This window comes from Pinus tabuliformis, chromosome 5_1, assembly GCF_031772625.1.
Source record: "Pinus tabuliformis cultivar Carrire ecotype Pingquan chromosome 5_1, CPIR1, whole genome shotgun sequence".
Lineage (NCBI taxonomy): Eukaryota > Viridiplantae > Streptophyta > Pinopsida > Pinales > Pinaceae > Pinus > Pinus tabuliformis.
The window spans coordinates 77,591,117-77,735,295 of NC_142305.1; positions in this window are offsets into that span (position 1 = coordinate 77,591,117).

Genomic DNA, 144,179 nt, shown 5'->3' on the forward strand with positions numbered 1-144,179 from the left:
TGCAAGAAGTTGACTGGACAAACACTGTTCAGACTGGTTTATGGCATGGAAGTTGTGATGTCGATGGAGTACATTGTACCTAGTCTGCACATAGTAGCATTCACAGGAATGGCGGATCACAGAGCCCTGGAGAAGAGGCTCGCATAGCTAACAGAGCTTGAAGAAGATAGATTTCTAGCTAGATTCCATCAATAGGTTCAAAAGGAACGTAAAATTGCATGGCACGGTCGGCACACCAAACTGTGCACCTTTAAGGTAAATGATCTAGTTTTGTTATATGACAGCAAGTTTGATAAATTTCCAGGGAAATTTAGGATGCATTGGCTGGGGCCCTATGTCATCAAGGAGATTACCGATGGTGGAGCAGTTCAGTTGGTAAAATTGAATGGAGAACCATTCCCAGGATGGGTGAATGGTAGCCAATTGAAGCCATACACTGGCGATCCAGCTAGATGACTACATGATGGAAGCATAGTCTTAGCGCTCCAGGTAGCTGAAAGGAGGCATGAGACTATAAACTACACTGCCCGGGTTGGGGAGCTGTGCAATTGGGGAACTGCGCAGAATGGAGGAATGTCACAGTGTTAGCAGACACGCACAAGGAGCTACACTACCCAAGAAGGGACTGCGTAGAGTAACTGGAAAGTGATTGTTATGGTCATTGTTCATGACTTGGCAGTCGGAAAATGACCAAATGGAGTAGGGGGACGGCATTTAATTTGGACTTTAAGGACAATATCTGTGAAAATATGCCGCCAATACAGCATTTATGAATGAGTTATGGGGGGAATAGTCAGATTTGAATTTGAAAATGCCTATAATTTACAAGAGGTTACCTAGCAAAAAAAACCTACCATTTTGAGAATTGAGGTATTAAGCTCTCAGGTGCGTATGAACCTTGATCTCTTTGAAGCCCTGATAGCAAATTTAGTATTTGAGAAGTTGCCAATTGAGACGCAGGTGTTGTTGTTTATCATAATGTCGGCACCCGCAGAAACCATGAGTGCAGGAGAAGCAATGGCAGCCGAAGGAACTTCCCCAGAGGTTGTAATGGCAGCTAAGGGAGCTGCCCCAGAGTTTTGAAGTTTTGAAGTACCGGAAAAAGTTCCTAAATCCCCCAGGACACCCAGGCTAAGGCCTACACCGACCTAGGAGGGTCCAAAATCAAAGAAGGATAAGCAAAAGGTGCAACAGCTGGTGCGCGCATCACCCAAAAAGTACCCACAAATAGGAAAACCCACTGTGTAGGAAAAGGGTAAGGTGGTTGTCCTAGAGCCTAAAGCCGAGGTTGAAGAACTCCATGTGGGCGTGAAAGACATTGATATGGAGGGGGCAGAGGACATTGATGTGGAGTGGTCTGACCCCATTTCTAAACTGCCCAAGTACATTCCTCCGTGCAAAGGCAAGATGAAGGTTCTGAAGGATATTGATGAAAGTAAGGTCACACTGCACACACCCTTACTACCGTACCAAAATTTCTTTGAGGGTCCGTGCCTGGGGTGCATCCCCCTGTCAAAATTGGAGGACTAGGATTTGTCTAATGCAGAATGTTTTCCTCATTTAGCGATGGACCAACTCATGCACTGCGTCTTCTACAAAGACTCTGGTGGGACCACGTTGGAGCTAAGAAAATGGGTGAAAGGGGTGGATAAGGCGGGTCTGTTAAATATGTTGTGGGTGCCACACTAAAACCACACACCCATAATAATGGTAGTGATCAAGCAGTTGTTGTGCTTGGTTCACGATGGGTGTCTATGGCTAGAAGAGTCGATACCCATCACTTACATGTTGATCCATAGGATCACTCGGCTACTGCACTTGGGAGAAAATCCAGCCATGGCATTTGGTGGAAATATAGGCGAGCGCAACCTCGCTGAAGTAATGAAAGACAAATTTAAACTTGCTAAGAAGCCGCGCGGCTATGCTATAACAAGTATATCTGACCCCACGGTCAAAGTAGCAACGCAAATCTTGGCAAGAAAGATTATTCGAAAGTGTCATGCAGATGAAGTGTCGGCACCAGTAGTAGCCTTAGCGGCCAGTGTGTGGAGTGAGTACAATTATCCTAGGTGCACTACCTCTGAGAGGAGTTCCTCACGAACTGCAGAGAGATGCAGGATCACAGCAAGACATTCCACTATGCTTGGTTGCTGCTGTCCATAGTGTTGGTTGCGTGGGAGTTACCAAAGTATAGCTAGTTTCCTCCAGTTGTGCCCGACCTACCAGAAGTAGCGAAGTTCATTTCGCTATGGGTAATGAAGGACCCTAGAAGGGTCAAGGATAGCAAGATCTTCTGGATCTTGATGGAGATGATCATCCATATGTCCATCAATCGTAAATGGCGGTTGTCGCCAACTATGTTTGAGAAGCTGCAGGAGTATGTGGAAGTCAAGGCCGACTTCCACCGGGTCTTGATTTGTGCGCGTAAGGACCCTGAGCAGAATTGGTATGACCTACCATACTTGGCCACAGATGATGCAATTAGTGGTCCTCGACCGCTGGCCAGCAGATTGCCGCACTGCCTCGGACTTGACAGCTGGGACTAGCAAGACCGCAACACAGCGAAAAAAAGAGGAGGCCAAGCTGAAGATGGAGAAGTTGACAACAAAAAGAAAAAAGGACGTTGAGGACAAGGCCAAGGCAGAGTGCACCACCGTGAAGCATATGAGAGGACAGGCAAAAGAAGAGGAGCACGGCTCTGACAAGAGTCAGAAGTCGCCTTATCTGGAGAAAGAGGAGGAACAATAGTCGGACTAGGGAGGAGCAGACCTAGAGACCACTCCGTTCTGTGTTAAGCGCAACAGAGATCCACAAAAGGTAGGGTCGTGAAAGAAGTCTAAGGCTAGCAAGACTTCTCTTGATCCAATCACCTTAACAGAAGGTGATTTAAATGATATCGGTGATACGGTTAGAGATAACACTGAGGAACTGCTGCAGCAGTTCGAGCTACAGTAGAAGCAGGACTTGGGGGCCATTCAGAGGGTTCTGTGTGAGCTTGAGATCCAGGTGTTGCAGGTCTAAACCAGCGTGGGAAAAAGCAACACGATGTCAACTAGTTTGTCGCGTGGCACATCAGAAGCAGTAGGGATGGTGCGCACACTAGATCCTCAGGAAATAGTGCTGCCAGAGGGAGCACTAACCACAGAGACTGAAGTTGATAGACCCACTGTCATCACCCTCAAAGGAGTTGGGCTCAACTTGACTGCACTTCCCAGTGAGGTACTTCACAATTTGCAGGATGGCGTGATCATGGATCTTCGGCCCCACGAACAGCGCACGTTACAGGTAATCAGTGAGAAGAAAGTTAACAATGATCAAATGATGGTACAGAGAGATTCCGTGGTTTACCTCGTCAAATCCATCACAGACAAAAATGAGTGCACGACCAAGATGGTGGTTGAGGCATGCAGGTATGTCCTAGAGCTAGCCATTCCTGATGATGAGCTAGTATATATGCAGATTCAGAAGCTCGCTGCTAGAGTGCACGACGCCAGAACAGAGTTGGCGAAGGTTCAGTTTTACCTGAACCTCAAGATTGCAGAACTGTAGTTGAAGGCCCAGCCTTCAACTCCACCAAAAGTTAGAGAGCAGTGACAGTTATGAAGGATGTCGTGGTAGAAGTAAACAACGTTGTAACCGAGTGTACCATGCTCTTTGAGCAGGCGCTCAAAGTGGTTACCAATTTGTAGGAGGATCCCACCTTACAAAGGTTGGAAGTAGATGCTCATGAGCTGCAACAATGGTATGATGAAGTCAAAGCGACGGTGCACACCATCGCCCTTACACAGACACTAGCAACACTATAGGAGGCAAAGGTGCTAAAGGAGCAAGTGGATGAAGCGCAGTGCAAAGAGAGCATTGTCAAGGCCAAAATAGGACCTTGGCTTGATGAATCCTATGTGCTCACTACCACCATTGAAGGAAAGTTGGCTGGTCTGCAGGTGAGTCAGCAGAAGATAAAGTCAAATAGTATAGGGCCAGCGATGGAGTAACTAGTTGAGGAGATGACTTAAGTGGCAACATAATGCACTGTCGAAGTTGCAGTGGTCCAAGTAGAGCTGGGAGGTCTTAACAACAAGATCTCCACACCGGTTGAGTGACTCGAGGGCGAGTCACCATGTTTGTGTTGGGGGCCTATTGGGAATGGGTCCCTTGGGCTCAATTTTGGGGTTAAAAACCCAAGTTTTGGGGCAGAAGGTCTGAATTTTGTATAAAGAAATGTAAAGTCTCCGCATTTTGTGGTTGCAGAGTGCGGAGATATCAAGAGTCAAAAAGGCTTTCCACCCTTACCTTAGATAGGTTGTGTTAGCTTGATGAGATCTACCCTTGGTCCACGGACCATGGGATTGTATAAAAAGGAGGTCTTAGAGGAGTCTAAGTCGGTAGTTTTTGAAGTTAAAGGAAGAAGAGTTATTAATGAGTCTGTAAAAGGCTAAGAGTGAGAGTCTTAGCATAGGAAAGAGGCTCTGCAGTTGAGTGCACGGAGGCCTAGGGTAGAAGTCTGCAGCTGAGTGTACGGACTCCTGCAGCTATGTGCGCAGGGTAGTTAGAATCTGTACTGAAAATATGGATAATCAATAAAGAAGAGTATTCTGAAATTACTGTGTATTTTACTTTTGTCAATTGCATGCGATTATGTTATGTTAAGCACTTGGTTTATGTTTTATTGCTAAATTGATGTGTGAATCTATATGTTTTCCTCTGTTATATGAACAAAAGTATAGATATATGTTTACGCAAAGATAATCTAAATTGCATGATAGAATTGGTGAACACTTAAGATAATTCAGAGAACTATACAAAAAGTACTTACGAGGCACCCAAGATCGCTTGTTAGGGTTGTGTGAGGGACAATCACAGACCTTCGTGGAGGTTCTAAAGGAATAATAGAGAAGTACATCGATAAGCCCTAAGGGCTTATCGATCTACATGAAGGCAAAGTTAAGGTATAAGACTGACATCACAACCATCTCAGGGTGCAGAAACTTGGTTCCTGCATCCCCCCATACTGCTTTGGGTGAGACTTCATTCTGCGCTCCGCGGATTGATGCCGAAAGGGCCAGTGGTGTGGGGATTTTCTTGGCTAGCTAACGCTGAACCTGGTTCGGGGCCCATCAAGCCAACAATAAGGCATGTTCCCCTGTTGAACCAAAGAAAACTAATTCTCGGATTGTAAACCACTAAAAGTAGGGTTAGTCCATCCTTGAAAAGGATTATAACCTTAACCTGGAGCAGAGAAACAGAGTGATCCTAAAGAAGTGTTAGAATGAGGTATATGGCCACTTCCAAAAAGAAAACCCTGGAAAGAGGCTGAACCACTAGCCATAGAATTCGTAGTTGTGGAAACAATGGATTAGACGATTAGAGGAAACAAGATAATTGCACTAGAAATCATCCCAAAGGGGAAGGAACTAATGTGGGAAGCAAAAGCTTCGGTGCCCCCACTCAAAGATGGAATGAAGGTAGAGCCAAATATTGCAGTACCAGGAGTGATAGTAGATATAATAATAGTACATCCTCCTTGAACTGAAAGAGGAGTATGCTCACTAGTAGCACCCATAGCTAGATTCGTGCTTCCAAGAGTGGCCATCGAAGGAAAAGGATGATAAAAACTAAGGCTTTTCGACCTGTGAGTCGGGGTACCAACGTATAATAGAACGTCTGGATAGTTGGGAGGAAGAGGTGAAGAAGGAGTCACAGGGGAATTAGGAATCTCTTCAACCTCAACTTCGTCTTCCAACTAGAAGAGAACCCTAGAAAGGACTGGAGTTTTCCTCTCCAAATCACGACTTATACTAGGTCCACCCTGTGAAACTATATCCTGAATCGGAGGATCGATCTCCGATGCGTTCGCTGCTACTAATTGAAAATCACAAGTATAATTGATCTTGTGCCTTCTATAAGAAGGCTTGACACTCATAGATGAGAGCCCACGAAGCCTCCTGGACCAACGAACTGGTCGATTAGCCACTTTTAATTATTAAGAGAACTCGTAAAGACTCAAAAAATTATAAAGCTATGGAAATATAGGAGCAAAGAGCATTCACTAAAATGTCCCTAAAGATATAGCCAATCAAGTTACTTTCAGGTATTTCCACTACGGGTGATGAGGACAGGACACCAAAATACAAGAAAGCGAAGTAAAGGACCTTCCTAAGATAGTTTGTGATAATTACAGCCCAAGCCTACCAGCAAAGGTAACATAAACAGTTACAATGAACCCTAGTCAAAATCCTTTGCCAGTGCAAGTACTCGAGCTTTGCAAGGGCACCCTCCACAAGTACTAATGAGAGTGATGCAATGTTTGCCTTAGGTACCACGGGTAATCCTCCCCTACAGTCACCTATGTGGTCCCTAGGAATGGAAACTAAGGTCACCAATTCGTATCAAAAGCCAAGTGCAACAACCTTTGGGCAGGATCCAACAAGTAGGATAGGGGGTATCTCGCTTCCCTCCCTTCACTTGCCCTCATGCTTAACTCCCAAAAGAGAAGAGCTTTCTCGAACAAGTTAACGACAATGGATTTCACTCTTTTAATCAACTTCTGTGTTTAAATTCAGAGTTTCCTTGGAGAGTTAACTCTCCACACACCTATTCCAAGACCCTAAATGACCAAGACTAGTTGATGTTATTATGACAAATCAAAAAATTCTAGTTCATTTTAATTTTAGCGTTTGATTTTAATGGATTTTCTTAAGTCAAGGGTAAAATGGAAGTAAAAATTATGATGTTATTGACGCAAAAAGAAATCAATAGAAAACCTACCTACATGCATATGCAACTCTTTTTTCTTCAATACAAGAGATTTCTACAAGGTGCTATGACCAAATTAAGAAAGACAAAAAATATTTTTTCCTTTTCAAAACACACGCTCACACACTCAACATCTACAAGAAGACTAAAATTGCTTACAATGAAACTATCCTAATGCAAACTAAAAATGATTTATGAAAGATTCTAAGGATTACTCTTAAAGAAAGCAAATGTGTTTCTCAAAGAGATCAAGAGGCCAAAACTTGACAAAAAGGAGGAACAAATTCAATCTAAGACTTTTCCCCAAAATCAAGCAAATTCAACCTAATGAAAACTTTTCACAGATGCTAAAAAAATGATAAGAAAACCAAAAAGAAAAAGTAAGGCAACAAAAATATGTCTTTATCTTTTTTCTTTTTAAAGGCACAAACAGTTCCTGAGAAAACAAAAGCTACTAAAGACTTCAAGATAAAATTTAATCATAAAGAACCTCAAGTTTCACAAGCCATAGGAATCATCAACATGATAAGGCTTAAAGTGAAAAGAGGCTACAAACTCAAGTAAACTAATCTGAACAACAGAATACAAACTCCAGCAAACAAGAAAGATTTCAAGAAGACCAAGAAAACTTTTCAAGATTGCAAGGACTTTCTCAAAAACCAAGAAAGAACCAAATATGTCAACTTTCAAGAAAGTAAGGCAAAGCAATGTAAAGTTTGTGTTAGAAGTGAATTGAAACAAATTCCTTGTTCCAAAAGCTTAGAAAAACCAAGAACTTCATTGAGAAGCCTTGAACCCAAACACAGAAACTAACACTTCACCAAAACACAAACCCTAGGTTGACTAGGCTTTTCCACAAAGAGAGATATGAAACTGAAAATTTACAAGAAGAAAGACTCTCCCAGACAATCAATGACTAAGCAGAAGTAATAAAAATCAGGCAAAAACCTTTACTGGACTCAGAATTTGAAAAATTCATTCAAAACTAAGCATACGCGACTGTACAGTGAAAAACCTGAGTGTATACGTAACTGTATTCAAGGAAACCTGCGTATACACGTGTTTCTTTGGACAAAAGCACGTGTATACGTGACTGTGTGAATTAAAACTCGCATATAAAAAAATCAACAAATAAAAATAAAAATAAAAATTCAGACCTGATCCAGAAGATTAGACTTTTTTCCTAGATTGCAAACATGTCAAAGATAATGGAAAAACCAAGAAACAAAACAAGAAGGCCCATATCAAGAAAGAAACAACCAAAACTAGGAAATACAAGATGTATTCCCCAGTGGAGACGCCAATTCTGTTACGAGATAAAACACCCTAGGGTTTGGGTTGAGGACCCCAACGGATCGAAGGGCATACACCAACACGAAGCAAACCAACAAGCAATCCTAATGCTTAAACTACTAAATTGAGATGATGAAATAGTACCCATAGGTCCTACGTTTGAGGATGTTCCCATAGGGTCCAAACCCTCTGCTTCCTCCAATGCTTCAAACCTGCAACTCATTCAAGAAAATCATATATACTAGTAATAGTTCAAAGCATGTTCAAGATATGAATGTTAGATCATATAAGAATATAGATATAAAACATGAAATCATACATAATTAGATCATAACATGAATTGAAGAATAAATATCATAACATCAGGAACAAGACAGAGCTTCTTTATTGATGACTACAAAGAATGTGGAAGAATACAACTTGATTTGACCATGGCTCCAAGTGAAACCTTCCTCCAGATCCATCTAGCCCAAGCCTCAACAATCCTCTTTCAAATGCATACACATAGATGTCATATAAAGGAGATGGACATCTCTATGAGGAAACAAGGGTTTCCTAAAACTAGGAGTGCAGGAGGCATACGGATAAATCAAACTTGATTAGGTACCAATTGAATATAATATCAATATCCTATCTTTCTCTCCCCTTAGGCCTTCCCCATGAGGTGTATTTATATCACCCCAAAACAATTTTTCAGTTGGGATACAGTTAGGCAACAGGATCCTATAGGTGGGCTTCTGGTGTAGCCCGTAAACCCCACCCATAAAATAGGGATTTTATATTTTTTTAATATTTTAAATCATATACACGGGTTGGGTATAGCTAGACCCGCGTGTGCATGTGCTTTTCGAAGGGCAGAGTTGCGTATGGAATTTAAAATAATGCTTTTTAGTAAATGGACCAAGTTTGAAGGGAAAGGGATGCCCAAGTCCATGACTCAGAGCATTAAGTATATAAGGGTGATAAATGATGCTATAATAGGGTTAAAACCTAAATTTGGTATCAGAGTTGTTTCAAATTCAAGGGGACACCTTTTCTACTGAGGGGTTATTCTTGGGCTTGTGGAGGACCCTGTTCAGTGGGAGATCTGTGAGATCGATTCTTGCCTTGAAAGAAGACGATGAGTAGTGGAAAGATAGAGATCAAGAAATTAATGGTCAGATTTTTGTGTTGTGGAAACTCAAGATGGAGGATCTGCTGGTGGATCACGATAGATCTAGGAACTAAACCAATGGAAATTTTAGATGAAATCTCGGCAAAGTTGGATCATAAAATTAAGAGCACAATATGATTGTGTATCTCAGATTCATTATTGTTGAATGTATCAGGGGAAGCTACAATGAAGGCTATGTGGGACAAGTTAGGGACTTTATACCAATCTAAGTCACTGGTGAACAAACTATTCCTACGGAAAATGTTGTATAACATAAGGATGAAGGATGGAGACACGATGACAGAGCATCTAAATGCCTTTAATACTGTGGTAAGCCAGTTGTCATTTATTGATATTAAAATTTCAAATGAAGATAAGTGCATCAGTTTACTATGTTCTCTACCATATTTGTGGGATAGTCTGGTTGTTGCAATAGGTAGCAATACAACTACCTTGAAGTTTGATAAAATAGTCTCATCCTTGCTATTAGAGGAGATGAGATGGAAAAATATGGAGGGCTGGAATGGATATGCCTTGTCTATACAAGGATGGTCCCATAATGGAAACAAAAATAAGTCCTTGAGTGGGAGATCTAAATCTCCAACAAAACCTGTAAAGATGTGCTAGAAATGCAAAAAGGAAGGGAACTTCAAAAATGACTGTAGATGTAAATCTCCTAAGAAAGGAAATAGATCTGATGATGCTCCTTTTGCAGAGGTGAAAACCACCTTATATGATGGTGATGATGTGTAGTTGGATTCTTCTTCAAGTACACATGTAGATCATGAGGCATGGTTGATTGACTTTGGTGCATCCTTTCACTTCACTCCCATAGGAGTGGTTCTACGAGTATGAGAAATATGATGGTGGTGATATCTTCTTATAGGATGAAAGGAAGGGTGGAATCATTAGACGTAGAAAATTCAAGCTAATGTTGCAAGGTGGAAAGATTAGAACAGTTCCAAGTGTTCTGCATATTCCTGCATTAGCCAGAAATCTGATTTCTGGAAGCAAGATGGATGATGCAGGTGTAAAAACAATGTTCGGGAAAGATACCTACAAGATGGTTCGAGGAGCACTAATATTGATGCGGGGAGTTTAGATTGGAACTCTGTACAAGTTTCTGGGTAGTATCTCTTGTTATCACTCAGGTTGTCCTTAAAGCTCCTTAAAGGATACGGCCGAGGTAACCACAAACCAATCTTTGGACTGCAGGTCCTAGCCTACTTGCAATCAGAGAGGGCTCTCTCTTTATAGTTTAGCTTTGTTTTGGGTTGATTTTAGGCTAGTTATGATTTTCTTGGGTTTTGTTTTGATTTTGGTGGGATGGAGGATTCTTTCAAACAGAGTTGGGATGCATAGTGTGAGAAGTTCAAACCATTGGGCATGGAGTCGTGGATTAGGCTTGCTGTTGCGTTTTCTTGGTCACAAGAGGAATACAGAGCAGGATAGCTACACATAAAACAATATCGAGCTGGAATAAAGATGGAACGAAGGTCAGTTAATGAAAGGCAACTAAGTAGCTCTCATTATGCTAACAGAGGGAAGGTGAATGAACATTTATATAGGAGCAGTCAAGGATTCCTAAACAACATTCATATATGAAGGAACTAGCGTAAATATGAACAAATCAGTATTCATATTCAGGACTAATTCAGAGGAAAACATAGATAAATCACAGAAATTGAGAACAGAATACAACTAAGTGAGCTCTGAACTATTCTTTCTTTCTGCTATTTAGATAGTGAAACAATGATGGCATAAAACATATAAACCGTAAACAGAGATAAGAAACACTTATTGGGCTATGTAGAAGCATTAGGATTCCATAGTCACTCTTCAGACATTAAAACACAACAATCAGTTCATCTCCCAAACATTCCAGCGATCTTTGATTATAGAGACTCTCAGAAAATACAATGCAAGTCTAGAGGAAGTTATCGACCAACCAACCCTTTTTAACATAGGGTGGTTTAAATAGAAAAAATATCTACAAACAACAAATCTGAGACAGACCTCATCAAATAAATGCCTTTAACCTAATTTGTACATAAGTAAATGGCAAAAATATCTATCTAACAGCTGTGCTGGGGCAACTGGCATCTCAAAATATCTATTACAGCAGATCTTAGGCAAATCTGAGAAAAATGAGTGCTTTAATCTATTTTATCTTAGAAGTAAATGCTTAAAACATTTATCTAAGTGCTGCGCTGGGGCAACTGCCTCAAAAATGGATCAACATCTGTCCTTATGGCTCTGTGCTGGCTCTTTTGGCCATAAGTGTGCTTTAAATTCATTCATCTACGCCTGCAAGTGGTTCTACTGCCTTAAGTGGCCAAAATTGTGAGTTGGTGAGCCTTTATGGCTTAGAGTTGCTTTATTGACTTTGCTGGGAGGCTCTTTAATGATTTCCTGTTTCGGGTTCAAAGTTTCCATTGAACACCTTCACTGATACACTTTCCCGCATCCTCATACACTTTGGCACTGAATCTGGGCCTTTTCTCACCGCTGATACTCTTTAAACTGTCCCATCGCCCCCTTTCTGCCTATTCAAGGCGAAATAACTGCCGCAAAAGCTTCCGTGGCCTTTGGAATGCTATCGGCGCTCTGGCCGATCAAAACTAGCTTTAAACTTTGAAAAATGGTGCAAACAGGAGGAAAAAGTGTTGCCGACTGTGCCGAGGCTGATACTGGCCCCCTGGAGCAAAAACAGGGCTTGGAGCGATCTCAAAATGGTTAAGGAAACCATCATTTCCTTTATACCTGGGCGGGCACGGGCGCCGCACAGAAAACATTTAAATGGCCCTTTTATTACAAACAGGCGGAATGCCATAAAAACATGAATTTTCATTGAAAAAACGGCCCAATAGCGACACTGTTCATTGAATTAAATCGTGGCCGTCGGATCTGACGCGGGCCGATCCAATGGCCCAGATCTTATCGCAATATCAACGTCGGGCAGACCGGGGGGTGGCACATAAACAATCACCGAAACTGCGTGGACCCGATATGCTATAGGCCCTTCCTTTTATTTGGAATCGCGTCCGGCCCATCGGCGATGTCATATCGGCGGATTTACAAAAATTTGGTTTGCGGACCCGAAATGCTTATATACCATGCTTTAATGTTATTTCGGCTCCGCCATATCGGAGCAGTCCCGCTCAGCTGCACAAAGGGCCTTTCGGACCCGAAATCCCTATATGCCGAGCTATATAATATTTCGGCTCCGCCAGTAGGACATGGGGAAAGCCGCGAACAAATCATGACCGTTGATCTGGGAGGGCGATCCGACGGCCGGCGCTAAATCGCATCGGGGCGGACCATTGGTCCCAACACATAAAACTTCCGATGGAGCGATATAGCTTGCGGACCCGAAATGCCTTTGTGCCCATTTTTAATGGAGATCGGGTCCGAACCATCGGAACCCATCATATCGGCGGATTTACATTTGAAACGGGTCCAACGGACCCGAAATCCCTTTCAAAACTGCCCTTTATAAATTATCGGCTCCGGAATATCGGAGACCTCCCTTTTTGCTCTGCCTGGGGACCTTACGGACCCGATAGCTTTTATAAGACCCGCCCTTATAATATTTCGGCTCCGCCATATCAAAGCCAAATATAAGGGGTGATCGCCGATCAAACATGGGCCATTGATTTGGTGAAGGCGATGGACGGCAGAGATTACGTCGGCATTTCACTATCGGTGGGGTCATGGCGCTGCCACATAGAAACGCCGAAACCCATTGGACCCGAAATATATTTATGTTGCGCTTTATTACTTTTCAGCTTTGCTGGTTGGAGCCATATGGGAGCGATGTGATTACATATGGGCCGTTGATCTGGGGCCCAAAAATGGATGGCTGTGATTATTTCGGGACTTCGACAATCGGCGGGGTGGAGGGCACAGCCTTTACACATTGCGATCGCCGAAACACCGAGGGCCGTTTGATTTGGGCGGAAAGATGGACGGCTTAGATTTGGTTGGCACTTTCACTGTCGGAGCCATTATTTGCACAAAAATGCAAGGCAAATGAATTCGGAGGGGTATTCTTTATGCTTTTGAATGGTTTATAAGCCATCGGAAGGGGTCCGATAGCCAAAAAGGGAGAATTTTATCATTTTGTGAAGGTTTTTCATGGTTTTTGTATTCTTATGCCTTGGAAGGAGTCCAAAGGCACTTAGGAGGAAAGTGATGTGGTTTTGAGAGGGGTTTAGTGACCAAAGAGGGTTTCATGCCTTCTAAAGGCAAACCAAGGTCAAAGGGGTGATTTTTCAAACATGTGAAGGGAAACTATGCAAAGGAATGAGTCCTTATACATTTGGAAGATGGTTAGAGGGGTTAATGAGGGTTCTTGCTGAGTTTCAGATAAACTTAGCAATTCCCGAGGATATATATGGTTATTTTTCAACCAAGGGGAAGGGATAAGTATACAGGGGAGTTATATACATAGTTTTAGTAGGGGAAGGGGAAATAGAGAGGGAGTTACATAATAAAGTTAGTAGTTAATATGATAGTGATGAGAAAAAGCGCTAAGAATGATGTCTTAGGCTATCAATGGGGGAAAATGACTAATAGAAGAAGTGTGAACAGTCCTTGAGTGAAGCAGATCTCCACCAAGGCAAATGATATGGAGAATGATGAATTTAAGAGGTATCAAGCAAATCTTGACCTCTTTTAGGGGAAGTTAATGAGTGATTTGGGGAAAGAGGAAGAAGGGGAAGTTATACATGCCTCGCTTGAAGTCCTCCAACTGAACAACTGCCTTCAACTTGTGATATGATAGATATAACACTTGACAATATGAAATGGATCACAAGCCATGATTCTGCAACCACAAAGCTACCTACCCGACCTACTCACCTAGCATTTTCTCTTCCTTTTGGTTTGGGTGCACTTGAACTAGCATACCCAGCTTTTCATTCTTTTCTTCTTGCTTGTGCTCCTATCTACTTCTACACTTATTTCAGCCAGGGGCTCAGATTAAGCTGTTGAGCACCCTTGTTTCTCTACCTATCTACAAATCTGCCAAGATTAAGCTGTTTGGACAAATGTTCATTCTCTATATTCTACAACATGAAATTGAAACCTAGGGAGGCCAAGATTAAGCTGTTTGGCCTACCCTTAACTGAAAACTTATCAAAATGGATTACTTATCAAAACTGGAACAAAGCAGTAGCATTAAAACTGGCACACCTTCATGGATACTTCTCTAGTCATCTGTAGCAAATATGGAGCATCGCAGCATGCATAGTACGACATATTTGGCATGTAAAAATGTCGATCATGAAAGATGATTAACCTGCTGCAGCAGGAGGCTAACAGTGGCTCCACTTGGGGATGGCATTTCCTTGTGACAAGCCAAGAACAGCAGGTCAGAATGCCTTGATCCTCTGTAGTTGCTGTTAATTGAAAATTTCTTCTGTGCTAACTGTTGAATGACTAGAACTTTAACTTCTGAATGCAGCACTCCTCCTTAACTGAAACACTGTGAAAAATAAAGCATCGCCTGCTTTCTTCTGCGTGCTTGATATTGCATACACTTTTGCTTGAGAACTGCCTTGTGAAATAAACACAAAAAGGGAATAAAGCTGGAGCTCTTCTTTTCTTGTCTTTGAAAGGGTGCTGAAGTAAACTGAAAATCCTCCTTTCTTTTTGATACTGTTGACTTGAAGACTACAAGCTGCAAACAGCTTCTCTTTAACATAAATCACTGTTATATGACAACGTTGCTCTTGCTGTTTTGCTGAGATTACTGCAGAGATAGAGATTAAAAATAGAGGACTTGCATTGGTTGTGTCTTCACAAACTTTGTTGCTGCTCCTCTAACAATCGGATTGTTTATACAAAATAAAAACAAAAGTGCTGATATATACAAATATCAATGTACAAAGAGATATTTACAAAGTTGCGTTATGTTCAACAAAATGGATCATGATAATGCTTCAGCATACGGCCATTTACAGGGCCTTCTTCAGCAGTGCTGCCCTCTACAGATTTGAGGAAATATGTGTTATTTCCCTGAACAACAGAAATAACAAATGGCCCTCTCCAAAGGAAATCGAATTTTTCATGTTTTCCCTTGTCTTCTCTTTGTGAGTCCCACCTTAGAACTTTGTTGCCAACACAGAAATTCTCAGCCTTAGTCCTCTTATCAAACATCCTTTTGAGCTTTTCTTGTAACATTTGAGCTCTGTCATACACCTGTTCTCTGGTTTGCTGAAGGTGAATGGTCTGATTGATCCTGCATTGAATATCATTTGGTTCAGCTTGAACCTCCTGCAACAGCCTCATAATGGAAATGCCCAAAGAAGATGGGAATCTGGCTTCCATACCGTAAACAAGCTCATAAGGGCTCATCCCAATTGATTTTTTTGTCGAACACCTGTCTGCCCAAAGGGCATTGGTGAGCTTTTTATGCCAGTTCTTCTTGCTTTCTTCCAAGGTCTTCTTAATGATACTGATCAGGCTCTTATTAGATGACTCGGCTAAGCCATTACCTTGAGGGTAATAGGTTATGGAATGGCCTAAAGTGATATGGAATTCATGGCAAAAATTGATCATCTTTTTGGATTTGAAAGCAGCGGCATTGTCAGTGATGATCTTCTCAGGGCAGCCAAATCTAGACAGGATATTGCACTCAAGGAATTGGATAATGGTGGTGTCATTGGCCTACCTGCATGGAATGGCTTCAATCCACTTGGTGAAATAGTCGGTGGCAGTTAGAATCCACTTATGCTAGCCTGAGGAAGAGGGATGGATTTCTCCAATGAATTCAAGACCCCATTGTTGAAAAGGCTTCTCGGTTGAGATGGGTTTCAGAGGCAAGGGGAGCAGCTTTCTCTTGCCTTCAAAGATTTGGCAATTGTGGCATGAGGTGGCAAACTTCTTTATATCTGCAAACAAAGTGGGCCAATAGAAACCAGCCCTTAAAATTTTATCAGCAGTGGACTTCCAGTATAGATGTCCTCCACAGTCCCTTGCATGGAATTCTTTCATGACATTGTTAGTTTCATTCTTGGTCAAGCAATTGAGCAATATGCCTTCATGATTTTTCCAAAATAATGCACCATCTAAGACACAAAATTTCAAAGCCTTCATTCTTAAAAATCTCTTCTTGGTCCTGGACAATCCTCGGGGAGCACACAGGTTTAACAATACAAATCAAATATCAGCATACCATGGGGATTGCAGAAAGGTGTCACTGATCTGTGGAGTCGCCAGCTCCTGTTCATTGTCCAGTTGGTTGATGTCTAAGGCTTGAAAGTTTGTTTCGGACATCAGTTTGGCTAAACCTTGTCCCTTTATTAGCTTGGTTGGTTTTATTTCTATGTCATATTCAAGAATGTTAGCAATCCACTTGCCTCTTTTGCCTTCTAATCCTTCTTGGGTTAATATGTCTTTTACAATAGCATTTGGGACATAGGCAATCACGTGTGAATATAAAATGTAAATTCTAAAGTCTTTGATTGCTTTAACAAGGGCATAGGCATGCTTCTCCATGATTTGGTACTTCAGGGGTGCATCTCTTAAGGCTCGGCTGAAAAAAGCAATTGGCTTTTCATTTCCTTGGTCATCCTTTTGCAATAGGACAGCAGCTATGGTATTATCAGATGCAAATGAAAATATGATAAAGTCCCTATCAAATTGAGGACTTGTGAGGACTGGGGCTTGAGTTAAGGCAACTTTGATACTTTCAAATGCTTGCTTGGTTTCAAGAGACCATTTTACCTTGGCATCCTTCTTTAACATGTTTCTCAACAGTCTTATCAGCTCGGCTAGATTTGGGATAAATCTCCTTAGGAAATTGATCTTTCCTAGGAATGCTTGCAGCTCTTTTATGTTTCTTGGATATGGGATTTGGAGAATGGCTTGGATCCTTTGTGGATCAATTCTAATCCCGTCTTTTGAAATGATATGTCCAAGTAATTTGCCTTCTTCAAGGCCAAATAAAGACTTCTTGGGGTTCAAGGAAATGCCATATTTCCTACATGTTAGGAACACTTGTCTCAAATGTCTTAGGTGCTCTTGATCAGATTTGGAGAAAGGGGTAAGATCATCAAGATAGACAACCAAGAAATCATGGATTTCCTTGGCAAATGCAATGTCCATGGCCCTTTGAAAGGTGGCACCTGCGTTCTTTAGGCCGAAAGGCATTTTCACATATTTAAATGTTCCCCACGGTGTTGTAAAGGTTGTCTTGTCTTGATCATATGGGTGAACCAGTATTTGATTAAAACCTGAAAAGCCATCTAGCAAAGAGATTCTAGATGACCCCACTACTCTTTGTAGGATGTGGTCCATTATGGGCAATGGGTAGTGGTCTTTAAGGGAGACTTGGTTTAGGTTTCTCAAATCTACACAAAGCCTATTCTCACCCGATTTCTTTCTTGTGGGAACAAGATTGGATACCCATTCAGAAAATCTAATGGGTGCTATGATACCTGCTTCAAACATTCTTTTCACTTCTTTCTCAATTAAAGGGAGAAGCACAGGATTGATTCTCCTAAGTTTTTGTTTGAAAGGCTTTTGATTTGGTTTTAAGGGAATGGTGTGTTGGATTACTGAGGTATCATAGGACTTCAAGTCCTCATAACACCAAGAAAAGACATCTTGGAATTCTTTGAACAAATCCACATACTTTGGTTTTTGATCAGGAGGCAAAGATTTAGACAGTTTGATCATTTTGGGCTTCTCTACTGTTCCAATGTTGTATTCTTCTATGGCAGTGTTTATAGGCTGCATTTTTGGCTTTTTGGGCACATCATTTGCATCAAACATGTCTTCTAGCGGAGTGAGGCCAACCGGGAGAAAATTGTCTTTTAGATCAATAATCTCAGCCTCTGTTTTATCTGTTTCCTCCAAATGCATTTGTTTCAGCTCTTCAATGTTTGCATTGTCAAAGACTGTTGGACTTAGGATCTTTCTGGCTATTACAGCTGTTACAGCTTGCTGAGTTTCGTTTAATGCTTGTTGTTGTGGGTCCTCCATGGTATCCTCATCAATGTTTATGCCTGCAAATTCATGCTGTAAGGTAAGAAAATTATTTATTTGAGCATCATCCTCAAACACTTGCCAATCCTTAACATTGTTAGGGACAACAGGCCTGTGCTTTATCTCAGCAGTAAAGTGGTGATTGGGCTCAAAAGGAAGCTTGCAAGTGCTAGCAAAAGTAGCTAGGCTGTGAGCATGCATGTTATTGCTTCTAGAAATCTTAGCAAGTTTGGATTCAGTGAAGGTATCAAGTATTGCAGTGGCAGCAGTCCTATAAGCTCTTAGCCTTCTATCATTGGAAATGAAGTTGCCCTTCATTTGTTGTATGATTAAATCGGAGTCACCTAGAATGGACACCTTTGCAGCTCCTAGAGCTTTGAGCAGTTTAAGGCCTAAAAGGAGAGCTTCATACTCTGCCATGTTGTTGGTCCATCTGAAGTTAAGTTTGTAAGCATGACCCTCTGCATGGCTATTATGTGTATTGTGAATCCATATTCCTGCCCCTGCTCCTAGCTTATTAACAAAACCATCAAACTCTAAATACCATGTGATTTCTTGCTTGTGGTTGATATTAAGAGTTTCAGTCATTTTAGGATCGGGCAGACCTAGGTTTTGTGCTTCATGTGGTTCTTCTTGTATGCTAGTTGCGCTAACTGTTTTGACAGTTTCCTGGGTATGAGCAACTGATTCTTGATTGATGCATGTTTCTTGTTCTAAAGGCAAAGGCCTCTGATTAGTTGGAGGACTTGTTTCATCATTAAACAAAATAGAAGAATCCATATCAGAATGGATTGAATAGATAGGGAAATTCTGGGGCTTTTCCTCACTACTTACCACATACTTCATCAGTGTTTCTCTATACAGTCTCTTTGGTTGCCCAAAGACTGAAATAGTGGCATAGGAGAGGTCTAATTGGAGAGATTCTTGGAGTTTTACCCCCCAAGATCTTGACAACAGCATGCCATACTTTGGTGGAATGTCAGCAACCACCACATCCATGAGGATTGTCTTGTTTGGGTATTGGACTAAGGAGACACACAAGTCTTTGATGAGGCCTAAACATTTGACCTGACTTGAGTCAAAGGAGAATAGATCTTTGTAGGGTCTTGTTACATCAAGGTTTAGTTTCTCCATTACAGCTTTGGGCATAAGGTTGTGTGAGGCACCTGATTCAAACATTGCATTATGTAAAACTTTATCATGTATGTGCAGACTGACATAAAAGGGTAGAACAGCTCCATGTGCTGATTTGCCATCAACTTCTGGACCAAAAAGCAACTCAGGTGTGTCATCTAAAACATTCACATCATCCCTTTTCTCTGGCATTTGCAGTGATCTTTGGATTTGTTGCCTATACACATCATGCTTTGCAAGTTCAGATAAGGGGATGGAAATCTTAAGTTTGCTTATTTCTGCTTCTAAGTTGAATGGTTTCTCCAATGGAGTCTTTGTGTTGGCAATAGCAGATTTCCCCTTTTCAAGTGTATTTTCTACGTTTTCCTCTTGATTATCAGTGTTATGGTGAGTGATACCTTGCGGTATTTCTGTTTTGGGAAGGCTTTTAGGAGTGCTATTTACATTTTCCTTTGAGGACGAAGGTAGCAGAGGCTGATCATTAGAGGGCTGCATGTCTGGTGTGTCTGTTATATCCTCTATTGTGACTTCTTTCGAATCTGGGATTGTTTGTTTGGTCGGTTCTGTGGAAGCAGCTCTGTCCTTAATCTTCTTGGGCTGCTTTGATTCCTTCTGTTTGATGGGCTCGGTTACATCAATTGTTCTAGTTCTCAGTTTATATTGTTTGTGCACTTCATAAACCGCTGAATCATAACCTTGTTTGAAGTCAAAAGACTCACCTGACTGGGTCTGAAATTGATTAAAGTCATGCTCATCTTGGTCTTGTTGAGTTAGGAAAATTTGTTGCTCACCCTTCAAATCCACCAAGTTCATGTGTGTCCTCTATGGCATCACTATATGTGGATGCTTCTATATAATTTTCTTGGAAAGGAGGCCTTATATCGCGGTCTGGGCTAGATCTACCAGCGTTTGAGTCCTGAGTTTTCTTGAAATTTGGGTTCCTTATGGTATTGGGTTGTTGCCCTTCCCATGATGATTTCCTCTCAACACTCTATACTCTGTCTCCCAGCCTATGCATGCCATTGATAATAGCATCTATCTTTTGATCTAAGGCTGAGGGCTCTTCCTTGAAGGTGGTTCTTCTCTCAGTTCTAGCTCTGTTTCTTTTGGCAATTAAATTTGCCTCCATAGTGACAGCCACATTTTGCTTGTCTACAAGGCTGTTAGGGGCTCTTTCTTTTAATTGGTAGGCCATATCTGGGTCGAATCCATCAGGGAATTTATATAAGGCAAGATCAGGGGGAGGCCTCAAGTTCTGTGGTATGGCATTATAAACGTTATTGAACCTTGCATAATAGTCCAAGACTGTTTCTTGTGGACCTCTTTTGATTGTATCGTATTCAGCTAGTATGTGCAAGGGATCTTTCTTTTTCTCCCATCTGTTGATAAATGACTGGTATAAGGCTTCTGGGTTTGCTATGGAATTGGCTGGGAGTGCTCTAAACCAAGTCCTGACATCGCCTGTCAAACTTTGGACAAAAATCTTCATTCTCACACCATCATCGTCAATCTCATAGCTTTCAAAGTAATCCTGCATTTTCTTTGTATGCTGAAGGGTTGTGCAGGCACTTGTGCCATCAAAATATGTGATTTTAGTTTGGTAATCCTGAGGCATAGCCCTGGGATTTGCAGGCAGCTGTAAAGGTGCATATCTATTCGCCATGTTGGCAGGGATAAATGGAACAACAGGGATAAACGGAACAGCTAGAACAACTGGGATAATAGGAGTAGTAGTGGTAGTATATGTAGTGAATGGAGGTGTGGAAGGAGTGCTTTGAGAGGTGGATGAAGAACAAGGGGAACTAGGGGTTGAACGAAATAAAACTTTGACAGGGGTTGGGCCACAGCGTGGGTATACTGCTCCAAGACTATTATCAGCAAAATCCTCTCTTCGCTCTAGCTTCCTGAGGTTCCTTGGGATTATATTGGGATTTTCAAAAGCTGCTGGGGGATTTGGGTCTGGATTTGACCTTGTATAACGTGAATTCTTTTTGGGAGCCAGCTTCTAGCTTGTTTTTTTGGGATTTTTCTAAGAATATAAGGGTTAGAAAGAAACTTTTGAAGGTCTGGTTCCTTCCCAGTGGAGCTTTCCACCTTGATTTGTGAAATTATTTGAGGATGGTCCCCAGTGGAGTCGCCATTATGTTATCACTCAGGTTGTCCTTAAAGCTCCCTAAAGGATACGGCCGAGGTAACCACAAACCAATCTTTGGACTGCAGGTCCTAGCCTACCTGCAATCAGAGAGGGGTCTCTCTTTATAATTTAGCTTTGTTTTGGGTTGATTTTAGGCTAGTTATGATTTTCTTGGGTTTTGTTTTGATTTTGGTGGGATGGAAGATTCTTTCAAACAGAGTTGGGATGCATAGTGTGAGAAGTTCAAACCATTGGGCATGGAGTCGTGGATTAGGCTTGCTGTTGCGTTTTCTTGGTCACAAGAGGAATACAGAGCAGGATAGCTACACATAAAACAATATCGAGCTGGAATAAAGATGGAACAAAGGTCAGTGAATGAAAGGCAACTAAGTAGCTCTCATTATGCTAACAGAGGGAAGGTGAATGAACATTTATATAGGAGCAGTCAAGGATTCCTAAACAACATTCATATATGAAGGAACTAGCATAAATATGAGCAAATCAGTATTCATATTCAGGACTAATTCAGAGGAAAACATAGATAAATCACAGAAATTGAGAATAGAATACAACTAAGTGAGCTCTGAACTATTCTTTCTTTCTGCTATTTAGATAGTGAAACAATGATGGCATAAAACATATAAACTGTAAACTGTAAACAGAGATAAGAAACACTTATTGGGCTATGTAGAAGCGTTAGGATTCCATAGTCACTCTTCAGACATTAAAACACAACAGTCAGTTCATCTCCCAAACATTCCAGCGATCTTTGATTATAGAGACTCTCAGAAAATATAATGCAAGTCTAGAGGAAGTTATCGACCAACCAACCCTTTTTTCATAACAGAGGGTGGTGTTAGCACTTGAAATTTCACCTCAGGCTGAGAAAGGTAAACCTCAAGGCAACATCAAACCATTTAGCCTCGTAGTTAGCCCTACGGGGCAGGAGAAGGCTCTCTCCGGTCTATCTCGGTAAAATCTTCAATAGATGAGATGACCAATAGGGTAACACTAATATTAGGCTAGTAAACTGATCAAAAGGGTTGATTTGGGGTTTTTTGGGTTTTTGGTGGCAAATTGAGGAAATGGCAATTTTGGGTGCGGGGATTGGACACAGTTTCTGCAGGGGGTTCTTTGGGGCGAGGTAGGAGACAGTGTTGATGCCTTTGATTGAGGTGAATGGTCAGGAATGAAAGGTGAAAAGCTAAAGAGAGCAAACAATAACTTTGAATTCTCTTTAGACAGTAGAAAACATTGAAATTAAACAAACTTAAAAGCAGAGCATGGCAAGCATGAATTCTTACTTTAACACTTCATTTGTTTAATGTGCAGAAGTAAAAGAAAGGAAATGAGTCACATAACAAGCTTACAAGTACATTGAGAAACACACCATCAACACATGAGTCCACAAGAATCCCAAAGAGGACTGCAAAACCCTGGTCTTCCTTAGCCAAAAATTGCAGAGATACAGTGAATAATACAATGATAGCTTCTCCCTCAAGAGTCCAACCTTCCAACCCCTGAAAATGATTAAGAAAATACATAATATAGGCAAGCCAACCTCTTCCCTTGCCTCTAGGGGTCGAGCTCATCCTTCTAGGAGCTGTTTCAACTAATTCTAAACTGAGCACTAAAATCTAGGCAGTCAAAACAACTTGCCTCTATAAGCTAGGAAACCAATTCATTCATTTAATTTTCACCTTTTTCATGAATGAATCTTCTAGAAGAGGTACATAAGAGTAAAAGTGTCATAAAAGTACATTAATTACATCAAAGAACATAATAATCCACCCCAAAAAGTCAAACAAGGTCAAACTGCGTTTTTCTGAGCTGTACAGTGAAAATTGGAGAAGTTTGCCTGACGGGTCGCGCGCCTCTGCCTGACGGGTCGCGCGCCTTTGGGACCACATTTGGGGCACTTCCCGGTGTCCAAATTGAGCAAGAGTAGGCTTGTTGGAAAGGTCTGTGAGTCTACTTTCCAACCCAACTGGAATTTTTGAATTTGGAGTTCATTTGCCCTGTCAAAAATCAAATCTCCCAAGACTGCTTTCTGCAATTCAAAAAAGTGGCAGAAAGTCATTTTTTGCTAGTTTTTTGACTTTCTGGAGGCCCAAAACTTCACCAAATCTCAAGTCCATCCATGAGCATGTGTAACTTTGCATGAAAAATCTGGAAATGCTGAGTTTTTGCCAAATGGAGTTGCCATGATGAAGGGTCGCGCGGGGGGTGAGACCCGTTAATGGGAAAAACCTGCAAATTGCACAAAAAATTCACAAATGACAAAATTTTCTCCAAATTTCTTGAAATTTGGGCTGGGAGTCCCCAATAAAGTACCATGCTCAGTCAAAGAGGCTTTGGCCAAAATTTGGAGTGGATCGGGCCTTTTCCGTCGTTTTAGTGCCTTGGCCAACCTTCTTGGATCCGGCGATTGTAATTTTGACATTTCTCTAAAACCATGACACCTGTGCAAAAAGTAAAGGAGGTTTTTCTTCTTTGGCATATTGTGGACAAAAACCTCTCTTAGTTTTCCAAAATTCATCTTTGATTGCTCTGGAACATCATTTGAGTGCGACTTGTCCCGATGTGTGAAACAAGGAATTTTGTCGAAATGGAGCGAAATGAAGGGGATAGGGGGCTTCTAAATTCTTGAGGAAATTTAGGGGAGTAGGGAGGGATGTTAGGAAGCAGGGGAAATTGGAATCTCAGAGATTGAGTGAGGGGAAGGGGTCCAAAAGGGCAAAACACAGGCCCAACCTAGAAAATTGCCAAGTTGTAGCTAGAAACTAGGGTTTGTGCAAAAATGAGGATTTTGGGGGATCTCAGTGATGGGAAGCATTTGATAAGGTATATGAAGGATAGGGGAAGGTGTATGAACATCTGGATACAAGTTTTGCCGATTATTTGACCGTCCAAGAGAAATTGCCTTCAAAACCCTAGGAGAGGGAAATGACCTTGCCTAGGCGCAACTGAAGCATGAATAAGCTGTAGAATGACCCTATGGAACTTGACATGATGATGAAAACCCTCTGAATGATGATAGACTCAGCTAAATGGTGACATGAATTGGCATTTTGACAACTTTAAGCCCAAAAGCACAATGGAGACTTTTACTTGCAAATGAAGACCTTTAAAAATACAATCATGATCTTCTTGAACTGTAGCAAGCAATAATTTTTCATGATGGAGGGCCTACCTTGCAAAATTTGGCAATTTGTGGCTCCTTGGTGAATTTTCAGGCAGTTTTACAAAGAGGGCGCTGACGGGTCGCACGCTTCACCCAACAGGTCGCGCGCCTCTGATGGGTCGCGCCCGTTATAATTTTGCACTGGCGGAGGGTGCCTGACGGGTCGCGCGCCTCTGACGGGTCGCGCGCCTGTCAAGCTCACAAACTTCACTCAAATTGTCTTGCAATCAGTTGCTCTATCACTTGGATGCATAATGAGGCTTGATAGAGGGAGATTAGGGCTTTTATAGCCTTGTTTGAATTAATTTCATGTCACAACCCACATGGTTTCCTTTTATCCTGAAATTGGTTGATTTGATGCTTTTCTTTGATAATTTTTGCAGGGACAGCATCTGAGGGATCTTGGCAGGGGAGCCAAGGTTTCATACTGTCCTAGGAAGCTTTTCGAAATTTCATCACTTTTTACAAAAATTTGAAAAATGACCTTGGCTTTAAAAACAGAGTTTTTAAATCCAAGGTGAAAATTTACTGTACAAGATTGGAATTGGCGAAGAAACATCTTTAAAATCATCCCTTTGGCTTTCTGAGCACTTATTGACCTTCAGAGACATGACCTTGTAAACCATCTTGACCAAAACCCTAGACCTAGGAATTTGACCTCAAGACAAGACAAGACAAGCTTGAAAGTGACTAAGGACTGAAATGACCTGATCCAGCAATGCCAAGAGGGGAACAAAGACACCAGCTCCTCCATCAGGGTTATGGCATGCCTAATGGGATGCAAAAATTGACACTGACGAGACACCTACTTATGCAAATGAAAAGAGCTTTGATCGCTGATGGAGGGCAACAAGACCGACTCTAACAGGTGGTTTAAATAGAAAAAATATCTACAAACAACATATCTGAGACAGACCTCATCAAATAAATGCCTTTAACCTAATTTGTACAGAAGTAAATGGCAGAAATATCTATCTAACAGCTACGCTGGGGAAACTGGCATCTCAAAATATCTATTACAGCAGATCTTAGGAAGATCTGAGAAAAATGAGTGCTTTAATCTATTTTATCTTAGAAGTAAATGCTTAAAACATTTATCTAAGTGTTGCATTGGGGCAGCTGCCTCAAAAATGGATCAACATCTGTCCTTATGGCTCTGTGCTGGCTCTTTTGGCCATAAGTGTGCTTTAAATTCATTCATCTGCGCCTGCAAGTGGTTCTGCTGCCTTAAGTGGCCAAAACTGTGAGTTGGTGAGCCTTTATGGCTCAGAGCTGCTTTATTGACTTTGCTGGGAGGCTCTTTAATGATTTCCTGTTTCGGGTTCAAAGTTTCCATTGAACACCTTCACTGATACACTTTCCTGCATCCTCATACACTTTGGCACTGAATCTGGGCCTTTTCTCACCGCTGATACTCTTTAAACTGTCCCATCGCCCCCTTTCTGCCTATTCAAGGCAAAATAACTGCCGCAAAAGCTTCCGTGGCCTTTGGAATGCTATCGGCGCTCTGGCCGATCAAAACTAGCTTTAAACTTTGAAAAATGGTGGTTACCTCGGCTGTATCCTTTAAGGAGCTTTAAGGACAACCTGAGTGATAACATCTCTATTGAATGGTGCAATAGTTCTATGGTTCTTGAAAGTGGAGTAGAAAATATAGTGGCATATAGAGAAAAGACCTTGCTATGGAATCAAAGGCTTGACATTGTAGAGAAGGTCCTTCGGGTAATGGTATGGTAGAAGGTATGTCTAATTTCTCCCTATTTTTCAATTTCTATGAATAATATGTATATGGGAAGAATAATCAGGTGAGTTTCACCTCTGGTGCTAAGAGGGCGAAAGGGTTATTAGAGATTTTGTACAGTGATATGTTTGGACCTGTGTCGGTTCCATCACTGGGTAAGTCTATTTACTATGTATCATTTATAGATGACTTCTAAAGGAATACGTGGATATATTTCCTCAAGAAGAAATCTGAAGTCTTTGATAGGTTTAAAAAATTTAAAGCTCTGATGGAAGACCAAACAGAGAAGAAGATAAATGTGTTGAGGACAGATATTGGTGGAGAGTTCTACAAGAAGGAATTTGAAGAGTTTTGTAAGAAGTGTGGTATAACATGGCAGAAGACTACTCCATACACACCTCAGCAAAATAGAGTTGCAAAAAGAATGAATAGGACATTGATGGAAAAGAAAGAAGCATGCTCAGTGGTGTCAGGTTAGGACAATAATTTTGGGCAGAGGCGGTGGAGACTGCATGTTACCTGGTTAATAGATCACCTTCATCAACATTGGAGGATAAGACTCCACGTGAGGTATGGACTGGTAAGAAACCCTCTCTTTCACATCTGAGGGTATTTGGTTGTGATGCATATGTACATGTTCCAAAGGAGAAAATAACCAAGTTGGATAGTAAATATGAAAGGTGCATCTTTATTGGGTATAAGGATGGTTTAAAAAGTTGTAAGCTTTGCAACCCAGAAACAAGGAATGTTGTGTACAACCGAGATGTGGTGTTGAGAGAGGTGAAGGATGTTATTAAACATGAAGTCCTACCAAAGGAACTGTTGGGCAGCGGATCCCCTGCGTAACAGTTTTGGGGCTTAAAGCCCATATTTTTGGGTACCAAGATTGTAAAAGTTCCGCGAAGTGCGTGGAGCGCGAATCGTAATAGGTTAATTCAAAGGGTTGTCCACTCGAAAATAATGTAAAATAATAAGAAGCGAGTCATCCTGCCCATGATCCGCGGACCATGGGAATGTATAAATAGAGCGAGGCTCTAAGGGTAGAAGGTAGCTTTTGGTGAAGATCTAAAGTGTATGGGTTTGTAAGGAAAGATTGATCTGAGTCTGTAAGTCTGTGTCATGGTCGGTAGTAGATAGAATAGGCTCCGAAGCTATGTGCACAGAGGCCTAGTAGAGTCCACAGTTGTGTGCACGGACCCCTGCAGCTAAGTGCACAAGGTGGAATTGGATTGTACTGAACAGAAGATCAATAAAGATAAGCGTTTATGAATTATTGTGAATCTGGTTGTAGTTCTATCTGTTTATTCTTATGTTATGGTTGTATGCATGTGGTGAGCTCCAGTATTGTAGCAATAATGCTACAACTCCTGGGGCTTCCTGTCTCTTAATTTTATCAACCCGGTAGTTCGTACAAACTTGGAAGCGACGGTGCTGTATGCACAAGTACTAGCCCTTGTCGCAGCTGTCACTTGGTCAGCTGGCACAAGTCCGCTAGGGCTTAAGCCAACTTCTACAGGCTCACAGAAGAAGCTTTATCAATGATGGACGAAAGCTAACTCAAAGGAAGGCTACTCTACTTGACAAATTGAATCAAAAGCAATTTAAAGCATGTGAATCTATGAAACCCTAATTTAACTAGTCTATCCTCTATAATGCAAAGAATGTGGATGCAACTCTTATGAATGTTGTCATTACCTCTAACAAGTGTAAATGCATGGGTCTAAGCTACTTGCATCATGAGAAATGTGTTTTTGTGTTTTTCCTTTAGGTGTGTGGAATGAGTGTGAACTTGGCCTAATTAGGGTTTGATTGTGCAGGTGGGATGTAGAAGGAAGGAAAGTGTGGGACAGGTTGGGGAGGCTAGGAAAGGTCCCTAGGGATCCTTAGCACCCATCCACAAAGGTTCCTCACATTCAGAAGCTCGGCAACGAAGTGAGTGGCCTCCTACAGGGAGGCTGCAGGGGATCCTACAGGATACTCTGTTTTCTACAGGATGGCTGTGCACATCTACAGGATGATTGGCCGTGGAGGTTTTTAGGAGTTGATGGAGTGTTGGAGTGGTGTGGGAGGCTAAGGGAGATGGAGATGGACCTGATGATGTCTCAGGGAATGGAAAGTCAGACGAAGGAAGGGTGCATGCAATGGGTTGATGTTTTGGAAAGGTGGAATCAACGAGAGTGAAGGAGATGGAGCTGTACGTGAAATGAGAGAGTTGGAGGGCAAGTGAGTGAGATAGAAGGTGAATAGAACTTGCAGGTGGATGGAGAAAACGACGAAGGAAGTGGCTTGAGAAAGAGCAGTGTAAATGAAACAAATGACCTGTGCATCAAAACAAGAAATTCATTAACCTATTATGCCATGAAACCTATGAATCCGAAATGGAAAACAAGAAATGAAACTAATGCGTGAGAGTGCAGTATGGATCAATGTCGAGAATGTATGAATGGATCTTCAATACAAACGTTCATGTGGCAGCTTGCGTGGAGATGAAACGACTGCTGTTCTTTTTGGTGGCTGATCATGGTCTACACCCCAATCCCAAACAGTGAGATGGCAGTGAACCTTTACAACCTGTTTTTGTTGGAGCTCCAAGAGATTTATTCTACCAACCTATCAAACTTGAATACTGAAAGCAAAGCATCATACCAGTCCTATCTATGCTAATGAAAACAATTAAACTAACAAGCTGGAAATCCGAATTGCATAGGAAACTAAACAAACTCAAGTGCTGGAACTAATGGTAAATGCATTACAACACTGAGGAGGTCTATGGATCTCAGGTTGGGCCCTAACCTGAGAGCTATAGCTCCTTGAGAAAACTCAGAACTAACTCAAAAGTGGCCTTCTTTATTCATAATCTGATAACATGCCAAATTGGCTTACAAAAGAGAACGAAACTTGAGTTGTGCTCCAAAATTACAATAGTAATACGAGAGTTTCAACAACCTAACCAAGGCTAAGGCCTCTATACTTATACAAAACGATTCTCCAACAAGTATCCATGATTCTAGGAGCTCGGCTGTTCAATCTATAGTTTAACTGCTGATCCTATAGGATGATCATAAATGTTGTTTCCTGTAGAGCAGTTTTGAACTGCTGTTCCTGTAGAACAGCTGGCCGTGTATTAAGCTCGGAGGGAGGATGGAGTGGGGCTCGGAGTTCTTGGTGAGGATCACGAGGAATGTCCCCCAAGACCGTGGACAACCTCTCCTTACGTCAGCAATGCCAACTCGTTGTCTCCTTACCACCTTTTCGTTGTCTTTTTCTCCCTTTTAATGCCAAAACCTGGAATCACAATGCATTAGCTACGTAGATAAAGTGCCTATCCTTTCTCCTACAAACAACATGAATAAACTAAGAAGTGTATGCATAAACAATAAAAATGAATGGTTTGAGCAAGCAAAATAGGCCAAAAATGAGCCCAAATTGTACCAAAATTGGGGCTCATCATCACCCCCCAGCTGAACCATTTGCTCATCCTTGAGCAACCTTGCCCCTGCTCCTCGTCCTTGGCCGAGGACTCGGGACCGGAACAGGCTGTTTCTTTTCTGCTTTTGATGGCCCTGCCTTTTCTGCCCCTGATGGTGATGAGGGTGATGCTTCCTTCCCTTTTTCTATTTCTTTGAGTCGGGCTTCAGAAGGCGACTGGCCTATCTTTCGTGTCCAGGAAGTTATTTTTGGGCTCCCCTTTTCGGGGGTAGCTGATGGTTTAGAGGGGGTTCTTGCACCGGGTGAAGTAGGTACATCCCCTGAAGTGGTATGGCCACTGGGTGAAGGCTGTGGCTTGCTCGGGGACATCCTCTTGCTTCTCCTGGCTTCAGGTGGCAGAGGGGTCTCCCTCTCCCTTTTCTCTTTCGGTTTTGGAGGTGTGCTGAGGGCAACCAGTGCCGCTGCTGCCTCCTTATCGAGGATGTCAGCCTTCTCTTTCTTGTGTTTTGCTCCCTCGGAGCTCCTTGTAGAGGGTCCCTCCTTTTTTGATTTCAGGCTTCCTGTGGAAGACCCTGCTTTGCCCGCTTCCGGGCCTCCTGTAGAAGATTCTTTCTTTGTCTTCGGGCTCTCTACAGGAGGCTGTTTCGCAATGACCTTCGGGCCTCTTGTAGAAACCCCTCTTTCCAGCCTTGTGATTCTTGTAGGAGCCCCTGTCTCTGTCTTTGGGCTTGCTGTAGAAGCCTGTGGTTGTACTGTCGGGCTTCCTGTAGAAGCCTTTGTCTCCGTCTTTGGGCCTCCTGTAGAAGCCTGTTTTCCAACAATTTTTGGGCTTCTTGTAGAAGCCTTGGTCGTTGCTCTTGGGCTTCCTGTAGAAACCTGCTCCTTACTGATCTTCGGGCTTCCTGTAGAAACCTTTGTCTTTGTTTTCGGGTTTCCTGTAGAAGCCTGAGTTTGCGTTTTCGGGCTTCCTGTAGAAGCCTGTGATTGCGTTCCTGCAGATGCAACTCTCACCACCTTCCCTTGCCTTGTTTCGTGGCTTTTGCGTTTGGCTTTGACTGCAGAAGCTGACAAGGTGCTTGGGCTGGCAGGGGCCACCTCAGCTTTGACTGCCCTGCTTTTCAACCTCTGTTCCCTTGCTGATAGGATGGGGGTGTCCTCTTTGACTTTGTCATCTTTTCCCTCTTCCTTCTTCTTTCGTTCCTTTTTCTGTGCTGGAGCCGGAACTTTTTGGCTTTTTCCTTTCTTACTCCCGGCTGCTGGCTCTTCTTCTTCTCCGTTAGAGGATTCCGCTTCTTCAAGTAACATTTTTATGTTCCCCGTTCTGGATAAGTTCCTAAATGGTTCCCAAGCGAGGGGGACTTTATATGAGCGGAGAGCATCCTCCACGAGGAGCTTGACTAGCCCATGGTGGGCTATCTGGTCCGAAATTCCGTCCTTGAGCTTGGTGGAACACTCCATTAAGGACTGTAGTAGAAAGTAAGGAATGCTCAACCTCTGTGCTGCAGGGAGGTCAATCTGGTGTCTTAGTTCGTTAAGCAGCCTGAAGTGATACGCATATACAATGCTATATCGACCCTCACAGGTGATATATTTCATAATTTGTAGACTGACTTCGTTCCATGGCGGCAATAGGCTTGCCCTTTTTACTCCATTTTTGTCTTCGGTGAATGACTCTTCCGGTGGGAAGAACTCCTTCTTTGCTTGCTGGCTCATCTTCCGCTCTTCTTTGTCCCACGGCAGACCCATGGGCAGCTCTGTAATCCGACTGATATGCTCTGGGGTGAGTTCGAGGCTGATACCTCTGAAGGTTACCGTGGCCAATGTCTGTGATTTAGGCTGCAGAGCCTGCAAAAATTCCTCGGCTACTTCATCATCGTAGCCCTGTAGTTTATCACAGAAAGGCATCCATTGCGCTCTAGTGAAGAGCTCAACCACTACCGGGTTTCTCCTTAATGCATTTGAATTAGTGGGCTCTCGCTTGATAAACCCGCCAGGCATGATGAACACAGTGGTTTATACCAGAGGTGATGGATACACAGGAAATTCGGTCTTAAAGATAGAACATGCAATGAATTTTCAGACCACAGTTGATTATACAGCTATCCTGTAGGAGCGATAGTATAGGCACGGCAATCCAATTTTTTTATGACCACACTGTGACTAATGGCCTTGCCACCTTTAAAAAACAATTGCGGAAGGAGTTGCAGGGTTACCTCTTTTCTGCCACCTTTTTTTACGTGAAGACTTCACCTTCCTGTAGAGCCGCGTTCCTGTAGAAACTGCTTCCTGTAGGACGGCGTTCCTGTAGAAACTGTTCCTGTAGGAGCAGTGCGCAGGCTTCGGGAAGAGCTTTAGTTGGCTGGCGGTTGAGAGGTGCTTTACCAGCGTTCAGGTAGCCGAGAGCTCAGCGTATCAACATGCAGAGGTAAGCAGAGGATCTACTTGAGTTTTGAAGTGAGGTTGATGGAGATACACGCTTAATCGAGCGGATTAGATTTTGAATCGGCGCAGCTCGTGGCGCGGGGGTGAGCTGTCCCCGCCGGACCGTTGGGTGACATCACCCATCATCCGCCTGCACATTCGTTTGTTGCCGCATTCATTCCCACAGATCTGCCGCCGCCCTTTTCAGTTAAACTTCACTTCTCGGTTGACGGGACTGATCTTCACGTGCTTGCTGCGTGTTTCTTTCGTCGTGGCTGCCACCTCGTCCTCTGACTATCCCTTTACTAACCGACGTGGCCAATCACTGGCCTTTAGGCCGCTCAACCATTCACCTTTATGCCATGCAAAACAAATCGAAGTAATAATCATGCAGTTTGATGGAGAGAAGGATTAGAACACTTACCTGCGCGCGGCTGCACATGATTTCCAGTTTTTTTGAGCGATGGATCTACCTGCCGCATGTGGCTGCACATTCCTGTAGGCTCGTGGTTACAGGATGCTGGCGATGGAGTGAATGGTTCTGCGTTCATGCGCCCGTGTTTGATCTCAGATGGCGGTGCTGTGAACGGTCTTCACTTGAGCAGGTTGAACTGTTACAGGATCCCCACGAGGGGTCTTGTCACCGTTCTTTCTCCTCGGGTGTATGCTGCATGCTGGCGGTTCTGGCTTCTCGATCACGATCCCAGCGCTTCTGAAGTATCAACGTGGATGTGGTATGGTTCTCGGTGCCTAGTTTTTCTTTGACAGATGCTTTCTCACGAGAACTGATTACTTTGTTGTGCTGCTGCAGGGATCTTGGTTGCATGGCGACGAGGATGGTGGAGGACGATAATGGCAATGTTCAGGGGTGCCATCATTGGCATGCATGCATTCAATCCACTCCTCAGTCGCTAGATCTTCATTTGAAACACATTTCGGCCATCATAACCTTCTACAGGAAGTTTCCTGTAGAACACAGAGCTTCCTGTAGAAAATTGGTACTTTCCTGTAGAAGATCCGCGTCTTCCTGTAGGAAGACTATCTGTTCCTGTAGAAAAACTGTATCCTCCTGTAGAAGATCCAAAGCATGATAATAATTGCACATACCTTAAAAAAACATTGCTGTTCTTGGAGGAGGTGCTGATGACATCCTTTGCTAGCATGATGAAGGCCCCTGGCTTGGAGTGGAGAGGCTTCTTCTCCTCCATAGAACATCTGCATGCAAACCTTTTATGGTGCTGATTGCTTTTTCCTTTTTTCTTTCTTTTTATTTTTTTTTTTCTAGAAAGACAATAGGAGCGCCTCAATGAGGTTTTCACCCCTACTGCCTGCCTTGGGCGCCTCAGAGAGGTTTTCACCCAAGGATCTTTATTTTTCTCTCTTTTGTTTTTCGAAAGACAATAGGAGCGCCTCAATGAGGTTTTCACCCCTACTGCCTGCCTTGGGCGCCTCAGAGAGGTTTTCACCCAAGGATCTTTATTTTTCTCTTTTTTCTTTTTTCTTTTTTTTTTTTTTTTTTTTTTTTTTGTGTTTTAGATCCTTCAGGGTATGCCCAAAGTGGAGGCAGAACCCTTCTCTATGACCAAAACAGATTTCTCCATAGTGCTGATAAACTCTTGTCTTGAGAGAGGTCTTCTATAGATCTTCAATCGGTGCTCATTGACAAGCATGGGAATGGATTCCTCATCAATGGTTCGAATGAGGACAGATCCATTGTCATGGCACTATTCCACCACATATGGTCCTAGCCATCTGGTTCTCAACTTCCCCTTGAAATCTTTGAATCTGGAATCATACAACAAAGCCCAATCTCCCGGCTGAAATTGCTTGTCATGGAGATGTTGGTCATGCCACACCTTCCTCTGAAGTTGAACCACTTCTGAGTGAAGGAGGGCCTGCATGCAGTGTTCATCCAGTCCATTCAGCTGCAATAACCTTTCTTACTGTGCATGGCTGAGATCTAGGTCCAGCTGAGCTGCCAACCTCAAAGTGTTATACTCAAACTCAATGGACAGCAAAGCTTTCTTCCCATAGACCAGCTCATAAGGTGTGAAAGCGGTGGTGGTCTTCCAAGTGGTGTTGTAAGCCCATGTGGCTTCAACTAGGCGATCTGCCCAGTCTTTTCTGCTGCTGTTTACCACTTTGGTCAAGATCCCTTCTAGAGCTCTATTGGTGACTTCCACCTGCCCATTTGCTTGAGGATGATAGGGGGTGGAAGTCCTATGCTTGATCTTGTGATGAGCTAATAGATATTCAACCAAGTTGGAGGTGAACTGGCTCCCTTGATCGGTCACCAGCTCTCTTGGGTAGCCAAACTTGTAGAAGATGTTCTCTCTTAAGAACTCGACCACCTTTTCTTCAGTTGCTGCTTTGATTGCTTTAGTCTCTGCCCACTTTGTCAAGTAGTCAGTACACACTATGATGTAGGATCTCTGCCTCGAAGAGGGATTGATTGGGCCCACAAAGTCCATGCCCCACTTCTCAAATGGCTCGAAAGTCACTTGAGGTTGGAGAGGCATCTCATCCCTTTGGGTCCGTTTCCCCATTCTTTGGCATTGGTCACACTGGCTAACATATCTCCTGACATCTTGATGAAGTGTGGGCCAATAGTAGCCTGCCTGCAGGATCTTGAAGGCAGTTCTCTTTGCTGCAAAATGTCCTCCACAAGGCCCATCATGACAGGTGAGGAGAATGTCAAAGACTTCCTCCTCCCTTACACAACGCCTTAAGATCTGATCGGGGCCAAGCTTGAACAGGTTGCCCCCAATCCATGTAAATGAGGCACTCTTTCTGATGATTTTGCTCTTCTCTTTTGAAGAGAGGTGCGGAGGAAACTGAGCTGAAACAAGGTAGTTTGCTATATCAGCAAACCATGGAGAGAGTACTGAGATAGCAAACAGATGCTCATCAGGCATCTGGTCATCCACCGTCCCATCTTCATCTGCAGACAAATCCAATCTAGACAAGAAGTCAGCAACAACATTTTCTTTTCCTGGTTTATCAACAATGGTTAGATCAAACTGCTGCAATAAAAGTAACCATCTAATAATACGAGCATTCACATCTGGTTTATTCATCAAGTATCTAATAGCAGCATGGTCAGTATGTACAAAAGTCTGGTAACCAGTAATGTAATGTCGGAACTTGTTCAGTGCATGAACCACAGCTAAGAATTCCTTCTCGGTTACAGTGTAATTCAGCTCTGCTTTGGTAAAGTTTTTGCTAACGAAGTAAATGGCATATGGAAGTTTTTGCTCAACTTGTCCTAAGGCTGCACCTATGGCTTTGTTCGAGGCATCAGTGTGGATGTGGAAAGGTAGGGCCCAGTTTGGACCTCTTAGGATTGGAGCTGACACTAACTTGTCTTTTAATTCATTCAAACTCTTCTGACAATCGTCAGTCCAATTAAACTCCACATCTTTTGCCAACAAACCAAACAATGGGGAGGCTAACTTGCTGAAGTCTTTAATGAACCTCCGGTAGTATCCTGCTAATCCCAAGAAACTCCGGACATCCCTTACTTTTTGAGGAGGTGGAACCCTCTTGATGAGAGCAATTTTGTTAGGATCCACCTGCAATCCTTGGGAAGAAATGGTATGGCCTAACACTGTCCCTTCAGTCATTAGGAATTCACATTTCTCAGGGCTAAGGGACAAGTTCATCTCGATGCACTTGGTTAGGACCTTTCCCAAGTTGGACAATGCTTCCTGGAAGTTGGCCCCATAAGGGGTAAAGTCATCCATGTAGATTTCCACTGCATCATGGACCAACTCCGAGAAGATGCTCAAGACAGCTCTCTGAAAAGTAGCAGGAGCATTGCATAGCCCAAAGGGAAGGACTCGGTAGGCAAAGGTACCCCAAGGACAAGTGAAGGTGGTCTTATCTTGGTCTTCCGGGCTGATTTGGATTTGATTGTACCCGCTGAACCCATCCAGGAAAGAGAAGAACTTCTTTCCTGCCAGTCCATCCAATACTTGATCTATGAAAGGTAGAGGGAAATGGTCCTTCTTGGTAGCATTGTTCAGCTCCCAGTAATCTACACAGATCCTCCACTTCCCATTCTTCTTGGGAACCAACACTAGAGGGGACACCCATTCACTATCTGAGATGGGGTAAATGAATCCGGCATCCAACAGTTTTTGCAATTCTTCCTTGACAATGTCCTTAAGGGCTGGATTCATTCTCCTCTGGGTTTGCCTAACTGGTTTACAATCCTCTTTGATGTATATATGATGGGTACAGACCGAGGGGTGGACTCCTTTCATCTCCTTATAGCTCCAAGCAAAAGCATCTAAGTGGCTGGCCAATAGGCTACACAACTCCTTCTCCTGGGAAGGAGATAGAGAGGAGCTGATCTTTAACGCTCTCTCAGGCCCGAACTCCACACTTTTGACTCTGGGAGTGACAGGGCTGATTGTACAAAGGTCCACTAAGGTGCTAGCTTGGGCATCCTCCACCAACTTCTCTAAAGATAGTGCACTGGAAGGTGGATTTTGGATCAGGGTCTCAATTAGATCATCCTCGGTAGGAGAATTTCTTCTAGCGGTATCTAGGGTGCACAGAGGTGCAGAGTACACCTCGTCTTCCTCTCCGTCCTCCAACCAGAGTGGTAAATCATGCTCTAAAGAGGGTTGGGCAGGAGGGTATAGGACTAGCTGCTTGGACATGGGACCATTTTTGATGGTCATGTTTCCTGCCCGACAACTTATGTAATCATCTGCAGTAGCTAACCAAGGCCTTCCCAAGATGAGAGGATATCCAGTAAGCTTGGCCTTTGGTTGCAGGACCAGGAAATCTGCAGGGTATTCCCAAGAATCAATTGAGACCAAGACATCCTCCACAATCCCTTCGGGAGTCACGGTGGAGCGATCTGCTAACTGCAGTACGAGGTCTTTCTCAAGGAACCCTGGAGATTGAGTTTAAGCATGGTATCCCTGGTCATCACATTGATGGCTGCCCCCAGGTCAATCAAGGTGTGGGGGATAATGGTGCCATTGATGTGTACATCTACTACAGGACTTCCAGGATCTAGGTACTTTAGGCAGATGACTTGTCCTAGCATAAGGTCAGACAGTTGTCCTATGACATTGATAGTTGAGGCATCTTTCTTCCGTCTGCCTGGGTGTTTGAAACACTTCTCCTTAATCAGCTTGTTATATATTGGCACATCCTTGATGGCTTGGAGAAGTGGGATTTTTACACACAACTGTTTGAGCTCACCCAAAAGCTCATCTTCTTCTGGGTTCGGTTGTGTGGTGGCTGTTAGTCTCTCAGGAAAGGGTGGAGTAGGCTTTGGTTCACTCTCCTGATGGTTTTACTCATCCTCTGGGGGAGGAGGTTGGCGATCTGGAAGAGTCTTTCCAGATCTAAGATTGATCTCCTGGATCTCCACAGCATAGGTAGGGCATGAGGTCTCCCCAGTATATACCTGCTGAGCCTGTCTATTGTTGGGGTTCGGGTTCGGTTGAGCAGGCATCTGAGGTTGCCTTGGAGGAGCAGGAGGTAAAGGCTGAGGTTGAACTGGTGGTGGAGGCAGAATGGCAGGAGGAGTGTTGTATTGGGGCCTCCACCCCGACTGAGGAGCACTCCATTGAGGCTGCGACTGGGTATGTGAGTGATATGGATGAGAAGTAGGTTGAGTAGGATACTGAGGTGGATAAGACCATGGAGGAGGCATGGACCAGGAAGGATGAGTAGGGGGACCCCAGGAAGGCATGGGAGTCAAGTGGTTGGGGTTGTAATAAGCTTGAGATGCCCCTTGCATCCCCTGCTGATAAGGTCTAGATCCTTGAGGCCTCCTTTGGTTGATGAAGTAGAGAGGTTCAGTGGGGGCTTCAGTTCCTTGGTACATGGCTTTAAACCCAGGCAAGGTTGGACACTGATTTGTTGGGTGGTCCTCCTCACAAACGAAACACACTTCAACCGAATGCAATGGACATTCGTTCTTAGGGTGTCTTCTGGTGCACCTAGGACAGAAGACAGCCAAGGCTCTCTCAGCTTCCTCTTTCTTTTGCTGGATCCTGAATGTGTCCAGCTACATGGCAATGGTATGTCTCACCTCACTCTTAAGATCTTCTAATTGGTTTGTAAGCTCATGTTTGGAGAAAGGGACACCGGTGGAGAGGAGGTTTCCTCTACCTCGTTTTCTAGCTGCCCTGGAATGATTTCGAAACACAGTCTTGATGTCCTCATAAGGCAGTTGGTAAATGTCCCCCCCAGCTAACATGTGAAGGGTATCTAAGAGATCTTCAGGTACTCCTCGGAGCAAAACCAACTTAAGGGATTCAGGGTCAAGTGTGCACCTGGCCCGCTTGTAACTGAGTTGGAACCTTTCCTCATAGTCCTCTAAAGATTCATCGTTTCCCATGGTCATCCGAAAGATTTCCCCCTTTGTTTCCTTGGACCTACAATAATCCCGGTACTTGGTGTTGAAGGCTTGCTGCATCTGAGCCCATGTGGTGATACTATTCCCAGGCAAACCCATGAACCAGCGTAGTGCTGCATCCTTGAGAGTAGAAGGGAAAAGTTTTAGCTTTTGTTCATCCTCAGTATAGTCATAGGTCCTACAGAGGACAGCAAACTCAAATAGGAAGGTATCAGGATCGTCAGTGGTCATTCCATGGAAGTGAGGCAAAGCAGAGGGGCTAATGTTTTTCATTTTCATCTCACCATTGGTCTCTCGGATGGGGAAAGCTCCTTCTATCCTCTCATCCTCTCTATTGTCAGCCATAGCTTTAGGTGGAGTGGTCTCTAACTCTTCTTCTTCTATAGGATTTCGGTATGTCTTGGGATGTTCACCTATAGTTTCCTCTGAATCACTGTCACCACCGAAGAGTGAAGGGTGACTAAGTGATGTGGTGGGGGTGTTTGGTAGGAATTTGCCTGATCTATCTCGGTTCCTACAAGGCATGAAATGGAAAAGAATTCTCTTTTTTGATTGCTTTTGTTTTTCTCTATGCACCTGCAAAAATGAAACAGATTGATTGCAAAATTGAAATTCTAATCTACACTTGCAGAATCGAAAGTCTAATCTATGAAAGCAGGAGATGCTAAGCTATGAAAGCAGGAAATGCTAAGCTATGAAAGCAGGAAATGCTAAGCTATGAAAGCAGGAAATGCTAAGCTATGAAAGCAGGAAATACTAAGCTACTTTTGCAGAATGGAAATGAAATAAACTACTAAGCAGAAGTAAGAGTACGAAAGTAGAAGAAAAGCAACAATTACTAATACTCTGACGCTCCCCCGGCAACGGCACCAAAAAGATGGTGAGCTCCAGTATTGTAGCAATAATGCTACAACTCCTGGGGCTTCCTGTGTCTTAATTTTATCAACCCGGTAGTTCGTACAAACTTGGAAGCGACGGTGCTGTATGCACAAGTACTAGCCCTTGTCGCAGCTGTCACTTGGTCAGCTGGCACAAGTCCGCTAGGGCTTAAGCCAACTTCTATAGGCTCACAGAAGAAGCTTTATCAATGATGGACGAAAGCTAACTCAAAGGAAGGCTACTCTACTTGACAAACTGAATCAAAAGCAATTTAAAGCATGTGAATCTATGAAACCCTAATTTAACTAGTCTATCCTCTATAATGCAAAGAATGTGGATGCAACTCTTATGAATGCTGTCATTACCTCTAACAAGTGTAAATGCATGGGTCTAAGCTACTTGCATCATGAGAAATGTGTTTTTGTGTTTTTCCTTTAGGTGTGTGGAATGAGTGTGAACTTGGCCTAATTAGGGTTTGATTGTGCAGGTGGGATGTAGAAGGAAGGAAAGTGTGGGACAGGTTGGGGAGGCTAGGAAAGGTCCCTAGGGATCCTTAGCACCCATCCACAGAGGTCCCTCACATTCAGAAGCTCGGCAACGAAGTGAGTGGCCTCCTACAGGGAGGCTGCAGGGGATCCTACAGGATACTCTGTTTTCTACAGGATGGCTGTGCACATCTACAGGATGATTGGCCGTGGAGGTTTTTAGGAGTTGATGGAGTGTTGGAGTGGTGTGGGAGGCTAAGGGAGATGGAGATGGACCTGATGATGTCTCAGGGAATGGAAAGTCAGACGAAGGAAGGGTGCATGCAATGGGTTGATGTTTTGGAAAGGTGGAATCAACGAGAGTGAAGGAGATGGAGCTGTACGTGAAATGAGAGAGTTGGAGGGCAAGTGAGTGAGATAGAAGGTGAATAGAACTTGGAGGTGGATGGAGAAAACGACGAAGGAAGTGGCTTGTGAAAGAGCAGTGTAAATGAAACAAATGACCTGTGCATCAAAACAAGAAATTCATTAACCTATTATGCCATGAAACCTATGAATCCGAAATGGAAAACAAGAAATGAAACTAATGCGTGAGAGTGCAGTATGGATCAATGTCGAGAATGTATGAATGGATCTTCAATACAAACGTTCATGTGGCAGCTTGCGTGGAGATGAAACGACTGATGTTCTTTTTGGTGGCTGATCATGGTCTACACCCCAATCCCAAATAGTGAGATGGCAGTGAACCTTTACAACCTGTTTTTGTTGGAGCTCCAAGAGATTTATTCTACCAACCTATCAAACTTGAATACTGAAAGCAAAGCATCATACCAGTCCTATCTATGCTAATGAAAACAATTAAACTAACAAGCTGGAAATCTGAATTGCATAGGAAACTAAACAAACTCAAGTGCTGGAACTAATGGTAAATGCATTACAACACTGAGGAGGTCTATGGCTCTCAGGTTGGGCCCTAACCTGAGAGCTATAGCTCCTTGAGAAAACTCAGAACTAACTCAAAAGTGGCCTTCTTTATTCATAATCTGATAACATGCCAAATTGGCTTACAAAAGAGAACGAAACTTGAGTTGTGCTCCAAAATTACAATAGTAATACGTGAGTTTCAACAACCTAACCAAGGCTAAGGCCTCTATACTTATACAAAACGATGCTCCAACAAGTATCCATGATTCTAGGAGCTCGGCTGTTCAATCTATAGTTTAACTGCTGATCCTGTAGGATGATCATAAATGTTGTTTCCTGTAGAGCAGTTTTGAACTGCTGTTCCTGTAGAACAGCTGGCCGTGTATTAAGCTCGGAGGGAGGATGGAGTGGGGCTCGGAGTTCTTGGTGAGGATCACGAGGAATGTCCCCCAAGACCGTGGACAACCTCTCCTTACGTCAGCAATGCCAACTCGTTGTCTCCTTGCCACCTTTTCGTTGTCTTTTGCTCCCTTTTAATGCCAAAACCTGGAATCACAATGCATTAGCTACGTAGATAAAGTGCCTATCCTTTCTCCTACAAAAAACATGAATAAACTAAGAAGTGTATGCATAAACAATAAAAATGAATGGTTTGAGCAAGCAAAATAGGCCAAAAATGAGCCCAAATTGTACCAAAATTGGGGCTCATCAGCATGTCTTTAAAATTTATGGTTACGTGTGCTAGTTATAACTGTTGAATACTTGATTCAAGTCCTTAAGAATTAGATCTGAACTATAATAAACATAATAATAATAAGGAATCTAGGAATAGCTTCACCGCAGAGCTACGCGAGGGCCAGACAACTGTGCAGGGTAGCGCGAGTGCGTAGATCGGTTCGCGACCCCTCCAGACCTCATCAAGACATCCCTAGGGTGTAGAAACCTAGTTCCAGCACCCTCCCATACTACCTCGGGTGAGACTTCTGTCCGCGCTCTGCGGATTGTTCCTGAAAGGGCCGGTAGTGCAGGATTTGCTTGGCTAAACACTTCCAAACCTGGGTCAAGCCCCAATAAGCCAAAAAATGGTTCCATTGCCAAGACCGGGATCTACATAAGGGATGTCTGATGTTGGAACACTGGAACCCTACAAAGAAAGAGATTGAAGATTGGTTGGATCAGAAGCTTCATGAGTTTGTGGTACAAGAAAACAAAACTCCACAGTTATCTGAGAAGAGGTGGTTGGATCGCTACATATACATGGAAATCCACGAGATCTTCTTCTCATCCTTCTCATTAGAAATGTATGAGGGGGTCGCGAGGCTAGCTAATAGTCAGGGAAGGTGCAAGCTCGATCAACTATTATTATGGACTCCAAAATTGGTGCGCATGCTAGAGGCATATGAAGAAAATCACATGAACAGTAGATCATTGGCTGGATCAGATAATAGGAGGATTTATCACTGAGTTCATGATAGACAGAACCATGAGCTACAGTGAAGCTGAGCAACATTTTCTCAAGGGACTGCGGGGTAAGTACATCAAATCCCTGAATACCTAGATTAAGATGGTGTTATGTGAAAAACAGGTGATGCAAATCCATTAATGAGTGGAACGATGCGGAGTGGGAGGGCCTACAAAGGTATCGAAGGGTTAGGAAACAGTGCGTTAATTTCACCTTCGCTAGCGGGTGAGGAAGAGCGCGATTGGGCTTCTCCAAGGAGTGTTTTCAGTTTGATAAAGCAACGCATACCGCAGTTACCATCCCTGCATACGCTACCACCCACATCACCTCGGTCACAGCCATCCTTGCCCACACCACCTCCGCCTAACCAGCAGTTTAACATGGCGAGCGCGATCAAGTTGCCTGTATTCAGAGGATTAGGAAGTGAAGATCCAGATCAGTTTTGGTTTGTAGTAAAAGCAGTGTGGGAAGCGCACGAAGTTACGGATGATAACATTAAGAAGGCCACCTTAGTAAGTGCATTGCAGGATCGTGTGCTGACTTGGTATATCAAGCACTCAAATGATCATTTGAACGGTGGAATTGTGGAAATCCATATTTCATTAAAAAAAGAATTTAGCCAGTCAAAATCATAGATGCAATCGATCATCGAATTCAAGGAGATCGCGATGCTTCCAGGCGAAACCCCCTGGGATCTGGATCAAAGACTGAAGAGCACGATTCGTGAGGCTAACATGACGCTGACATATGCACAGCACCGTGCATGGTTTGTGGCGCCGTTGACACCACATTTGAGGATGGCGCTATCACAGCAAAAGATTTCAACACAGGTAGAAGCATTGGAAATATCAATGAGGTTGCATGAAACTCTGATACAGGATCCTAGGTTAGGAGTCCAGCAGATCCACGCACAACTACAAAACCTATGTTTGGAGATGCAGAGTTTGAAACAGGATAGGGCACCCTGGCTAGAAGCGCAAGAAGAAGTGTGGTGCATAAAATGTAGAAGCCAGGGCCAGGATAAGGATCATTGTCTGGTATTTGCGAACTATTTAGCAAGGGGGGGGGGGGCGAGGCAATGCCGTTGAGACTAGAGGCACAAGAAAGACCAAGTGCGGTGCCCGCGCTCTGGTGTGCGATCCGTCAGGTGGGAGGAAAGCACACAACGGACAATTGTCATCTATTGTAGAAGTTTACACAGAACCGCCAACAACTATTTTGTAATTTTTGTAGATCGGTGGGCCACGATGAACAAAACTGTCGAGGTTATGAATTGTTGATGGATCGAACACCTGCCTACCTGATGTAGACTGAGGCACGAGGTCAGGATCCAGCCGCCGCAATAACACGCGGTGGGTTCCAGGGACAAGGACAGGGATGAGGAGGAATGGGACCCAGATGAAGCCATGGACAGTTAATCTGCTACAATTATGGAGGACCTGGGCACTACGTGCGTGACTGTACGAACCCAACGAGAATATCTTGTCCATACTGTGAGTAGTTTGATCACGAAATGGTAGATTGTCCGACACTAATCACACATATGTGCAAGAAAGGGGTACTACAGCCTACGCCGACATAGAACATCCAAATGATGAGGTCCAAGCTGCACAAAGAAGACCCCAACGTGATAATGATTCTTAGAAGTGGTGCAACCAAAGGGGAAGATAAGGGGAAACAACCTGAGGAGAATAAATTGGTTCGCAAGGCCCCTGCAAAGAAACCTGAGTTCGACTTGGAACGTGCAAAAGAGACATTTATGGAAGCTAAGAAGAGCTTCGCGGAGGTCTCTACTTCAGCTAGTAAGGATCAACCCGAGCAGGAAATGGATCCCTCTATGCTAACTACCTTTTTAGAGATTGCAAGGAGTAACAGTGGATATCGAAGGTGCGAGCACACAAATGGATTTTGAGGTAATAGAAATTGTGGATGACAGCAACCCTTACCTTGTGTTGCTAGGAATAGACTGGGCCACAGATATGAATGGAGTCTTCAACCTAAAGAAGCGGAAAATGATATTTGAGAAAAATGCCCTATGCACAGTCATTCTACTAGATCCATCTGAAGGAGTGAGTTACACTGAACCCGTGCACGATTATGGAGGAGATGAGGAGCTGGATTGTATCTACAAAATAACCGCACGAAACCAGGAATGGATAAATCCAACTACAGAAGGAAGGGTCTCGTGGGAACGCACAGAATCCTGCCTTTTGAATTCAAATGAAGACGATGAGCAGTGGCACAATTGATTAAGTGAAGTGACAACGCTAAATTGCAATATGATGACCAAATCACTATGTTGCGTAACCACCCAGGTTCGAGATCTACCAATATATGATGAATTGACAACGGTGGATGAACTCTTGAACAAGTTTGAGAGTGCAATACTAGAACATCAAAGGTTTGATGCATTAAAGTGGGTGCTGCATGCAACACATGTGCATTGGTGGGGAACACATGAAGAAAATTTTGAAAACTAGCGTGACTGCAGAAGGATGATGCAACTAAGGTTTGGGAAGCCTAAACTATGAATATTCGAGAAGTATGATGGAAGTGATGATCCGCACATGCACCTCACAAAATGGACCAAAGCCTATGGCGAAGAACCCTAGCCTGAATGGGTACACTTATTTTATCATACCCTGGATGTCATCCCAGGAAACTGGTATACCGAGACAGAACTTCACCATGGTATGGGCGAATGGGATATCTTGCGTGAGGGATTTTTGTTAACGTTCTTATTTGAAGACCAGTGGGCGAATACTGTTGACGATGCATTGCAAGTTTTGAAAGCCGCCATTTTCAAAATACCGCAGGAACCACGAGAAATAGTTCAACCAGTATGGTCTCATCAGTTAAGTCAGGCCCTAGAATGTTACAACATACAAGCAGAGGATGAGGATGATGACCCCAAAAATATTTCTATTCCAGAAATGGAAGGGAGCCATGAAATTTGAGGACCGGCAATCGAGGACCCTGATATCACTGAGCCATTGAAAACTAAGCAGGTAAACATTGGTACAGATGAGGAGACGAAGTACGCGACACTTGGATACTATTAGGATGATGCCACGGTGGATAAGGTTGTCGAGGTACTTCGCGAATATCAAGACTTATTCCTGACCAAAATCACGGAGTTAAAAGGGATCCTCGGCGACCTAGGAATGATGAAGATAACTTTGAAACTAGACGCGAAGCCAGTTAAGCAGCGTCCTTGCCATTTGAATCTGCAGTATAAGGAAAAGGTCCATGAAGAATTGGACAAAATGCTAGCAGTAGGAATTATTGAACCAATGGAGGAGTCTGACTGGGTGAGTCCTATGATGGTGCAAGAGAAAAACAATAGGGCGATATTCAAATCTATGTAGACCTCCGAAAGTTGAATGATGCATGTGTTCATGATCCATTCCTGACACCATTTATTGATGAAGTCCTGGAGAATGTTGGCGGACAGGAAGCGTACTCATTCACAGATGGGTTTTCAGGGTACCATCAAATCAAGATCATGCCAGAATATAGAAGCAAGACAAACTTCACAACCAAATGGGGATGTTTTCAGTACACTGTTATGCCCTTTGGGTTGAAGAACGCTCCAGCGATATTTTCGTGCGTAGTAGTAGTCGCATTCAAGGAATTCATCCATAAGTTTTTGGAATTTTATTTTGACGATTGGACTATATTTGGGCTAGTCAAGAAACATATAGCGAGCTTACGATTGATGCTGGATACTTGCCGATGACACCAAATCGTGCTAAATCTTAAGAAGTGCACATTCCTCATCCTCTTTGGAAATTTTCTTGGCCATGTGATCTCGCGAAGATTGCTGTCATACTCATTCTGGAGGCGCCGCAAAGTGTCAAACAACTGCGCACCACGCTGGGACACACTGGTTACTAATGGAAGTTCATTAAGAGCTACACAAAAATCACGGCACCAATGGAACATTTGTTGAAAAAGGATGCTACATATTGTTGGAACGAGGAATGTAAGAAGAGTCTGGAGGTTCTCAAGGAAAAAATGGCATCCGCTCCCATCTTGGTTTTTCCAAAATGGGACATCGAATTTCATTTACATGTTGATGCCTCATGTATCGCGTTGGGCACTATACTCACGCAAGAAGGCATGGAAGGCCATGGTCAACCAATTGCGTTCACAAGTCGACAGTTGTCCAAAGCGGAAAAGAACTATTCTACTACCGAGCGCAAAGGATTGGCGATGGTATACACACTCCAGAAATACCGCCACTATCTGCTGGGTGGGCACTTTAAGATGTATACTGATCACTCCGCGTTGAAATACTTAGTGAATACGCCTATGTTGGGGGGTGCATTTGTAGATGGTTTTTACTATTTCAAGAATATGACTTCGAGGTCATCACGAAGCCAAGACGCCTAAACGCAGGTCTAGATCACCTATCGCGAATTGAGAATGGAGAGGAGCCAACAAATTCGGAGGAAGGACTACCCAATGCACAGATGTATGCAGTGCATGTCTCAGATGGCCACTTCTAGGATATAATCCACTTCTTAACCACAGGGACCACGCCGCAGGGATATTCAATTCAGTAGAGGAAGGAATTTGTGGTATGCGCGGCGATTTTACTGTTATCGCGGGGCACCTCTACAAAATGGGAAACGATGAAATACTACGAAGATATGTATCTATATTTGAACGAGGACAGATCCTTTCCAGAGCACATGGGGGGGATGCAGGAGGACATTATGCGGGATGCGCGATAGCACAGAAGATTCTTCGCGCTGGACTTTGGTGGCCAACCTTACATCAAGGCTCGAAAGCGTACTGTTGGGCCTTTAACATATGTCAACGGACTGGGAAACCATCACGGAGGGATGAAATGCCGCTCATTCCATAGATGACGCTGCAACCATTTGAAAAATGGGCAATCGACTTTGTGGCCTATCACACCTTAAGGAAAGACGGGTGTGCGCTATATCATCACCGCGACAGAATACTTGACTCGATGGGCGGAAGCACAACTGGTTAAGGACTGCACGACTGCTACAGCTGCGATATTTTTGTTCGATCATGTGTTGACATGGTTTGGATGCCCGAAAATTCTAATGAGCAACCGATGAACGCACTTCCTAAATGAAACTATCAATGCACTCACTGAGGAATTCCAAATATATCATCAGCAAAGTACACCATACCATCCGCAAGTGAATGGGATAGTTGAAGCATTCAACAAGATTTTGGAGTCTACGTTGACCAAAGTATGTAATGCACAACGAAACGATTATGATTTGCGCATACCTACTATGCTATGGGCATACCGAACCACCTGCAAGAAATTGATGGGTCAGACACCTTTCCAGTTAGTCTACAGCATGGAGGTTGTCATGCCAATGGAATACATTGTACCCAGTTTGTGAATAGCATCGATGAAAGCCATGGTAGACTGTGGGGCCTTGGAAGAGAGGCTCGCACAAATGGAAGAACTTGAGGAGGAATGGTTTCTGGCGGGATTCCATTAGCAGGTACAGAAGCAGCGAGAAAAATCTTGGCATGACCACCATATCAAGTTGTGCACATTCAAGGAAAACGATCTAGTATAGTTGTACGATAGAAAGTTCAAGAAATTCCCTGGAAAACTCTGAATGCATTGGTTGGGACCATATGTAGTCAAAGAAGTCATAGATGGAGGCGCGTTCTAGCTCGACAAGCTTAATGGAGAGCCCTTCCCAGGAAGAGACAACAGCAATCGCCTGAAGCTCTACACGGGTGGTCTAGCTACCTGACTAACCGACCGAAGCACAGTCTCACTACTCCTAACAGTTGAAAGAGAGCTTGGGACGATAAAACAGTCTGTTAGGGAGCTACGCGAGAACAGGGGCGCATGCAGAATCAAGATGTCACAAAGGTCACAGTTGCGCAAAAGGGGATGCACTGCTACATGGATAAACACGGAAGTGACCATTGTTGTCATTGTTCATGACAAGATGTCTGAGTTTTGGAAAAAAGGAGCAGGCGACAGGTAATTAAGATACGACGTACGAGCTAGATTCGACACAATCTACTATAGTCCTAACATTAATGAGCCAGAAAAGGAGGGAACATATGAATTTGAAATTCCATAGGCCTATAAATCACAGCGGGGCATCCACAAAACAAGCTATCGTATCTGGAGAATTAAGTTGTTGTGTCATCCAATCGGTATGGAATCGTTGAACTTCGACGATCAGGGAGTAAGCTTGGGGGTTTTAATATTGCCAAAGAGATGCAGGACCTTCTGGATAGTGTGATGTCGACGGCCACGGACGCCGCGCCGAGCTCAGCACCGAAGGTAGGGGATGTACCATAAATTCTCAGACAAGTAGCACGACTGGTCTAAATGTCGCTGCATAAACCACCAGTTGGTAGGCGATCCATGACAGATAAAGGAAAGATGGTGAATCTTGAGACAAATGATGGAATTTCAATTAACAGTTCATCTCTGACACACCTTGAAGACTGGGATCTCGTAGACAACAACATCTCTCTTGCAAAAATGCAACACAAGCTTCACCAGACAATGCGTATACAAGACCAGAGATCGGAAACTTGTTTTTGTGGCACAAAGAATTCCTGCCTTTAGTGCCTCAGCTAAAGCTAAAATCCTATGAGGGGTCGCTTTGTGTTAACGAAGCAAAGCAGAATGAGCATCATCGGTTGAGAAAATTAGTAGAGGCAATGGAGAAGGAGCTTTAAGGAGTCTTGCAAGAGGCACGGCTGGAGAAAAAAAAATGCAATGCATCACTCGCAGGGATGGTGGACCACGACACCTTGGCAGAGCATCTCGTTGCACCGATGAGTGACTCGGGATGAGTCACGATGATTGTGTTGGGGGCCTGTTGGGTAGCGGATCCCCCGCGTAATGGTTTTGGGGCTTAAATCCCACATTCTTGGGTACCAAGATTGTAAAAGTTCCGTGAAGTGTGCAGAGCGTGAATTGTAATAGGTCAAGTCAAAGGGTTGTCCGCCCGAAGATAATGTAAAATAATAAGAAGTGAGCCGACCTGCCCATGATCTGTGGACCATGGGAATGTATAAATAGAGTGAGGCTCTAAGGGTAGAAGGTAGCTTTTGATGAAGATCTAAAGTGTATGGGTTTATAAGGCAAGATTGATCTAGGTCTGTAAGTCCGTGTCGTGGTCGGTAGTAGTTAGAATAGGCTCTGCAACTATGTGCGCAAAGGCCTGGTAGAGTGTGTAGTTGTGTGCGCAGACCCCTGCAGCTGAGTGCGCAGGGTGGAATTGGATTGCACTGAACAGAAGATCAATAAAGATAAGTGTTTATGAATTATTGTGCATATGGTCGTAGTTCTATCTGTTTATTCTTATGTTATGGTTGTATGCATGTCTTTAAAATTTATGGTTGCGCGCACCGGTTATAATTGTTGAATGCTTGATTCGAGACCTTAAGAATTAGATCCGAACTATAATAAACATAATAATAATAAGGGATATAGGAAGAGCTTCACCGCAGAGCTACACGAGGGCTAGACAGTTGTGCAGGGTAGTGTGAGTGTGTAGATCGGTTCACGACCCCTCCAGACCTCATCAAGACATCCCTAGGGTGCAGAAACTTGGTTCCAGCACCCTCCCATACTACCTCGGGTGAGAATTTAGTCCGTGCTCCGCGGATCGTTGCCGAAAGGGCCGGTAGTGCGGGATTTTCTTAGATAAACATTTCCGAACTTGGGTCAGGCCCCAATAAGCCAACAGGAACTTGAGAAGATAGTGTTTGACCTAAAGGAGGAAGAATCAGACTCTACAACAAAACAATAATCAGAAGATGAAGAGCCACAAAATCCAGTTGTGGGAGGATTAGTTAGATAAAGAAGGCATCTAGAAAGGTACAGTCCATCTTCTTTCTATTTAAATTTTTCTTTATCTATTGCTAATGATGATCCCATAACTTTCAGGGAGGTAGTGGATTCAAAGGATGGAAAACTCTAGAAAGAGGCCATGGTTGATGAAATGTCATCTTTGGACAAAAATGAGGCTTGGGCTCTGGTGGAGATTTCGGATGGAAGGAAACTAATTGGAAGAAAATGGGTGTTTAAGAAGAATATGATTGTAGAAGGAAAGGTGGAGAAATACAAAGCTCGGTTGGTAGCAAAAGGTTATTCCCATGTGTCAGGAATTGATTTTGATAATATTTTTTCTCCTGTTGCCAACGTAACTTATATTAGATTACTTTTATCTGTTGCTATTTCTTTTGATTTTGAGGTAGAACAGATGGATGTGAAGACAAAATTTATTCACGAGGATCTGGAAGAAGAGATCTACATGAAGCAACCTGAAGGCTTTGCAGTGAAGGGAAAGAAAGAACTGGTATGTAGGTTAAAAAAGTATATGTATGGGTTAAAACATTGACAAAGGACGTGGCATCAGAAATTTGATACATATATACAGGGACTTGGCTTCACTAGAGGAAAAGAGAATCACTATGTGTGATCCGTAAACAGCCGTGGATATTCCACTGGATAGTTCGTCAAAAAAATTATGATAATATTATATTAAAAATATGAGATTCTACATTATTGTAGTTTTGTTTAATTTCTAGATCTGTAAGACTAACTGTAATTAGTGCATGCATGTAAAATTAAATCAAGCATAAAAGTAGATAATGACAAAATAAGCTCACACACACATAATACACAAGATATTCTCTCTGGGAAAGCCTTTCAGGAGAAAACCCAACCAGAAGGTGAGGTTGCTTCGCTCTCTTTCTCTGTTTGGAAATATGGTTGCAAATACAAAGAAGTAATGTTTGTGGCCCATGGGCTACTACAATGCACATATCCTCTCTATGTGCTCTACCTCCTATCTCTCCTGGCTATATTTTCTCAACTATGGAACAAAATTCTCTCGCAAGAATGGAATGCCTCTTCCTTCTAGTGGCTCGGTTATAACACAACCCAATAGCCTACTAGTGGTTAAGTTTGACAAATCAACTCTTAACTAGAGTTACAAATTAGACCCTTATAGAGTCTTTTACATCACAAACACGTGGCTAGCCCCTTTTCCATGAATAATCGGGGCTTACGTGACATGCATACAGACTTCGATTGACGTGATTCATGCATCATTGGAAATCTCTCTCTCTCTCTATGTAGAATAACATGAGAAGGTGTTGCACATAAGCGACCAAGTTTTACCCCCAAAAAATGTTGTTTGATGCTTCAAAAATCTCTTAGAAGGTTTCGGACCCCGTTTCGCCAAATTGAGTCCTGACGGTAAAATCGGTCTCGTGAGTTGATTCATCCAATCCAAATGCATCGTGATGGATGACAAACAATATAATGATCCAATTCAGATCAGTGTGTATTTTAAATTAATTGGTGACCATGTTATTTATCTAGTCTTATATGTGGATGATATGTTGTTGATTGGAAATGACAAAGAAATTATCCAGGATTTGAAGACCCAATTATCCTCCAAATTCGACATGAAGGATCTTGGTGCTACAAACTATATTTTTGGCATGGAAATTAAACGATATCAGGAAAAGAGGAAGATCTGGTTAAACTAGAGGAAGTATGTCGAGACAATACTATATAGGTTTAATATGCAGGATAGTAAACTGGTGAAGGTTCCTATTCCTGTAGGTGTAAAGTTATCTGATAAAAAATGTCCCAATATAAAAGAAGAGGAAGAAGACATGTCCTGTGTTCCATAAGCAAGTGTACTTAGTAGCTTGATGTATGCAATGGTCTATACTAGACCAGACATTGCACATGTAGTGGAAGTATTGAGCAGGTTTATGTCAAAACTAGGGAAGAAGCATTAGAAAACATTGACGCGGGTTTCAGGGGTTTGCATGGCACTAGTGATTATGGTCTGTGCTACCTATTGTACATGTTTCCCGTAGGTAGTCCATGGTTGCAAAAACTATGCTAGTAAACCAACTCAACCAGCCTTTAGGTTCAAGATGGCCCTTGAACCAGAGGGGGTTCCCTTAGTGGTTATGAGACTTTGTTTAACATTGTTCGCCTATCATTGAACAACAATATTTGAAGCGCAATGGCCAAATTTATGGTTTTAATTAGGGGTGGTTGGTGATCAATGACAATCCTTATCCATGATTAAAGGCCTCTCTCGCAAGGTCCCTTCAGAACATGTCAGCTTCCAGCCTGACATAATGACTTAGCTTTTCAAGAATTATGATAGAAGAATGTAAGGATATTCCTAATAATTAAGTAGTCAGCTATACTTCTTAACGACTAGGAGAATTTGGATGCGTGTAGAATATTTCTACATCCCAACAAAAACATATATTCAAAGGATTGCAGAAGGCCATACTGAAACCAATTCTAAGAGGAGTTATTTTGGACAGATAATCCAATAAACTAATCTCTTTTAATGGCTATCAGAAGGCATAAAGAAAAAACCAGTCAAAGAGGAGTTATCTTGGACAAACAGTCCAATAAGCTAATCTCTTTCTAAAGGTTATGATTTTGTAGGGGATTTAAGAATAGATTGATACTCAATCTACACTTACCCAGACCTTCCTATAAATTCTTTGAACATGTGTAGAAATAAGATATGAAACACTAGAAAGACATACTAGAAAACACAAAATTCTGTCAAACTGGAGCCAGAAGGCTTTCATTAGAAATCCTATAATAGAAGCTATTACAAAGTGAAGAGCCTTGGCATCAAAAACCCACGTATATTACTTCAATTGATGAAGTATTTATACAATTTCCTCACAAAATATCTTGATAAAAATATCAAGAGCTATTACAAATATCTAAAAACTATATTACAAAAATAGAACACAAATAAAGGTAACTAAAACTATTTGAAGAGTTTTGGTACTATCCTTGAGGATATTTGTTGATAAACAAGAGCAATTAAAATTTGATGGCAACTCATATTTGATGAGGTGGCCTCCAAGTCACTAACTATCTTTGAACTTTTTCCTCTCGAATTTCTGAAAGATAGGGTCCATCAATCCCTTTTAATAACTCAATCCGAGCTATCTATGTAAAATATTAGAGATGTTCTTGTAGTCTCGTATCTTAGGAACAAAAACCTCCTCTAGTTTCCCAAGTGTCTTTTGTGATTATCCACAATATTTTCTGCAAAAAGGTGGCTTAAACAGGACATTGCACAGTCAGAAAAATAGGCTAAACATGATGAGATTGTACCTCCCAATCCCTGACACCTATATGAAAAGTGAGATATTATTTTGTATTTTTGAATCTTATGAATCAAAACCTCTTCCAGTTTCCAAAGATTCATCTTTGTTTGGCCACAATATTCTCTGCAAAAAGGTTACTAAAACAAGAAATTTCTGGAAAACATGTCTTCAAATATGCATTTTCATCTACCAAACCATAACAATTGTTAGGAAAATGAGAGAGGTTTTTGTACATGAGGATGTTAGAAACAAAAACCTCTTTCAGTTTCTAAAAATCCATTCTCATTTGTTTGTAAGCAATGTTTGACATTATTGTGTTGTATAGGGAGAAAACATAGTTTTAGTTGACCATGAGACAAGCATATGACGTGGAGGTAGGAGATGATGTGGAGGCACATGGTTGGCAGAAATAGTTGATGTGTGGATGCAGAAGGAAGGCGTGGGAATGGAACAGTAAGCATAAGTAGGATCAGGCGGGAGTTGATAAGTCGCAGTGGTGGATTGGCAGGGAAATGCTATGAAAGTCGATGTAATCAAGAGGGGTGGTTTATGTAGGGATGGGATACTATTTTCAGAGGGAGAGAGGTTTCTTGTATTGGTAGAGGGGCGTGTGAAATATCGGCAGAAGGACACATAGCAACGGGAAACTGATTTTTCGGACCCCTCCCCTGACGTTAAACAGAATCACATCAGGGGGGAGGGTCCGAAATAGTTAGGTGGCCATCAGATTTGGGTAGAGTTGAAATATACGATGAGGATGTGCCTGGCGATTAGTACTCATGGTCCCCATTGGATCTTTGAAGAAGAAATTTATTAATGAATTCCAAAACTTTAGGATAAGTTGTATTTCCAAGGTTTATTAAACAGGTTACCTCTTTTCCCTAATTTATACAAATAAACTAGGTAGGGTGCATTTTAAATGTGCTGACCCTCATTTATTTATTTATCAATTAATCCTAATTTAATACATAAATTTAAAATTGTTTGATCATACATTTTGATCAAAACTAATCATTTTACAACACTACCAAGGAAGACCAGGATTGGACAAAGTTTTGGAAATCCAGGGCTTTGTTGATGTAGACTAGGCTAGAGATCTGGATTAGAGAATATCTACAAGTTGGTATGTGTTTAACCTATTTTGAGGTGTAGTCAGTTAGATGAGCAAGAGATTGTCCATAGTGGCACTTTCAACTACAAAGGAAGAATACATGGCAGTCACTCATGCAAACGAGGAAGCAGTTTGGTTGCAGAGATTGTGTTCAAGTATGGGGTTAGCACAACAATCTATAAGGATAGTCTGTGACAGCCAAAGTGAAATTTTCTTGGCAAATAACCCTGCTTGTCATTCAAAGACAGAGCACATTGATGTTCAATATCACTTTGTGAGAGATATGGTTGAGAACAAAAAAGTGTTGCTATTAAAGTTGGACACTTTGAAGAATGTTGCAGATGCATTGACGAAGTCTGTGAGCACTGAGAATTTTTCTCTTGGTGTAGAGAAACAATGGGCATTGCAGGGCTGGACCAATGACTAAGCTCTCTTGTGACCCCCTGTGTGGAAAAGAAAACAATAAGTGGGAGAATGTTGGGTGTGTGTTATATTCTTTCCACGACTAGCCGTCCTTGTTCGTTGCATCAAGCATAGCAGGGGGGGCTTAGCCCCCTTTGTCGGGGGGTCTTGCGGGGGTGGTAGGCCCCTTGCACAGGGTCTAGGGCAGTGCCCCAAGAATTTTTTTTAGACCCTATATTTGGTAGGCAAACCTACCTATGGTTTTGTGCATGGGTTTTTCACATGGTTTTGGGCGTGATGTTTTTCTTCCCATGGTATTTTGTAGATCCGATCAAAGTAAATATGGTTATTTTCTAATCCAGGGTTAATGGATTGTGGTTTTTGAATGATTTGACTTGTATATATATGTATTGTAACATTGAAAGGAACATAATGAAAAATGAACATGGTAGTCCTGGTTTTGGGATCCAGGGGTAAATCTCTGTGTATTTGTTTTATATGCTCATCATTGTTTATTTTCTATATTTAGAATTCATCTACAAGTAATTTCTATACAGGGTTAAAACATACATTCTATAGATAAGTGTATTATGAAAAAAAAGACACACACAAACTTTCTAAGATGAGCCATGGAAATTTTGTTCATAAATTTTTAAATAGCATGACCAAGAACTCATAATGCTCTTCATGTTAATTTTACTAACCCCAACTATTGGTAATTTATTACCTGAAAAATTCGCTTGCTGTAAATTAATTTATTGCATATCAACTAAATAAAAGCATTGTTGGAATTTTTAACAAGTAAATAAAATATAAACAATGAAAGCAAAACAACCAATGCACGAAAATAATTTTCTCCCTTCAAATTTTCTATTCAATTAATTAAAGTCTTCAACATATAAGGGTTTTCCCAGCGAGGAAAATAAGTGCCCATTGAGGAAAAATTACACATAGAAAAAACTTGATTTTTTGTTTGAGAAAGTCCTCATACAAATAGATGCATATGGCTTGCAATCCTTTTTTCAACATGTCCATGTTGTCTACTGACTACACATGCGAGTTGAATGTGGGTTGTACTAGTATTTTCCAACATCTGTGTGATGACATAATTATTATGTAGCAATTATTAGCACTAAACATGCTGCATAGATAACATTTACTACTTCTATTCATGTGTGTGGAAAATTTCCACCTCACGCAGTCTCTAGTTGCAATACAACCATGTATGGATTCCTCTTTAATTGCAAATTTGGCTTGAAAATAGTCCTTTGTTTCCTAGTTGTTGGATCTTTTTCTGTCTTGCTACTCTTTACTATCTTCCTTTTTAATATGCACATTTGGATGAATCTAATTCTCCCCAAAATCATTGAGATATCATTGTCTTACTATATTTTGTGCTTATTAATCTGTCTTCTCCCTTGCCTAGCATTCCTTTCATAAATTATAGTTATTGACCAAATCCACAAACCTAATATCAAAATTGATTGATGGTTGAGATTAGATATCAACTTCAATTGATATCAATGTTTGAGATTCATTTAATTCACTAATGAAAATAACCTTTGGATTTCATTAGATTAAACCACTTTTTCTTATAAAAATAAATTAATTTAATAAATCCTTTAATTCAGGTAATTTTATAAGGTTAAAGAGTCCTTTGGACGACTTACACACATATATATGCTAAGACTTGTGTGGAATTAATTATTTAATGTGACTATCATTAACACTCGTTAGTATACTTCCTGAAGAGCCACTTGGAATTCGCTTTCCCTTCGATCTTGACATAATTTCCCCTACATCATCCTTCACCATGGATTTCCTCCAAACCTCTTAGTTTGTTGCCTCCTCAGTGATGTCACTCAATAGTGCCATGTAGTTTAGAAACCTCTTTGGCTGCCTACTCTCCATGAATGTGCTCCTAAGCATTGTTCAATGTATGCTAAAATCACCTAGGTATCCTCACAGAATTGTAAGGAGCTACTGACTCCTCCCCACTTGAATATTGAATCCTTGAACTGGAAGTCTCTACATGCTTCTCTCCCTTCAGTGCCTCCTACTCCTCATCATCTATCACTTCTAATGGAAACTCATGAGACTTCCTAAGTCAAGTTCTCCTTGAACTTAACATATTTGATCAAAATTGTCTTCCTTTACACTAGTATGAAGATCCTATAATATTTTAAGCTCTCATTGTATCCCATATACTCTTCACTCTTGAAGGCTCCAACTTTTTCCTCCTATTTACATGCACATGTATGTATATTAGAAAACCAAAGATTGTCAAATGCCCTATATTTAACTTCACCCTAGTAAGTACCTCCTCAATTGTCTTCCTAAATACCAAGTTATATGCCTCTACCTAAAGGAACATAGGAGGATCCTGGCCATGTATCATTTCTTTGGAAGGATTGATGATCAACCAATTCTATGTTGGAATGACGATTATCGTTACACCAAAACCCACGAGTGTTAGTAAGTGGATGCATCGTGAGAGTTAACGGATCCACAAGAGGAAGTAAACACATGTCGTGAAACACGCAAGGAGAACTAGTTTATCCAATGTCCAACAATCTCCCCCAAATGTGAGTCAGGTGTGATTCAAACTCAAGACCTTTGGATCTGATACCACTTGCTGGAGTCATGATTGTCATTACACCAAAACCCATAGGTGGTAGTAAATCATTGCATCGACAAAGTTAATGGATCCGTGAGAGGTGGTTAAGCACATGTCACAAAACACACGAGGAGCGTTGGTTTATCCAATGTCTAATATTCTCTCTTTACAACCCCATTCTATTGAGGGTTGTATGAGACTATCTTCTCCCTCTTGATCCTTGCATCCTTGCAGAAATCTTTGAATTCATTGGAGGTATACTCCCATTTTCAACCTCAAGACATTGATATTCTTACCTGTTTGGTTCTCCACCTGGGCCTTGAACTCCCATAACTGATTGAATACCTAATCCTTAGTATTCATAAAGAAGATCCAAGTTTTCTTGGAATAGTTGTTAATGAATGTGACATAATACAATGCTCCTTGAATTAATGCCACTATTATCAGTCCATACACATTTGAATAAATGAGATCACAAATCCCCTTGGACTTACTCTCACTACTCGGAAAATAAACCTTGGCATTCTTTCCAAGTGCACACCCTCTGCATATACCCTGCTGCTCAATACTAAAATTTGGGAGACCAGTAATAATATCCCTCAAAGTCGACAATGTGTTGTAGTGAAAGTATCCCATCCTCTTGTGCCACAACTTGCACAAATTTTCATTACCATGTACCAAAGCTTGATCAATTTTTCCATTCAGCCTATATAATTTTCCCTTTCTAACCTAGATAGCCACTACTGTTTCTAGGCTAGTATCCTCTGGATGAATTAGAAGCTTACCATTCCCGAACATGACCATATATCCTTTGTCCTCCATCATTGAGATTGAGAGAAAGTTATTTATTATTAATATAATTAACACATCCTCGGCTTCCAGTGCTCCTCCTCACTCAATATGGAACTTAATGGTTTCCTCTCCCTTCATTGCATACTTGGAATGTCACTAAGCTCCACATGAACCCCTATATATTTCTCCATCAGATTGCTAAATAACTCCCATACTTTTTTTCATATGTCATGATGCACCATTATCCACATACCAAGCACACCTAGTGATGGTGCTAGCAGATAAACATGAGACCAATAAGAAGTCCTTCTTGAAATTCACTGCAAAATTGTCAAATTGTACCTTCGTTGATGCTACTATATGATACAACTTACCCTTCCCATTCTTCTTCTTTGGACACTATGATGCATTCTCATGAAAATTGAAGCACTTGAGCTTGCTCAATTTATTTTTATTCCCAGACTATGATCCCTCAACTTTACCCTTGGAACCCTTCCCTTTTCCCTTCTTGGGCATACTAACTAGGGCCATGTTCTCCTCTCCATCTCATTTCCTAATAGCCTTAGATTCCTTTCGAGCCTCTTCCTAGATGAAATCATCCCAAAACCTGTCCCATATGGAAAGTTTCTCCTTACCACATACTCGCTTGGAAAATGGTTGACATGGTTTCGTGAACCTATGTAGGCCAAATTGATTAGCTTTGTCTCATCTACTTTCTCTCCAATGGTTGTAAAATAATCTCATATCTGTGTGATACTCATCAAATAAATGGTAACATTATCATATCTCAATGTATGGATGGATATGAGCATGTTTCTCAATATCTTCTTCTTGTTCATTTTATCACTTTGGTAAAGGTCCAGCCTTAAACATTTCTCTGGCTAACTGCTTATCTTTCAATTTTGGGATACAATAATCCTTTATGAAATCCATGATCATTCTCTAGTTTTGATGTCCTTCTCATGAGATGCCTTGAGAATTTCATCTGTCAGCATAGGAAGTCCTCTCTGTAATTTCCCATAGGTCATTCTCCTTTAAAATCAAGGTCACCCTTGCTTCCTAGGACAAGAAGTTAAACACTTCATCCAATTGGGCTTCAAATCTAGGACAACTTATTTCCATTACTAGATTTGATAAAATTTATTGTGTGATAAGTCCTTCTAGCACTGGCAAGAATACAAAGTTGATGTTGGTTCATATATATGCTAATATACCCGAGCATATATGATAGATCATTCGAAAATATCTATGGATCTATGCTTTTTCCCTTTAACACACCCACAAAAAATTAATTTCATGTCGAGCCCTTGATTGGTATGGTCTCCATCTTTCCCTCTGAAAAATGACCTCCACCAAATCATTATTGGCCAATCTGTGCAAAACCTAGAAATTGGCCTTCCTCTTAGAGTGAAATATTTGATACCATATTAATTTTAATAAACCCATATACTAGCACTTTATTACCTATAAAATTATCTTGTTACAAATTAAATTACTACAGATCTATTGGATAAAAGCATTGTTGGAATTTTTAACAAGTAAATAAAATATAAATAGAAGAAGAAAAACAACCAATGCACACACATAAATTTCACCCTTAAAATATGTTGTTTCATTAATTCAATTCTTCAACATATAATATATTTTATAATTGGGAAAATAGATGCTCACTTAGGAAAAATTATAACAAAAGCATAAGTTTTTTCAGCTGAGAAAGACCTCCTGTAATGAGATTTGTATGACCTAGATGACTTGCAATCCTTTTTCCCATGTGACCATATTGCTTTCACACTACATGTGCGAGCTACACACGACTTGTACTATTTTTATGTGGTATGTTTGGGTTGATATCATTATTTTGCGGCACACGTGGGCATTTTATGTGTTGTATACATTGTTTTTTCTACTATTGTCCACATGTGGGGCAACTTCACCTCTTGCAATCTTCAATTATAGTATCACCTTGTATGAATTTATCTCTAGCTGCAAGTCTTCCTAGAAATCAATCCTCTGTTTCTTGGTTGTTGGATCAGTCTCTCTCCCAGGCCTCTCCCCCCCACCAACGACCACCGCCCCCCACCACCACATTTTTCTCCTTACTCTCATCCTATGGAATATACACACCTGGATGAATGTCCTTCTCCACCCAATCCTTGAGATTGCATTGTCTCACTAGTCATTGTGCTCACTAATGTGTCTTCTCCAAATGAATTTTTTGCTTTATTTCATTAAGATAGTATGACTATATACAAGGAGAGGGAGACTATTGGGTTTCATCTCCCAATGTCTCTTCATCTTCCATCTTCTTTTATTTTTATATTTACAATTATTTACATAGGATTCCTAATCACAAAGATTAGGTGTTCAACATTCCCCCACTTAATCTGAAGGGATGTTGGCGAGTCCAAGCATCATTATGAATCTTTCAAACTTTTCCCTTCCAAGCACTTTGGTGAAGATTTATGCAATCTGCTCATTTTTTGAACAATGTCATAGGTGGATTGTTTTGGCCTTAACTTGATGTCGAATCAGATGGTATTTTGTATTGATGTTCTTTGTTTGATTAAGGAAATTTGGGTTCTTGGCCAACTTTATTGCAAAAGTGTTATCAATCAAAATAGGAGTTGGCTGCACTTGTTTCTCCTGCAGATATTCCAAAATTTTCTTGAGCCACACAATTTCCTTCGTTGCTCCAGCTACTACCACATATTCTAATTTAGTTGTGGAATCTGCTAGAATTGATTGTTTGTGTAACCTCCAAGATACAACTCTTGATACAAGATTCATAACATAACCTGAAGTAGATACCACAATTTATTTATCACCATCGAAGTCTGAATCAGTGTATCCAATCAAGCTGAAGTCACCCACCTGTGTATACTTAAGTACAAAGTCTTGAGTTCACTTCAAGTGATTTAGAACTCTTTTTTGCAGCAGACCAATGACCCTCACAAGGCTTTTGCAAAAACTTGGAGAGGATTCCAACAACAGATGAAATGTCTCGTATGGTAGTAGTCATGTAGTTGAGACTTCCTACGAGTTGTCTATACTTTGTTGCATCCTCAAATTATTTTCCTTCAGTGGATGTGAGCTTTAAGTTATGTTCCATTAGAGTAGTCATAGGATTGCACTCAACCATGCCAAACCCATTCAACAGATCTCCAGTGTACTTTTTCTAAGAGATGAATATAAACTTTGGATGTTGAGTTACTTGAATACTAAGATAGTAGTGAACATAGCCCAAATCTATCATTTCAAAACCTTTTCTCAATTCCTTCTTTATGGATGCCCTGTAGCTCTCATTGTTCCCTGTCATCAAAAGATGATCTACATAAACCACAAGATATACAACTATTTTTCCAACTTTCTTGACAAATAAAGTTACAACATCAAGATCATAATGTTTGAAGTTGAGTTTCTGAAGATGCTCAGTTAACTTCTCGTACCAAGCTCGCGGTGCTTTCTTGAGGCCATACACAGATTTTACAAGCTTGCATACTTTGTGATCCTGACCCTTCACAAAATTAATCCTTCTATTTGGGACATAAAAACATTATATTCCAGATATCCATTCAATAAAGTAGTTTTACATCCATTTGATGGACTTTCCAATTGTTTTGAGCTGCCAAGGAAAATAGTGTTTGGATGGTATCCCATTTTGTTGTGGGGGAAAAGTCTCCTCATAGTTGACCCCTTCCTTCTGTGCAAAAAATTTTGCCACAAGTCTGGATTTTTGCTTGTCAAGCGAGCCATTTGATTTATACTTTTTCTTGAAGGCCCACTTGCATCCTATTGGATTGGTTCCCAATGGAGGATCAACCATCTTCCACGTTCCTTTCTTTATCAAAGCATCATATTCTTGTTGCATTGCTTCTTTCCATTCATCATGAGAAGTGACTTATTTGAAGGAATTTGGTTTGAAATTCGTAGACAAATTTACTTCACAATCATAAGAAACATCCATATCAACTGATGAATCAGGATTGTCTACATCACCTCCATTTTGTTTAGTTGAGCTTCGTGTTCCTGTCTTTCCAACCTCATCAGGACGAACACTTTGAAGTGTCTTTGTCATCCATTTTGGAGGACCTTTCTGAGATGGCCTAGGCTGCTCAGTTGAATGAGATGGGGTTGAATCAAGATTTAGTCTCCCAATTCTATCAATCAGATCACTCAAAATGTCATCAGTGGATTGTGCTTCATGCAGGGGAGAGAGTGCTTTAGAAGAAGATTACACAAATTGATATAGTATAGGACTCCTCCCTTCAATATGTGGAATCTCATTATCAAATTCTTGAAAATACTTTGCATGTCGAAATATATCCAAGCGATCAAGTTGTCGCTCAACAACATTTTCAGCCTTGAAAGATTCAAGAAAGATCACATCTATAGATATTATAAACTTCTTGTTCACCTCATCATAGAGATGATATGCTTTGGAGGTATTTGAGTACCCCAAGAAAATACATTTGTGACTCCTTGCATTGAGTTTGTTTCTCTCTTCCTTTGGTATCAAGGCATAATAGATGGAACCAAAAACCCTGAGATGCCTCATCGAAGGAATGTGGCCATACCACATTCTATAGGGGTTCTTGTTTTTTATAGCATTATATGGAAACCTATTCTTTATATACACAACACATAGAAATGCATCAACCCAAAACATCAGTTTAACATTCTTGAAAAACATCATGGAACATACCATATTTAAGATTGTCCTGATCATTATTTCAATGACTCTATTCTGTTTGGGATTATAAGGCACGATTGTTTGATGTTTTCCATGTTGGAAAAGATAGTTTTCAAATTAATTTGATGTATATTCTTTTCCATTATTAGTACAAATAGATACAATATGAGATTGCACATCATTTTCAATCCATGCATGAAAGTTCTTGAATGTTTCAAAAGATTCGTATTTGTTTTTCAATAAATAAACCCAACACATTCTCATATAGTCATAAATAAATGCCATCATATATTTATTACGATTTGCAGAAGGAATAGGCATTGGACCACATAAATCAGAATGAATGAGTTCAAGTTTTATATATGCTATGGAATGAGAATCATGAAAATATTGTTTGTTGTGCTTTCGTAAGATACAAGCATCACATTGCTTAAGTTTCCTAGGAATAGTACGCAAACTAATAACACCATTTTTCTTCAACAAACTGATCCAAACTTAAACATGACTGATATAACCACAAATACAAAGATGCAATACAAATAACACTTCATTTCGTCAATATCAAAGCACTAAAATATGCTTACAAAAAGAATGAAACAAACTAGCTCGGGCGATGGTAGCTTATGTTTGAGAAGAGACGTGGAAGATACATGCCTCTGAAATGTTTTACAATGAGGATTAAGGACCTTTTTATTATTGAACAATAAGATAAAAACCTAAAAAACCAAAACCCTAACCCCATGATATGGAACGCCAAGAGTTTGTGGGCCCCGTTGGGGTTAGTTGGGCAACCAAATTCCTAGGGTCGTAACTTGGTAATATTATCTTTTTTTATTGTGTACGACTTTTAAGTTTAGGTATGTTCTATGCTTAGAGAAATTTATTTCAATTTTCATAGTTAGCTCAATATCTTTTCCATATTAGCAATCACATCAGCATTAAAGTAAACTGTAGATAGAACATAAACATAAATCACAGAAGACAAGCCAAGACAAGAGGGCACAAGATGTGGCACTAGCCAGGGAAAAACCCCAATGTGGGGAAACCCTTGATCAATCTTCTTATATGTTCCTCAATAGTTCAGCAGAGAGAGAGAGAGAGAGAGAGAGTACATTTACAGCTGAAGTCAACACTTTGACTTATCTAGATGAGAGCATAGATCATCTCTAAGAAGATGATACATGAGATCAGTTGAATACATGTTGCTTCAACTGATTCTCCAAGGTGATTCCTTCACCTATCATCGTGATGCATCTCATCATCATGGTGCGCCTCATTGTGTTGCACCATGTTGCACCCATCATCACAATGTTGCATCTCATAATGCTTCATCAATCATGACAGTACCCATCACTGTACTGCATCAAGTGCCATTGTTGCACCATGTTTCCATATTGACCTATGTGTTTGTTGCACCTAGCTAGCTTAATGTCCCTTGCTTGCTTGTTGTCCAGAGCATGCTTGTTGTCCCTAGCATGCTTGTTGTCCCTTGCATGCTAGTTGTACTTGCTGCACTAAGTATCATGCTGATGTCCCAACATGTTATATTAGCAGCACTATGAATTTTCTATATTATACTGTTGTACCTCACCATTGCGCTGCCCCTCATTATGCTATGATACACTTCATTGTTGTACCCATCATGTTGCAACATTCATCAACATGCTGCTGCAATATATCTACTGCTTGCAACAACATGTTGCTTCAATGTATTTGTTTTCTCCATCCAAGTGATTATATTATTGACATAGGCCAAACCTGCAAATCCCACAGTATGCATATAAAAGTTGCATAATATCATTTATCCCAGGAATTTCAATGACCTACCTGGTCAAAACTCCATACTTAAGGTTTAAGGTGCCCATGATTAAAACTCATCAGAATGATTTGTTACTAAACCCAGTCTATCCTTTAGTCAATCCTTTCATCGGGACTCTGTTCACCTTCATAACTTTAATTAACCCTTAATGCACCGCGCATGTAATCAACCCCTCTCTTTCTTTGGTTATATATATGGACTTACCCGTAAAACCTTCTTTACGCTTTATTTCTATTATAAATCTTATATAATAGAAATCTTTCACATACATACATGAACTTACCTTTTATCACATTTCCTCGCCTTTGCACATTTATCAATGCATACCTTTATCGCAATAGTGGGATTCAAGACTCTTAATAATATGCTTTCAAAACTCCCAATCTGCAATATGTGATTTCCCTGTCCACCATTGATTTCGTCCACCATATCAACGGCTATCACAATGTTGCATCCCACTGACCAATGACTCCATCCCCTCTTGCATGCGATAACACAACCGGACTTCAAATGGAATGAAACCGCGCCTGTAACCTTTTCGGGTCCGCTCCTCTCCAATTCGTCAATTGAACAGCCACTGAACAACATTCGGGATTGAACAACAATCTGTAATTGAACAGCACTCGGGATGTAACAACAATCCATAATTGAACAACACTTTGTTGATCGAGCAACAATTCATCAATTTGAATAGCACTTCACTAACTGAACAACAATTCGCCAATTGAACAGTAGTTTCGTCCCACGTTGACTTTCACTCTTTGTGGTTGATCTTCTCTCTCCAAATCTAACGGTCATCACTTGTCCCGATCATCAAAACAATCTGATCGCCATCCTCCACTGGTTGATCAAGGCATGCTTGATCTAATCATTCGATCTGACGGTCTACGGGTCCTCAATTAGCACGTGGGTTATCAAGCTTTCAACCCCCGTAGTTGATTATGACATCAGCATCTAAATTTCACAATCGACGGTTAAGAACAAATGTGGGCCTTCACCCACGATCAAGGCATCCCATACTCTCTACCCCCGCTGCGGTTATTACTTTATTTTTACGCCATTCTTCAATGTTCTTCTGTGGTTTCAGATTACTCCAAGGTTTTGGTCTTTAGCTCTTCTGCATCACAACTTCCTCCTTAACTTAGCTCCACTCGCGCCTTTATGCTTCCTCCTATACTGTCAGTGGGTGTAAATCCATAACACCTCTCAGTCACTCTTCTCTGTATTCCACCTCTGATTCTGCACCTGCAACCTAAGTTATGCAGAATAACTCAAAATCATACACGATCTATATCTTAATTACTCAATACACACACATGAACTCCAAATCGAGTTGTTTGTATTAATAAACAAGTATTTACACAAGAGTCTCTCTCTCTGGCCTGATTTTCTGATCAGTGGCCTCTGTTTTCCTACCTGCCCGTAGGCTTACAGACAAACCCTGTTTCCTAACTCTCTAACTACTGACTGACTCACTCTCGCCTTTTAGGCTTACCTTTATACAAAAAGGTTATGTTGAACTAATTCTAGTTCAGATCCTTAATTTGCTGAACTAACTCCTGAAAATCTTCTAAATCCACTTTTAACTCCTACTTATCCCTAAGAATCCTCTCTAGTTCCTCGAATCATGAGACCTATAAGAGTTACAATTGATTTCCAACTCTCTCATCATCATTAATCACTCATGTTCTCCTACACTTGAGACCATTTACAAATATCCTCACACTTATCTAATTAATTCCTACTTTAACCACTCAAAACATTAATAATTACATACATAGGAATCCAACTTCCTTGAAAACACAAGACCCCCTATGTCTACTAAAATACAATGATAGTTTCGAGTCAATGCTCTTGCATCAGACTCTCAAGGTTGAAATTAATCATGATCTCCTAATCATGTGCTTTTGATCTGTGTCCTCTTGGATCCCATATTTTGTTCTGTAGTCTATCCTTGGTTGTTGTTGTTTTTTGTTTTTGTTCTCCAGGTCTCCATACTTTATGTTGCATCGCCCCACTAGTTATGCTCTCACAGTCTGCTATTGTCTTTTTCCTATTGTTGTTTTCCTTTCTTTCTGTTGTCTTCTCCCTTTGAGACTCTTTTCTCATCAAATCTATCATCAGTTCAATTTCTATGTCCAACTCACTTCTTTGTTGGAATACTTCCTCTTCCTCTCTTGCATATCCTTTGCAATCTTCATCAAGTTCTTTCTTCCCTACTGGTTCTTTCAGCCATTTCTCCAGTAGCTCCAATTTTTTCTCCCATCCACTGATCATTTGATGAGAGTTTATTCCTTCTTCTTTATTGACTGCCTCAACAGCTTCCTTGGTTCTCTCCATTGTGCCTATCATCATGATGGAATGATGATCCTTTACTATGTTTTCAGCTGCCATAGTCCCTTCTTTAAAATTGCCTTTAATTTCTGTTGGTTACCTTCACTTTGTAGTTGTTGGTTCCTTACTTCCACCCTTTCATACTTAAGCTCTTTCATGATTATCTCTTTCTGCATTGAATCCTGACTTTCCAGCAATTGAACATCTTTGTTCCATGGATTAAACTTTTCCAAAGAATCCTCTTCCACCGTCTTTACTTGGCTGCTCATCTGTGCCAAATTTTCTCTAGCATCTACAGCTAAACCTGCACTCACAAAACATAAGGCCTCAGTGCCTCTTCCTTTGGCAAAACATTAGTATGATGCTCTGATTTCTCCTCCTCCATGGAGTGAAATCATTTTACTCGAAAAATTTAGAGTGAATATAGCAAGAAGAGCTGCAGTCCCTCAATTAAGCTCTTCTACTATCAAGCATTCAATAAGTCCTAATGATGGATCCTAGTTGGGATTTGAAACGATGACGAAAAATGGTTTTTACTATGGATTCTTCGGTAACTAAGTCAAAAGATATAAACCACAGATGTCTTAAATCCAGAATCATTTCCCTATACGGAGGGGATACATGGAATGAAATCATTTTACTCGAAAAATTTAGAGTGAAGATAGCAAGAAGAGTTGCAGTCCCTCAATTAAGCTCTTCTACTATCAAGCATTCAAGAAGTCCTGATGATGGATCCCGGTTGGGATTTGAAACGTTGATGAAAAATGGTTTTTACTGTGGATTCTCCGGTAACTAAGTCAAAAGATATAAACCACAGATGTCTTAAATATGGAATCATTTCCCTATACGGAGGGGATACATGGAGTGAAATCATTTTACTCGAAAAATTTAGAGTGAAGATAGCAAGAAGAGTTGCAGTCCCTCAATTAAGCTCTTCTACTATCAAGCATTCAAGAAGTCTTGAAGATGGATCCCGATTGGGATTTGAAACGTTGACGAAAAATGATTTTTACTATGGATTCTCCGGTAACTAAGTCAAAAGATATAAACCACAGATGTCTTAAATCCAGAATCATTTCCCTATACGGAGGGGATACATGGAGTGAAATCATTTTACTCGAAAAATTTAAAGTGAAGATAGCAAGAAGAGTTGCAGTCCATCAATTAAGCTCTTCTACTATCAAGCATTCAAGAAGTCCTGATGATGGATCCCGGTTGGGATTTGAAACGTTGACGAAAAATGGTTTTTATTGTGGATTCTCCGGTAACTAAGTCAAAAGATATAAACCACAGACGTCTTAAATCCGGAATCATTTCCCTATACGGAGGGGATACATGGAGTGAAATCATTTTACTCGAAAAATTTAGAGTGAAGATAGCAAGAAGAGTTGCAGTCCCTCAATTAAGCTCTTCTACTATCAAGCATTCAAGAAGTCTTGATGATGGATCCCGGTTGGAATTTGAAATGTTGACGAAAAATGGTTTTTACTGTGGATTATCTGGTAACTAAGTCAAAAGATATAAACCACAGATGTCTTAAATCCATAATCATTTCCCTATACGGAGGGGATACATGGAGTGAAATCATTTTACTCGAAAAATTTAGAGTGAAGATAGCAAGAAGAGCTGCAGTCCCTCAATTAATCTCTTCTACTATCAAGCATTCAAGAAGTCCAGATGATGGATCCTGGTTGGGATTTGAAACGTTGACGAAAAATGGTTTTTACTATGGATTCTCCGGTAACTAAGTCAAAAGATATAAACCACAGATATCTTAAATCCAAAATCATTTCCCTATATGGAGGGGATACATGGAATGAAATCATTTTACTCGAAAAATTTAGAGTGAAGATAGCAAGAAGAGTTGTAGTCCCTCAATTAAGCTCTTATACTATCAAGCATTCAAGAAGTCCTAATGATGGATCCCGGTTGGGATTTGAAACGTTGACGAAAAATTGTTTTTACTGTGGATTCTCCGGTAACTAAGTCAAAAGATATAAACCACAGATGTCTTAAATCCAAAATCATTTCCCTATACGGAGGGGATACATGAGTGAAATCATTTTACTCGAAACATTTAGAGTGAAGATAGCAAGAAGAGCTACAGTCCCTCAATTAAGCTCTTTTACTATCAAGCATTCAAGAAGTCCTGATGATGGATCCCAGTTGGGATTTGAAATGTTGACGAAAAATGGTTTTTACTGTGGATTCTTCGGTAACTAAGTCAAAAGATATAAACCACAAATGTCTTAAATCCAGAATATCACTTAATCTCATCTTATGTCATGTCTTCTACTTATTAGATTCAAATAACCTGATCTCCTCTTTCTTTTGCAATCACACTTGTATTCTACACAATTCTGCTTTAATTAAAAGAGCTTTAACTAGCTCTGATACCACTTGACGCAGGTGAAACCTGCAAATCCCACAGTATGCATATAAAAGATTCATAATCTCATTTATCCCATGAATTTCAATGACCTACGTGGTCAAAACTTCATACTTAAGGTTTAAGGTCCCCTTGATTAAAACTCATCGTAATGATTTGTTACTAAACCCAGTATGTCCCTTAGTCAATCCTTTCATCGGGACTTTGTTCACCTTCATAACTTTAATTAACCCTTAATGCACTGTGCATGTAATCTACCCCACTCTTTCTTTGCTTATTTATGTGGACTTACTCGTAAAACCTTCTTTACGCTTTATTTCTATTATAAATCTTATATAATAGAAATCTTTCACAAACATACGTGAACTTACCTTTTATCGCATTTCCTCACCTCTACACATTTATCAATGCATACCTTTATCGCAATCGCAGGATTCAAGACTCTTAATAATATGCTTTTAGAACTCTCGATCTGCGATATGCAATTTCCCTGTCCACCATTTATTTCGTCCACCATATCAATGGCTATCACAATGTCACATCCCACTGACCTGTGATTCCATCGCCTCTCGCATGCAATAACACAACCAGACTTCAAATGGAATGAAACCATGCCTATAACCTTTTCGGGTCCGCTCCTCTCCAATTCATCAATTGAACATCTATTAAACAACATTTGGGATTGAACAACAATCCGTAATTGAACAGCACTTGATATTGAGCAACAATCTGTAATTGAACAGCACTTCACCGATTGAATAGCAATTCATCAATTTTAACAACACTTCGTCGATTGAATAGAAATTTGCCAATTGAACAGCAGTTCCGTCCCACGTTGACTTTCACTCTCTGGCGTTGATCTTCTCTCTCCAGATATAATGGTCATCACTTTTCCCGATGATCAAAACAATCTGAGTGTCATCCTCCACCGATTGATCAAGGCATGCTTGATCTAATCATTCGATCCGACGGTCTGTGGGTCTTCAATTAGCACATGGGTTATCAAGATTTCAACCCCTGTAGTTGATTATAACGTCAGCATCTGAATTTTGCAATCAACGCTTAAGAACAACTGCAGGCCTTCACCCACGATCAAGGAATCCCGTACTCTCTAACCCCACTGCGATTATTAATCTCCTCTTTACTTTGTTTTTACGCCATTCTTCAATGGTCTTCCATGGTTTCGGATTACTCCAAGGTTATGGTCTTTTGCTCTTCTACATCACAACTTCCTCCTTAACTTAGCTCCACTTGTGCCTATATGCTTCCTCCTATACTGTCGGTGGGTGTAAAGCCATAACACCTCTCAGTCACTCTTCTCTGTATTCCGCCTCTGATTTTGCACCTGCAACCTAAGTTATGCAGAATAACTAAAAATCATACACGATATATATCTTAATTACCCAATACACACACATGAACTCCAAATCGAGTTTTTTGTATTAATAAACAAGTATTTACACAAAAGTCTCTCTCTATGGCCTGATTTTATGATCAGTGGCCTCTGTTTTCCTACCTGCCCGTAGGCTTACAGACAAACCCTATTTCCCAACTCTCTAACTATTGACTGACTCACTCTCACCTTTCAGGCTTACCTTTGTACAAAAAGGTTATGTTGAAATAATTCTAGTTCAGATCCTTAATTTTTTGAACTAACTCCTGAGAATCTTCTAAATCCACTTTTAACTCCTACTTATCCCTAAGAATCCTCTCTAGTTCCTCGAATCATGAGACCTATAAGAGTTATAATTGATTTCCAACTCTCCCATAATCATTAATCACTCATTTTCTCCTACACTTGAGACCATTTACAAATATCCTCACACTTATCTAATTAATTCCTACTTTAACCACTCAAAACATTAATAATTGCATACATAGGAATCCAACTTCCTTGAAAACACAAGACCCCCTATGTCTACTAAATGCAATGATAGTTTCAAGTCGATGCTCCTGCATCAACTATTATCAACACAGTCCTAACATATGTTGCCTTCTTGGACAGACTTCAATGTATACCCTTCAGCACTCTTCTACATGTCATGGCTATGACTAGGGCATGCTTGAATAGTCTTCCTTTATATCACCTAGAGGACTACGGTTAGGGTAGCATAGAGCTTCTCCATAGGGCAGCATAGGGCTCTCCATAGAGCTGTGTATAGGGCAGCGTAGGGATCTCCATAGAGCTGTGTATAGGGTAGCATAGGGCTCATAGAGCTGTGTATAGGGCAGCGTAGGGGTCTCAATAGAGCTGTGTATAGGGCAGCATAGGGCTCTCTAATAGAGCTGTGTATAGGGCAGCGTAGGGCTCTCCAATAGAGCTGTGTATAGGCTAGTGTAGGGCTTCTCTTTTAGAACAGTAATTAGATCTCTCCTTGCTGCGTTATGTAGGCTTCCTTCACTACGTTAAATCTCCTCCATGATAGCGTTAGGATCTAGGGCATCCTCTAGGGTAGTGTATCCTCTCTAGATCTCTCCTCCCACCAAAACCCAAAGACAAGTGGAGAGGAAGAGATCACCAAGAGGACGTGTGTCCAAATGACTTTCAAGGCACCTCTATTTATACTAAAACGTTGAGCACAAGTGGGGTTTATTTGGTTGTTGGCCAACCTTGATGAATTGTCTCATAACACAAATAAATTCATATCTCCATGAATACTTATCATAATCAGATGATCTTTAGATCAATCATACACCTCTCAATGAGAGGGATCCAAGAAAATATCAACTGCCATTAATAAGATGACCCACATGGAGTTTGGCCCTAGTTGCCAATTTTAACAACGACACATCATTGGAAATATCTCCCAGAGTACTAGCTACGAGCCTACCACAAATCTCAAAAAATACCCTTTAGGGGGTCAAAACTGCTTCAAAATTTCAGGACCCTAAAAACTGCTAAGCATTGTAAATGATGCTATAAAAAAAAGGAAAATGATGAAACTGACTGGAGGTCTAGGTGGATTAGGAGGGTGGCCACCAATATATATCTAGATCAATCCTCCGTCCTTAGGAAGTAATGGTTCCCATTGCATGCAGAGTCTCCATGAGGTGATGAAATTTCTATTGAACTTGGTCCCTGTGAACCACTTGCCCTGGTGAAGGAGTTGTCTTGCTTTGACAACTTGATATAGCTGGATCCTACATTGGTGATTTTTCCTAATCTTTTGTGTCTGTGATTTGATTAGTTGTGGCCTATTCCATGTAGTCTAGGTTTAACTTTGTTGGTGTGAATTTTTCTACAATGCTGAATGTGTCTAGCAATGGTGGAAAGTATGGTCGAAGGCAGTCCACATTGAACACTAGGTGCAGACCAAGGAATGACGAAATGTTGAGTTTGAAAGCATTGTCCCCTACAACCTTGGTGATGGTGTATGACCCATATCATAGCATCTGAAGCTTATGGTGGGGCCCATCGAGGCACTCTTTCTATAAATGTTGCCAAACATTGTCACCCACTTGGAACTTGTGTGGCACCCGATGCTCATTATGTCGTTCTTTGTACTTAGCATTGGCTTTGTGAAATATGTCATGGACCTACTAGAAGATGTGATGGATGCCCTCAATGAAGTTGTTAGCCCTGTCAACTTTGAAATGGACATGGACCAAAGCTACCTCAGTAGCTACAAGTGGTATGGCCACATCAATGGGACATAATGGTTGGAATCCCAACCCTACCTGAAAGGGGTTTTGGCCATTTGAGCTATGGAGAGCTCTGTTGTAGCTGTGCTAGACATAGGGGAGGATTTTGTCCCATGTGTGTGGATGCTTCGAGTTGTACATGTGCAGAATGTGTACGATCATCTTGTTGATGACCTTTGTTATGCCATTAGTTTGGGGGTGGAAAGTCGTGGACTTAGTGAGCTTGATATCCAACATCGACCAGAGACTTGAAAAAAATTTACTTAGGAACCTGTTGTCTTGATCTGATAAAATGGACTGTGGGATCCCAAAGTGTACCCATACTCATTCGAAGAAGAGCTTAACAGTGGCTTTTTCTATGATACTCCTCTTGTAGGCTGCAAGAATGCCCATCTTAGAGAATCTATCGACGACCACAAAAATTCAGTCATTTCCATGCTTACTAGAAGGGAGGCCTAGCATGTAATCCAAGGATATGGATTCACAAGGTCGAATAGGAGTAGGCAAAGGAATATATAGGCCTTGCTTCTTGATGTTCAGTTTGGCAATGACGTCGGCAGTGCGGGATCTAATATACTTCACAACATCCTATCGAAGGTTCGACCAATAAAAATACTTTTGCGATGCTACCACTGTTTTGTCTACTTCGAAATTTCCAATGAACCGATCGTAGTGCGCCTCCCAAATAATCTTGGCATGCTTGCTTGAAGGAACACAAAGGTGTGCTAGGTGACATAACAATGTATCATGGAGGTGAAAATTTGTAACTTGCTTTCCTTCTAGGAGAATTTGGTATGTATTTCCGAATTATGGATCAATCTTGTACAAATGCAGCCAACCCAAAGTCTTGTGCCCACAATATTTGAGCACAGTGGTCAGCGCCATGACCAGCAGTAAGATGAGGCCGTCTGTAACATTATTGGTCTGCTCTTCTTATACTTAATGTTAAAATGGAATTGTTGGAGGTATTTGGACCATTTCTGATGGTGATTGTTCTACAACTTCCCTTGTGTCTGTATGAACTGTAGGGGTTGGTGGTATGTGTGGATGACTATTTCCTTCCCTAGAATGTAATGCTTCCATTGTCAATAGGCTTGCACAATGGAATACATCCATTTATCATAGGTCGGATGCTTTCAGATTGTGTCTGAAAGTGTATCACTATGATATGCCACTGGATTCCCCTCCTGAGTAAGAACTACACCAATAGCATAGCCATAGGCATCTATCTCAATCATAAATGGTTGTTGCAGGTCTGGTAATGTAAGCATTGGTTCAGAGTAGAGACGATGCTTCAACTCAGAAAATGCCTTATGTTGGAATTCATACCAAAAGAATTTTTCTTTCACTCTACCCTTGGTGACTTGACTCAAAGGCTAAGTGATATGAGAGAACCCCAACATGAAGTTATGGTAGAAATTGGCAAGACCCAGAAAGATGCAGAGCTCTGTTAGAGTGGTTGGGGCTTGCCAATCCTAAATGGTTTGTATCCTGTCTAGGTCCACATGCACACCCCGCTCATCAATGATGTACCCTAGATATTGAACCCGGGTCATACCAAAAGTGTATTTCTCCAAATTGGCACACAACTTATGTTGTCGCAAAGTTTGGAGGACCTGTCGAATATGGCGACCCAACTTTGGTTGAAGATGAGGATGTCATCCAAATACACCACCACTAATGAGTTGGTTAAGGGTCGCAAGATGTCGTATGTTAGCCTCATGAAGTTTGCGGGGGAATTTGTCAAACTGAAAGGCATGACCATCCATTTGAAAAGGCCCTCCTTGGCTTTGAAGGTAGTCTTCCACACATCGAAGGGTTTGATTGGTACCTGGTGATACCTATAATTCAAGTCAATCTTGCTAAAATATTTCCCCCCTTGAGTTGGTCCAGAAGGTCACCAATCCATGGGATTTGATACTTATTCCAGACAATGATATTGTTCAGTTCCCAATAGTAAATACGGAGTCTTCAGGTCCCATCCTTCTTTTGTACCAACACAATTGGGCTCCCACAGTGTGATGAACTTGGCTTGATGTGTCATTTCTACTACAACTCCTGAATCTACCTCTTGATTTCATGGTTCTCCAGAATGGAGCATCGATAGATTAGTCCATTGGGCAGCGATGCTCCTGGGGTCAGATCAATGGAGTTATTGACCTAAAAGTGTATAGGTACCCCTCTAGGTGAGGTGAAGATGTCCCTGTACTCCTCCACGACCTTGTCCATATGTTGCTTCCGCACGAAGGAGCCCTGTCTAGAGGCCTTGGCCACAATATTCTTCTTTCCATAAGGGTGAATCATAAGGAAAATAAATTTCCCAATCTGAGAAATGATCTTATTGCATTGCTTCATAGTGATAAAAGAGATGGTGGTAGGCGATGCTACCTTTGGTATCATGTACAACTTACTTCCCAAATTAATAATAATAGTGTGGGGCCTAGACTTATACACAACATGTCACTTCCACAAGTATGCTTGTCCTAATAATACATCACAAACTTCAAGAGGAGAAAAATCACATAGTACCTCATCTGTGAAGGGCTTGATGCTATAGGGAAGGAAACATTGTTGGTTGAAGTGGAGATCTCGCCCTTGGTGAAGCCACCTGATGGTGTACGAATGTGGGTGTGTTTTGGTCGATAGGCCCAGCCGCTTCATGACCTCTACTGAAATGAGGTTATTTTGGCTCCCACTGTTGACAATGAACTACAACGAATAACCCTTCACCCACATCTGGGAGTGGAAGACGTGCTCCCCCTCCTCTAGACCTTCGGGCTCATTATTTTCGATCTTTGTGGTGGCAATGGTGGCACTAGGCTCTAGGTCAATAATATTCTTCCCTTTGTCATTCCCCTTGTTGAGTTTTGACTCAAATTCAAAACATGCATTTGATTCAGAAGCCTTTAGCTCGGCTACGAGTGACTGCGTATCCCGACACTCACTTGTGTTGTGAGTGGGGCTCTTATGGAAATCACATTGTTTTCCTATGTCCTTCTTTGTCTTCGTGGTGTTTTTCTTTGCTTGTGGCTTCAAAGAGTTTTACTGGGTCACCCCACCTTGGATATTTCCTTTGTTCTGCAGCTTGTGGTGCCTTTCCCTTACTTTTGATTCACATATCCAAAGTATCACTTCTTCTGTTTAAATTTCTGCTCGATTTTGACAATGTATCAATAGGCAACATTGAGCAAGGAGATGTCCAAGAATTCCATCTCGTCCTTGATGTACTTGTGTAGATAGCTGCGGAACTTGAGTACCAAATGTCACAAGGGTTCAACCACTTTGAACCCTAACTCCTTATACCTTGAACTTGTTGGGGACATGCAAAGAAAAATGGAGAAAGGGCAAACCACTTTGATACCATTGGTCCAAAATTAAACAGGAACACAACAAAATACATATATAAACACAAATATAGAGATGTAGCAGAAATAAAACTTCATTTCATTAATATCAAAGAACTGAAATATGCTTACAAACATAATGAAAATAAAGTAGCTCGGGCAATGGTAGCTTATCTCTGAGAAGATATGTGGCAGCCACATGCCTCTAAATTGTGTTACAATGAAATTCAAGGGTTTTATTATTATTGAACAACAAGGGAAAACCCTAAACAACTAAAACCGTAACCCCAGGAGATGGAATGCCAAGAGTTTGTGGGCCCCGTTGGGGTCAGTTGAGCAGCCAACTTCTTGGGGTCATAACTTGGTCATATTATATCTATTTGGAGCATACGATACCTCATTAGAAATATCTCTCCAAGTAATACAATATTTTCCATCTTGCAGACCTAAAAAAAATGTCGTTTAGGGGGTCAAAACTACTCTGAAAGTTCAAGGCCTGAAAAAACTGCTAAAAATAGTAAATGCTACTATAAACAAGGAAATTGATGATACCGACCGGAGGTCTAGGTGGAATAGGTGGGTGGCCATCAATATCCACCTGGATCACAAATAGAGGTTTTCATAATTCAAGTGTCCAAATATAGCATTCCATAAAATGCTTGATGGAAATGTGCCTTCATCATAGTGAGAATTGTATGAAATTTTTTGTGCACGAACAGAGGTTCCTTGCAACTTCATGAGTATTTCTTCTTCTATCCCTGTCATGGCAAGTGAGTGATCTGATTATTTTCTGACCTTTACCTTTCCATTAAATATGTGAATGGAGTTTCCTTGCTGGCGGATGTGGACCAAAGACAAAAAAATTCTCCTCAACTCTGAGAGGTATAAAACATCATGTAGAAGAAAGTATGGAAGTTCAGGCAGTTTGAGCCTAATGGTGCCAGACCCTGATGGCTTAAATTTTCACTTGTCTACAAAGTATACTACTCCATCAATATTGTCAGTGAATTCCTCAATGAAATCGCTTCTAAAATTCATGTGGCAAGTTGTTCCTGAATCAAGCAACTAATCATTTTTCCATGAAGAAAGTGAAGCATTGAATAAGTCTTCAGTTACTCCAATCTTGCAATGTGCCACAACATAATGAGAGGATTAAAGTGCTTTACATTTCCCTTTGTCAGGTGTTTTACATTTTCCTTCATTTCTTTCCTGCTCAATTCGTTCCCAAGGAAACTTACAAGTGGAAGCATCATGTCCATCTCTATTGCATCATATGAAATGAATATCAAACCTTTCTCCTTGTAAATGTCTGCCCCTCTGCCTCTAAAATTATTCCTTCTTCTTCCTCTTTTACCACCTCTTCCTCTAGAAGAATCTTGTGCATGATTCTTCTCCTTCTGTGCAAGGCAAACAACTTCTTTAGTGGACTAAGGAGTTGTCTTCTTCCTAAAAGCCTTCTCTCTCTCAACAAACTTATTCTCAAGGGAGTCAAAGGTAATCTCCTTAAGGTTTCCACTTGCTTGCAATAACTCAAGATAATGTGAATACGTGGAATATAGTGCCTTGGCATAATCTATTAGAGGAATGTCTATTTCAACAGTAGTGGTTTTTATGTCATGCATAATGGATCTTACTTCTGATGCTAAGGCAAAAGGGTCATCATTTTTCAACTCAAGATTGAACAACTTGATCATCAATTGAACAACTTCAAGTTCAGAGTGTGAGTCATACAATTCCTTCAACTTCTTTAAAGCTTCAAAAGAATTTGAAAATGGAGAAATATGACAACTCACCTCTTCATTCACTTACGCTGCAATCAAGGCATTGGCCTTGCTATTCTTGTTTTCCCAAATAGAAAGCTCCTTACCTGAAGTGGGATTTTTAGGTGCATTATCTCATTCTCCTTCACAAATTCCTTTCTAAAGATCATTGAAAATAAGAATGTGTTTTATCTTCCTAGACCACTCATGATAATTCTCTTTGCTAATGTAAACTACTCCTACTATGGATATGAGTGAATACATTATATGATTTGATTTTCACTCAAAATAATTATAATACTTGCAGAAATTTGTAATAATAATAATTGACTTTCTCAAAAATCTTCAACTAAAATATATACTCTAAATAAATCTTCATGCCTTGCATCAAATCAAGCACGTCCTCTCATGGAGAAGCCAACAAATAACCTTGTGTGCTCACATACCCTATTACATATCACATATAGTCTTCATAAAGTAATTTAAGGGGAACATGAATATGATGTATGGTTAATATATTATATATATACCATATTCTTCATTATAGCACCAAGCCCTTTTAAAAACTTTTATATTTAATAATTTTTTTATATATATACCATACGACCCTCATAAAAACGCATTGTATCATTTAACACCATACGACCGTTTTAATCACTTCACCATTTAAAATAAACACCAATCGGTCAGTTCACAAAATATAAACACATCAATCAATTTTGTAGCCCTTCAAAAAAAAATTCAATGTAACAGATCAAGCCATGTACTGGAACGCAGTCCTCCATCAACAGGAATATGGAGAGCAACCCTTTTAATGCTGTAGCTCGCAATTCTGTCACAATCTTTTTCAATGACCAGCTCCGCACCTTAGCTTATATCGACGTGAATCAGCCACCTGTGGTCACGTTAGTCCAAAATTCCATTCCCTGGGACAACGAGTAAATATACTTGCCCTTTTTTTTATAACCAGCGATTCTACTAAGCTTGGATCACATTAATTTTTTTTTAAAGCCTGCGGGGTTTGAAAAAAATGGCTAACAGCCTAGTCATTTAAGGCAGGATTCTAGTGTAGCTCTGAAAGAAGGAGAAGGTGCCTAGCAAATATGGTACATAAAAAGAATACACAAGCATGAAGTCAGGTAGCATAAAGGGCCGCGTTCTCAAGGCTTTTTTAAAATGGCACCTGTGCTTTGATACTATGTCAGGCCAGGAGTAACTCACTTCTTGATTAGGTGTTCAACAATGATTGAGATTCATCTAATTCAATAATGCAAATAACCTTTGCATTTCATTAGATTAACTCACTTCTTTAATAAAAACCAATTACTTTAATAAATCCTTTAATTAAAGTATTTTTCTAAGGTTAAAAGGTCCTTTGGACATTTTCCACACATATTAACACTTAGATCTATACGGAAGCACTTATTTGATGCCACTCAACAACACTTCATGTCTTATAAAATCTTTTAGGAAATCTTTCTCTCAATTGATTTGATGGTATTGTAATATAAGAATAAATATGTGAATTAAGCCACCCTATGATTCTCCTATATTTTCTCATTAGTATTTGGAATGGGAAATTTATCATTGATGGTGATATTGTTTATATTAACGAGGAAACATCCTCTAAGAGTTATTCTTTCTTCACACAACTATTATTAGGGTTAAAACATAATTCTTTCTTGGTTAATTGATATTTGCATCCAACATGTATTATAGCAATTTTTTTAATCTGTCATTTTTTGACATCGAACTTAATTAGATATTTTATTAGGAGGAATACTTTTGGGTATGCCCTCAATTTTATGTTCATGACCCCCAAATGGAGATGGTCCTTTAGGAGTTTCATGGATGAATCTATGATTCTTTTATAAGAATAAAATATTTTAAAATATTTTCATTATCCTACCTTTTTCCATAGAATAATAACTTTTAATAATTGCACTACAATCATGTTTTAGTAGTTTTTCCATTCTATGTCAAATTATCATCTAATAGGGTGGATATTTTAACCCATTTAATTTAGAATCAATTCCCTCTACTTTGAGTCTTATGAATAAATCATTATAATTTGTAGAAATTATACCCATGTTTCTCCACAATTGAATCCATAGAACAATATTTACCTCTAATGAATGGCATATATGGTTTTTAATGAATTATAGTCACCCATACTAAGTTTAATGTGATATATATTTCCCTCGTAATCAATACTTCCCGTTTTAGAAATCAATAATTGAAACTAGCTACTAAATACACAAAACAATTGAGACACTCTGCTAATATTTTCTCAATGAAGTTATGGGTACTACTGAAATAAACAAGTAGGATTGATTTTTGCTTCCTGATTTTTTCCTATGTTATTGAGGATTTGAGGCATTGATACACCTATCAATGCATGAATTGATATTTCACACTTGGTATCTTGATTTATGCTATGCAAAGTTCCAAATATTTTTCCTACTCTTTTCGGTTTTGTTGACACTATTGGAACCCACCAACATGTAAGGTGGTCTCCCCAATGAAAAGTTCCAATTAGACTTCGTACCATTTAGTATAGGATCCCTTCTAGAAATAAGGACCACCTGCCATTTTTCTTAGATATTCTCCTTGGTTGCGATGGTTAGCATGAGAGAGTAATGTACATGTACTTTTGAATGAACAAGTGGGTATGCCTTGTTAAATGTTCAATTGTAGAATGTATCAGGGTTCTTTCACCGAAATGAAACGAAAGTGAACCTTTAAGAGAAGAGAAATAGTACTAATCTAATAAAGACACCCAAGCGTGTGTATATATATATATATATATATATATATATATATATATATATATATATATATATATATATATATATATATATATCGTTAAACAAATAGGGAAATAGTTCACATAGTGGTTCACAATATTTTGTCACACCTCCTGCACTTCCCCATGACATACCCCGAAGTGCTCGAAATATGACCATTATACAATGTACTCATTCATATATGCAGCTTAGATCCTTCCTAAGACATTGATTGGAAAATACCTTGAGTTTATCCTGAGAGAAATAGCTCTAAAACCCTAATTTGAGAGTTATCATGCTTAGGAGACTAAAAACATCAATGATCGCATGTTTCACTACACTTGACCCACGATGGGATCGCTATGTTCACTTGTATACCCACGATGATCCCAAAAAGACAATTTTCCCAAAGAGGATGAGAAGCTTCGTGATTTGGAAGCTTCCAGAGTGGCGAGCTAGAGGTTGTTCGGCATAGATGAGGTTGAATTCTCCTAACTTGGCCTCTTGGTCTTATCGCTATGAGCTACCTCCTTGAGATGAGAGCCTAGTCCTATCTTTGGAGAGGTCCTAACTCCCTTTCCAATCTTATATATTCATCCTCTCCCATTCCCAAATGGTTGGTCTATGCCTGTTTGCACCCTTATGCTAAGATTGTGCCTATATGCTATTCATTTGGCTTGGAGAAGGAGTGCTTGGAGAGCTTAGCTTGGACTTGGATATTCATTCAAGGAGAGCCTATCAAAATCAGGGCTTGGTTGTATGCTTCCCCTTATTTTCTATTAACATACAACAGCTAGTTCACTTTCCCTAAATGTGTATGCTCATGTATCATTTAGCTTAACATTCCTTGATCAGTTAAGTAGGTTGCTTTTGAATATGCTATTTGTATTTGCATGCCTTGTTGTGTATTGATCTCTTGCGCAAGTGCATAAATGTTGAGAGCATCAGGAACGAGCCCGTGACACAAGTGATTCAAGGTCTTCAACAAAGGAGATCGAGATAGCATCAAAACGAGGTAGGTCATCTTCTTCGTCTCTCTTTTTAATTGCAACTTAGGAAAGTGTCTAGTAGATCGTCACTTCAATTACCAGACCCACTCATTGGGCTAGAGGGATCGTCTCTATCCACATAGAGGATTTACCTAGACAACACATAACAGTAACAACCATTAAAACAAGTACAACACACCTTCAACAAGATACGAACCAAAACCACCAAAATAGTTCAATTTCTTTAGTACAAACAAAAACAACATATATCACAAACATTCAAAGAATAATCTTACAAAATTTATGAAATAATTAGGAAAGTGTGCTAGATCAATGAGCTTCAAGTATTAAGTGAAAGTTCCAAGATACATCAATATAATGAACACCACTATCTCCAATAGTGGAGCATTAGAGCTACCACTTGCTCCTCAAAAGAACAATATTCCTCTCTAATGCCTAATTAGAGGAGCCAAGGTGAAAATTCCTTTTCTTTAGCTATGAGGGTCTATATATAACAAAATGAGGTGACTCTCCACCTCCCTTGTGACTCTTGGACTACGCTAATGACTCTTGCACTTCCATCTAACTTTTCAATTTTTCATGAGACTATTTGATTTCTACATGACTTTTCACATTCTATAGGTGACTCTTGGACTTCCACTTCACATTACATTTCTCATATTATTAAAAATTACATAATTACATATAAAAATTATGTGGAAAATAATGACTCATATGACGCCTTGACAAGACATGACCTGAAATTGATGACATGAACTTGATGATGATGTGGCAATGTCAGGCCACTCTTTCTGCTACTATCTTTACGTTTTATTGAGAGATGGTACATGATTTTCTTCTTCCTCATCCATAAGGCTTGAAGATAGGTAGTCTTCCTTATTATATTGATCTTCAACTTTTGTCACAATCTAGTGTCCCTTGATCTTCTTGTTCAACAATAAACTTGTCTTTGCAGCTTCATAAGTGTCCCCAAGTATAGTCTCCTTCTCCTTCTCCTTGTTTATCATCATGTCATGTGAATATGTAGTACCCACGACTGGAAATCACTCATGACAAGATGACATCAACCTAAAAAACCCTAGTATAACATGCTTCATGAAAACCACTGATTGAATTGGAACTGGGTACTCGATTAGGAAAAAGGCTCGGGGATTGCAATGAGTAGTCCCAGAGGCCAGGGGTAAGATGATGAGGTGTGTGACTGCGCAATGCGCAACACTGCAGGCTTGGGAAGAAAGACTACACAATTTAGGGTCACAGTGAGGCAGGATTTCCCACTGTGACTATGCAATGCACAGTTTAGGAGAGAGGGAGGCCAGTAGATTGCGTAATTGTACAGTTCAAGGAGCTAGGAAGACAGCCTGCAAATTGAGATTGCACAATTTACAGAAGGAGATTGGTAGGGAGGCTTGATTGCACAATTTTGGAGGACAATAGCCAGGATTGAGCACTGTGACTGTGCAATACACAATCCTTAGAGGTAATAATTGTGCATTGCATAGTTCCAGGTGTTAATTTTCAGTTTCTTCTAGGTTGTATCAATTACTTTAGTCAAATTTACTTCTTCATTAAGAATACACCAATTATTAACAATATAACCAATCATAAACTGTAACTGAAGATAGAAAAATATATGCAATGACAAAGAAGACAACAACACAACCATAACAGACAACATATTGGTCCAAGACTAGGGAAAACCCCACAAGGGGGAAAACCCTTTCAAATCTTCTTCTTTATTAGATCACCATAAAACGTTTTCAACAGAGAGTACAATGAGCCCAATACATAAATTTGCAGCAAAGATTTACATAAATAGATTGCAAATCTACAGAATAGCAAAGAGAAACCCTTGATCCAATAGATCACTGAAGCCAACTAAAAACAACTACCAAACCCTAGATCAAAATCCAGGACGCTCTTCGCGACACTAATTGCATGCATCTGAAACTCCCTAGATGCTCCCTCAGTCACAGTGTGAGGGTGTCTGTATCTACCCAGATTCTCTCAAGAAGACTGTATGCATGCATCTGAGGTCAAACTCACCTAGATCTCATCCAAAACCCCATACGCTCTCTTCCAGATAATGTGCATGCATCCAGGATTGCTTGGACGCTCCCTTGACCACTCTGTGTGAGCATCCAGGGAATAATACTTGTTTGATCTGCCTCTGAAACCTTGGACGCTCCCTTCAGGCCTCTATGCAAGAATTTGAGACTTACTGGACGTTTCCTTAGCTATTATGTACATTCATCTGAGGATGAAAAATCTCATTTACATGCCTATGTTCGAGAAACAGAAAACCTAGATCCGTGCGAGTTTCACCCCTGTGATTTCAGACCCTTGCGCGAACTTCATCCGTCAGACCTATGCAAACCAAGACAAAAGAGAAGAGTAGAAGATGACTTGATCAATCTGTGGAAATTATCTTGAGGTATCTTCTATTTGTAGGCTTCTACGAGGGTCCACTTGGGGTTGAGGCCGACCTAACCAATTTCACATGTCCATAGGGCTAACCCATTCCATTATACATGAGTGAATAAAATAATTCAAAATTCAACTTCCGCTTGTCCAAATAGGGTGTTCTTTAGGTAGATTTTGGTCCTATCGAAAAGAGGAATTTAATGAAATCATCATCTTGGTCATCTGAGCTGTCGTAGGTGTAATTTGACCCTAGTTGAAAAAATTAACACTACCTCTCAACTAGGAAGAATTCCACCTGCTAATATATGTCTGTTGATCATCACATCATCTTGTCATGTTTTCGTCGTGCTTTGGCTATCTCTTCTCAACTCTATTTTATGAAAATTTCTCGGATCTAAAAGAAGAATAATTGGGGAGCAATAGCTTCCGCCCATACCAAGCAATATGATAACTTTATCATACAGGGGAGCACATCTTTGACCCTAAAATCTCATTGGGGAGCTCATTCTCAACCCAAAATATCAAAAGGGGAAGAAGTATTAACCCAATCCTATTGCCTACCAATCTTACCATCAATGACACTAAATGGTCATGTGTTATAACACCTGCATCATAATAGACTTGAATTGTACACCCCAAGTACACTCTCAACTCGTTGGCCAAACAGGAAGCGATATTCCCAACAAGCCTTGCTTGAGGGTATGAATCCAACTGGGGTATAATCTGCATCGACCAGATAGGGGAGCAACATCTCTGAATCTATGAATATAGGGGAGAAACATCTCCAATCTATAGGGTAGAACAACCAGAGAAGCCTCTCTAAACCAGGAAGGGCTCTGCAAAACTGAATGGATCATCTGGAGGAGACGTGCATGCTATGAACACTATGATCAGTAGGAACCGAACCCATCAACTCTGTGGAATTGCATATGAGGCTGTAGCATATTAGGTATGCATTCGGGCATGTAGGGGGATACCGGAAGGGCCACCCCCTCATGAGGGTTGAAACATCTCACACACACCCGGGAATCACCGGTACAATCTGTTGTATCACTGGACCATCAAGTGTATGAATCATGAACATGAAATGACTAGGTCAAAGGGAAATAGTGAGTCCCTCTGCTCGATCCAAGGCATCGAACAAGACTGGGAGCTCGAACCAAGATACACCACCCTCTAGGTCGTTCTTCTAGAATAAATGAGTTGATGTTGATAGAATAGGGCATGCGATAGATGAGGCAATGAGGGTCCTCAAATAAGGCATGAGGGAAAATAGTAATGTGACTGATGGACTAACACCAAGGATAATGGGAAAAAGTGGGACTGAGGGGCAAACAGACGCCTTCCCTTGTCAGAGCATAAAGTGCATGGTTGACCTGGCAGCGACTGCCTCAACTCCAGAGGGGATGGGGACAGTATGACTGGAGGCCAAAATGAGCAACACAGGATGAACGATATGAAAATATGGATGGAATATTGTGACATGATAGAATGGGATATGAAACACACTCCAAGAATGTAAGGGTGACTCATTGCAGATCCTCTGAACAAGGGTGACTCGATGACGCTGCCACACAGACTATGCCCAGTGTGGACCATCAAAACATGAGTAAATAATGGTTATTCATGACGAAAATTGACATATGGTACGATGAGTATTAAGAGGAGGTGGATCTCAAAGTACAAGTGTCACTTTATGATGAAATTTGATTTTGAGAGGCGACGAAGTGACCTTTCATGGAAAAATGGTTTCCTAGTGAGGTGTCAAATCATCAAAAACTAAGGAAGACCCATTATAGATCTTGGTGAGAGCTTTCCAATGGTGCTGACGGTTCGTCAAACTGAGCTACGATCTAGTCACAATGGGCTATAGAAAACTTGGGGATTTTTCTATGAAAGGACGTTTTCCCTCCAAATTGGCTTCATTTGCTAATTGAGTTGTGTTGAATTTGGAGATGAGGAAAAGGCCCTAAATCTTGTGGAGATTTTAATAGACAAAGCAACCATCAGAATCTTGATCGACGACTTTCAGGAAAATGGCCTTACTTGTCTAAAGATGGCCTTAATGCTTCTTGGAACGATGGTTCCTAGTGAAGAATTAAGGGAAGAGGAAAACGAGAAGGAACTACTAGAGGCAGTCTAGAATCATCCTCAGCCACTAGGTCAAATATGGGGATGAGGTGGTATAGAGTAGAATATTTGAAGATATGGTATCAAATGTCTATGATATGCAATGTGCATATGGCTCACTAGAGAGGCTGATAGGACAAACTATCCAAGGAATGGGAGGATAATCAACCATACTAGGGGAAAAACATCATGTCCCCAAGCACGGGGTACTAATATGGTATGCAAAGGTGGGTATGATGTCCCTTAGCAAGAGGAGTTTGTGGAGCGCCATTGTGTTCCGAGTGCTTGAAAAAAGGGATTCAAGCATCTCGTCCCATTTTGGCACAAGATCCTCCAAGGAGATGTAGGGGCTTATGTGCCCCCCTAGTATGCTATGGGCATGCTGGTTGTATTTAGAGCTATGGGCTCCAAACAATTGCATGATACATAATATGATTATGCATTTCTATATGATGATGATGGTTTGCCATTTGTTTTGTTATCCTCTGTGGTATACATGTGATAAATACCAATCTAGAATGTTGTTTGCAATGGTATCTACATAGTGATTTTGGGCTCTAGGCACATGACTGAATGTAATGGTTTCAAATTCACGTACCAGCAGCTTAACTCATAGATATTTTCTAAATAGGACTTGGTTATGCACATGATACACACCATTCAATTACATGGAAAGTAGCAGGGAATCTAAACGAACATGAAGATGAAGGATGCGTTGAGCAAGGGCATCGACTAACAAACCTATAACTACATCATATTCTGCCTGATTATTGGTGGTACATCCAATGCACATGCCATTTGAAAGGACTAATGTGCGCAAGGGGGTAAAAATGGCCAAGGCTGCCGAGGCTAGATTCCGAGAAAAGCGACTTGCACCATTGGCATGACCGATATATAGTGTGGATGATGGATCCATCTGAAAGGTGCAAAAGACAACTGATGAGATGATGCAATCTACTTAATATTATGATAGAAATAAAGACATGCAAATCGGAGGGATGTGATATGAGCTAAGTTTCTTGAGGTAGAGTGCATTGAGAGAATCAGGAAGGAAATGGGTTTCAAAATCCTCTAAAGAAATGCCCCCTTACTTAAGGGTAGCGGTAATCAAGGGTAGACATAGCTTCCATGGTGTCCTCATTACGCTGGGAGATGGGAAGATGGGAGGAAGACTGACTACATGACGTGGCGGCATTACCTGGTGCATCAACCTGAGAAATGAGGTTCATATACACATCGTCTAGAATGGTAGAAGATAGACTAGTAGATGGAGGATCTACTGATGTTAAGACCTGGGATTCTATTAAAAGAGGTTATACATAAGCACATGCAGAAACCTCAGAAAGGTTTGCCTGTGAGGAACTCAAGGATGACTATAGATAAAGAATGGGGCCTGTGGTGTCCGTTATCTTGACATCGGGGGGACGGATCAGAATACTAGGGCTAGAGTCTCCCTGTTCTGGTTGACTGGTGGTACTAGAATCCACAAGTAGAAGAGTAGAGGCTCTACTACAAGTGGCCTTGTATTCACGAATCGCCCCAAGGCAATCTTGAAATTCATTGAGACGAGGGAAACAATGGCAATAGTGACCTTGAAGATCACAAAGGGCACAAGGGTGGTTTGTGTGAAGCGTTTTGAGTTTCTTAGGTGGGAACGGTAAGTTAACATGGACTTCCGAGATATTTGACTCAAGGAACGCTTCATGAACCAAAGGTATAAGTTGAGGAAGTTCAAGAAAATTTTTGGTGGCATGCCCAACAACTTGACACAAAGTGCATGGGGGTGTCAGATTTGGAGCCTTAAGGGCTGGAGGAGCTTGGGGAGCCTTGTCCTTCGAATATTTCCTTTTAGCTTTGCCCCCTTAGCCAGATGCCTTTGCAACAGGAGTTGGTTCCTATTGAGGTGGTAACAGAACTGAAGCAACGGCAGGGGTCATGGGGACCGATTGAATCGGGGTCATAGCGTGATATGGTCTTAGCTGACTAGGCGAAATGTTTGTAGGGGGATCGATGTACCATATTGAGATCCCCAGAGTCATGTTAGGAGGGACCAACGAAGCCATGACAGGTATAGGAAAACTTCCTAAAGGGGGGAATAACAAAGGTATCTGGCTAGCAAGATAATGTCCTGGTGGAATAGCTCTTGGATGGTTGAGACCTGACGGAACAGTTCTTGGTGGGAACATAGGAGAGGCACCCACGAATGGAGGAGGTCCTGGGTGGGTGGGTTCAGATGACTCAGCTGAGATGGTAACAACATAGTGCTAAGGAGCTGGCTGTTGATAATAGGTATTGACTTCATCAGAATCCATCATGAGGATTTGGTAGTCACTGGGACCAAAAGGTTGGGGGAGATGGGCTGCTTGACTTGGCTGAGGATGAGTAGCAACAAATCCTTGCTGAGGGAAAGGATTTGTGAGCAGTGTCGGTTGGGTTGGCGCAGGGTTCTGAGGCGATTCCTGACCTCTAGAAGTTGCTTGAGCTTCCCACATTTGGCACATCTGGGGTAAGAGAGGACACTCATGTGTATAATGGCCATGTACACCACAACATGCACAAGACTTGTTCGTATGAATAACCTTGTTTTGCTTGGGTTGGCCACCCTATTGCTGGTTGTTTATGTTAGGCTGGTTCTCCTGGGGTTCACTAGGTTGGTTACCTTGATTACCCTGGGTACCCTTGTTACCCTTACCCTTATTATTTTTCTTCGAATTTTGGGGATTGGTAGCACTCTTCTGTGCAAACACCTGGCCTTGAGGGGAAGGTGGTTGCTGGGGCTGAGGATGCATGGGAGGCTGCGATGCTAATGCTTGAGGGGCTAGAATGCTCGGCTATGCATAAGAAGGAGAAATAGTTTGGTAGGTGGGTTGGGGCCCTGGAAACATGTTGCTAGTAGGAGGGGCATATGTGTTGGAGGAACTGGTGTCCCCCTATGGGTAGCCATAACTCTTTTGAGTATATGGCGAAGAGTGTGAAAGGGATCTGATGATATCGTCGGTGGCGTGAGATGCCCTTGGTGCATTGGCACTTACAGGATGAGGGAGGTCTAGCGTGACGATCTAGACATAACCGGATTGTACATAAATCAGATGATATCTCAAAACAGTCTGGAGAGCTTCTTCCTCGGTCTGATGAAAATGGGACAGGACATCTTTCCCGATGGGGGATAAAAGGCTCTTAAGAAACCAATCTAGATAGACATGGTCTTCGAAAGGCAGGGCACGACATGTGCTCCTCCATCGACGCCACTCTTGAGCATGGTAGGTGAGTGGCGAAGGACTGATGGAATGTGGTCAATAGCTCCGTACCAGTGTCGTACCAGACAGGTAACTAGAAATATGAAAGGAACGCTTTAGCAAGCATCGCAAAAATGGAATAAAATGTGGAGGGCTGGTCTACATACCATTTTGTAGCATCTCCAGTGAGCGTGCATTGGAAGAGCCGAAGACGAATGGAGTCATCGGTTATGGAGTTGGATGAACACCACATGTGGAAGGATCGAACATGGTTGGTAGGATCCTCTCCATCAATACCCTCAAACTTTGGGATGTCTGAGGGAATCTTAGTCAACATAGAGGGCCAACCAACATCGTGGTGTATGGGGTCATTTATTAACTCGTTAAGGTCCGATAGACTTAACCCAACCATAAAGGGGAGCATGGGGGCTGTTGGAACAGTTCCTGAGATTTTTTTTCTTGATGTGGCCACCGGTATAGAACCGGAGCCAACACTAGGTTGGGTTCCTACAGCAACTGTGGGTCCAGACATGGTGACGATATGTGGTGAAGGAGGCTTGGAATCAGATGGGGAATCAGAGGAACCAGGAGATGTGTCAGTATGGGGACTCAGAGGGCTATGAACTCGAATCTGGCGGGGAGGAGTAATACGCCCAAGAGGAAACTAGGGGTGGAGGCCTAATAGTCTCCCTGACACATGCCTTGGTGGTGCAATGATGATAGGACACATGGAACAAAGGAATGGTGAAGGGAGATTAGCAATATATCTTTGTCTCGAAGTGGGGCGATAAATTTATTATGTTAAGTCTTGGTTTGGCGGTGTAAACCAAGTGCCCTTCGCTTAAGGTGTGCTTGTGTGTGTAAGTGAATTAATTGATTAAGCCCAGATAGTGTTTGTAAAAAAGAAAAAAGCTTGTTGAAAATATACTAAAATAAATAACAAAAAAATAATTAACTAAACCCCACCCAAATTGGGTTTGCAAACACTGTACTGCTTGGTGGCTAAACCGATGGGAAATACACTGAAACGGTCATGAGATCTAAATGTCAGTGTGACTGGCATCACGTGACACTAAGCTGTTGGAAAGTGATGCAGCAACTGCACAAAGCTAGAGGGAACATCGCTACAAAAAGATAGGGAGATGGGTGTAGCACCTATGGAAACCGATGGGACCCTAAGGAATATGACCAAACAAGTGGAAATGTTACACTATGGATGGTAACAACCTATCTTAACAGATCTAAAATAGGAAGGTACATATATGGAAAATGAAGCTGAAAGCGCTGCAAAAACTCAAACTACTCACTCAGCTAAACTCCTATTGGAAAGGTGGAAGTGTACTAGAAGCCCAGGGGAGGCTAAATTTGACTTCGACGAGTAAAACAAAGTGGATAAAGGCCTAAGAGGGATGAGACAGAGATCAGACAACCAGCATACAAGTCTCTGCAAAACCCAAAAACCGATCTGAGAAAAGCCCTAAAACCCAGAAATCGCATGTACTGACCTGTTTCTTTGCAGGGATCACACTTTTTGGGCTAAAAGGTGTGTTCTGAAGCCCAGATCGCACTTTTTGGGCAAAATATTTCGATTTATGTTCCGTGGATCCCAGTCAACAAATCTCAGAAAAAAAAGTGTCGCCTTTGTCGCGGTTGGTTCCTATGACCAGCGGAAATAACTAGAAAGCTTGTGGAAGTCAAAAATTTATCATATCTAGGGTTAAAAAACTAGGAAACATTAAGAGAATTGAAAAAAGAAGAAACCCTATGCTGAAAACTAAAGGTCACCTAGGTTTCTGGATCTGAAGTATAATACCCAGTGGAGTCACTAATTTTGTTGTAGTGTTTTCTTCTCAATGATGTGCGAAAAGAACCCACTTAAGATTGTGGATGACAAACAATATCAACAATATAAATTATTGCTAAACATTGTAGATCTACAACAACTGATAGAAACAAAACCTGATAAAGTCTGGATCTATGCCACAATCATAGTTAAACAGCAAAAGAAAGAGTAATAACTCCAATCATCCAATGGAAACTAGATATGTAAAGAATAAGTTTATAATAACACCTCTGAAGAGGACATATAAATGTTACCAGTCCCTCTCTATGGGATGGGTTCTTGGCTATCCTCAAACATCTTCATCTTGTATAGAGTCTCTCTCCCCTATAATGCATAAACCCAGCAAAAGTATGGTGTTCGACAATGAAAATAATCAGAGTTACAACAGTGAGTGCAACAATGAAAATAATCGTAAGTGAATAATGAATGGAAAACCCCTCTATTTATAACAAAATATTGATTTATCCTCGAATAATGAGCAATACTAAAATATTATTGATCCCATTCTTGGAATAACCACTTGGAATATTTTATTATATTTGGTTAGGAGGGAAAAGGTATTTAAACTTTTATTTAGAAATAATAAATAAATAAATGATTTATTTATTATCTCAAGGAATAATAATTAATTAGTGATTAATTAATTATTCTTGAAGAAAAATAAGATAATTAATGATTTATCTATTTATTTTTCATGATTGGGTCAAATTTGACAAGGTATAATAATAAAACAATGGTTTAATTACTTATTCCTAGAAGAAAATCAAATAAATAGTGATTTATTTAATTATTCTTCATGAGTTTAATTATAAATTACTTAACAAAGGTGGTTTATTAAGTAATTTCTCACAGTGAAAGCAATTCTACAATGGTAAAATTGGCTTTACATGGTGTACTTCGATCCATATAGTAAATTAGGTTAGATGATCAATTTTTTGGTGATAACAGAGAGTACCCTATTTTCCAGAGATCCCTCAACCCTAGGAGCCCTCTATCTCAATTCCTCACCCTAGGAGCTTAAACAAGGTGGGAAGAGTTGGCTCAGTGTCATCGATCAACATTGTCCCTTATCTGGAGGGGCTATGTCCATCATTCCAAGCTTCTCTCTAAAGACCAAGAACTTTCCTTTCGGTAGTGCGTTCATGAGAATATCTACAATCTACTCATCTGTTGAAATGTGATGGATTCTAACAACTCCTCTTTGCACCATGTATCGAATAAAGAGATATCGAATCTCAATGTGCTTGGAATTGTCATGAAACACAAGATTCTCTGCCAAACGGGTCCCGCTCTTGTTGTTGTAATATATCAATGTGGTGTCTAGGACATGCTCAAATAGCTCTCCAAAGAGCTTCTTTAACCAACCTGCTTTGCAACTAGCCATGCTAGCGTCAATGTATTCTTCTTTGACAATGCTCAATGCTATTGACTTTTGTTTCCTTCTCATCCAGGATATCATGGCAGATCCAAGGCTAAAGAAACATCTTGATGTACTCTTTCTGTCAATAACATTTGCTATCGAGTCAGCATCATTGTATCCATGAAGTTGAACATCTCCGGCAGAATATCTCAGACCAAGTGTGATTGACCCATGTAAATATCTCAATATGTGTTTGGTAGCGATCCAATGTAAATGCAGGGGCTCGTTCGAGAATTGACTCAATGTGTTTACTACATAGCATATATTTGGACAGGTGTTCACTACGAACATCAGAGCCCCAATTAGTTGTCTATACTCGGATGGATTTGCAAAATTGGGTCCTACAACTTCTCCACATAATTTCTTGAAGTTCATTTCCATCGGTGTAGCCATGGATTTGCATTTAGTCATTCCAAATCTTTCCAACAACTTCACGATTTATTTTTCCCATGAAAGGAAAATATCACCAGGCTTTTTCCATACCTCAAGGCCTAGAAAATAGTGCATGAGTCCAAGGTATTTCATCTCAAAATCATCAGAGGCTCACTACCTATCAAGAATAGAATGTCAACATATAAAACCAAAATCAATGGCATAACTTGGACTACCTTGAAGTAAAGGTTGGGATCGACATTTCTTCTTAAGAATCCAAACTTCATTAAGTAACTTTAAATATATGCATACCAAGCTTGGGGAGATTCCCTCAAACCATACAATGCCTTCTTCAACCTGCAAACATGCATTCTTCGATCTTCTACTTCAAATCCGTGTGGTTGTTCAACATATACTTCTTCCTATAACATGCCATGAAGGAATGTGGTCTTTACGTCAATTTGATGAAGATTCCATCATTGACTAGAAGCAAGGGAAACTATTGAACAGATGGTTGTATTTTGAGCCAGAAGAGAAAATATGTCATAATAATCTTCTCCCTCTTTCTGAGAGAATCCTCGAGCTATGAAACTTTCTTTGTATTTCTCAATGCTACCATCAATTCCATGTTTAATCTTGAATAGCCACTTTGAAGTCATGAAAGGATTCCCATTCTGTCTTGGCACAACATCCCATGCATCATTTTTCACAATCGATTCATATTCCTCAGCCATAACATCGTTCCAAACTTCTTCTTTTACAACTTCTTCGAATGAGGATGGTTCAACTTGAATCATAGTGCTCATGGCTACAACATATCCCTGATACATGCATGGTTGCTTCTTTTCTCTAAATGATCTACAAATGGGAATATTTCTTTCAGCGTTCTGTAGAGTATCGCAGAGCCAAAGTGGTCTCTTCCTAGTAGGAGGATCACTTGGAGGAGGATCAAAAGGATCCATAGGATCCATGGGATCATCAAAAGTATTGGACTCAAGCATGGAAGGACCATATAGAATATCCCAATCATCATTCTCTTCCTTGGGAGGTGGAGGAATATATCTTACCTTTCCAAGAGCTGCATCTTCATCGAATGTTACGCCCCTGCTGATTTCGACCTTCCTCTGACCAAGAATATCTATTCTATATGCTTTAAAATTTTCACAATAACCCACAAACGTACCTTTTCTTCCTATAGCTCCAATTTTTTCCTTTTTTCCTTCAGTACATGAAAATATACGGGTCATCCAATTACACGAAGATGGCTAATATCGGGCTTAACACCTGTGGAGATTTCTTTGGGGGTCTTATTTTCTAATGCTTGATGAGGCACCCTATTTTGAACATATACAACAACAGATGTGGCTTCTGCCCAAAGGAATTTTGGCTCCTTTTTATCATGGAGCATGGAATGGGAAACTTCTAATATAGACTTGTTATTTCTTTCACCTAAACCATTATTTTCGGGAGTATATGGCACATTTGTTTCCTTCTTGATCCATTCTTTCTTGGAAAATGCTATGAATTCATTTGACATGTATTCCCCTCCATTGTCAGACCTGAATACTTTGATTCTCTTCTTTGTTTGATTTTCGATAAAGGCTTTAAATTCCTTGAACATTTCAAAGGCTTTATCCTTGTGCTTAAGGTAGCATATCCATGTATTTATTGAGAAGTCGTCAATGAAGGTGATGCAGTAGAGATGACCACCAATAGAATGCATAGGCAATAGACCACATATATAAGAATGAATGAGATGGAGGATGCCATTTGTCTTTCTCTCACTAGAGGGGGATGGTCCCTTCATTTTTTTTCCACTCGCACAACCTGGACAAATTCCATCATGATGGGATTGAACATCGGGAATACCTGAGACCAATTTCTTAAATTTCGAAAGAGCATCATGGTGTAGATGAGCCAGTCTATAATGACACAACACACTCAAATGATTGGTATTATGAACCAATGCTATAAGTGGCCTTTCAGTGACTCTATAGATTCCTTCAAATCTCGATCCCAATGTGAATGCATCTCTCATAGGTGAAATAGTAGACCAAGTAAAAAAATTTACTTTGATGAAAGCAACCCTCATCCATTTATCTTCCAATGCAGATATAGATACTAAGTTCTTCATTAATACTGGAACATACATAACATCATGCAGCAGAACTAATTCCCTAGAATTCAACTGAAATTTGACAGACCCAAAGCCTTTCATGGGATGAGTGGAGTTGTCTCCAAGAATGATCTTCAGCTTATTTCCCTTCTCAACTAGATTAGAAAGGACTTACTTATCCAGAGAAATAATGAGTGGCCCCACTATCAACCAACCAACTATCCCACGAATCCGATGGAGAAGAAATAGTAAGGCAAAAAATAAGAATGTATTCAAATTTATTTACATCATTACTTTCATACTTAGGAGCTCTTGACTTATTTTGAGGAGGATGATCTTCTTCACAACCGCTAGAGGAATATCTTCTTCCTCTTTCATATCTTATATTGTGGTTATTCCTTTGATTGTGTTTTCTTCTTTTATTATTATTGTTTCTTCCGGTATTGTAACGTGGCCTTTTTCTGTTCTTGGGACAGTCTCGTGCATAATGACCTTTCTTGTGGAAATTATAGCATTCAATATGAGATAAATATCTGTCATTCCTTCCTTTTCATTTTGAGAAGGATGCTTCCTTGATGGACCTCATTTTCCCTTCTTCTTTTTGTCATGAGTGATATATGCAGCGAGCTCTCCCTCTTCATGCTTTTGAATCCTTCCTCTTGCTATCATCCTCAATTCTTCTTGAGTAAGTTTCCCAACAATTTCATCAAATGAAGGAAGGACATTGTTGTTGCTTATTGTATTAATGAAGGTTTCCCAAATAGGAGGGAGACCTCTAAGAGTCACAACTACTAGTTCCCTGTCAGGCACATTTTCTCCAATTCTCTGCAATTGATCTCTAAGGCGAGAAATCCTCATAATATAGGATTGAACAACTTCTTTTTTGTTCATCTTGGTTTTCATGAGTTGATCTTTCAAGGTGATGATCTCATTCAAATTATTGATTTCATACATGCCAGTTATCTTGTCAGACATGTCTTTAGAATTTTTTAAAGTCCCAACATATGCAAGTAAATGATCTTGTAAACCATCAACTATAATTTGATTTACTTTGGACTCACCTTTCTTGTACCTATTTTTTGTAGGAATTTATAGGGTAAGTTCCTCAGATAGAACACCAAAGGACATAGCTCACAAACAAATCACAGATCAATACACCAGTATTCTTGACGTGGTTAAAACCCTCAAAAAGGGAAACAGGCCATGACCTCAGCCAACGCGGCCACTTCAAGAAATTTATTAATAAAAGAATGAAAATTTACATAATCTTCTCTCATGAACGGTCACCCTACAAATGACCCTTCGTGCTCTTTAAATAGAGATCATGGACCAATTGGGTGTTAATCCATGGATCAAGTGTTGGTAATATCGAGGAGAGAATGAACCGTCAGATCACTTCATGTCTAGAACATATCATGACTGTCAGATTGTAAGTTACAAAAGTACATATTAAAGAAACACACTTTACCTAACTCTACACTAGACCAAGTTATACTTAACCATTTCCTATGTGTCAGAATATCCTAACATCCCCCCTTAAGAATAACTTTGGATAGGATTGAAGGATGTACAATTATGACACAATAGGAGAAGGAAGGAGGCATTAGAGCCTATCCCCCCTTAGTAACAACTTCATGAACAACCATAAATCAAATTTTAGTAAACTTCGCCTCTGTGAGAGCCTTTGTAAAGATGTCTGCAACTTGATCATCTGTTGAACAATATTGCACTTCAAGAACATGGTCATGAATGAGCTTTCTGATGAAGTGCATGTGTAGTTCAATGTGTTTGATGCGTTGATGTTGGACTGGAGATTTTCATAGTTGAATGGCACTTTGATTGTCACACCAAAGTGTAGTCAGATGCCGCTGCTGAAAGCCAAACTCTGACAAGATCTGACGAAGCCATAGGGCTTCCTTACTAGCTTCTACAGTGCCATGATACTATGCTTCTGCTAAAGAAAGAGAAATGGCACTTTGTTTCTTGCAAGCCCATGTAATAGGTCTAGAACCAAGAGTGAAGACATATCCTGCAATAGACTTCTGATCATCAGGGTCACCAGCCCAATCGGAATTAGTGAAACCAACCAATGAAGGAGATGCTTCTGCACTGCAATGAATCCCAAACTAAACTGTACCTTGAACATAATGAAGTATTAGTTTAGTTTCTTTCTAATTAATTTCATGCGGGCTTTGCATAAACCGAGAAATAAGGCCAACAACAAAGGAAAGGTCAGGATAGGTATGGGTCAGATACAAAAGTTTTCCTACAAGCTGACAGTATAGGGTAGCATCAACTTCAGGGGAAGTACAAGTGACCAAAAGTTTGGCTCTAGAATGAAAGGGAGAAGGGGCTGGCTTACAATCTTCCATGTGAAAGTGGCATAGAAGATCACAGGCATACTTGGATTGGGAAAGGAAAATACCTTCCTTGGATTGCAAGACTTGAAGACCAAGAAAATAATGAAAGTCTCCTAAGTCTATCATTTCAAACTTCTTTTTTAGGCTGGACTTCACATGGTTTATAAGGTTGGGATCACTACCAGTAAGGATAAGATCATCAACATAAAGAACAAGAATGATAAGGGACTTACCCACTTTCTTGGTGTAGACATTGTTGTCAGAATGACACCTAGAAAATCTAGTATCTAAAAGAAAGCTATCCATTTTGGCATACCAAGCCCAAGGGGCTTGCTTGAGACCATAAAGGGATTTCTTAAGCTAACATACAAGGCTGGAGTATGTTTGTATAAAGCTAGGAGGTTGTTCCATATAGATCTATTCATGCAGGTCCCCATGCAAGAAGGAAGATTTAACATCTGTCTGATGGAATTCCCATTTGAAAGAGGCAGCAAGGAAAGAACAAGATGGATAAAGTTCATTTTGGCAACAGGGGAGAAGGTTTCAGTATAGTCAGTGCCTTCTACTTTTGAAAAACCCTTAGCAACAAGATGAGCTTTATGTTTATCAACTTTTCCATCTAGTCCAAACTTGGTTCTGTAAACCCATTTACATCTAACAAGTTTTCATCCCTTTGGAAGAGGAACAAGATCCCATGTATCATTTTCCAATAATGAATGATATTATTCATTCATAGTTGCATCCCAATCTGGATGGCATGATGCTTCTGCAAAGGTGTCAGGATCATAATTATTTGAAGCTTGAGCTAGTAAAGAAGAGGCTCTATCGAACTGAGAACATGTACGTCGTTGATCCGTAGGATCACCTGCAAGAGAACCTGCTGCATCCCGAGTAGCACGGACCCATTTTGGAAGCTGAGGAGCTGAAGGAGGATCCTGAAAATGTGGGGGAGGATTTTCATCCTCATTGTCATCATCTAAAGAAGAAATGTTTTCAAGTAGAAGGGATAGAGAGAGGTGGCACATCCACTGAACTAGGCTCATAGGCTGATATATTTTCAGCAAACTTTACATCTCTTCTAATGATAACATTTTTGGACTTAAGTGGAATAAGTCTATATCCTTTGACATCTTTAGAATATCCAACTAAAATACATTTTTCACTCTTAGGTTATAAAGCTTTTTGTTTCTCATCTAGAATATGGGCCCATGCTTCACCTCTAAAAACACGAAAGTGACTTACATCTGGTTTGATTGAGCTCCATGCTTCTTCGGAGTGATATTCTTTAAAACCTTAGTAGAAGTGTGATTTACTATGTAATTTTCACTGTTAATTGCTTCTACCCAAAAATTAAGACTAAGTCCTTTAGATTGAAGCATATAATTAGCCATTTCCTTTAAGGTGCGATTCTTCCTTTTAGCTACACCATTTTGTTGTGGAGAATATGGAACAGTATGTTGCATTTGAATTCCATGCTTAGTGCAAAAGTTGATGAATTTGTTTTTAACATACTCTCTGCCATTATCAAATCTTAGATTAAGAATTTGATGTTTAGATTGTTTCTCAACAAAGGCCTTAAAGACCAAGAACATGTTAAATACTTCACTCTTGAGTTTTAAGAAGTATACCCAAGTGTGTATGGAGAAATCATCAATGAAAGTTAAGAAATACTTGTAGCCATAGAATGAAACAACTGGAAGTGGACCACATAAATCACTGTGCACAAGCTGTAAAGGAGCTGAGGTGTGCCAAGAGGCATGTTTTTCAAAACTATCCTGATGATGTCTTCCGAGTACACATCCGAAACAAACACCATCTCTGCAAGATACCATAGGAAGATCTGTCACCATATTTTCTTTACATAGATTTTGAAGGGAGCGATAGTTTAAGTGACCAAATCGATCATGCCAAAGTTTGCTTACTTCATCATTATGAGCAACAAATACTGAGGGAAGTGTTGATGACCCAAAATTGTTAAACTTATACAACCTTGTAGAATCATCAGCAATGCCAGTGCTAAAATCTATCTAGGATCTCTTAGGTCCTTAATTACAACATCGTGAGGTGAAAATTCAACGATTTTACCTTCACTTGAATGAGTTATCTGATATACAGATAGAAGGTTGCAGGATAAGGTTGGAACACATAGTACATCATTAAATTGATCATTGTTTAGATGAATAGTTCCAGTCCCTACAACACTAATATATCTATCATCACCAACATATATATTTTTGGTGTTACAATCATTTAAAGAAGAAAACATGGCTTTGTTTTTGGCCATTTGATAAGAAGCCCTAGAATTGATGAGCCACTCATGAGAATGAGAAGAAGAAGATACATTTAGTGCATAACAAGACCAAGATGCTTGACAACCTGTTGAAGCCCCGAAAATTGGGTCGACAACAAGGGGGATACCCACCCGGTCCGGACCTTGGTTGGCAGCTCCTTATCCGTTTGGTGTAGCGGGTCCGACTGGGGATAATGGGACCAGTTTCCCAATCTAAGGGTGTGTGTGTGTGCAGAGTTGGATGATGCTGATCTAAGAGTTCTAATCTAAGCTACTTTAATCTAATTCTATGCTATTGTAATCTAATGAAAACAGCACATCTAATCTATGCTAACCCGGGATGTATTTCTTCTATTATGCGATCTAAAGAGATTTCAAACAATAACTGGTAATAAAGATCATTCAGCTATCATAAGAATGGAAATCAATTAAGATGAACCATTTTGCATAAAAAGTTAGGCAAAACAGTTGTGAATAGCATATCGCATAATAAGTTATTCATATATCAAACATAAATAAATGGCTCCACCGTACAAAAGTGCCAAATGGTAACTCAAACATTCATGGAATAACATATAAACAACTAAAAATTGTATATCACTTTAAGAATATAAGCAGAAATGGCCAAGAGATAAAAGTACCATTTATGACTGGTCCTACTCATAAGCTTCAAGCAACAATGATTTATCTCTACTTGTTCTAATATCTACCAAGAGTACAGAAGTGAAACATCAGTAGTAGATATCAAATGCAAACATTAATAAACCTTGATCCATTCATTCATCAAAACCTCCTCTGAGGGTGCAGAAGTGCATGTTCTGAGGACAAGTTTTTGACAAATTTCTGGACCCTTCTCTAAATGCATGAGAAGGGTTTAAATTCTACTTCCTAATTCTAATAATAGTTTATTTACAAAATTTAGGATGCGGTTTTCAAATGACCGTCCTTTTTCTAATATAATTTTTTAAGTAAAAACAAAATTCTAAATTAAGCTACTTCTGAATCTGATCTTTAAAACTGCATGCATTCATCATTGGTTTAAGGAGAGTCGGTTGGCTGACTTCTGCTTTGAGCTGGGCTGAGAAAACGGAATCTATGAGAGCTGGCACCACTTTTTCGGCCGCATTTATGATACATTTCACAGTCATCCATTGACTATGCGGCTTCACCAAGTATGCCCAGTAACACTCCCAATTTAACCTGTTTAGTGCTTGGACCGCTTTTCCCTTTTCTTGCGCCTTCTGCTTCCATTCTGCTTCTAGTCGTAGTTTATTTGGTAAATACCCCAGGGTGGTCTCTGTGATTAAATTTTCTCTGTGCAAATTTTCATTTACACAGTCGATAAGAATGCTCGTTGTCGTGGCTGTTGTTTCTGCTGCTTGTTCCGCTTCCCTGATTTGATCGTCACATTTGTTGAAGAAAAACTCTTTATGATTCTCATTTATCCTGGGTGCGTCTGCTCTTTTTCCCTCGTCTTCATCCTGCCAAGCCAAGTACTCCGTCACTCGTTTGTCAATCTGATCATAGTCACTTCGCAAGTCGACCACTTGATGGGTGATCTTATCGCTCATTTCGCAATAATAATTCCACTGTGATATCTTTTGTCCCAACTCTTCCTGTTGCTGCAGTAGTTGTTCATTCAAGGCAATAGACTCTGAAATAAACTCTGTAAGTTTAGGGTCGTCTCTGTGCATCTCTTGTACATCCTGCAACTATTTTCCCTTTTCATCCAAACTTCTTTGATAACCTATTTGCATTTGCTGGAAGTCTTCCTGCAACTTTTCAAGCTGTTTGCGTGCCTCATTATTAGCATTGGCTTGTTGCAATTGTAGTTGCAGTACCTGTATCTGATTTTCTTGCTCTTTCAACAATTGTTGTACTTCTGATGCTTTGTCAATAGTCGTAGAGGCATACGCCCCTGCGATCTGAGACAGTTTGGTGAGATTTTCAGTCGGATTACTGGCAGGATCTCTCCATAGGACGTCTAATTGTTCAGCATCCTGAGAAAGTGTATTTTCTAACTTCCTCTTTTTTCTCTGTCTTCTTACAACTGCTTTATGTTGGGGACTATAAAATATGTCCAGTGGGGGAATTTCTTCTACATTCATTAGAAGCTTAGAAGATGGAGCGATAGGAATATGCTCCGTTTCTGTGACATTGCTGACTATGGTTGAGCCCACTTCTTGTGCTACCTGTGTATTGCTCACAGGTGTTTTTGGGGCTTGTCCTTCAAGATTGATTAGTTCGTTGAAGGTTTCCCATTCCTTATCTAATTCTGTTGTGACGGGTGGTGCTTCAATGACGAGAGGGGGGACATCTCTTGGCGGGGAGGTGATAACCTGCTGTCGTGGAAATTCCATTGACTGAGCGGTGTCTTTAGCTGACTCTTCGCTCCTATCTTGGTTGTTTTTGGATCTTTTAGAATGCTCAGGCATTTCTTGTCTAGTCTTAGATTTAGATCCAGAAGTGCTTGAATTCCCACTGAGGCTAATGCTTGGAGTAGGTTCTCTGGCAGGTAGTTGCAGCTTTTCTAAGGAACACTGGCTAGTTTTCTTTCCCTGTATACCATGAATCTTTGGAGGTCATCTGGAGACAATCGCGATTGGGCTTCCCGCAAAATTTCCTAGAGTGAGATTTTACTCTGAAATATATCTTCAAATAAATCCTTTTTTCCAACGAACACTTTTATCTTGACTGTCGTTGTAAAATCCTGGGCAACCTCATTTGGGTCAAATGGCCTTGCCAGGAATTTAAATAATTGTAGACACGTCATATTCTCTACTTCGGTGAACGCGTGACCTACATTGAACAATGAAAAGGCCCCACAAGCTACAGGAAACTGTGGCCATATGGCCTTCTTTTTGTCTTTTAGGTCTTTAGTTAGGCCGCCTTCTGAACAGTTTTGATATGCAATTTCTCGAGCCAGAAGTTTGTCAGGAATATACAAAGGTAGGACATGAGGGGGGACGGTGCTTCCAAATACTCTAATATAGGTGAACCATTCTTCTCCGAACCATCTTGCGATGGGGATGATATCTATCTGTGCCTCAGGTGATCACATTGGGGGGTCTTTATCATACATCATTCTATACATGGGTAAGATAAGCCCGTGACAAATCTGGTAGAAATGTGGAATGAACTGAGAATCCCATAATATCTTATGATAAACATGGATGGGTAATGGGTCCTGAGTTGTCCATTTCCAACCCATAGCGGGAAATTTAGACGCATAACAAATAGAATCCATAACATATGCGGATAGGTAAAAAGGAGGATAGATCCTTTGAGACATGGATCTTTTAGACCGGTAATTAATAATAGCCGTGAATAGGTTATCATAAAAGATCTTGGCCCAATCTATAACGACATTTGTGGCAGCATCGATCAATGGTAACCATTCAGACGAAAACTTATTGATATCTGGCATCCCAAATAATCTACAAAGCATGGCCGCAGCAAAACAATACAAAGAGGTGAGGGAACCAGTGCTGTACATACCGTTTTTATCTTTCTTGAGCGGTTCATCTTTTCTGGACCAATCTTTGGTGGTCTCTGATAGGTTTGGGTTCTCCGCCACAAAATTTTTAATGAATTGTGCATTGTAAGTCGCCTGCGGTTCAGGAAGATGATACATGAGCTTTAAGTCTTGTGCAGGGAATGACCCGATGAGCCCATGTCCTTGAATCTTGAACTGTCTATTGTTCATTTCTGCATTGTCAAGTATCCACTCGATCATATCTGTATATGGGAGAATTTTGGGCCTTGCTGCTATCCGATGAAGGAATGAGCACGCTAGTTCTTCTAAGGATGCTTCGGAAGAGCCCTGTGAGTCTGCGACAGCGATAACTTTCATTATTCTGGGGTTTTCTTCTTCAAGCAGTCTGTACATGCTTTCCCACGTCGATATCCCTGCGTCTCTACTACAAGCTGTGTCTGTATATAAAGGTGCCATTTCCTTCACCTCAGAGCCGTGAGCCTTATTTTTCTTTCCCATTTCTTCCTGCGTATGGCTTGGTATCGTCCTTCGTTCTTCGTTCCTGCAGCTCACAAGCGAAATGGAAATGACTGATCAAGAAAGGTGATGGGAGAGTCTTAAATGCAGCAGATATATCAAATATGCCACCTTATGTGAAGTAATTCTTTGCAAAAGCACGCGTCTACATTTAATAGATGACAACTAATTCCTTTATTATCATTAAAAGCGCATGATCTTGAGTCAGATTATGGTAAGTGGCTTTTCTTGAATAGCGTGCCCGAAAGATTCGTGATGGAGTGATTTTGCGATTTGGTTCACAATCGTCGTGGATCGCGATATCGCATTATTGCACTATCGCGCTCTCGCACCGACTCACAAATATAACATCGTAGAGTTGATTTGGCTTAATATCGCAACCATCGCTTTATCGCGATATCGCAACATCACAGATCGCAGAAGTTTTATGCTTGCCATATTTTGTTAGCCCATTCCCTACGATATGCGATCTTACGATTGGGGTTATCGGAAATTGGAAAATCTTGAAGTCTTTCTCATTAGCATTACCTTATTGCGATGCGATATATCACTTAGTACGAGAATCTTGCACATACCGGGATTATACCCAAATGGAGGTGCTTATCTATTATTTTATGATGCGGATTTTTAAAGAATTTTTCTCATCATAAACTTAGGTTTTAAAGTATTCAAAAGATCTTCCTAAGCTTACGATGGTAACCTTATTTTGAAGAAAGGAAACTCTTGCTTTTCCTAAATTTTAACTAAGGGTCGCCATTCATTTAGTATTTTAGACAACACTTAAATGAAAAAAGGGGGGGGAGGGGGGGTTGTTGCTGGCCACAACACAACCACATGTAGAAAGTGTTATTCCTAAATATGAGGTTGAAGTTGAAGAGTTCTCCAAATGGATGTTATGCTTCTTCATTGTTGCTTCTAAAGCTTCCATCTTCTTAAAACATTTGGATTCGAAGTGGCCATCTTGATTACAAAAGTTGCAATGTCTATCAGTCTTCTTCCCTTTGCTTTTATTTGCCTTATCATTTTGTTGAATTGATTTTTCATTTTGAGAATGAAATTTATTAGGACCCTTGCTTGGTTTAGGACCATTATTTTTAGGATACTACTTCTTAGGATTCTTTGAATTTGGTTGTTGTTGGGTAGCTAAGGCTTTCTTAGAAGAGTTTCTGAGATTAAGAATTTCCTATGTGTCGGAATATCCTAACATTTTTTAGGGAAGAAGAAGAATTTTATGGAGGCTTGGGCATCCTTCCTTGAATGTATTCCATCACATCATTGTTGTCAGTTATGATCTCCAACCTAACTTTCCATGCAGAAAAGTTTGATGCATCACCCAACATTTCATGCTCCTTGAAGGTAGAGGAAGACATATTGACCTTGACTTGGAAATCTTCTTTCTAATAATGAGGGATTCAATTATTGTCTTCTTTTTGGATTGTCCTTCACCTCAGCTCTAATATCATGTTAATTTTTTAGATTGTTCTATGTTGTATCAATTACTTTATCCCAATTTACTTCTTCAATAACAATGCATCCAATTATTAGCAATGTAGCTAATCATAAACTGTAATTAAATATAGAAAAATATATGCAATGACAAAAAAGACAACAACACAACCATAAGAGACAGTAAATTGGTCAAAGACCAGGGAAAAATCCCACAAGGGGTAAAACCCTTGCAAATATTCTTCTTTATTAGATCTTCATAAAAATGTTTCAACATAGAGTACAATGAGCCTAATACAGAAATTTGCGGTAGAGATTTACAGAAATAGATTGTAGATCTACAGAACAACAGAGATAAATCCTTGATCCACCTGACCACTGAAGACAACTGAAGCAAATGCCAAACCCTAGATCAAAATCCAAGATGCTACTAGCGAGACTGACTGTGTGCGTCTTAAACTCCCTAGATAATACCTCAGCCACAATGTGAGGGCATCTGTATCTTCCCAGACGCTCTCAGGAATACTGTATGTGTGAGTTTGGGGTCAAACTCACCTAGATCTGCTTTAAACCCCCATGCGCTCTCTTCTAGTTAATGTGCGTGCCTGGACGCTCCCTTAACCACTTTGTGTGAGCGTTTAGGGACTAATACTTCTCTGATCTCCCTCTGAAACCCTAGACACTCCCTTCAAGTCTTTGTGTGAACTTTCGAGACTTCCTGGATGCTCCCTTAGTTATTGTGTGCATGCGTACGGGGACTAAAAATCTTAGTTACGTGCCTACGTCCAAGAAACAAAAACCCTAGATCTGTGCAAGCTTTTGAGACTTCCTAGATTCTCCCTTAGTTATTGTGTGTGTGTGTGTACGAGGACTAAAAATATTAGTTACGTGCCTGCGTCCGAGAAACAGAAACCCTATATTTGTGTGAGCTTCACCCCTGTGATTTCGGACCCTTGCAAAAACTTCATTTGTCAGACCTGTGTGAACCAAGACAAAAGAGAAGAGTAGAAGATGAATTAATCAATGTGTGGAAATTTCCTTAATATTAGACTTAGGAACCCCATTAAAAATATTAATTATTTTAATAAAATACATTCCTGGTGGAATTTCACCAAACAGTTTCTGGGTTCTTTAGAACTCACATGTCTTAGCCTATCCACCAATTTTCAAGGCTAGATCACATCTGATGCTACCAAAAAATAACAACACCTGGTAGTCTTACCAGAGGGAAGATATTTTATTGATTTTCCATCCTTAACTGAATAGGTGACCATTGTAGCTTCGACTTACCCATTAATTCCCATGTCTGCTTCATAAATACATTAGCATCAGATCCCAGATCTAGAATAATTTGATCTGTCTCATATTCTCTGATATGCGCACTAAGCCTCATCTCTCTTCTAGTTCTCTTCTGTCGATGCAAATTATTGAGTGTGCACATCTCACTTTGTGGTGTTTCTTTGGATGCATAGTAATCTATCAACTCCTGAAGTCCTTCTACAACCTTTTGATCTCTTAACAATTTCATACAAGTCTGCAGAAAAGACTTTAAAATACCTACTTGATTTGTTGAATCCTGGTCTTGTGTCTGACCTCGATCATGTGTCCTTTGTTGAAGTTGATGACACGTTGTGGTTACTTTTATGATTGGGCTTTGGCTATGCACTAGAGGTCGAAGCTCCATCATCCATAAAAGTTCACTTTGCTTCCATAAATACTTATTTTTCTTTTTGAGTATAAAAGACAAGAACTTTCTTAGCAGTATTTCTGACCCATGCACTTTCAGATTCTTTCTTTTCATCCACTTTATCACCACCAGTCGCAACTTCACTTCTAGTGACAATACTAATTCGAGGTTCATCGGTCCTCCTTTCAGCAGTAATCATTTGAATATTCTGTGTCAATTGTTGATTCCTTTTTTCTTGGATATTCGCCATAAGTACTGGGCATTCTTCGATTACATGGTCAAAGGATTTACAATACTTACATGTTGTTGTGGGATTCTGGCAGTCTCTCGCAAAATGACCTAGTTGGCTACAGTTATAAAAAATGATCTGTCCACGTGCTCGACCAACTCCACCACCTTGACCTCTTCCTTGGTAACCTCCTCGACCACTATCTTGTCCATTATCCTCATGTCCATGCTCTTATGCTTGCATTCTATAAATTTCAGCACTGCGCTCTGTTGGTGTTTAGATAGGAATTATAGAATTCACCCTTCCCACATTAATTGCCAATCCGGGGCTCGTCTTGTTATTTCAAGGCTACCATGCAAAGTCTATGTAGGCCACAATTTCCCTACCCAGCATTGGGCATTCAATCAACAATATAACAATGTGTAACAACAAGCAATAACAGTAACAACAAATTAGGATTCACGTCAACACAAACTTAATGAACCATTACAACGATACGAAAATAATCACAACAGAAATAAATCTACACACACCACTAATCCTATAGCACCTGATCAGGAGAGCGGGCCCAGCTCTCCGATCAGGGTTGTGGAAAAAATTTTGAAGGCTAGATAATACTCAGAAGATCAAGATTGTATTAATCAAAAGGAAAATACTGAAGTTTGCTATTATATTCTCAAAAGAAACCTTCAATATCTTATTTGCTCCCTATATGTGTTATCTCCCTTTTCTCTCTGATTTATGTCTTTTAAATATACAAACAAAAAAGAGAAATTTACAACAAACAGATTACAAAATGATTTCCCATAAAATTTAGATTGATTACAAAATCTCAACAAGCAAGATGAGATCTGAGAGATCTTCCCATCATGATTCAGCTGGAACAAGTCGAATCTGGTTATTGCAATTGGGCAATTTGGAAAATGGCCACAACAGAAAATCTACAAATATGTCCTTCAAAGAACCTTGCTTTTATCCCAATCCAGACCGAATTATGGAAAGCTGCTCATTAGGAAATTAATTTGGTCCGTTCTGCATAAAACCCATGTCTCAGATTTTCAATATTCTTCTTCATTTTCTAGAAACGTCCAAGAAAAACTGTCGCTTTTTATTCTAGCGAATTTCTGAGTTGGAATATTTGATTATGAGCTGAAGATCAAATTTGCAATCTGGAAGAGATCTTGGAGGCTAAAATCATGAGTGATGTTATAAAAAATTCATCAATAAACCATCATTGGCAAAATCATGCATAATAATCATCAATTTATTAAAAATAAAGGAGAACAAATATTACTTATCCACAAGAGCATAAATAATTATAAATGGAATTATATAATAAATTATGATAAATAATGTGATAAAAGAATAGTATAAATGGACGAAATGGATGTTAAGAAGTAATAATAATAATGACAAATTAGTAGCCCAACATCTCCCCCAAACTGAACATGTTGCATGTCCTCATGTAACCCAATACCTCTGTATTAACCAAGTTGTAATACAATAATCAAAATGCTCACCCCAGTTCATGATATTGATGGAACAAAAGGTCTCTTCCCCAAATGCTTCTTTAAAACAATAGTTGTTCAATTCTATCATTGTTTGTGAAGTTGTAACAATTTTCATATTTACTTTCAATCATATGAAGTTGTAGCAAAGTATGATACAAGTAAAAACAAACGTCATTAACCATTTTTTCAAAAATTTCAAACCAGATTTTGCTGAAATTTTGCAAGCAAATTTCTATTATATCAATGCTTCTCCAATCCGGAAATCAAATCTATCTGATGCACAAATCTCGAGATATAAACAAAATGGCTGTAGGTAATGATGTTTAATTTCTCAAAAATAATAAATCAGTTTTGATTGAAATTTGACGGGTTTGTTCCTATTACCTCAATACTTCTCCACACCAAAAATCAAAGCAATCCAATGAACGAATTTCAATATATCAGCAAAATGGTTGTAGGTAACAGTGCATGATTTTTGGAATTTACCAATTGGTTTAGCTTAAAATTTTAATGTTTAATGATACCTCTTTGTTGTCCAAAAAACACAAGAATCAAAATCATAGTTTTAAAGATATACAAAAATCAATTTATGCACTGTAAAAGAAAATGAAATTGTATACCTTAAATGAGAAATAAATGAGAAAACATCCATCATGCATAACAACTCTTCCCCCAAACTGGAGAATTAGCATGCCCTCATGCTAAACTAGAAAACAAATTGAGGTGGTTGTTGCAATCATTCTTGAAATCTTTGCTTGGTGTATAACAACATGAAATAAGGGAGGTTTTGAGAATGAATAAGGAGATTGATGGATGATAAAGAATATTAATGGCATGGTCATGATGAATAAATTAATGAACATAACACTCCCCCAAACTGAAAGTTTTTATGTTTCTAAAAAATGGGAAGTGGTAAAGAAGGGGAAATAATGGTTGAAAAATATGAGTGAATAATGCTAAGTGGTTTTTTTTTTTCCTAAACTTTTAATAAATCAAAAACTTATGCTATTTTAGCTCTAGTTTTACCTCCGTAAAAATGTGGAATGGAATGTATGGATTGACATATGTTGACGCTGATGTAGGTTGAGTTGATGCTGAAAGTGATGCGAAAGGTGGAAGCCATGCAAGCTGAAATAAAGTAATCAGAAAGTGTAGCAGGATTTCCTTCCCCCAAACTGATTAGTTTCCCTGTCATCAAGATTTCTATAACACATCTCATGAGTATCCTCAATCAATAATTCCAATTACCTGGGATTCAAAATCAGAATTAGGCCTATTTATTCAACCCCAAAATAATATTGTTGTTAAGTTATGAATAAATGGTACCTGATTGGGCAAAGCAACTATCTTTGGTTAAAGATATGATACTTGTAGAATAAAGGAATGATAGATTAGATGATACAAAATGTCAAATATCAAATATCCTAAAAGTTCATCCCTGACATGTAAAGTAAATATTTATAACTCAATAATATATATAAACCATAACCACCATCATCTAAGAAATGATTAAATATTACCCCATTAACCATGGGTTCTAGCAAACCTTATATATGCAATAGTGGGCTTTATCGTCAATTAGTTTTGAGAAAACAAGGTAACCAAGTAGATCATAGTATTGAATTAACTTCTATACTATAGGCATGGCCACTGCTGCCAACATGCGTCCATAGCCTCGACAGGAATACCATTTTGACCCATTGAGATGTTATTGTCTCATCTATTAGAAATAATTACATAGTTACAAAAGCATTTCAATTTACTTAGATGTTTACTGAAGATCATTGTTTTGGCTTGGTAACTAGTTAATAACAATGTCATTCACACGAGCTAACAAAAGTGAACAAGTTGGCTCGTGATGAGACCTATTATCCTTCAATTTCATGACCGAAGGCCATTACCCTCGCTTGGTGACTAGTAGTGGTAATGTCACTCTATTAGGACCTATGATCATGGTAGGTTGACCGTGATGAGACTCCCTATCCTCTAGTTGATTATTTATGTTTAAAATTTAACTATGGTTATCGTTAATCAACAAAAGATTACTTAATAGATGGGGTGGTAGTCGAGCTCCTTAAGAGCTGGGGATGGCGTAAAACGTTTTGTAGTAACTATTTTCAACTTGGGTAGTTTTGCTTCTCAAAAACTAATAACCTTCAAATGATTGTTGATAAATATATTTTTCTTTGCTAAGATTGGGGTTGAGGAACAATTCATTAGATAGTGACAAAAATATTTAAATAGAATTTTGTGGTCATCATCATAAATTTTACAAGATCAGGACTTGACCAATTAGGAAAATTTAAAGTTGGCATGATGAAATCATCTTTGAATAATTATTCCTTAAAAATAAGATTATGTTTATAGATAAACAAAGCTAAATTGACTACCCAATCATTATGTCAAAGAGGACCTAAACCATTGAAAGTATTTCCCATTCACTAAGTTAATATCATCGTACATGATTCAAGTTCCATTGTGCATGGATAAGTGTGCAAGGTATGATGATGTCATAAGTGAAATAACAATCAAATCCACGGAGTCGGTCAGGGACATGCCTGGCAACTTACCTTGGCGGAGTATCAGCATGGGTGGAGTAACAACATGGGCAGAATAATAACACTTGCGGAGTAACAACATCGGCAGAGTAACATCACCAATGGAGTAACAACATGGCGAAGTAACAACACCAGTGGAGTAACAACACCGACGGAGTAAAAGCACTGGTGGAGTAACAACACCGATAGAGTAACAACACCATAATAGTTTTTGATATTAGATCTGAGGAAACCATATACTAATAAGATTGGGGAACAAATGGATAGTAGCATCATGAAACTTAAGAACTTCCTTCTTTTATTTTGAGAACAAAAAAAATGTGACTTTGAGGTAAACAATACCTGAAACATAAAAGCATAAGAGAAATAAAAAAAGAAACAACACTTTATTGAAAAACAATAAATAAATAAATAACTTAAGTTACAACGGTTGTGATTTTGGTTGCAGCAATGTTTTTTTCTAAGGGAATCATTAATCTGTTTCAATGGTGAATGAAAAATGGTCTTTTGAAAAAGAAAAATAAAAATGATTTGGTGGAAATGACTTGGATATTCAAATGGAAATCAATTCCCCATTTCTCCTATTATAAATTCGTTAAGTGATGAAAAGTCTTCATGTTGTTTTCTTTGTGTTGGTGAACAATAGCGGGAACAATTTGCAACATGCTCTTATGATCTAATTTTTTCAAATCATGGCACCTAGATAGACTCAAAATCACATGATATCAGATCTCTTAATGGATTCCTGGATGAAATTCCCTTATTTATTTAACATTGTCTTCAAGAATAACTTTTTCATAAATGAACCTCCTTTATTCTCCTTGGACCTCCAAAAAACACGAGCATCTACCTGAAATAAAACATAAAATAATGGAAGAAGAGAGGTTCGTGGGCTCTCTTAATCCAAGAAATATGAAAAAAAATAACAAATAATTGTTCGGTAAAACAAACCCATGGAAAGATGAACAAAGGAAAATTTATTTGTTACCTGCAGGAGAGCAGCGGTTGACCATACTAACCAGCAATGTTTTAATCATAAATCCTTTGTTTATTGTCCAATTTGAATGATTCCAAAGCCAAATGAAAATTAATTCAAATATATATCAGCAATAGAAACAAGTTTTAAAAATTCCATGATATGATATGTCAAATTTACTTAGAACAACCTGCATAACAGAGTCATTTTCGATTTCCCAACTTAGACCAACAATTGATATTTTAAGCTTAACATTTTCGTTTGATATCAGATTGAACTAATTAAAATTGTATATTAAAGTAGATGCATTTAAATATCTCAAATATAAACAGGTTTCGAAGACATGAAGAATTGATGAGTCAAATGTGCTAAGGTACAACAAAAAAAACAGAGTTTTAAGGGTGTTGATTTACAATAGACAATCAATATTTTGGTCATAAATTTCTCATATGATATCTAAATTGAGTGATTCAAATTTATTTTTAAACTCTATTAGTAGAGGAATATACCATAGAAACATATTTCCAAAATCTAGTCATTTAGGCCTCCAAAGACTAGTTGTCCCAACTATGTTCCTAAGCTGCCTACTAGACATCCTGTCAATGTATTGGTCATAAATTTTTCATTTCAAATCAAATTGGAGTGATTCAAATTGGATTGGAAAGTATAAATAAGGGGCTACTTATGATAGAAGCAATTTTTGAAAATATGCCCATTTGGTCCCTCAAAACATGATTGTCCCGACTGTGTTTTCAGTGATTGTATCAAGCCCATAAGCCATAAGATATGATAAACAAGCAAAAACAAATTCTAAAATGATGATGAGTGTTTGTAGAAATATTATTTTCAATATAAAATGTCTACATACACAAATAAATTCAAATAGCTACCATCGATATTGATTTACTCAAAATATTGCAGCAAACACAACTCTTTTTACATATAAAGAAAATGATTTATTTATGTACTTATTTATTCTATTTTCTATACTAACCGACTCTACCTTAAAAATATAAAATATACTTACATATAAGGGTACTTCGAATGGAAACATTTTCTAAATAAGGCCTCAAGTGTGTATATACCTGAATTTGAGAAATGCATGTCAATAAATACCAGGGTATCAAAGACCAACCTCCCCGTTAAGGATGGTGCCAAGAATTGTTGAAGTAGGGAATGATGTTGCAAGCAAATGATAGAGTGAAACCAGTCTTCAATATAGTCTTGATTTCCCATAGTTTTCATATCATGAAGTTCTTTGACTGGATTCCAGATTGTCTTGATGCTTTCTTCCTTGACCTTGACCCGTGAGCTTTGGGGGTCTTCCTCTGCCCTTTTTTCTTCTTCATACAATCATGAAATAAAAGGGAAACATTCAAGCAAATGAAAAGCTCAAGACCTAGAGTAGGATAAGAACTTCCCTCCCCAGGAGAAGAGAGTGGCCCCTAAAGAAAGCAACATAAATAAAATAAATAAATCATAAAAATCAAGCTCAGGACCTGAAACAGGGCGAAAAATAAAACTTCCCTTCCCAGGATGAGAAAGCAATACTTATGAAAAAAAACAAAGAAATCTAAAGCTCCGGACCTAGAGAAAGGTGATAAAAACTTCCTTCCCCATGACAAGAAAGTAATCCTAAAAAAACAAGAAACCAAACAACCAAACGATCTAATACTTAGGACCTGGAGCAAGCTGTAAACTTCCTTCCCCAGGATGAGAGATCAGTCCTATAGTCAATACTGGTCGTACTTTCACGCCTTTAATAGCCTCCCCGGAAACGACGCCAAAATATTGGTGTTCAGATATGAATTACAGAATTCACCCTTCCCCACATTAATCGTCAATATGGGGCTCGTCTTGTTATTTCAAGGCTATCGTGCAAATTCTATGCGGGCCATAGTTTCCCTACCCATCATTAAGCATTCAATCAACAATATAGAAATTTGTAACAACAAGCAATAATAGTAACAACAATCAGAGTAAAAAAAATTAGGATTCACGGCAACACAAACTTACTAAACCATTACAACGATAAGGAAATAATCACAACATAAATAAATCTACACACACCACTAATCCAACAACACCTGATTAGGAGAGTGGGCCCAACTCTTCGATCAGGATTGTGGCAAAAAGATCGAAGGCTAGATAATACTCATAAGATCAATATTACATTAATCAAAAGGAAAATACTAAATTTTTCTATTACATTCTCAAAGGAAACCTTCAATATCTGATTTTCTCCCTATATGTGTTATCTCCCTTTTCTCTCTGATTTATGTCTTTTAAATATACAAACAACAAAGGGAAATTTACAACAAATTGGTTACAAAATGATTTCCTATACAATTTAGATTGATTATAAAATCTCAACAAGAAATATGAGATCTGAGAGATCTTCCCATCATGATTCCACTGGAACAAGTTGAATATGGTTATTACAATTGGGTAATTTGGAAAACGGCCACAACAGAAAATCAACAAATATGTCCTTCAAAGAAACTTGATTTTCTCCCAATTCAGACCGAATTTTAGAAATCTTAACATTAGGAAACTAATTTGGTCCATTCTACATAAAACCCATGTCTCGAATTTTCAATATTCTTCTTCGTTTTCCATAAATGTCCAATGCAAAAATGTTGCTTTTTATTCCAGCGAATTTCTGAGTTGGAATATTTGATTATGAGTTGAAGATCAAATTTGCAACTTGGAAGAGATCTTGGAGGCTAAAATCGTGAGTGATATTATAACAAATTCATCAATAAACCATCATTGGAAAAATCATGCATAATAATCATCAATTTATTAAAAATAAAGGAGAACAAATATTACTTATCCATAAGAGCATAAATAATTATAAATCGAATTAGATAATAAATTATGATAAATCATGTGATAAAAGAATAGTATAAATGGATGAAATGGATGTTAAGAAGTTATAATAATAATGACAAATTAGTATCCCATCATTCTCCATCATTATTTCGTAAGCTCGACAATTATTCTCATCATGTCCTATTGATTTACAAAATTTGCAATATAGATTCCTCAGAGCTTGTACATATTTTTGTAACAAGTAATAGTCTTTTGAACGATGTTGGCATCTAGTATTACGTATTTTGCACCACATGTTGGATCTTGCATTCAAGGGATTTGGTGCCCCAGCAACCATATAATTTCTAAAGATAGGGCACTGTTCTTTAGAATGGCCCTTCGATCTGCACTTCATACACCATATTTCTTCTCTAACTTCTTTGCTTTTCTTGATTTCTTATATCTGTAGGGTTAGGTTCTCCAGCTGATTCTAAATATGTTGCATGCCTACATTACTATCTTCTATAGGTGAAGCTTCCAATTTCATCGTAATCTGTAGAGATTCGACTTGATTTTCTATCTTTTGTTGTGTCAATGGCAATCTGATATGTGGTAGCAGCATATCTATAAACCATTCTTGATGTTGTTGCAGAGCTATGTCGAAACTTACTTGATCCAATAACACCTTAAATCTTTAATCAAACTCCCAAACAAACTCAATAGGTTTCTGTTTGATCTCTTTGAACTCGATGATGCACTACGACTCAGACCTCAGTTTCTTAAACTCTCTTATCAATGTTGTTTTAATATCTGCAAATGTTCTATTCTGGTTATTTTAATACTTCATATACCACGTCAATATGTATCTCCAGATGTCGTAACGAGATGAACTTTCTTTATATTCTCATCGTTGATCTGCTTTGTTGTCCATACAGTTTCGCATAAAAACCAAAATTGTTATAGAGCCTCCAATCCAGTTCCCTTGAAAGAAGGTAGCTTAATATCATCATCCATACTTCTTCTTGGAGGGGGAGGGGGAGGGGGAGGAGTAAGGGGAGGGGGATGGGGGCTACGAGGGGTAGGGGGAGGCTGAAAGCCAAAAACACCTTGGCTATTACTGGATCTGGCTTCTATGAACTCTCAAGCTCGGAGGGTGAATACTGCAAAGTTATCTGGGGGTTATCAGGGTGGCTTTCTTCTCTTTCACTTTTAGATTCACTTAAAAGAGGACTATAATTAGTCTCTATAAATATCTCCAGGTCTTTTCCATGAGATCTTTTTCTGGTATCTACTCCATATCTATTTCCACTTTGTGTTGTTATGATCTCTTGCTCAAATTTATTCTCTCTTCTTCCAAACATAAGTAAACTAGCAATATGGTTGCATCTGTAAAACTCCATTTTCACACAGAAGCATCTTAATCCAAAGTTTCAGAGATTTTAAATACTTACCTCGTGGTCCTTTGAAGAATCATCATTCTGCTTCACTATACAACACAATCAAGTCTATGGAAAAATCAGTAATAAATCCTCCCAAGATTCTATCAATCCAAAAATCGAAAACCCTTGAAATCCTATTGTCAGTGCTCTTAAGTCGTTGTATCAGTTTAGGAGTCCACACCGTGGATTCTTTACGTTTAAAACAGTTCTTCCTTTCAGTCAACCTTGATATCCACTCATACAGCTCGATAGGAAATGAAGCGAAGAAAATCTCGTATTGATCTGTAAAAATATACTTCTGTAACCAAGCTTCAGATGTCAAACAAGGGTTTCTGTTTTCTTGATCCACAAATTCTCGCTCTTTCAGGTCTATCCAGACTTGAATTTCTTTCTTCGATGAGTGCCACATCCACATATCCTTCAAATAGATCCTGGTCTAGGCAATGGAACCATTTGTTGGCTTAGTTTGGGCTAACCTAGGTTCAATTTAAGGTTCAATTTATACTGTGCATCAACAAAACCCTCAATCACTAGCCCTTTCGGCAACGACCTGCAAGCTGATCACAGTCTCATCTAAGTGACTATGGGAGGATGTAGAACCAGGTTTTTGTAGCCTTGAAGGATTAAAAGATGTGATATTATTATGTTATCTTATTCTTATTACTTATAAATCACTTCACCACATTAGAGTAATCACTTAAACATGCCATATAAAACCATAAACCATCACTGTGCTAAAATAAAATGCAACTATAATAACTGCTACTCTACAACAGGTAATAAGAAAATATACACATTAAAACACCAATGTGACGTGGTTCACCCCAGTGTAGGGCTACATCCACAAGAACTGTGGCTCAATATAATAAATCTTGGAACAACAAACAGTTCTTGGCCTGCACACTCAACTGCAGAGCCTCTCCTTCACTACCAAATTACTGATCACAATAATTCACCCATAACATTGATCTAGATCTAAAGATGATTCTCTTCTTATTATTTTACCCTGTATATACTCTTACATCGAAGGGTTACATCATCAAAATACTGTGGTCCAAATACCATGGATTCCCTAAAACAAGCAACTATGACCCCAAAACCCATTAATCCTTTACAAAATCGCGCGCTTCTACAAAAAGGAGAGGATTTGATCCACCCCGAAGCCCTTACACCATGCGGTATATTTAATTCCTCAAACTTAGCTTCGCTACTCCACTGCGCGGTCCACTTTGCGCTCTACCCAACAAAATGTGGTGTCTTTGCAAAAATCTAAGCCAAGTTGGGCTGCACCCAACACTAAGGTAAACCAAGAAACTACCACACACAAGATAAGGGAAAGTCTAGCCAAAAGAACTCCTTATCAACGTCTTAATCACAAAAGCAGACAACTAAGGTAGTCTACATATTTGAACCAATCAGAACAGAAGCAACATATTTATGTTCCAAGGAATACTGAAGTATGCAGAATCTAGTCCTATGATAACAATTCATTACCAATTTCGAGTGATCAAAACATTCCACAAAAGATTAATCTAGGATGGTCAGATCCATTCTCAGCCTGACAATTTTATCTATCACTCAAAGGATCCTATTGTCTTGTGTCAACGAGGATGACGATTCCGCGATGAGAAGACACTCAAAATAGGAAAAGAGATCAATCCCTTTCATTATTAAGCTTTAAGAACAAATATTTTTAAAGAGGAAGGCAATGTTATGAGTAAATATATATATATATATATATATAATAATAATATAAATGATGTAAAACTATAATAATAATAATAATAATAAATAAATAATGATTAATTAGTAACTAATTAATGAAAAGGTATGTCGCTAAGGACATAACCGTTGGTGACAAGGTACCAGCCTAGGGTATATAACCATACCCTCACCCTCCTTGTAATAATCTCATATCTTACATCAATTCAATATACAATATTCAATATGCAGTTACATGTCTTACAATGTACATTTACTTCTTTGAAGTATTTTAAATATTTCTATTGTGTATACAACTTTTCGTCGTTACATATTCTCACTAATCTCGAATGAATACTTGTCAACCAATATCCCTGGGGCTTGGGAAAGAAGTCCAAAAACCAAGATGAAGCTTATGGCCTCTATCTTGGGCTCCTTTTAGCCCATCAAAGGGGGATTAAGGAAGTGACAATATTAGGTGACTCCTTCTTGGTCATAAAACACATGCGCTCCAACTCTTCAACCAATAACAACAAGCTCAATCAGCTGCTCCAACACGCCCATGGAATGCTCCCTCTCTTTGCTAAAATATAATTTTATCATATTCTAAGGGGTCTCAACTCTGAGGCAGATTCATAAGCCAATAAGACATGTTAATTGAATGAAGGACATACAGTGGTCAATGGAAATGAGGGTTTTCTACCCATCCCCTAAGTTTTCAATGTGGCTCTCTCTAATATTCCTCCCCCCTTCTAAGACTCTTATCATTAAAGTTCTCATGGAACCTAACCCCCCCCCAAATCACCTACCCCCCACTCGTCCCCTCTTCCCATCATCCTCCATCCTCACCTCCCCTGGGATCTCCATTCCGGAAACTCCACCTGACATCGATTGGGACTTGGCCTTATCTCTCCTAACACGAGGTGTTATGATATCGACACATGTGAGGCCACTAAGTGCGAAGGGTCTGATAAGTGTGAGAACATTCTTGTCTGTCTCTCAGATTTGGGTTTTATCACTGGTATTCTCAAGTGTTCTTCATGTGAATTCCCTCTGTGAGCGAACCACATTTAATCCTCTTTTGATCCAGGTGGATATTTATGGTCACCAGCCTATTCCATTTGGACCCCACCATTGTACCATTATTTCTTTCATTTTTCGTAATTGTAGCACAATTTACTATTTTTGGAAATTTTTGGAGTCTTGAATTTCCAAAGTCGTTTTGAGGCCCTAAACGACGTTTTTTTTAACAGGAAAAAATAATTTTTTGTTTTATGTTTGTAGTTGAAAGTATATTCCTTGAATAGATATTTCTAACGAGGTATCATGTGTGTCAAACAAAGATCATATGCAAAAGTTACGACCTCGAGAAGTTGATGTACTAATTTACCCTAACGGGGCCAATAACTTTGGTGCTTCATCTCCTAGGGTTAGGTTTTTGGTTGTTTAGGGTGTTCCATTATTTCTCAATGATAAATAGGCCTTCAAGACTCATTGTAACATAGTTCAGAAGCATGTAGCCACCACATCTCTTCTCAAAGATAAGTTACCATCTCCTGAGCTAGTTTATTTCCATTCTGTGTGTAAGCATATTTCAATTCTTTGATATTAATGAAATGAAGTTTTATTTCTATTGCATCTCTATGTTTATGTTTACATATGTATTATGTTGTTTTCTTGCATAAGCCCAGATCAGTGGTATCATAGCAGTGTGCTCTTTCTCATTTGCATGTCTCCAACAAGGTAAGGGTATAAGGAGTTAGGGCTCGAACTCCTTGAACCTTTGTAAGACCAACCTCACAAACCCTGACTGCCTCCCATGGTGAAGAAAAGAAAGACGAAGGAGGAGGAGATCCCTTCAAAGTATTGCTTGAAGAAGCCCTCGAGCGACAAAGGAATGTGATGATGGAAAACTTTGCCCAGATCCTTCAGTGGATGCCCACTGGTGACGCATCTTCATCTGATAGCGATTCTAGAGGAACCACTCCCCTTAAGGTACAAGTCAACTTTGAAATTCCCATATTTTAAGTCCAGATAAATGCAGATGTCACAGATAGATGTTTAAATATGTTGGAAGGGTATTTTTTGGTTCATGATTTTTCCAATAGGGAAAATATTACTTTTGCACCCCTCAAAGTCGCCCCCCACGTCAAGGATTGGTGGGAAACCTATTGTGAGCAGAAGGAAGAGAGGGAGCTCTCACTGTTTTCAGTCGCACCCACTTGGAACTCTTTCTAAGACACCATCAAAGACCAGCATTACCCTGTCAGGACATATACAGATAAGTACATAAAGTGGACCACACTATGACAGGGAAGGGACCAATTCGAAGTTCACAAATATTTTTCATACCCTTCGCACGAAGTTGGGTATCAAGGATTCTGAGCGGCATCTGGTACTCAAGTACCGTGATTGTCTACACAAATACATCCAGGACAAGATGGAGTTCCTAAACATCTCCTCGCTTGGCACTGCTTACCAATACACTATCAAGATCGAGCAGAAGTTTAAATAGAAGAAGCGAGACTTTGGATTTGTGAATTTGAATGAAGGGAAAGGCACCCCCAAACACTAAAACAAAGGAAAAATCCAATGCAAGTTGACCCAGGATAACCCATCGAAGCTGCAAGCAAAGAAAAAAACCACGAAGATAAAGAAGGACAAAGGAAAGTGGTGTGAGTTCCATAATAGCTCCAGTCACAACATAAGTGAGCGTCGAGCCAAGCAATCACTAGTGGCTAAGATGAAGGCTTTAGAGTCAGATGCATGTTTCGAATCTAAGTTAGAACCCGACAAGGGGAATCACAAAGGGAAGAAGAATATTGATGCGGACCCCAACGCCATTGTTACCACCACTAAGATTGAGAAGATTGAGCCCGAAGATCCAGAGGAGGGGGAGCGTCTCTTCCACTCACAGATGGGGGTGAAGGGTTCACCATTGCAATTCATTGTAGAGAACAGGAGCCAAAAGAACCTCATTTTAGTAGAGGTCATGAAGTGGTTGGGCTTACCGACCACACCATACCCATAGTCGTACACCATTGGGTGGCTTCACTAAGAACGAGATCTCCACGTCAGCCAATAGTGTCGTCTTCCCTATAGCATCAAGCGCTTCACGGATGAGGTATTGTGTGATTTTTCTCCTCTTGCATTTTGTGATGTATTATTAGGTCAACCATACTTGTGGAAGCATCATGTTGTATATGAGTCAAGGCCTCACACTGTTATTATTTCTTTGGGCAATAAGTTATATAGGGTATCAGAGGTAGCCCCACCTACCGCCATCCCTTTGATATCTTCTAAGCAATGCAGTAAGATCATCTCCCAGATTGAGAAACTTGTTTTATTTTTTATTTGCTCTCAAAGTAAGGGGAAGATCGTGGCCACATCATGTTCCCCAAGAAGGGTTCCTCCATGCAACACAAGCAGGTGGACAAGGTCATGGAAGAATACAAAGACATCTTCTCCTCACCCACATGGGTACCCTTGCACTTTCAAGTCAAGCATATGATCGATCTGACTCCCAGAGCACCTCTACCCAACGGATCGATAAATTTCCACTCCATTCTGGAAAATAAGAGATGAAGCGAGAAATATAGGAGTTGCTGCAAAAAGGGCACATCTGACCAAGTTCCTTGCCTTGTGGGAGCCCGATTGTACTTTTACAGAAGAGGGATGGGACCTGGGGGCTCTGCATTGATTATCGAGCACTAAACAAAATCACGGTTAGGAACAGTTATCCAATACCATGAATTGTTGACCTTTTGGACCAACTCAAGGGGGCCAAGTATTTCAGCAAGATTGATCTGAATTTTGGTTATCACCAGGTTCCAATAAAGCCCACATATGTATAGAAGAATGCCTTCAAATCCAAGAATGCCTTTTTGAATGGTTGGTTATGCCCTTCGGGTTTACGAATGCCCCTGTTACTTTTATGAGACTAATGGATGACATCTTACTTCCCTTCACCAACTCATTCATGGTTGTTTATCTAGACAACATCCTCATCTTCAACAAGAGTTGGGAAGAACACTTGCAACACATTCAGTAGGTCCTTCGAACCCTGTGGAAACACAAACTAGTGCTAACTTGGTGAAATGCACCTTTGGCATGAGCCAGGTCCAATATCTGGGGTACATCATAGATAAGCGAGGCGTGCATGTGGATCCAACTAAGATCCAAGTAATTCGGGATTGGCCAGCTCCGACCACTCTAACAGAACTTCGCAAATTTTTGGGCCTTGCAAATTTTTATTAGAGGTTTATGTTGGGATTCTCCCATATCACTTGGCCTTTGATTTAAATTACCAACGGCAGAGCAAAAGAAAAGTCTTCCTGGTTTGATTCCCAACATAAGGCGTTCATTGAGTTGAAGCGTCTCCTTTGCTCTGCACCGGTACTCACATTGCCAAGCCTACAACAACCATTTGAAATTGAGACAAACACCTCCAACTGTGCTATTGGTGCGGTCTTACCTATCATGGGCATCCAATGGACTATCATAGTGAGACACTTTTTGATACAATTCGGAAGTACCCCATGATAAATATATGTATTCCATGGTGCATGTTTGCTGACAATGGAAGCATTACATTTTGGGGAAGGAGATGATCATCCACACCAATCACTAACCTCTTCAGTTTATGTAGACATAAGGGAAGTTGCAAAATGATCGCCATCATAAGTGGTCTACATAGATGCAACAATTACACTTGAACATTAAATACAAAAGGTAAGCACCAATCATGTTGTAGATTGCCTCAGTCAGCCCCTAGTTGTAGCACTGACACATGTTCTCAACTCTTGTGGCCACGAGACCTCTGGATGGTCACACTTGTACAAAAATGATCCAAAGTTCACCTCCACATACCATATTCTAGTGGATGGCAAGCAAGTTCCTAATTTCTGCATCCAGGACGCATTTTTTTTTTTTTTCTAGTTAAGACTAACCTAAGTACCCACGGGGGATTTGAACCGGTGACCTATCACAAGGAGTGCCTTAACAGTGCACCCATTCACCATCAATCCAAAACCTCGTGGGTGCATCCAGGACGCATTATTATGCTACTAGAACCACCTTTGTATTCCTTTAAGTGAGCATGCCAAGCTGATTTTGGAGGCACAATACAATTGGGTTGCAGGACACTTTGGTGTGGAGAAAATTGTTTTCATACTACAAAAGTAGTTTTATTAGCCAAAACTCCAATAAAATGTTGGGAAATATATAATATCCCACACTTCCTGCGACATTTCCAAGCCAACCATCAAGAAGCAAGGCATGTACACTCCTCTATCTACTCTTAGCTAGCCTTGGGAATCCATCTTCATGGACTATCTATATGACCTCCCTTCTACCAAGCATCTTAATGACTGTGTATTTGTGGTCATCGACATATTTTCTAAGATGGATATATTGGTGACTTGTAAGAAGAGTATCATAGTAGAGGACACTGCCAATCCCTTCTTTGAACGAGTATGGGTACATTCTGGGATCCCGTAGACCATTATATCAGATCGGGATAGTAGGTTCCTGAGAACATTGTAGTCAAGCCTATTGACACTATTGGACACCAAGTTCACCAAGTCGATTGCATTCCATCCCTAGACTAATGGCTAGACAGAGGTCGTCAACGAGATGATAGTGCACATACTGCGCATGTACAACTCCAAGAATCCACTAACTTGGGATGAGAGCCTTCCCTATGTTGTCCTCTGAGATGATTCTAGATTAATTAATCATGCCAGAGAATCTAAAATGTTTTGTTTGTTTTAAAGTTTTTTGGATGCCCAATGCTATGAACAGTTTGAAAAGAGGTGCTTAAACTTTAACACTTGCCAAAAATAATGAAAGGGTTGTTTATTTGTCTAAAATAGTTATTTGATTTTAATTGAGTGAATAGCAGAGTCTTAAAGAATTACAACTTACTAAATATTCAAACAGAATTTTTAATTGATTATAAGAAGGTATTCAACAAAATGTATTTAATATGGGTGTGACAATTTATTGATATAGAGGAGTTTATAATAAAAGACAGTTTTATAAACTAATCTCTAATTATTATTTATAACTTCACAGGGGATTTAAGATGGTCTAATATTCAGTTTGATATTACCCAGATTTCTGCATAAAGACTTAAATACATGAAGAAAAACATAATGAAATGAACACATAAGAAAAACTCATGAGGAGACAAACTATTTGAGGCAAATCCAGAATCCTTTCATTAATTTAAACAAATCTCCAGCTCAATTACAATTTTTCTTTGAAATCTCATCCAATGGTTCAACGCTTAATAACTCGAAGGAAGAGTTATTTATACAAAATGAAATATCTTCTAGAAACCTTTTTAACAAAAATACAAAAATAGTAAAAATCTATAGGAATTCTAAAATTGATGAATGCTGGCACTATCTTTAAGGAATTTGTTGATGATCGGGTCCCCAAAAAGTGTTGCCTAGCTATCTGTCAGTTAGTGATGAACGTTACTTGATAATTTCACATAAGTGATCCCACCTATCTTCACTTGGTGTAGAAATATTAACCAATTTTTTGTAGACTTCATCAACCTCAGTATACTTTTCAAAAGTAGGCTTATTAACAAAGATGTGTTTGATTCGATGCTTAATTATTAAATCAAAATCCAAAGCTTCTAAGATTTCCTTCCCTGTAAGGTGACCCTTTCTACCTGCAAATTTAGCTCTATCAGTTGCAATTGCATGAAAATTTTGACAATATTCCTCCAAACTAGTCAACCTCTCATCTGGTGCCACTAATCCTGGTAGTCCTCTTTGGTTGAGTAAGTTGAACTTGAAATGAAACCTTTGGACAACAGTTTTCAATTCTTATCACTTGGTCTCCAACTGATTCATGAGTTTCTTTTTCTGCAAAACCTTCTTGATCTCCAAAATAGTTTATGTTCTATCCAAAATCTGAATCTACTCTAACTCAACTCTGGTTTTTGAATTGGGAACTTTAATCATGTCAATGGCTTCACTTGGTTTATCCTTAAGAAGTTATCTAACTTCTTCAATAACTGTCTGGCACCTATTTATGAGTTCTTATTGTTCAAAAATAATATGTATGGAAGGCCAAACTTCATTTATAGTCTGACTGATGTCTGCCCAGATTTCTTCCTTGGCTTGGGCCAAGGTCTGAACCATTAATGACTCATTTTCCAACTCTTCTATCCTTCTGGTCAACCTATGGGTCTTCTACATCTCTTCAACATAAAGAGTGTCATTTTTAATCTTCTGAGTCTCCAGACTCTTAAATTTCTTGTGAAGTCTTTCATTCTCTTGTCTCTAGAGAGACAACTTTTGTTTGACTCTGTATAATCTCCTGTTGTTGATGTAGACTCTGTTTATGCGGATGTTGATTCACCTATTGTCCTTGACACTGTAATAGGTATAGTTGTAATTGGAGCTATGGCTACTTGAGCAGATTCCTCTTTTTCTTTAAGAAATTTCTCAATTTTCTCTTCCATTATCTTTATCTGTACATTTTTCTCAATGATCAACTTCAACATTTCTTCTTTGAGCTGCTCACTTTCTATTATCTTCTTGGTTTGAGGATCCTCTGTAGAAGGCCTCTTTCTTCTGATAATGAATGAATTATTTTTCACCTTTTGCTGATGACGAAGATTCTTCTCTGGGCCTCTTATCCTGCCTGCTTTGAGAAGTGGGAGTCTAGAGTGTAGAAGGCGGTAAAGTATGTTCTGGTGCTTCCTGAAGTGTATTCTCCTCTCATTGTTCTTGATTTATGTACTTTTCAATCTCTGGTCTTGGAGTATGATTGTAAGGTGAGTTTTTGAGTTCCACCCTTAAGTTGGAGATTATATTGAATGGGTCATAAGACCAAGTGAAACTTGGTTGGAATCCCATTTCTTTGAGGATTGAATCTGCTTCAATACCTATAGATTTGGTATTGTAAATAAATGATCCTACTTGTGACTTGATTTTGAACTGATATTTCCTCTTCCCTGAAATTAAATTTAGTTCATCCATATTAATCATTTGCCTAATATATTACAGAGAGAAAATTCTCATTGGAACATATTTGGGAAATTTGTATGGAGCTATTTCACAGCCATACACTCTAATCTCTGTATAATTATGGTAAAGATACTAGTCCCCTATCTTGGATTGGTCACTCAGATGTAGGATCCTTTTGATTTCTGGATTGATCCTAGGCTCAGTCTGGCTGCTGAGAATCTGTGCAATTGGATGAATAAAACAGTCAATGAAATCTAAAAACTTGAACTCAGTTGAGTTCCTCCTAATCAATGAAGTCCATTGTGTGACTGCTTGAATCACTTGCTAATCATCTTACTTGTGTCAAGTTATAGGCAACCTGTCTCCTTGTTGAAAACAAATCATATGCACTAGCATAGAGGAATATTTAGATACTCCTTTAGTAGTAATTTTCATCAATTGTTCATGCATACCTTCAGCCAAAAATTGACTGTAATTATACATGAAAGAAGTTTTGTTTCCTTTGGAGAAGATGGATAGATAACCTAGGATAGATTCATCTACCCATTGATCTGTTTGGTAACCTAACAAGCAAGAAAGTAAGGAAATGATGTGTTTAGCTCTCTTAGGGAACATGGATGCTGGATAAGGAGGGTTCTTTTTAGGAAGTTCAACATTTTCTGGAAGAAAGGTCTCTAAAAATTGAGCTCTTTGGGGGAAAGTGAGCATATGGTATAGATCCATTAAGACAACAGTGGAGAAAAAGCTAAGGGAATTATTTTCAACGATAAGAAGCATCTTATTGATATTTTCAAGGGCAATGAGTATTAAAATGTCTCCATTCTGAGCTACCATAATTCTTTGTAGGGGATTGTACTTAGCTTGATGCCACATGACTAAGTCAGGAAAAGGATGGGTCTAAGGAAACATGTACATCAGCAATAAAGATTCCCATAAGTTGATTTCATCTTCAGAGTCCTGGTAAGTCCACTTTAACCAATGGTGAAATTCAAACATGTCAAATTTGCACTCTGTGTCTAAAATTTTGAAAAAATGGTCAGCTAAGGGAATGTGATCAAGGTCTGGGGTATCAGAGACTTTGGGATTTTCTTGTGATGAAGTTTGACTAGCAGAGGGATGGTGTTTTCTTTTAGGAGCCATTATTTTCATAATTAGGAGGGAGAAATAACATAAGACTCAGGAATGAAAATACCTAACAGAGAGGAGGTTTCGTTTTGATGGTAATTTCAGCTATGTTGCAGAGAATAAATAAGGAACATTCGAACTTCAATAAACCTGAATAAAAGACAAAGCGAGGGGAAATCGTGTAACAGGGATAATGGCTTATTTATAACATATAATGCTTTACCGTTAAAGGGAAATCGTTACTGAACGGGAGGGTTTTCATTTATGGCCAACAAGAGAATATAACCGTTGGAAGAAACGGATAGGTGGATAGACAACGGATATGGACACGTGAAGTGAAATGGTTGGGGAATAGAAGGTGTGGGAAAGGGAATTTGGTTGGCAAGATGACGTATGCGTGAAGTAGATAAGTGGATTTTCGAGGGGGGTGTAGTGGTAAGTGGTAATAAGTGCCGGGGGGGGGGTGTGCGAAGTGAGGAGGGAATGACACATTGCGAGGGGCCCGCCTTGAGGAAAACCACTTTTCGGAGCCCCCCTGTCGTTATCACGCAACGGTGGAAGGGGGTGCGGAATGGCTTCCCTGCTGTTGATCTGGGTAGGCAAGCGGATCACCGTCCAAAGGTGTCGACTTCTTAACGCTTTGTGACAAACTTTCCTTGTCCTTTATGACTTTGGTTAAAAACATAATGAAGTTTAAATAAGTACAAAAATTAATCACCCTTAAGAGGTAATTAAGTACTAACCAATCCAACCTTAAATTAATATATTCGTTGGCCAAATTTTGAGAATGTTAGGCCACAATTTATTCTATTCTATCCTATCTAATAATGTTCTACCAAGAATAAACAATTTGGTGAACTTAAATTTAAATTATTTGATCATGATTAAACAATATGATTCAAATCAAAACAACAGGTTGTGGCATGTAAACAAGTTGCACACAAAACTTTAATTTATTACAATGCAATTTATTTCTTTGAAGTGTCATTTGAATAGGGTCACTTATACAAATTTTGATTTTCTTTTGATGGGAACTTGCAGATCCATGTACCTTCTCCTTGGGCTAATGGGGTCTCTATTGAAACAAATAAACACTGCATGTAAAATAAACTCTCCGGTGATATACAATGATGAATGAATGGGGAAACTCTCAATACTAAATGTAGTGCTTCAAGTATTTCCCATTGACAGGCAATGAGGAATATTGTCCTTCCAAATTCTGCAGGATGAAAGTGTTATTACCCTTAACCTCAACAATGCTAAAAGGTCCAAACCAAAGGTTATCAAACTTTCCATGTTTTCCTTTGTCTTCTATTCTAGCATCCCATCTTAATAGCAAATAATATTCCTTAAAATCTATTTCCATGGATTTTCTATCGAACAAACTTTTCATTTTGTTCTGATATTTCTGAAGTTTCTAATGAACATCATCTCTATCTTCATTAACTTCTATAATTTGCTTTATTCTTCTAGAAAAATCATCAGGCTCTTCATTTGATTATTGTAAAAACTTCATGACAGGAAAAGCTAAATGTGTGGGAAATATAACTTCTTTACCATAAACAAGTTGAAAGGGAGATTTACCTATTGATCTCTTTGGTGAAATCTTGTTGGCCCAAAGTGCATAAATGAGATGACTATCCCAACTCCTTTTATGATCCTCCAATGTTTTCTTTATGACTTTAACCAAACTCTTGTTTGAGGACTCTGCCAGTCCATTTCCCTGTGGATAGTATGGAGTAGAATGATGCAACAAGATTTGGTATTTCTGACAGAATTCAATCATCTTGACACTACTAAATGCTGCTGCATTGTTTGTCACTATTTGTTGGGGGCATCCAAATCTAGACAATATGTATTCTTCAATAAATTTAATAACTACAGTATCAATTGCATTTCTAACTGGAATGGCCTCTACCCATTTGGTAAAGTAATATGTGGCAGTCAATATCCATCTATGTTGACTACTTGATGGAGGATGAATTTCACCAATGAAATCCAATCCCCATTGAAGGAAAGGTGCTTGGACTAGTACTGGAACTAATGGAAGTATTGTTAATCTCGACTTTCCAGCAAACATCAGATATTGAGTACAACTTCTAACCTTTTCTCCCACTTGTGCAAAAAAAATAGGCCAATAAAATCTTGCTCTTAAAATCTTGTGTGTTCTAGCCCTCCAAGCATAGTGCCCTCCACAAATGCATGCATGAAATTGATCAATAATCCCTTCTGTCTCATTTTTTGTTAAGAAAAGTAAAAGGATGTGAAGAGGATCCTTCCAATACAAATTTGCATTAACATTGTAGTATTTTATGGCCTTCAACTTCAATGTTTTACATTGATTCTTTGTAAATTCAGATGGACATTGAAAATCCCTAAGAAAATTCACAATATCAGTGTACCAATCAGATAATAAAAATTTCTCATCAATATGAATCGGGATTGATTGGTCCGATGAAGAAGGTTCTGGGATTGCAGAAGGTTCTTGTGGATTCTTCTCAGTTGGGATTGCGGAAGGTATTTGTGGATTCTTCTGTGTTGGGATTTCAGAAGGTTTTTGTGGATTCTTCTTAGTTGGGATTTTAAAAACATAATTTATTACCAAGATCTTACAATTTGACTCATCAAGAAACTTAGCCAGTCCTTGACCTTTTACCAACTTTGTGGTTTTGATAATGATATCATACTCTAAAATCTTAGTTATCCGTCTCCCTCTCCTTCCATTAATATCAGGCTGAGTTAACACAATTTTAACAACATTATTGGGTACATAGGCAATAATAAAAGAGTGAAGGAGATAGACTCTAAAATCTTTCAGGGCTTGAACTAAAGAATAGGCCTATTTTTCAATAATGTCATATTTCAGCTCAACATCTCTCATGACTTTACTAAAAAAGGCAATAGGTTGGTCATCTCCATCTTTATTCTTTTGCAAAAGAACAATAACCAAGGTAGTTTTAGAGGCAAAAGAAAAGATACTAAATGGTTCAGAATAATCTGGGCTGGCTAAAATGGGAGCTTCTGCAATAGCCTTTTTAATATGATCAAATGCATACCTTGCAGGAATAGTCCATTTAACTTCATGATTCTTTCTCAGCATATCAGTGATATCCTTAACTATTTCAGCATAATTAGGAATAAACCTTCTTAAAAAAATTATTTTCCCAAGGAAAGCCTGAATTTCCTTCTTATTCCTTGGTAATGAAAGTGCTTGTATAGCTGAAACTCTTTTAGGATCAATGACTATTCCTTCCTTAGAAATGATATGGCCAAGAAATTTTCCTTCTTTGAGTGCAAACAAAGACTTTTTAGGATTAAGATAAATCCCAAACTTCTACACCTATCAAAAACCTTTCTCAAATGCTTTAAATTATTTTGGTCAGAATTGGAAAAAACAGTCAAATCATCAAGATAAATAACAACAAATTTGTTTATCTTACCCACAAATGCTAAATCCATAGCTCTTTGAAAAGTAGCTCTAGCATTAGTTAACCCAAAAGGCATCCGGGCATACATGAATGTACCCCAAGGAGTTGTGAATGCTGTCTTTTCTCTATCCTCTGGACTAACCATGATCTGATTGTATCCAGAAAAACCATCTAACATAGAAATTATATTAGCTCCTGAAACTTTCTGAAGTAATTGATCCATCTTGGGTAATGGATAATTATCTTTCAAAGATGATTTATTCAAATTCCTAAAATCCACACATAGTCTAATTTCACCATTCTTCTTTCTCACTGGAACTAAATTAGCTACCCAATCAAAATATCTCAATGGAACTATAATTTTAGTGTCAAGTAGCTTTTTGAATTCTTTTTCAATAACAAGAAGGAGAACATGATTAATTCTCCTTAATTTTTTCTTAAAAGGTTTAGCCTCTGATTTTAATGGGATTTTATGTTCAATGAGAGATGTATCATATGTCTTTAGTTCATTATAAGACTAGGCAAAAACATCTTTATAGGCTTTAAGGAGGGCTAAATATTTGTCTTTGGCTTCCATTGACAGGGATGCATAAATTTTAACATTTTTTATTTCTTCAGAACTTCCAATGTTACAAATTTCAATATTTTCCTCAGGTGAATTTGATAATGGATTTTTGGGAACATCATTATGATCAAAGAGCTTCTCAAGAGGGACTAGCCCTTTTTCAAATAAAATTGTTAGATAATTGAATAATGCTATGATCAACAATTTTTGAGTCAAATTGTGGTGTTTGATTTTCCTTGTAAACTTCATGATTATCAAGTTGTTCTTCCTCAACTTGCAGGGTTGAAAACTCATCAATTACTTGCAAAAAGGATTTTAATTGCTTGTCATCATCAAATACTTTCCAATGTTTAAGATTTTCAGGAATATATGGTCTATACTTAACTTGAATTTGATATTGGACAAGCATTTCATCGGGAACTTTAAAAGGAATCTGCATGAATGTTTTGATCTCTAGGAATAACAGTGATCTTGAATGCTAAAAAGAAATTATATGTTGAATCCAAAATCTCATTCCTTTAATATCTAAGTCTAGGGTGATTAGTTTGATAAATATTCCTTACTTGTTTGACAATAAGTTCTAAATCACTGAATACACTTAGATTCTGCACCTTAAGACTTCTTGCTAATTCCAATCCTAGCAAAAAATATTCATACTCTGCTACATTATTAGTTACATCTAATTCAAGCTTATAGATTGGGTAATATTTTCTTTGTCTGGTGAAATTAATACAATTCCAACTCATGCTTCTTCCTTTGAGCAAGAACCATCAGAGTACAATTTCCAAATATCATTGTTGATGGTTTTAGTCTTGTCAACAATGTTTTCAATAGTAAGCAGAGTATTTTCTGAATTATTTGATGATAATTCAAAACATCCAAAGTCTTAATCTACTACATAAATAGGATGATTTTTGGCTTGATCAGATTTACAAATAGTATTCATGAATCCTACTTCTCTGTATAATCTGAGATGTTCACCCCCATATACAGGAATGGTAGCATAAGACACGTCCATTTGAAGGCTTCCTCCTAATTCGGCACAACAAGATATTCATAATAACATGCCAAATTTGGGAGGGATATCAATGACTACAATGTCTAAAACCACACTCTTAACAGGGATCTGAGCTAAAGTAACCACCAGATCTTTTATAAGTCCAAGATAGGGTACTTTCTTGGAGTCAAAAGTGTAAGCATCATGATAATTTCTGGTGACCTATAATTGCAGCTGGTCCATGATTACCTTTGGCATCAGATTATGGGAAGCCCAAAAATCTAACATGTAGTTATATAACAAGAAATCATGAATTTTTAGAGTCACATAAAAAGGTGGTACATTTTCGTCAATCATGCCTGAGCTGGGACCAAAGACTACTAAAGGTTTTTCACCTTGTAGGCTTATTACATCCCCTTCAGCAGCAACACTAGATGACTAGATCCATTTAGAAACTTGGTTTTTATACCCTGTGTTAGTTCCAGTCTTCACAGCCTGTCACCAGGGATCAAAATGGGCTCTTACTATGTCTGGTTTTCAGAGATGTTTTTCACATGATCTTTAGTACAAATCATATCCTAAGTATTTCCATTAGAAGAAGCTCGGAAAAATATTTCCAACGGTATGTCACACTCCCGTAACCGGTTTTTGGATCAAAAGATATGATTGAAATGAATGAGTGATTCTTGGTTATGCATGTTTTGAGGTCAGTTGCTGCACACAATGACAAGTTTAGTATAAGATTAGTTTCTGAAATAATGGTAAGGAATTTTTCAAAAGTGAAAGAGGTTTTTGTCCAGGTTTCTGGATCAAAAGATATGATCGAAATGAATGAGTGATTCTTGGTTATGCATGTTTTGAGGTAAGTTGCTGCACACAATGACAACTTTAGTACAAGATTAGTTTCTAAAATAATTGTAAGGAATTTTTAAAAATTGAAAGAGTTTTTTGTCCATCACATACCAAATAACAAAAACCTCCTTCAGTTTATGCACATTCATTACTATGTGGGAGATATATAGTGATATTTGGAGCCTACATTAAAACAAAGCAAAATTTTCATTTATTTTAGTTTTTTAGTCATTTTAGTGCGGTGCCATTTTACAACATATGTAAAGTAATTTTGAAAAACACAAGGATTTTTTTGTTAACCACAAGCCATATAACAAAAACCTCTTTCAGTTTATTCATAGGTGTCGTGAATTTGAATATCTGACTAGATCTTTACAGCTCATTTTGACAGATTTAAGTTTTTAATGATTTTATGTTTTAGAGATGATTTTGTGGCATAGATTCCAAGAAACTGGAAATGCATTTCCAGAATTTGAGAGAGGATTTTCTCCAACGTGACCTTATCTACAAAAACCTCTTTCATTTTTGTAACGGCTGCTATGGTTTAGGAGATACGAGTTCATCTTCAACACCTATTTTCAAAAATTCGGTCCAAGTTTAATGTAACTGATTCTATTTTGAAGAAGATGGTTGAGCTCAATTCCCTTAATACAGGGATGAGCTAAATGTATAAATTTTATGAATTTCATAGTGTAGAGGTTCGATTTTGGCAGCAGAGAAGCTGTTTGGCACTGTGTAAAATTTCTTGAATATCATTTTAATAAATCAGTTTTCTGCCCTTTGGACCTGGGATTCATCACGGTGCTTAAATGTTCAGTATGTTTTTTTCTCATAAATTCATTTACACATTATGTTTTCCTACTTTTTTTCAGCATTATCTAAGTGATATGTTAGGAATTCATCCTTTGCTAGATGCTCTGTTGAGAAACCTCCTTATTCTCTTTCATCTAAAGTTGCTGCTACAGATCCATCCTTTGTTTGATACCTGCAGGGAAGTGGGCTTTCTCCCTTATACTTCTCACATTTACAATCTTCACTTGGCTGAACATGGCACTTAATTTTCCCCAGGTTTGCCGGCAGAAACTGACATCGATTCCATAGTCCAAATCATCCTTTCTCTTGCTGTTTCGACCCAAAACAAATCCAATCAAATCCTCTGAGCTACTATACCTAGCCTAAAATCCATATTTGATTCAGTCATCTTGACTGAAATTCACAAGGAGAGAGCCCTCTCCTGACCTGGTAGGGCTAGCTACCAGGTTAAGCTTGGTTTGTGGTTATCCTAGGATTGCCTCCCTTCAGCCTGAGGTCGATCTAGGCTCTAACACCCTGGATTCTTTGAAAGTTCAGATAAAGGATTGGGTATTTTAACTCTTTCCAGTTCCCTTTCAACATTGATAGTGGTTAAAATAGTTTTATCAATTAGATTTGTTTCAGCTGTTTGATTCAATGGTTGAATTTTTATTGTTTGAGTTTCAGTGGATTTGATTTCAGGTTCATTTACAATGGGGCTTTTTGGATGTCTACCAAGCCCTGCCCTAGTTTTAGATCGTATATCCTATTCAATTCTGTAATTAAAAACTCAAAAAAGCCCTGATATTTTGAAATTTGAGAGTCTTATTGATCTTGATATACCAAATGTTCATACATGACCAAAAACAAAGCAATTATTACATCATCCTTCCCATGCATAGTGGGGTTACAAATTCCATCATAGGTCTTTACATGACCTTTACATCAAATGATATTCATGACATCAAAGACCAAGGACTTAGACAAGACCATGATAGTTATCAGCAACTATCATACATCATATATGATCTGCACCATAAGCATCTGTCAGCAACATCAAGAATAATAACCTATATATGTCCATCATCAAAAGAGTCATCTGAATCAAAACAACTATGTGGCTCAAGCAATATAAGTATCATCTGATATTTCATCATAGGCCACCTATGTCTAAAACATAGTATCATTTCAGCAACATATGCATCATTATGTACCATAGTATTCTAAAGAAAAACATAATGCCAACAATGCATTATTAGAAGCATAGCATATGCTCCCCCTGAACTTGTGCCAACTATTCACTGTCAGATCTAATCATTGCATATGTCAGTAAGAATCATCAAGGAATCATCATCAACCAGTTATTCATCAAGTCATCAACAACTTATGAGGGCCAAAAGCACTTCTACATATCATCAACAGACTATAATAATCATCAATCAGAACAGAAAAGATAATTGATAATTGAATGAACCATATCAGACCCCTTTTCCTGAGTCTCTCCCACTAATTTTTCATCAAACCAACATATAAGCGACTGTGCAATTTCTAACTCGCATATATACATGACCTATCTTCATAATAATTGCATATGAGAATTGGAATACTGATGTTTCACACTTTCAACTCCCCCTAAGTCTGTTTTGTTTGTATACTGAGCTAGAACATCATTGCCATGATGGTTCTTCATCAGAGACTCCATTTTACTCTTGTCTCCAGTCATGTGATGAGCACATCCACTATCATCTTCGTTTTTGAATGAGTACAGAGCAATATCAAACCTTATCTGATCTTCCTTTTATTGATTCTTGGTGGATTCATCTTTTTATGATTTTCTGATATAAATCTACTTATTTGATTGCTTACCATATATCTATGGTGATCCATAGACTTTTTCCTGCATTCTTTTGCTACATGCCCAAACTTGTTACAATCATAACATCTTATATGTTTCATATTCCTTCTATAGCAATCAATGGCGTTTTGACCAAACATATTGGAAGAAAAATAATATCCCTTAAAGTACCTGGAAGCTGATGATTTTTCTGTGTGACAATTATTAGATTGAAACATTCTACTTTTGCACCTGACTGCAACATATCCAAAATTATGATAGATATGACATTCAACATTATTCATTAGAGGAAAGAATCGGTTATCACTTCCATAGTTAGGAGTAAATGATTTTCTTTGATGACTTTCTTTCCTTGGTTGTTGATGGGGTTGACCTCTTATCTCCTTGTTGAACATTTCAGATTTTGCATTAGAATTCCTTGCCTCAGTTTGTGAGCCAGATTCACCTTTAACAGTTTCATGAAAACCAAGACCAGTCTTTATAAGTGGAGAACGTTGAACTTTGATGATTTCATCTAAGGTTTTTGATCCTTTAGAAAATCTAAGATTCAGAATTTTTGTCTTCTCAAGTTATTTTATTAGACTTACTACTTCACACTCTAATTTTTCATTATGCTTGTCCTTTTCAGTGAGTTGATGTGTCACTATGTCTATGACTATATCCTTTTCTTCCAAACAGATTTTGAGTTGAGTGATTTATTTAAGGAAATCTTCTTCTTCTAAGGTATCATTTTCATATGCCATGAGCAGTTTAAAATCTTGATCATATTCATCACTATTAGACAAGTCATCACTATCTTCATGAGTATAATAACTTCTTCAATTACCTTCTACAGAAGTATTTCCTTTGTCATGGTTGTATTTATGAGGACATTTAGCAGCATAATGACCAACTCTTCCACAAGCAAAACATTTGAAGGGAAGCTTACCTCTGAATCTTCCGGAACCCTACTGAAGTTTCTTCACAAAGTTTACCTCATCTTCTTCTGATATATATCCTGATTCTTTGAGATCTTCCTTTTCTTTTCCTTTCGTAGAAGCTTTGAAAGCGACTTCTCTGATTTATGATGTTAAATTTCCATGAAGTTGAAGAATAGTAACAGATTGTAGATCATGTTTTTCTTCAATGGAAGATAATTTTGACTCAAATTTAGAAGATAAAGATCTCAAAATTTTCTCAACTATAGTAGCCTCCTTTATTTCTTCACCCAGATTCCTCATATGATTTACAATCTCATCTACTCGTAAAAAATAACTAGCAATACTTTCATCACTATGCATCTTGAGAGTTTCATACTAGATTCTGAGAGTTTGGATTTTAGCACGTTTTACCTGGGAGTCTCCTTCGTAGCTCCAAATGTTTATGTCCCATATTTCTTTAGCTGTGTTGAACTGCATGACTTTGACGAATTTTGATTCTGATAGACTTCCCAATAAAGCATTGACGACTTTGGTGTTGGCTTCATATCATTTATTTTCTGCTGGATCCGTGGGGGCTGCTGTTGGATATTGGTATCCTCTTTCCACAATTTCCCAAACATCAGCTCCAAGTGACTGAAGATAAGCTCTAATTCTTTTCTTCCAATATACTAAGATATCTCCGTTGAAGATTGGTGGTTTGATAGATCCCATTCCTTCGTGATTGCTTATCTTGAGAGATCTTCCTTCAAGCAATCAAGCTTCTTCTAAAGGACCTGCCTCTGATACCAATTGTTGGGAAAAATACTGAGAGGGTGGCTGAATTAGTATTTTAACTTTTTCTTTTTCAAAATGTATACGCTATTTTACAGAAGCCAACCAGCGTATATCCGCGACTACAATGAATGAAACCAAAGTATTGATAATAAACTCGTAAAACAATTAATTCATTGTCTGTTGATCTTAAACCAGAGTGTGATGCTTTTACTAGGAACTAAACAGATGCAGTAAGAATAGAATAAATCAACGCACATAAGTATCACACATGAATACCAATATTTAAGGTGGAAACCCAATGTGGGAGAAAAACCACACGCTGTTGTCGTCTATGTCTTCTTCTTGTAGCCACTACAACTACCCTCAAAAATTTTGCCTTAGCCTGTTTTGGAGCCTCCCTACCAACCTTTCACAACACTTTGTATTGCTTTGTCAAGTACTCAAGCTTCAGTGTTTTCCTCGCACAAAAGCATCTTTTCGATCACAGTCGATCCATTCCCCTCACGGGCTGCTCACCCGGACTTGGTCCAGTTGCAGGCTGAGCAACTTCCCCTTGAAAATTGTGCATTTCTCGAGGTAAGCCAACCTTCCCTCCCGAAATTACACAATCCTCTCTGGTAGCCTGCTGGGCTCTAGGATTGCATAATCCTGCCACCTAACACTCCTAGCAGGATTCACGCAGATTTCCCCAGCAAGGTTGCTCAACCCAAGATTTGCACAAATCTGGGCAGCAATCAGCTACTCTGCCCAGAAATTGCACAATCCTCCTGAACAGTCAACCCAGCTCCCAGCCAGGAATGTGCATTTTTCCCAAGCAGTTGAGCAACTGCATGCATGCACAGTCTGGTTGACTAGTTCCACCCGGGACCGAGGAAACTTGACTTGCATGCATGCATGACTTGCTCTTCCTAGAATAGAAAGATACAACATGAAAAAGGCATCCCATGATTCAAGGAGGTATTTTTAGCAGCTGGGGGTTATATACAAAGTTGTTTTAGAAGTTTCCCTCCAAGTGCCATTTTTTCCTAGATTTGTGGCATGCGCGTCATGAGACCAAACTTATTTATTCGACACAGCAGAGCTCATTGATTCACATCGATCTTGGATCTATGACATCCCACATCAAATCTAGGACTCTTCGAAATATACAGCTCAGCTATTCACGGGTGAGTGGCCTCAACTTGTCTTTTTCAGCATTTATGTATCTTTTTGTGTATTCGCTTGTGTGAGTTTTGTTTGCTTGATTTCTTTGAACACTTTTTATCGTTTACATGTATACTAGCTTTTCCTAGATCTATTTCATTTTTCATTGCTATCTCACTTTTGTCACATTCATGAAACTAATTTTCATGGACGTTTGCCCAACCAGCGAACTAACTCACCCACACGCATGTTGATCTATTTGTTTAATATTTCATTCATGCTTTGCATGCACTATCAATCACTTCTGCTATTGCTTAGTGTCGACATGCATTCACTATCTTATTTACTTTTAGTTTCTTGTCGGCGAGTCAGGCCAACCTTGGCCCAGGCTCTGCCTTCACCAAGGCTGCAATGCCCAATCTGGGGAAGGAAGGCTCACCTTCCTCTCCAAAAATGCACATTCTTACCCAACACTGGCCTCCAGGACTATTTTGTGCATTTCTGGAGGACAGTGGCTGCTTGGCCAAGAAATTGCACAAAGTTGTCCCTGGGCCAGCAGTCCTTCACAGCTAGAATTGTGAATTGTGCAATCCCAATAGCCAGCTTCCTGACTGGATTGCCCATTTCGCGTATCCAGCAGCTAGTCCTACCTCCTAGACATCCCAGACTGCATTTTGCGCAGCTCTGGTAGCCAGTCACCCAGCCGCCTAGTAAAATTTGTGCAATCTTGCTCATCAATTTCCGAGGTATGTGTTGTGTCCTTCCCTGGATTTTCTTTGTTTCCACTGACATATTTCTTGCCATGCATGCTACTTATTTCCAGATCTTTCAGGTGTTCATCTGTCTCAATGGCTTCCAAGAGAATAGGATCACATGACACTAATTGAGTTGCATCTAGAGCAGCAATTGAGCAGGTGTCCTCTAGTATGTCAATCTATGAAGATACGAAGTTGTATCTAGACAAGGACATCAAACTCAAGTGGCAAGAGGTTAATAAAACATTCACAAGCACTTTTGGGGAAGACCTAAAAGACTGCTAGGTGTACGTGAACATTCACAAGTCCGGCTTGTACTGGATTGCATGCAGATACCCTGCGTTCCCATGCGTAGACATGATTCACTAGATCGTCTCTCACACTAACCCCGAGACGATGACCTTGAGTAGTGTCAGTGGGACAAAGCTTGCAACCTTCTAGGCATGAGATTATGATGAGATGTATCAGATGTCAGAGCCTGCGACTGTCATGATTCCTCCATTCATCTTGCCTAGCAGCAGAGGTAACTCCAGAGACATTTTGAAGGATTGGGTAAAGGAGCCAGCTCGTTTCAGGATGACACCCAACCAGATCTACAAGACAAAGATATTGAGGAAGGTGTACCAATACTTGGTCATATTCGCATGTCGACTGAGTGGCCAAGCAAGCACTGAAACCTTTCCTCAGAGTTGGGTGATCACATTGGACCAACTGGCTAGAGAAGGAAGACCATGCAACTGGTCCGACATACTGGCTCATTAGCTGAAGGAACAAGTCACGAAGGCTCGACAGTCACCCAAGGGTATGCATGCAGAGATTTATATGTCTGCTTACATCCTAGAGACAGTCTGTCCCCAACATGAGTTCCCAGGCTTGGAGTGGGCATGGTCACCAGCGGAGACTATTGTGAACACATATTTCAAGTTGTTTTCCAAATGCAACTTCAGGGGAGTAATCATATGATTGTCCGAAAATTTTGTCACCCCAGTGTATAGGTTGATATTCGAACAGGATCCGCCCTGCATGTCAAAGGAATCAATGGAGGCATTGTTAGGCATTGCAGATTGTTATGCGTCACCGTCCCACACTTTCATCCGAATATTCAGTGCGAAGAAGCCTCTGCATGTTCTACCACAGTTTGCCTTGGACATACTTGTCATGCAAGTAGTGTATCACATCTCAGCAGGGTTGACAGCTAGACTGCAGCGGAAAAAGAAGGCACCTTGGCCCACTCTTCTGTTGCAGATTGGTTTATATGAGATCTGGAGTATCAAGCATGTGGATGTCGAAGCAAAACAGATGAAGAAGTACATGTTTGACCTCCGAAGCTTCAACTCGTATGACCCACATTGCATTGTGAAGGATCACTACATGAGAGTTCAGTTCAACTGGATCCATGGGGCATTTCATTGGGCCGAGGAAGACTTGTGGAGTTATTGCTACAATTCCTTCAGAACCAATGTATTGGTCGGCTTCGTCGTTGAGTGGTTAGCAAAGCAGCATGAAGCAGCATCATGAAGAGCACCAACAGTAGCAGCATCAAAGGTAGCAGAGCCAAGCATACCTATGTGCGACAAAGGGAAGAGGAAGATTTTCGACCACATGGAGGAGGAGAAAAGTTGTAAGTTTCGAGCAAATCCTCTTTTAGAACAAGCAACTATGTCTATTCAAGCAAAGAGGCAGCAGCGCAAAAAGCGAATCGCACAAAGGAATATGGATAAGAAGAGAATGGAAGAAGTAGAGAGGGAGTTGCATGAGCTAAGGGAGTAACTCTGGAAAGAACAAGAGCTGCGCCAACAGGCAAAGGAAGCACACCAGCAATAGATACAGTAGGGGGTGCATCACATGCAGACAGATAAAGCAATGCCCATACAAGTAATTGATTCACCTAAACAACTAGCATCAGGAGAACATGGTGAACCATCGAAGGGGAAAGACTTTTCTCATGAGATAGAACAAGGACTTGAACAGTTGGATGCAGACATGGAGCAGTAGGAGTTGGAACTGGACACTGAACTCATGCCTCACCACAAAGAGGTCGACTCACCTGCTTCAATGTATCCAGATGATGAGCAAGTCTCAAATGACCAAGGAGGCATTGAGATCCTTGGTGGTCAGCTAGAAGAAGAGATGCACAACATCTCCTTTGACGAATCTCATCACAAAGTTGTGTAGTCTCACAGAGTATCGACTCCGAAGGACCAAAAATATTCTACGCAAGTTGAAGAACAAGTGATTGTGACTGATGTGCACAAGCATCCAGCTGCTTTGGCCGATGCAACCGGAGTATATGCCGAAGCTACTAGCTCAAGTGTTTGTTTCCTCATAGCTAAGAATGAGCGAATGGCGAAGGAACTACAGGTGGCCAAGCAAGGAGGAGACTTGGTGACAATGTCCACCTGAGTTGAACTGAAGAAGGCAATGCTAGATGAAGTATTATCCCTCGATACAGTTATGCAAGCATTGTACTCCAAGTTTGGTACCATGCACCAGGCAGTCGTCCATCTCCACGGATGGCAACATCGATGTGCAAGAAGAGCTTGCATCCTTAAGAACATACATGTTGTTGTTGACAACATGCAAGCATGGACGATGAAGTACAAGGGAGCCCCACTTCACTTGCCAAAGATGATGAGGGCCAATGCGGCTGAGCTGCAAGCACGTATCTGGAGTCTAATCCGGAACTATGAAGACCTATCGCAACTCATCACTAGCATACAAGCTTCTCATGCATGAGTATTCAAGAGCATGGATGTTATAGTGCACACTCATGCGATCCCATCATTTGGGACTCTCACCCAGGCAAAGACGAAGAAGCAGGTCCATCAAGAGCTTGACTCGTACTTCGACGAGTTGATGTGCATCGCCACGAGCCCAGACTTGCCTATCAGTGCAAAAATCATGTGCAAGTACGTTCCTGGTCAGGCCACATTGAAGACAATGATGTGCATGCTCTCAGACGAGTTGGACAGAGGAGCCCAAGCAGTGTACCCAGATGTTATGGAGGCAAGGTTCAGGTTTCAAATAGATGTCACGGCGGAAAACACAGACATTATCAAGGACTACCAATCTTGGCATCAATATGTTACTGTTGATCAGCATGAGGATGTCGAGCAGTTGGACTTTTATGGTTGTCTAAGTCAGAATGATGTCTAGTTTGGTGTTTTCAAGCCATTGTGCACATGGGTACATGTGCATTGTAATGTTGAGTCATGTCAAGTGTAAGTCAAGTCTCAATAGTGGATGTAACAGTCATAGAGTAGGTGAAGAGTCATGAGGGTAGTTGAATGGTCACAAAGGGGAATGTCAAGGGTCACCCCACCCTTTGCTATAAATAGTCCCTCATAACTCATTGTAAGGGCTTTTGGTCAACCAAGCTTCTATTAAGACTATCTTGAAGAAATCTTGGACAATATTGTAACGTTCCTTGGTTTCCCCACTGCACGGAGCTAGTACATCTCTTTGGAGGAGAAGTTGGATGTGGCTATAACATTTCATTGATGGGGCTAGCAGGTTTACATGGATGTATTGTATGATTGGAACTTACACTTTTATATAATAAGAGCCAACACATTTTCATGCATATGTTGTTATTGTAGTTGGACTGCTTCGGTTGCCTTAATGATATACGTTGTTTAACTTATGTATTTGTGTATGAACTAATTCACATGCAAATATATGAATCTTGTTGCAAATGTGTTGTATATGTTGTTAATGTTGTCATCGTTCGTCTCAACTACTCTTGCGGACACCAGATAGACCTTTCACATGAACCTTGCTGTAACAACCATTGTACTTGTTCAGACTGATCATGAGTGTTGTACGTGTTATCTTACCTTGGATGTTGTGACTACCACATTTGAGTGGACTGCTCGCCGAAAGATGTGTATGTCATTTTGTGTTGTGTGTTCCTAGCCGATTTGGGACTAATCCCTTTCAACCTGGAACTCACCTTCACCCTTATCTCCCCCCTTATGTGTTAGAACCTCTCATACACCTTCCTTGACTCACTGCAGCAGTCACACCTTGCTATTGATAGAGTTATCTTACTTATCTCTGTGCGACATCACGGTCAAGGCATTACCTTATGAACCACTGCTAGGACTCCTACACCAAACGGTCTGAGGTCTAATTGGGACTTCTTACCAGGGAGATCCCCTTGACATGTTGGCGGGTTGAGCACCGTCAACATTTCTGGCG